Genomic DNA, 131,817 nt, shown 5'->3' on the forward strand with positions numbered 1-131,817 from the left:
AGATCAAACCCAAAAAATGTCTCTTTGGGATTAACTAAACATCTCTATTCTACTGCAAACCACAGTCAGTCCTCATCCTCATGTCCCGTTAGAAACAACACTTTCTCAAAACTTTGAAGTTGACCTTGGTGCGGTGTGGTCAGTTCTAGGGTTGAGGGATCATCTTCTTGTGTTGAGTTTACATGTTTGTTTTTTCCATGTGTTCTTATTACAGTCACAAAACCCGTACAATCAGGTGAAATGCTGACGAAATGGTGGAATGGATGGATGGATGTATGGATGGATGGATGGATGGATGGATGGATGGATGGATGGATGTCTGTAAATTGCCTATAGGTTTATTGTGAGTGTGTGATTATTGGACAAAGTGCTCAACTACTGAATGTGGTTCTTTGCAGATTGAGAAAGCCCAGCTGTACTTGCAGCTCTGCTTCCACTAGATGGCAGCATGTTTACTCAGTACTGTCCGATCAGCTGGACCCTGGGGAGAGACCGAGCCCTGCTGAATGGCCTCACACGGCTGATCCTGGTGAGCTGATGTCTCCCAGGAGCCTCAGTGAAAATCACTACCTATAACACAGGGGCAGCATCTGGCTGTTTTAACAATAAATAAATGGTAAAATAGTATTTTATGTATGATTATCCCCAGAGGCGGAGCGTGGGTCTCAGTACAGAGGGGGCGGAGCATTCTCCACTGGCCCTTATGATAGTAATTTTACCATTCAAACAATCCCTCATGCTACCATCAAACAACACACTAATGCTCACTGTTATTGAGCCAAGCAAACATATATGCCTCACAAAGCAGAATAAAGTCACAAACCAGTTCACAAACTTGTTCTGAAGAACAAATACACATACGCACGCACACACACACACACACACACACACGGGCACACAACTGCAACCTGTGACAGCTGTCAGTCTCAGAGCGTCCGCTGTCCATGGTTCTGAAAATTCAGATAAAAACTACTGGCTAAATCTGTACCATCTTTGATACAGCTTTAATATGAAATGAACACAGCTGGTTTAAAATTACACAATCTATTCAGATAGATATAGACACAGCTATCTATATCTTTTGGAATTCACGTATATTAGAAAAAAAATAGACTCGCGTCTCCTATAGTTGAGAGCAACACAAGGCACATTCAAATAGCCAGGTGTTTAAGACCACAGCATTCTGATAAACTAAAGGTAATATTTCTGCATTCTGATAAATATAATATTTTTGAAGGTTTCACTGACTCACCAGTGGCTCCGATGTTAGGTTTTGGGTAGTACCGCTAGCGGCTAGCATAGTGTTTAGCATACTGTTTAATGCTTAATGCCGCACAGCCAATCAGCGCTGGCTCACAGCTCTGATGCATTCATGGACAGTCGTAATGTAAGAATTGGCAAATTGGAGCCCACACTCATATGTGTATACCTTCTCACACACACTGCACGTTTTATTATAATAATTTATTTCCGATTAAATGTGAACACATCACATGAAACGAGGCCCTATGCCCTTGTGGGCCCTGGGGCGACCGCCCCCTTGCCCCTACTCTGGCTCTGCTACAGAACACAATGCATGATGGTGGATGGTTCCTTTCTTATTATAAAAGACTGTAAATATGGTGTTTGTGTGTGTGTGTGTGTGTGTGTGTGTGTGTGTGTGTGTGTGTGTGTGTGTGTGTGTGTGTGTGTGTGTGTGTGTGTGTGTGTGTGTGTGTGTGACAATGGGGACCGACAGTTTGGTGTGAGATGGATGACGAGGCTCTTGTTAATTATTGAAGCAACATTTGTTGCACTTAAGTCAGCAAAATGCCTTCGTTACTGGACTATGAATCCCGACAATGATGCTCTGAAATTGGTCGGACTCGATTGTCTTGTCCAGTGTGTGTCTGTGTTTGTTGAGCATCGTCCAACAGCCCAGTCTGAAGTGGATCCGCAAGCTCCAAAATGAATGATGAATGAAGATACTATTGTTTAAAGTCAATAGTCAGTCAATGGGAAACTTCAGTTTACACAAGACGTTGTGTAAAGACTATTGATTTTGTTATTTGGCTTCCTTGTTTTGCCTGATTCTGTTACAAAAGAGCACGTGGATCAATGGGTGATTTTAGAAGCTGCACACAGGTGGATGGATTTCCATAATGAGAGTGAGAAGACAGTGGCAGCCCAATATCTTAGTTAGCTTTTTAAAAAAAAATATTTTTTAATTTGCCGCACTGCCATTCTTCCCCTGCGGCGCCTCGAGGTGTGTAAATAATCCTGACATGCACACACTCATCTTTTGCTGTGGTCAATCTATGCACGCTGGTGCGGCGCGTTCTCTGATCTTTTCTTAGCCCCGTCCGCCTGCACCGCAGGCTGCTTCTATTCAGGTGGAAAAATGGAGGTTAGAGCGAACCGGACAGAGCGCGGTGGGGGATGGAGGCACGTCGCGCCTTGTTGTGGCTCACGTTGGTCATTGTTGGTGCAAGTAGGTCAAAGGTAGAGCCGCCGCTCCACCACAAGACAAGTCCATCCAGCTGGCTTTATTAAGAGTTATGAACCCGGTTTGGGAGGTTCGGAGGGGAAGAGGTTCAATTTATTCTCTCTGGGATCTGATTGGAACCAAGTAAACACTGCACCGTGCCTTATTTCCACATGTTGAAGAGTCCGACAAGATGACAGACACTTCTTCTTCAAGCCATTTTCAATTCAGCAATTAATGCAGTGACCACTTTTTTTTTTTTAAGGCCACAATTTATATGAAAATGCTTGTTTTAGTACAGAAAGGCTTTTAACTCCTCCTCTCTCTTAAAGGCCTGGTGTGTATAATACAAAAAACAACTGAGCTCTCTTAATAAATCCATTGTATTGATCAGCAACAGCCTGCATTGACCCAAGCCTTGAAATTTAATCCACTAGTTTACATTCGAGCAATTTCTCACAGCATGTCATGCCCGGTGCGCATTCATGGATCTCAGTAATGTGAGTTTTTTGCTGTGGACACCATCTTTTATAGTCAGAGCACCGGGCTGCTGTAGTGGATTTCTACCTAAATGGACAACAAACTTCTAAAATTGTCATTGTATGTGAAAATCAGTAGCAAGCAAACTTCGGTGCTGAAGTTAGGCTAATTTTAATCATATTGTTTTTAAATATTATATATTGTGTAGATCGACGATCTGATTGGCAATGAAGGAATGAACAGTTGTTTTTGGGGTGTTTTTAGTTTAGTTTATTTACTAAAGTATATTTCCTCAGACTAAAAGAAAGGCTTCTTGTGGAAGTAACAGACTGATCCTGACAAGACTTTCATATCTCCTTACAGTGTGTAACTGATGGGGACAGAACCAGATTCCTCGTCTCCCCAGCTGACCTTGGTGCGAGCCGCGACTCGAGGGCAGAAACCCAAATAACCCAGCCATGAAAATAAAAATCAATGCAGGAAGCAGATCTGTTGCCAGAAGGTAGTCCTCCAAGGTCAACAGCCCCGGCCGGCCGGCCGGCTGGCTGGCTGGATATCACGTTAAGCTTTCCACCCAGTCACACAGATGTAGACAAACAACGGACATGAGAAGAGAGAAAGCTCACAACAACAGTCCCTCGGATCAGTAGTTAGCGTGGGAAGGAAAATCCTGTCTCTGCTCATGTCTGGATGAAATGAACCCAGTGGGACGCTTCTTCCCTGTTTGTTGGAATCATACAACAGCGGAAGAGTCCAGTTCCAGGTTAAGAGTTCAGACTCAACATTTACCTCATGAAAAAGGTTTGTCGGACATTTTTACCATACGCGGAGTGTTTTTGCATGACTTTTTCACCCATTAAAGCTTTAAGTAGAAGACCATTATCATCATGAAATGAAACCTGCAGATGTGTCCTGAGAACAGAGACACTTATTTTTTGGATTTATTTATAATGAGTAGAAGAAAATTTAAACTGTATCCCATTGATCCCGAAAGTTTATTTGCTTTGAAGGGCAAAGATCAAATGAACTTGAGGAACCACATGTATTTTAATTCAATCTAACTGAATCCTGACAGAAGAAACAAAGGAATCAAAGAGCGTTTTCAGACATACGTTGCCCTTTTTTTTTTTTATATATATATTTGTGATGGATGATAAAACACATACTTTAATAAGGTTGAACATCACAGCAGTGCTGCAGTCTTTGATGTAATTTGTGAGTGTGCAGCCTGGGTGATCTGACGGCGGAGACGCAGAGTGAAAAGCTGAACTAACAGCACTGGCCTGACCCTTCTCGCGGCCGACACTGATCCTCACTTCATCCAGTTCAACTCCGTCCAGAGAGGAGGCAGCTCAGTCAGCACCAGCTCCCACAAGCCACTTACACGACAACGGTGCTCAGAGTTAGTGAAAACTGGAAGAAAAAACTGTCTCCGTGTCGACGGGAGAAACGGTGCACACCGTGGCTGTGGTAACCGTCGCCATTGACTTGACTTTGCCAATCAAACTGATTGATGTTATAATATTGATTTTGTTTTGCCGTGCTGAAACTATGAAACTACAATCCATAAATCAGTTATATTGACGTTCAAACAGAAGCTCTTAATTTAATCAAATTGGCAAATGTGAATCCGAGGAAGCTAAATATGATTGCCTCCTGCATTACTCACCTTCTTTGCTTAACTCGTCGCTTCTTGGAGCAGTTATGTGGGCAGAACGCAGCCCCTCAGAGGAAACCTGTGAAGGACATAATGAGAGGAACCTTCTGTAATTACCGAGGGTCAAATTAAGGTCATGCTGCTAATTAGTTGGGGGTTAAAGTAAAACAATAGACCGGTTAAAGTTGGGATGGGATGTAGCAGAAGGATGAAGTCTGCAGGAAGGAAACATTGGATTCATGGGGCTGGAGCCTCTTTTGGCACAAACCTTTGGAAGCTTTCATCAGAAGAGGATTTAGAAACATCTTTTCTACTCTCTGGCAGGCAAAAACACACTCCAGAAATCCTGTTTACACTCCAGGTACAGGTGTTTCACGCCATCCAAAGTGCAATACCGTAATGCTGTTTGTTGACATTTCATGCCTCCACAACATGTGCCAATCATCCCGCAGCGTGCCAAGCAGCCTGGAACTGCTGGCAAGGGAGTGGACGGTAATGAAACCGCTTCAAGAGAAATTTCTTTGGAGCCGTTTAATAGAATCTGAACTTGACAGAGGGTTTTTTTTTTTTTTTTTTTTTTTTTTTTTGGTTTAATGTATTTTAAATTTTCTTTTCCAGTTCTGTTTTTTTTATTTATCAAAATACCCCAGGGTCAGACAGACTTTTAAACAGCAGGCAGCAGTGAAAGGGTCACAGCTCTGAAGATTATCTCATCCGTTTCTTTTCCTCTTCTCTTCTTAAAGGAGGCAGCCACGGTCGTCTCAAAGGCAGAAAAGCCTCTCTGCGGAAAGGATGCATGTGCACGTGCACATACACTCAAATGAAAAACAAAGAAATATTCTGTCAAGACAACTGTTAAGAAAATGATAAATATGACTCGTTTAATATTTTTAGTAGAAAGATGCTATATATATATTGGAATGGTGCAGTGAGGTTGGCAGCCTGTTGCAGCAGCTGGCTGTGGACAGTCACTGGGACAATTCTGTACAGATAATTATACATTTCTTACATGAATGACAGTTTTGCCTCTCATCTGTCTCATTTGGTCCATTTAACTCCTGGTTTTCTGGGACTGGCAGCAGTGTTTGTGTCAGCTGAAGTGAGGGAGCAGACTGATAAAAAAAACAACTTTATAAAGACTGATATGAAACCAGAGAAGTGTCGACACTTCCATTAACGCCTCTATTCCTTTAACACTGGCAGCGAGGCTGGATATTTTTGTGCGTTTCTGACACTCAGTATGTGTTTTCTTAATGTGTTAAATGTGTTTTTATAGCCAGAGTTGTGGAAAATGAAACCATGCGAATGAAGTTTCAGCCTCTCTTTATCATGATTTATTGGTGGACCCAGCAAAAGTTGCCCTCGAAATGTTTTGTTTATTGTGTTTCCAACAACTAAATGGAATAACCGCATAATGGAAATATTGTTCAAGGCAGGTAATAAAAAACAAAGCCCTTCCTACCTTTCCTGATATTACTCATGAGCTTGCAACAATGCAGTCCCACTGTACACTGAATTCAAAGACCTTATTTCTCTCTGTGACGCAGACTCTTCACTGCGGAGATCTGTGACTTGGTGCAGGACGTGAGCGCTCAGCTCTTTTTACCGAGTGCAGTCCCTTAATTACTGTGCAAAGGTCAAGACAGGCAGGCCTGAATATGCTTATCTTCCAGCATCTTTGAATGCAGCACAGGTGAGCGCTCCGAGCTGACCATCAATCACAGGCTCCCTGGGACGAGCCTCTCAGCTCCTGCCTGCTACGTCTTCCACATAAACCACGATTATACAGTAATGACTGAGGGAGGAGAGGCCTCTACTTCAGTCAGCAAAGACTGGAAATTATCTTGCAACGTACCCTTCCTGATTTACACCAGCGTGGCGCAGCCTTGTCACTTGAAGGACATGAGATTTGCCATCGTACACCTGGCTGATATATGGTGATGGACAGACTTGTGCAGACAGGTCTGGGTAATAAGTAATGTTAAGTCTGTCGACGTTTCTCAGACTCTGTTTGTCTTGGTTTTCATTTTCAGTCTGAATGTCAACTCCAGAGCCTTTTTCCTTTTTTTTTTTTTTTTTTTTTTTTTTTTTGTGTCTTTAATAATGCCATGACTTACCTCATGGGATGCTGAGCTGTTCTGCCTGTCTGTTGCTTGGTGCACGACATTCACCCGGGTTATCTGGTTCAGACACTGACCAATACCAACTGGCTTCATTTGGCCTTTCAACTTATCTTGAGCCACATTTACAGGACATTTCATGTGGAAACGCTGAACACAATGTAGTTTTCATATTTGGCCACTAGTGGGGGAAGTTAGTTGGTTGTTGTTTTTTTTTAAGGAAACCATGCACAAAAGAACTATATGTTGTCAACAATAACAATGTGAGTGAAAGGAGATTTGTAAGGATTTAAGTTGGTTGTCGTTATTTACTCTTTAGTCATGTTTGTGGGTTCCATGCAGTCTTTTTCAACTTAATATTTCCGTTAATTTAAATATGCATGCACACCTCTCACATTCTGTAGTGACTAGGGCTGTATTGAAGCTAATATTTACCTCCTGATGTATTTCTAACATACCTGCTTTATGGGGTTTGTTTTAAGAGCAGCTCCAACGTGATCTGCCACCAGAGAAGACAGCTGGAGCTTCTCCAATGCTGCGCTGCGTGTCTTGGCCACCATCAGTGGTGGGGCAAGGGTCCCTGGGGGCTCCAAGCAAGAAATTCATCGGGCCCCCACGCCATCCGTGCACACCGAAAAAAATAGCTTTTTTGCACACAATTTGCAGCTAGCGGGGGCCCCCTAATAGCCGGGGCCCCAGGCAAATGCCTGGTTTGCCTGTTGGCACACCCCGCCTCTGGCCACCATGGAAACCAAGACGCGGTTCTGCGATCATCTGGAAGTGATTACAACAATATGGTTCTTAGCTGTTGTTTATTTCTGATAAAATAAATGTGTATTTACCCTTACAGTGGGCTGCATGCTCCTCGTTACTTCCACCTTATGACCAGTCAGTTCAAACGACCACATACAGTAGCTCATTAATTTATGATCCAAACATTAATTCATGATCCAAATTACGACTAAGAGCTACGTTTTAAAATCAGCGGTCTCCTATTGGTCATGTAAACCGTTGCTCCGAGAAGTTTGAGCACAAATACAATTCTCTGCATTGAATAATGCTTCAGGTAGACTTTCAAAACATAACAAAATCATTAAAATAGTTTCTGAAAAACATCAGAAGCCACAATGGCCCAGTTTACATGGGTGTTTTTTTTTCAAGCCGATTGAAGACAATCGTGTTAAGAGCACGTGTATACAAGGACGGCGTACAAAGCGATCCACGATGAATTCTCGTTTACAAGGACCGTGGGTGAAGTGGATTATACGGCGTCCTGTGACATGCGCACAAAGTCTCTCGCAGAACTTTCAGGTCTTTAGCTCTGCAGCCAGCAGTCCTTAATGCCGAGAAATGTGTTTTTATCTGCTGTGATTGTTCTAGCGAACGTCATTTATCTACAGTTACAGTGAATTTATAAATTTAAAGTCTTTTGTGAGTCTTATTTTAACAACTCGCTGTTACCACCGTGTGTACCGCTGTCACTCATCAACAAGGGAACCAGTTAATCCATAACACCAGCCGGGCAGTCACTTGTCGTTACAATTAAAATTGTATTTAGCAGACGCTTTTGTCCAAAGCGACGTACAACTCTGGGGGCAAATCAGAGTTCAGTCTCTCGCCCCGAGACACTTCGACATGCAGACAGGGGGAGACAGGAATCGAACTCATGGCCTCCCAAGTGTGGGACAACTGCTCTCCCCACTGAAACAGCTGGCGCCGTAGCCGTCCGCTACGGAGCTCTTTGAACAACTGGCTGTTGCACGATTTACTGTCACCTCGCCTCTCCAGTCTTCGTTCTCTATTTTTATGTAAGAAGTGTTTTTTTCACCGTTTTTGTCACCGTCGAGTTGTTTTGCTTGTTTTGGACTTTCCTGCTTCCTGTTTACTGCGCACGTCATCACGTCACTACGTACCAGGAAACGCATGCACGGAACAAATAATCCCCCGTTCAATCCGCTCAGCTGTCAGGCAGCATTTACATGAGGCACGGAGCGGATTGTCGATCGGTGTACACCACCTTGGACAATCAGCTCCGAGTGAAGCGGATCCACTCGGGCGTTTACATGACGCATTTACAATCAACTCCGCCCTACAAGCCGATTATACGGGCCCCATGTAAACGTGCCGAATATGAACCATTAAAAAAAAAAAAGATTAAACAATCAAATGGAAAAGTATCTAAATTTACACAATGCTTCTCTAGCAATAAATCTACATGTTCTCTTCATATTTTCCACTCGGTTTATGGATGTAATCTGTAGTTTTTTTTGTTTCAACATGTAATCTGTTTATTTTGCAAGCTAAAATGCGTCCGGTTGGTTGTTAGGTTGTTGCTAAGGACTGAACTCCGACCTGGAAGCGCGTCACGGACAGATTTTTTTGTTTTCTTTCGTTAACGGAGCAAGTTTTTGCTCTTAAACTAATTATATTTGTCTACAAATACAGTTCTGTGAATTATATCACAAGTTCTGTTTAATTTTAAAAATTATATTTATTTTTAATCAGATGTGCGTATTCATCTTCATACATACATTTGCTGAAACAAGTTTGTTATGAATCAATCAACCAATAAAGGAATCACTCTCTCTGTCTGCATTTATGTATTATAACATTAAGATCATTTCAATTGTTTTAGTTTTATTCCAGTAGATTCTAAAGCACTGACAAGAAAGAAGAAAAGGGTGATAAATCAGCTCATTTCTTTTAAATAGATAGAACTTTATTCGTACCTTTGGTGTGTACCTGAGGAAAAAAGTCGATATAAAAGCAACACAACACCACCAGTGCCGTGCGTATGCGCAGAGGAGAAGTAGCTCCATCCTGAAAAACTGACTCTTCTGAGCTGTTAAGTTGTTTTGTGTGCGATTACCCCACAAAAACTTCTTTTTGTTTGATGTTTCTCTTCATTCATGCATATTTGCGTATTCTATAAGAATAATTATTCCAAGCTCCGGCTCCCTTCACACGACTGCCTTTCCATCGGTCTATGCCGGTCTGTGGCTGGCACCAACCGAGAAAAGCCAAATACACGTGCACAGCATGGTAACGTACTTCAACATGAGCTAAACCCTCTGAGGCCTCGCTGAGACATGCCCTCTGTTGCTCTATTGCTTTTATTTGACCTCTACAGCAGATACAGACCTGAAACCTGAACTGCTAGTACTCTGGGAGCTTTAAAATCATGACCTGTTGGATTTTTTTTCATAAGCTCCTCCCAAACAGGAAGTAGCTTCAGGAAGGAAGTGGGCCTTCCAAATTCTGCATGACTTTCTGGCATAAGTGTAAACACATCCTGCAAATCTCATCTTATTTGGAGCAAAGTTGACCAAACGATGATGCTTAATTGATTCTTTTAACTGAATGTTGCTCTGATTCCTCCTGCTTCAAGTGGAAGTCCAATGTATAAAATAGTTTTATTCTGGATCTGTGATCCTCCATCATGTAAAAAGCGGAGATTGTAAACAGTTTTCTTGTTTCTTCCTCTGCAGCTTTAGCGTTCAGAGTCTCTAGCAACTAGTTCTACATACGTCATTGGTCTCTAGACTCTGGCGCGCCCCCTACCAAGAAGCAGAGGAACTGCTTGCCTCACTTCGACTCTTTCCACTGCCACTGTGATATACTGTAACTAAATGCCCAAATTATGCACATCAAATATCAGACAGCGGTTTCAGCATCACTCAATGGAGGTTGTATTTTTAGCCACATTAAGAAATTACCTCCTCTGTAACGCTGAGAAATTTAGCATCCTGTCACTTTTCCTCCTTCCTCTCTTCTGATTGGCTGAGGGAGAAAAAAACCCCTCTCTGATTGGCTGTGGAAGGAAACATGTGTTATGCAGAGAGCGCATGACTGACAGGGTATTGATCCGATTATAACACCATTCTAAAGATATACTCATATAGGTAATATTTGAGAATATTACCTATATTTATATTGAAACTGAAAACATGAAATCAACAACACTCAAGTCATTCAAGTCACTGTGTCTCAAGTCAAGTCTCAAGTCTTTAACTTCCAAGTCCAAGTCATGTCTCAAATCTTTCATTTTTTTCCAAGACAAGTCCCAAGTCATCAAAACAGGGACTCAAGTCTCCTAGAGTTCAAGCCACATGGCTCAAGCAAGTCCCCATCTCTGCTGTATACTCAAGCCATCACTACATAAACAATAGAAATGTATTTTTTGTTTTTGTGCATGTTGTTTCATGCAGACACAGGTACAGCATGGAAGTACTCAGCCTGTCCATTCACCCATGAAGTGGTGCTGATTCCAGCTGAAATGCAGAAAGCAACTTTAACAAGTCTTCAGCACAGATGATAGTCACCACATCCACACACACATTAGCGTTAATGGGCAATTAAGGGTGAGTTCACACTTGTCATGTTTGGTCCAGTGAAAATAAACGTTTGTATGATCGCCAGGTTCCTGTAGTTCATTTGTGGAAGTGTGAATGCTGGAATCACCAGACTGATACATATATACTGAAACGTGCTCTCGAAAATTAGACTGTTCTATATTTAAGACCGTTAGATTTATAGTTTCAGTTTGTCTTCTTCGGGTATTTTCTTCTTTATGGACTTAGAATTCAAGAAAGCAAATGTGCTTTAGAATTACCGTTTGCTGGTGCGATGGTGTGACGGGCGTTGTCTGAAGTGTCTCTTTTCCTGAGAGCGTGGACGGCCTGGCCAGAGGTCTGTCTGCCACTCAGTACATCTGCAAGATGTGAACACATGTACATGTAAGGATGCACACAGGCAAGAAACATTGTTTTAAAGGCAATTAAGACCCCATTTACACAGTGTTTAAAGCAGAACTTCGCAACTTTTTTACCTCAATAAATGTGTTTCAGAATCCCTGTGGGGGTAAACAAAGACTTGTCACGGTGATTCGCCTGTCCCTTTACTCTCCCCGGGGTCTGAGTCCTGAAAACAGCGCTTGCAATTTCAGAGGAGCGGACCCGACAACATCTCGCGAGAACAAACCTGCTTTACGGCGCTCATACGGGATTACAAGTATAAAAGCTGTTGGAGTGCGACATCTGTCATTGTGTAGCAATAGACGATCTTTGCATGATGTATTGATTGGTTCTAATTTCGGTTTGGTAACTGAAAAATAAAGGAGTGGCACCTCCTCTCGTAGAAGTGAGCGCGAGTGAGTTCGCAGTGCACGAAGTGTGTTTGTTTTTTTGTTGTGTTTGTTTGAGTGTGCGAGGCAGGCATGTCTATGACAGAGGGAGCAACCGGAGGAAGTTCCCGGGCAGCGCGAGGAACTGCCACTGCAGAAGATTTAACAAAAGCGCGTAAAACAAACATGAAACCCTCGCTAGCGTTAGCAACGCCGTCCTGAGGTGCTCACGGATGGCAGAACCAAAAAGACAGAAAAAAACTTTGTCTAAGGAGCGGAAAAAAAGGAAACGGAAATAGGACGCTCTCTGCGGGCGGGGGGGTGATGCGGAGGACGTTTACGACAGTGAGCTTTCACAAGAGACCAGTAGGGGGAGCGCTAAAACAAATCTTGCAAAGTACTGCTTTAAACTATCTATTCTTGGCTGCTGTAACTAAAAACACAACTTTCCTAGGCTGACTTGAAGGATTTTATTTGATTTTATTCATTGCAGCATGATTTCAAATCAATAAATATGGCCTCCTACCTGAAACAGCAGCCATGGTTTGTGTGTTCTGCTGAAGGCTGCCGTGCCACGACACGTCAAACTTCATACAATCTTAACAACTTAGCCTACTACTCACATTTCTGTAGTCATGCATTTACACATTATTGTGATGTAGTAGGCGATATATATATAAATATGCCAAACAACTGGACCAAGGCCATCTGCAAAAAGAAGGTGTGCTTGCTCGTTTGTGGTTCATTTGAAATTCCATCATAGATAGTACTGCAGACTCATGAGTGTTCTTATTTTTGTTTGTTTTTATCCACCTACTCGCACATGTGAATAACCATATACCAGGGTCGTGGTGTGCATGCATGGTCACAGCATTTCTGGACACGCAGCCAAGTTTTGCATTTTCCCTTGAAACCGTTGCCGTGTGAATGTCCCACAGACACAAACTGCAAAGGCAGCAACAACAGTTCATTTTAATTCTGCACACAACCCACAGCTTGCTGCAGCCTTTCTTTCTCTCGTTCACAGCTGACAGTTCGGATCGTCCAGTAGACCTCTGCTGCAAAATATCTGCAACCTCATACTGAACACACTAGGAACCTTCTCTCCCTTTTATTTTTTTTTTTTTAAATACTCTCACATTATACAACCAAGCAGTCTGTGATGTGTTAACAGACAATGCGATGCAAAGGTCAGAGACTTTGTCAGCAGCTAAGGTCATGTCTCTGGAGAGATGTTTTCCAACTAGACAGAGTGAACAATACCTCTTCAGGGGCATGTAATGGTGACTCAGTTCTGTGTGTGCGGATGTTTGCCCGGCTGCATATGAATGTGAAAGCCTCCGTCACCCTGACTGACATTCTGATTCAGCAAGACCTCTGGACTGCGTGTGGGATGACGCAGTCGAATCCACACTCAGGAATCACGGCCGAGTTCTCCACTTGCTTTAGTTGAGTGTATTTATAGATGAAGCACTGCTTTTCTTCTGCGCACATTTCAGTGTAGGTGCATTTTATTTTTTGTGAATGAATAGCGCATAATCATCACTGAGTGCTGACTAAATTAGTTGAATTTCCGTGAGAAGGATGTATGGATGCGTGCACGTCAGAGGTAAACTGGCAACAACTGAAGGTCAATTACCAGCTTCTGCCTCCGCGTTCAGACCGCTGCAGACGTTGAAGTGCTTTATTACATACTGCGCTCTCTGCTATGTAGACACAGTAAAGTATAGCGTTTAGGTTTTATTCAAGAGAAAACTAGGGAAGACTTTACCTTCAGGCTCTTCTGCCCTCCCAAATCCAACTATTGGCTTTTTTCCTTCTGCGTAACCCTTACTGGCAGAAAGGCCTGAGGCCGATCTCCGCCTGTGTGCTAGAATTACTTCACTGGCATGTATTAATGCAGAAAAATGCAGCAATGAGGAGACTTTTACTCCACATAAGAAACCAATACATACTTTATTGTAATATTTGATTTTGGTATAGGATGTATACATAGTCCATACCATCACACACTTCAAAGCCTACAGAGAGATCTATGTGAACTCTGAAATCTAAAAAAAAAAAAAAATTGCTTTCATTTCTGGGATGTATTATATCAGCACTGGTGTTCATCTCTGGTTTCTTGAAGATTTTACTTGCACTGTGTCCAGTGACAGGCCCGCCTGCAGCAGTGACTGCAGCGTCCCTGCCCTGGTCTGTAGACCAGTTACAGGTAGACGACACGCAGTTCGGCGTGCTTTCGTTTTTTTCTAAATAGCTGCATCACTGTGTTCAGTATGATTAGTCTTTGACGCTACCAGAAACAGCTCGATGCATCCCTCTGTGGATGACATTACGTTGCCTATATCAGGAACATAAAACCTCAGTTTGGCAGCATGGTGAAGGCCACTGGAAGGTAAAATTTCTTCCAGACATTAAAAACTGTGATGTACTGAATGAAGAGTGAAAAGAGAATTTAATTTTCAGTCTACTGTAGCTCGTAATTTGCTCATTATTTGATGTTGTTTTATCCAAACTGAGTGAAGAAAGGAGGAGGGGGGTTGGCGGGGATGCCAACTCTCATTTTGCCTGTGGACTCCCTCTGGACATGAAGACACTATATTTAGGTTAAAGCTTAAGCACGCTGTCTGTTTGTTTAAATGGATGTTCAGGGAGACTCACAGAGGGTTAACTGACCCGACTGCTGGACTATGATTCACACTCTGCTGGGTTAAAGACCTACATGCAACAGAGCAGAACTGTCCTCAGGGCCAAAGATGCTCACAGTGCACAGATTTGGTGTGTGTGTGTGTGTGTGTGTTCTCGTATTTCTATCCTTGTTGGGGCCAAATGTCCCCACAAGGATAGCAAAACGTGAAACGACGTGCCTTGTGGGGACCTTTTTCTGGTCCTAAGTAGGAGAAACAGTGTTTTCTTGACCATGTTGTTGTTACTGAAAAAAGTAAAAGTGCAAAAACATTTCTTTAGGGTTAGGCTTTGTTGTGGTGTGGGTTAGGGTTAGGGTAAGGGTCAGGGTTAGGGGCTAGACATGAATGGGAGTCAATGGACGGTCCCCACAAGGATAGAAATACAAGACTGTGTGTGTGTGTGTGTGTGTGTGTGTGTGTGTGTGTTTTCACTTCCACTGAGATTCTTTAATGTGATCATTGAAAGGTCAGACGTCTTCATGTGTGTGTGCACACCAACACACACACACACACACACACACACACACACACACACACACACACACACACACACACACACACACACACACGTATATTTCCACATTGAACTGGTAACAAGAAGAAGAAGGAAGAAGAAGAAGCTTTATTCTTTTCTGATGAGCCTGCAGGACTGTTCTCCCTGGAGTGATGAGCTCGTGTGATTTACCTGTACGTGCACCAGCTTTCAGGAGCAGCCTCGAAACTCTCCTCCCAACGTATCGACTGCAGAAAGACACAATTTTTGCAGACACAATGCCGTTTCATCTGCACACGTTGACTCCATCTGTGTATTGTCTGCTGGCGCTGTCAAGGTCAGATATATCTTCAGTATGTAGAGAGAAGATGCTTAAATTAAAATAATAATAATTAGAATAATAATAATAGAAGAGCACAAATATTTGAGTAATGGATGCAATTAGCCAGAAAAAAACCAGGTTGAGAATGGCAAAACTGTAGCAAATGTGAAGAGGACTGAGGAGTAATTGTAATTTATAGCTGCCATGTGTGCGGGGTATCCATTAGGAGAGCCATAACAAACGGCCGGGCCCTGGCAGTGACACCCAGCCTGAGCTGGAGCTGATTGAGCTGTGATCACCCCGGCAGACTGCGGCTGTCAGCGATGCAACACTAACCTCAGCGGATGACATCTTAACGCCATCGTAAATTCACAACCACGTAAGTGCCTCACTGCCCCACACCTTTCAGTCCCTCCTGTAGTCTCCTTCAGCAATTTGCTGTCGTGTGTATTTTTTGGGTCGTGTGTGTCCATTTCCACCCGTTCCACAATATATATATTTTTTTGCTTTCGTGTGTTTGAATTACTGTTGGCTGTCAGAAACCCGGGTGTGGCCCTCGCTGGCTCTGCTCCCCTCCTTCCTGTCTGGGCGGCTGATACTGACAATTGCCATTTATCTTTTATTTCCCCGGCTGTACACGATATTCAAGGTCAGGTTCGCTGTGCTCCATTCACATCACTCAAACAGCAGCGCTATAATTATCAGTTTGCACAGCAGCTGCCAGCTTGTGTTTATGCTGATTCCCTGCTTGATGGAATGAGAAGTGTCGCACAAACCATGGGAATGTTCTGCTCTGCAGTTTATGCATGTTATGGATTTAACTACTGAAGCTGATGCGACTTTAATTGTTGGATCAATATTATCAAATTTCATATTGGAGGAAAATGTTGCATGCAGGTCGCACATTTAATTTACCTGCATTCATGTCATGATGCACGTTTAGTTTCTTGTGTTGTTTTGAGACTCTGAGGCCTCGTTACACGATGTTTCAAGAGAAAACAGCATTTTTGCATTTTCGTTTCAGAAAAGTTTCACATCCGTTTCCATGGAAATGACAGAGACAGTGCACTTTCCATGTTGGCCACTAGTGGGAGCTGCTGGCTGCTTTTGTTATTAAACTACATGGAATTGATGGCAGGCTGTTGTGGGCTGGATTTGGCCCATGGACCTTATGTTTGACCCCCATGGTAAATCATTTTTTTTTATTCTCATCAAATGCCAAAATACCTCCACTCCTCCAGCACAAAGACAGATTCTTTCACCTGATGCTGGATAAGCAGGAATAATGACGGAATATCTCATCCAGTGCAGGAAAATTCAGTCATTTCTAATATTTTGAGCTGGTGGAGATCATTTAGCTCCCACTGGATTTGGACATAAATGTCGCGGACGATCTTTCATCCTGCTCAGTGACAGAGCTGTGAGAGGAGGCTGGAGCAGGCACCTTGCTCTCCCGGGTCTGTCTGCCGCTTGTTTTATTTGTGTAATATGTGTTTTGGCCTTGGTCCAGAGCAGAGAAGTGCAGCAATAATAAGATTATGAGTGAGGCCAAACTTCATCACCTGTCTGCCGTGGAGCCAGGGGAGATAAATCGGTGGTTCAACACGACAAGGGGAGCACGGTTTTATTTGACTAAATGATATTAACACCGTTTTTTTGGCAAAGTGTGAGGAAATCCTTCATAACCCTGGCTCACCTTTGACGTGTGTCGCAAAAAAAAATCACGAATGTGAGAGATTAAACTGGATGTTTCCCCGGGTTTTCATTTTGAGTTTCGAAACCATTTTTTTCTGACTCAAATTAATCTTTCTTTTTTTTTTTTTTTTTTTTACATCTTGAAGTGACTTTTTGATCAAATACTGCAACGTTAAAAACAGGATATCAATCAGCAGCTGCAGAAACGTTTGGAACAAAAGTTCCTTATTGAACACTGAAGGTTTATCCATGCCACTGCTTGCAGAAGTTAGAACTTATTGGGTTTCGGGTTCAGTACTTCTAAAACATCCCCGTTACAACCTGATAGGCTCAACCAGATGTCAGCCGCCAGTAACATCAGCAGCAGGTTAACATGAGAGGACGAGTGGCGTCCACGATTTAGAAGAGCACAAGTATCCGGATGGCACTCACACACAGCCTCCACATATCGTTTGCATGTGGAGTACAAGTTACAATTTACGGAATTTGATAAGCACTCGTATCAATGCTCGGTATTGACAAGTAGCTCAAGGCGAGCACTTGTACATTTGTACTCTATAAAGTGCATCTCGACTCAACTCAGCTGTATTCCTGGAGCACTTTGAAAACTCCCACAGCTGAACTGAAAGAGCTGTACATCAATAAAAATCTGGAAACATGGGGTGCGATCAGTTAAAACAATAAAAAACCAAAAAAAATGGCAACAAATAAAACAGGAGCAGAGTCTCCAGCTGGGTTAAAAGCCAAGAAATAAAAATAGGTCGTAAGCTTAATAATTGTTTGCTCGTTCCATAAGTTTGGTGCAGCAACAGCAACAGCTCTGTCCCCTCTGAGCATTGTTGGTAAGACGTCATCAGAGGGGAATAACAATGAACAGATGAATGAAGAAAGTACAATAATTGTTTGTAATTTATAATTGCCCAACTAAAACAAAAAGTCTCATGGTTGATTATAATCTGATCTCACTGTAAATCCATCAAACGTCCAACCTCAGAACCTTCATGCCCTGTTCTTGTTCCATGTGTCTGTTTTTGTTCCTCCTCGGTCTGCACCTTCCTCTGTCTCATACCCTGAACCAGTACAGTAAGCAAATACAATGATCTGCCAGAAACAATTCCCTGATTTTAAGAATGGTCTCGTTCGCCGAGCCGACTTTGCCTTTGAGCAGGGAGTAAAGTGACATTTGAATTTGCATCTGAGCGGTCCTCCTTGCTGGTAGAGTGGAGGGTGCAGCGATTCCTCGCTCCCGTCGGAGCGGGGCCGTGTTTGTATGTGTGTCAGGACCGATCGGCGCGTCGAGGCTCTGAAGAACGCGCAGTGTTTCCTCCGTTTAAGTGCTGGACTGGACGGCTTAGCTGGGAGAAGAGAGGAGAGAGAAATAAATCGGAGGAGAAAGGTGGGGGAGAGACTTTCCCACAAGAGGAAATTACAGGAGAAATGTTAGCCTTAACAGAAAGAGAGAGGCAAAGACAAAACAAGGAGATAAAGTCTTGAGAACAACGCCTTTCACCGCAACACTCCGTTCGATTCATCTTCAGTCGTGTTCAATCCGTCAGTAAAACAAGCTTTGTTCATGGAGCACTTTCAGTGAAATGCAGCACAAAGTGTTCTACATGTTGAGAACCTGTGGACTTAAACATCAAGCCCCCGACTCCCCCAAGGGGATCAACAGACAGGTAGGAAGAGGAAAGACTGTCAAATCACCCGGAGACCTCCAACAGGAGAAGGTCACCGCCTCTGGGACAGAAAATAAGAACAAATACTATTTAAGGTATTTTAAGAGATGTGAAGGAAAAGTTTATTTATGTAGCACAAGTCACGCTGCTTTACAGGGGAGGAAAGGAATTTCATTGAATAAATCTTGAGAATAAATGAAGTTAGAGCTTCAAATATTAATACTTTAAGGCCTGATTTAAAAGAAGTGTGTGTGTCAGGATGTTTATTCCACAGGTGAGGAGTGTAGTGACTCAGGTCTCAGGTACACAATGCCTCTTTTTGCTGTTTTCATTTCTGAGAAGTTTGAACCACAAACTGGTGGCCTGAGTGCAAAGCTTCGTTTTCATTGTTTTCCGTCCCTTCAACAGACTTTGCTCTCAAAAACATTGCCATGTAAACAGGAAATCCTTCTGACAAGAAAACAGAAAAACTATGTGTTTTGTCACTCATCCCACAAATGCATATTTATTATTTACAATTGAATCAATCAGGTTTTTCGATGCTATTCGATTAATTAATTTCCAAGAATGAAGAAGAATTTGCTTTTTTTTGAGCTTTGATGAATATGGTCCGGTCAACTCATTCCTCATCATAGTTTCTGGCTTTAAGAGATTATTTCTACATTGTCATATAGTTTAACTGGAATCCTTTTCACACTCGTGCGACTATAAAAGTATTAGCATGAAGAATGAATCTCGTCGGCGCTGAATGATGAAACCTCTTCTGTCTCTGCGCAGCTGGGTGGGAATACGTTTCTGGAGAAGTATTGTGGATTAATTCCTAAGTGAGCGAGGCAGCGTGCTTCGGTTCCAGCCGCACCGCCCTCTCCCTCTTACCTTTAATCACTTCTCTACCTCCAAACACAACGCTCTTTTCTCCTGGTCATTCATTTTGTGGGAGTTCACTCTCTCGCCCACTGCAGCAAAAATCGATACAGTCCGAGCTGGGCTCGGTGGGTGGACTGAGAATGGCTGTTTCTCGCTGTTTCTCTCTCCCCGACCGTCGACGCTCATGATGATGATGATGATGATGATGGAGGAAAAGAAATCAGCTCTCAAGCGAAAAGTGATGAAAAATTCACAAAGTTGTTTGTCTTCTCTGAGACTAAAATTTAATTTATACCCGAAGCCGACCGACCAAGAGATGCGGCGCTCTAACAATGTGTACAGCCAATTATCCGGCAAACTTCTTCTGCGGGAATGTCCTTCATTAAAAATTACCTCGAAAGTGCTTGAAATGGATGAAAGAGTGATGCAAAAATATGACAAATCATCCGACGTGATTTAAAGAGCTCAGTGCCATCAGTAAGCGTTGAACGGCGCGGTAATATTTAGCTGAGAAACACGTTCTCATTAAGGGTGACCTCTGTCAGAGTGAAGCCCGCTGGTGAGTGTGTCGTCTTGTAATGAGAGCTGGCTGTGGGCTGAGGATGAGGACGAGGATGAGGAGAAGGAAGCTCGGGACACTGTGTCTCAGACAGAAAGGGCAAAGGACTGACTCAGTCTCTCCCGGTATTCCTGCAGAGGGAGGAGAAAACACGCAGACGGCGCCACAGAGATGTGTCAAAACAGCTCGGATTGTTGCACAAACACACCGTAATGTGCAGATGGTTTTCCCCCGCAACATAAATGCACTTCATCCTCCGAACGTAAGGCTCGTGGGCCAAAGCTGGTCCATCAAACCACCAAACAAATGGCTCACAGTAAAGAGCAGCCTCATTGGTTTGACATTTGCAAAGAAAGATTTACAGAGTTCCAGTCCGTCACAGAGCTCACACAGACACTGAACACCTAAAGCCTGACGACCAACAGGCTGACATAACTTTCAGAGCTCCATCAGGAATTCAAACCAAAGTCTGCTCAAGACAGAGTGATTTCCAACTTTTCACACAGACGAAACAAGCTGGAGGCAGCTGCCCCGCGACGCGCTCAGCTCGTCCACGGGGAGCCGTCTGGATTTCAGTGTCTTGCTTCAGGAAACGTCGACATGTGGACGGGGAGAGACGGAGAAATGAACCTGAAGCCTGCCGATCGAGAGACAACCAGTCTACCAACCCCATGAACCCTCTAACCTTTAAACCATTAAACCATTTGCCAATACTGGTCAGTTGTTAACTAACTTACTAAAAGCCATAATGGAGCTGATTTCAGCAATCATTTTCTTCAGAGGACATGCTTTTCCTCGTGTCAATCCTGAGAGACAGATGTGTTTATAGGATCACATCTGGTTTTTGCCCTAAAAACAGTACAGCTCCAGCTTAATCACATTACAGCGTGCTCCTTCTGCCATCCGTCTGACCTCACGAGGTAAATACATTCCTTTAGGTCCAAGAAATCCCCGCTCCGAATCCCCACTGCCATAAGGCCTGGGACCAGCAGACGTGACCCCTCACCCCTCCCCTGGACTGCTCTTTAGCGGGCCGCAGCAGGTAATAGGATGTGATGGAGCTGGCCTCAGCAGGTGGTGGAGGATGGGGATAGTCAAGGTTGCCTCGGCGCTGTGTCGGGACCTTGATGGCAGCAGACAGGCTATCAAGACGTGCCCTTCCACCCAGCCCGCTCCGTGATTGGTCGGGAGCGTCTGGGCGGCCGCTGCAGCCGGGATCGCTCTCCTCCAGTTGCCGTCAAGAGGACGACGTGTTCTTCACAAACTACAAACGTCCCGAGTGAGGAAAGCGAAAGTGAGCCAGAAGGACAGATGGCGGTTTGTGAGATTAGTAATATTATTGGATTTTGTTTACTTTGGTCACCGCAAAGTGAGATAAAAGTGACTGTATCACCAGAAAGGGAGAGAAACTCGCATCTCATTTGCTGTTTGAAGCAACAACGGTGATCAGAGTCACTGAAGATGCAACATTTTGGAAAGGTTGCATTTTCAGTAGCTCCCAAAGTTCCAGAGTTTCTTCCAACCTGAAACTTTTTGACTCTGTCTCTTTGCAGATGGGAGAACGTTTTGGAAATGCTCCAATTCGTTACAATTTCATGAGAAGGCTGCTACTGTGATACGGCCATAGTGAATACTAACTCCATCATTTTCCGGGTTTCCACCATTTACTTGTAAACACAAAAATTTTCAGGAAAAAAAAAATGTAAATTTGATGCATTTTCACGGGAAACGTCGAGTAACTGGTGACTCAATCTACAGGAGCAGGTGAACATTGTGTTGATCTCAGAGTAGAAATTTTAGAAAGAAGTTCCTGTTATTGTATCGCAGTGACATCTACTTTACAGAGAAGTAACTGAGTAAATATTTCTTCACCGCGTCACCAAAGAGTTTTGTGTGAGAAGCGAATGTCGTACGTCATCTGCGAAACAGTTATTCCAAGATTTGTTGTTTTGAATGACTGTATCGAGACGAAGCAGTCAAGCTAAAACATAAGAGACTCGAATGGGTCCACAGGAGTTGATCTTCCTCTGATTTTGACTGTTCCATCGGTTTGTTTTAGCAGTAATCATGAAGCACTTCTTTCTTTTCATACACGTTGGAAACAAATGATATACTAGCAAAAATGATACAGCTAAACCGTCCAAACTTACAGAATCAAAGACTTTGGCTTGATTCATGTTTGATTTGTTTTCATCTGATTATATTAAGACAAATTAAAACACTGTATAAGGACAAATTACACATTTTTATCAATTACAGAGATGTTTGGGACAAAAACAGAGGTTCTCTAAATGACCTCAGGTTTTTAAAAATTAGTTGTTCCTTTTTTGATAGGCATGGTTCTTCAATGTATTTGTAATTAACATTTTAAAAGTAGTTTCTCCCATTGAAAGAACTGTTGAAAGAAACGTAGATAATGGATCGGCTGCTATTTGAATAATAAGCTTATGTTGGAATATGAACTAATTACCTCCTCTTTACCTGGTCGTTTCTCCAAAGCTGAAGTTTAGTGATTGTATTTCTTGCAGTGAAACATTTTCTTTGTGTTCTCCACTTAAAACCACTTCCTTTCACTTTTCATTCATTACTCTAAAGGTATTTCTTGCTTCTTAACGTGCATGTTTAAGTCAATTATATTTAAATATAACAGAACTGTCTTTGTGAAGCTGCAGTCAGCTGTGTGTGTGCTTAAACCACAACATTTACTATATGTAAATAACAAGGTCAAGTGCAGAGGTGGAGCTTGGGTCTCAGTACAGAGGGGGCGGAGCATTCTCGACGGCCCTTATGATAGTAATTTTATCATTCAAACAATCCCTCATCCTACCATCAAACAACACACTAATGCTCACTTTTATTCAGCCAAGCAAACCTCTATGCCTCAGAAAGCAGAATAAAGTCACGAACCAGTTCACAAACTTGTTCTGAAGAACAAATACACATATGCACGCACACACACACGCACACACACACACACACATACACACAAATGCAGCCTGAGAGCTAGGAGTCAATCTCAGAGCGTTCGCTGTCCATGGTGCTGAAAACTATTATTAAAAACTAACTGGCTAAATCTGTACCATCTTTGATACAGCTTAAATATAAGATGAACACAGCTGGTCTAAAATTACACAATCTATTCAGATAGATATAGGCACAGCTATCTATATCTTTTGGAATTCACGTATATGAGAAAAAAAAATAGACTCGCGGTCTCCTATAGTTGAGAGCAACACAAGGCACATTCAAATAGGCAGGTGTTTAAGACCACAGCATTCTGATAAAGATAATATTTTTGAAGGCTTCACTGACTCACCAGTGGCTCTGATGTTAGGTTTTGGGTAGTACCGCTAGCGGCTAGCATAGTGTTTAGCATACTGTTTAATGCTTCATGCCGCACAGCCAATCAGAGCTGGCTCACAGCTCTGATGCATTCATGGACAGTCGTAATGTAAGAATTGGCAAATTGGAGCCCACACTCATATGCTATACCTTCTCACACACACTGCACGTTTTATTATAATAATTTATTTCCGATTAAATGTGAACACATCACATGAAACGGGGCTCTATGACCTTGTGGGCCCTTGGGCGACCGCCCCCTTGCCCCCACTCTGGCTCCGCTACAGGTCAAGTGTCACTCATGAGAGATAAGAGACTCATGTGTATTTTAATGTAATGGAGAGATCCTTGAAATTGAATGACAAGTTTAATTATCAAGCTTTGATTTCAAGAGAGATCTGTTACCTGGATTTTGCGGTTTAAACTACTCGGGTCACATTTCTCACATCATTTTTCTGTGACTTTCAAACGGCGCTGTTATTTCAAAATGCAGTCTGAAATCTGTGCCAAGAGCAGACAGTGAGTGTATATCATTTCAATAAATCTGACAAATTCACAGCGCTCTGTCACAGCTCTGATGGATACAGAGGAGGAGGCAGAAAACACTCAGCGAGTGTGTGTGTGTCTGTGTGTGTGTGTGTTTAAACACTCTAACTCACTGGCTGTCTGTATTGCAGGTGTGGTGATACTGCAGGAGGGGACATAACACACACACACAAAGACTATGCTCTTGTTAACACACACTCCAGCACTGACTTCCATTAATTGTACCTTCAGCTTCTTCTTAGCCCTGGAATCAAACATACGGCCCAAACCAGACCAGCGGAGGGTTGAATGACCTTCCATCAAATAAAAAAAAATGAAAAAATGACATTAATTTCCGTTTTCCCACATGCAGAACTGAATGGCAGATGGTAGCAGACCTTTTAGCAATGTCGCCATGAGAGCTGTAACACACTGTGATCCTCAGCATTTCAGAGGTCAACCAGTTGGCCATTGATATAATCTATTCTGCTGTTCATCACAACATGATCAGAACCCAGTTACATGAAAACGTTCATAAAAACATGTGACAACAGCATTGTATATTCCGAGAAGCTCTGTAATGATTGTTTTTGGCACTTCTATGCAGTCTCTCTAAAAAAACGTATATTTTCTGTCTGCATGTGCTTCTCTCTCCCCCTGAGGAAAACAATTCACTAAAATTAACCTTTATTCACAACGCAGAGCAGAGGCATTTATCCATTAAGATGATTGAATGGTTTTTCTGTTACGGTGGGATGAGTGAGTTCCTCGGCCGTCGGAGGACAGCGGTGACCTGAACGTTACAGCAGCGAGCTCAGCAGGGAAAGGTCGAGGTTTTGAATCCGACTGCCCCAAAATCCCAGTCGAGGGTCGCATCAGGAAGGGCATCGGGCTTTAAATCCGATGCCAAGTCCTCCCGGAAGGTTCCAGCTGAAAGACAACCTCACAGGAAAAACATTGGGATTTAATGGATTCCCTCCATTGTGACAGTATAAATCAATAGCAAACAGCAAGCGAAGATAGAATCAGAGTTTAAATGGAGGGTTAATGGCACAACAGGGAGAGGTCCTCTGCACAAAAACAACATCAGGGTTTGACTTTAGACTCTCATTTCAAAACCTGGTCCCATGAAAACATGGATTACCTCAGGCATGAAAAAACTCTGTTCAAGTAACATGTATGAGTCACAGAGAGACGAGGAGAGAAGAGAACGGATGTGTTCTCTGCATTTAACCCATCTCTTATAACCAGCAGAGTATTCTGGGGTTAAACACTGGTGTTCACTGAGTGTTTGCTTTCTAATGTACGATATCGTGTTTCCTACCGCCTGGCAACACCAACATCACCAGCGTCGGTCCAATTCATCCAGTCCAACCATGATTCACGTTATGACGCAGCTTTAAGGATAAACGGATACCAAGAAAATTAAACCAGGGCCCCGGGGGGCGTCCGGGCCTGTGATGAGCGAATGGAAATCAATGGCGGCGCTCTCATTAAGACGATAATCAAGTATGTCCACTCCAGCAGCATTGATTGGAAAACAGTTTGAGTGACAGGCGTGCTAACCTCCGGCGCGGCTCGCCGTGACTCACGGTGAGTGGGACTGTCTGAGCCTCCTCCGTGTCACTTGTCATATTCTGCCTCCTCGTTCTGATCCGGAGGGACTCGGCGGGTCTCGTGCTGTGGCTCTGTATGGAGGATCCATACGGTGACGACAAGACTCTGATCAGGCTGCTGTAAACTGATTTACTTTATTGCTCATACTTGGTATTAAAATGATTATTATGATGCTTCTGTCAGACTTTCTCCAGCCATACTCGCATTTCTCCTCAGTTATTAACACATCGACCCCGGGCCTCTCTACCTCTCCTATCCGTCCGTGTGTGTAGGAGCTCCAGGTCACCGATCCCTCCGCCGACGCTTTACAGAGCAAGTTTCTTCCACCCACCGATGGAAACACTTTCCCTGCGTAAGTTATTAAACACAGCCCCCTCCCAACACCCCCCAGTCATGACAATATTGGCTTATCACCTGTGTCAGCGTGTGTGTGTGTGTGTGTGTGTGTGTGTGTGTGTGTGTGTGTGTGTGTGTGTGTGTGTGTGTGTGTGTGTGATTTCACTTTCATAAAACTAAATAGATTCCCCTGTGGTAAAAACAATATTTGTTCACCTTCTGAGTGTTTGGAGGAAGGTGTTTGTACACGTGTGTGTGTGTGTGTGTGTGTGTGTGTGTGTGTGTGTGTGTGTGTGTGTGTGTGTTTGCTCGGTGTCGTTGCCCTCAGGTTGTCCATATTGTCCTGTGTGTGCAAATAAATGACGACGGAAAGAGGAGAAGTCTCAGTAGAGAGGTGAGTCTGGTGGAAGCGTCACACTGAGATAAAACGCAGAAACGACACGCAGCTAAACGGCAGCGAGCTAAACCAGTGGCTTTTTACATTTCCTTCTCAAATCTACTGGGAACAAGTCAAATTATAGGACAAATTAGTTGGTACTTTACAAGACTGAAAAAGCTGTGCCAAACTTGTGAAAATAACATTTATTGAAGCAAAAAAACTAAAAGTTTTCCTCTCAGCGAAGTGAGAGCCAGAGTGCAGCCTGTCATTGATTTCTCTTTCTGGATAGAGACGGACTACCTGAGGGCTCGTCTCATTGCTGAGCGAGGGTGGAAAGTTTGCATTCAGCTGTTTGAGCTGAGCGGCAAACAGTTTACAGACTTCAATGTTTGTTTCCTGACGACGTCCCACTGTCCAGACGGCCGCAGAGTCCAGGTTTGTTCAGCCAGATTAGCTGAAAGACGCAATCAAAATCTGGTGTCATTTTCAAAAGGAACAAATCGGGTATTAAGCGATAATTGAAGTATTCCGAAACAGCATCGGAGTTGTGTGGAAATACATTTTCATCAGGTATTCTCTGGGCCACAACAGAGAAAAACTTCAATTCATCCAATTCATTCCAATTTCATCTTAACCTGCGCAGAATGGCGGCTGCTACTGCAAGAGGGTTTGTCTTCATTTACCCAGAGACACTGTGATCCTGCACGGTCCGAGAAGATAACCGTCACCTCGCAAGATATGCTTCTACCCAACACATTGAAGGTCTTCAGCGAGTCGATGGGACACGTCAGGCTGGAATATTTGGTGCTAAATTTCCTTTTTTTTTTTTTTAGACTAGACGACTATTCTTAATTAGAAGTTTTGCTTAATTAAAGTAGAAATTAGTTGCCAGCAAGCAGAGTTCTGATTGAAAAGTAGGTCACCTTCAAGACGTGGCTTAAATTTAGTAGAGGATGTGATCTATTTAATCAAACTGCCAGTTTTAGTCTTGAGAGTAAAGTCCTTGAACTGCGGTTGAGTTTGTTCTCATCACATTTTGACACCTGCCTCCGTCAAAACTCGCAGAACAAAACACATATAAACTAACGTCTGCCGTTCGTGCAGTAGCCTAATCCAAATGTGAAAATATCGCTGGCTTTCAGTCAGAGGAATGAGGGAGAAGCGAGCTTCCAGGTTGGCCTGTCTACAAAAGCGCTTCATCCCTGCTGCAATCCATTTGGTCATAAACCAAAACCCTGACTGGAATTCAGAGCCGACGCTGGAGGTTGGGGAAAGTTCAGAGGAGGACAGAGGTCGTTTGGATGCAGTCACTTAAACCCAGAATATCTGCGCCAAATGTAAAATCAATCCACCTCAGAGCCGCTCCAGATCCTCAGATATGTCGGTGTGAACAAAAAATGGTGAACCAACGAGTGTGTTATCGACCAAACCTTCAGCTGCAGAGCCAAAACTCTGGCTGAGAGCTGAAAAAAAAACACAGGAGCTGTAAAGTTTTGACTCCACTCCGCTGTATTGACCTAATATCCTTTTAAAACGAACGAGGATTAACGATTATATCACCAAACAGTGCTCCCTGTTTTAAGGCTACTTAAAGGAATGTAATGCTGAGCTAAAGCGAGTGTGTGTCCACCAGAGAGCATCTCTTTGTCAGTAGCTTTGTTTCTGCCATCACCACGGCTAATCCCCTGATCCCGAAGGCCCAGTGGCAGCTCGCAGCAGCTACCCCTGCAGGTGCCTGTCTGAATATTCTTATTAAAGGGCTCAAGTGTTGCGCGTCCCCCGGATCCCCGAGCAGGGACATGGCACGGCGTGGAGCCAGACACTTATCCTCTGAGCTGGGAAGGGAGTCGGTCCAGCAGGTAGCTGCTCAGAAGTTTAGTCAACAGACTCTTGCTATAGCTTATAGCAAGAAAGGCAGAAAGGTCAGCCGGGTCGTCAGGTTGAATCGTGAGAGAGACAGCGATCCAGACACGCAAGGAAGTCATGCCGTCAGAGAGAAAAAGAAGAAAGAAAAAAAAATCAGAGGCAGGTGCAGAAGTAGGCCGGGGAGCGTCTGTCACTCTGTCTTAGCGGTGACTTGTCAAGCTGTCTGTCTGCGGCGTGTTGGTGTTTACGTGTGCAGAAAGGGTGGAGGCGCACGGCGGAGGTGGCAGCTGCACAGCGGCGCACTCAGGACATCACTGTCGCAGCGCGGGAGGCGCGTGTCAGCCCTGACCCGGGAGATGACCGGGCGCATTAGCAGCACCGCGTCGTGTCGCTACAGAGCGTGGTGCACGTGGGCGTGCACGTCTGGGAGGTGTAGCGTGAGGGCGTCCTCCGCGGCCGGTGTAGGGCGACGTGGGGACGTCGGCAGAGAGAAGTGCGAAGGTATCTGACAGACAGCTGCAGCACACTGACCCTGTTTACACTGTGTTTTCAGGAGAAAACGCAAAACTCCCGTCGTGTTTTCGGGTGTGTGTTCACGTGATAGTGTGGAAAATGCAACTGTGACTCCGTCTCCGTCTGGACGGCAGAAGCACCGCTTGTGCTCGTGCACACCACGGCTGTAGACGAGTTCTTCTGCACATGCTCAGTAGATGGAAAACAGCGATAAAACCAAATTCTGAAGCTGAATGTGGATCTGCTGATGTGGAATGAGAGTCTGATGACATGCTGGAGTTTATAATGCAGATCTCTATAACGTCACTCCAGACGTCGCTTGATGAGCTGTAAACTTTGCTCAGGTGCTGCTTTGCAGCAGGTAAAATTAAGGTAAACAGTCAGACGTCGTGTTAGCTCTAGTCAGGCGTTAAGAAGAAGCCGTGTGCAGCTTGCAGTTCAGCCAGCGTCTGTGTGCGAGCAGAGCACTGCGTCTGAATCTCCTCAGGAGGTGTCAAATGGCCTCTGCAGTAGCTACCGTTCAGCCCTCCGCTGTTACTGGATACGTGCTGCTGCTGCTACAGCCCACTCTGTAAGCCTATATGATTGTGCACGTGCAGAGATGGCTGTGCATGTGTCTCCTTGTGTTTGTATTGATGCATGTTCTTTTTTTTTTTTTTTTTATGGACACCCACGTCTTCACAAAACACTGCTGCAGAAAATATGTGCGATGTGTGAATCTGCCGAAGCAATTTATGCTGTTTTCATGTGCTTACTGGGAAATATGTTGGACTTTATGGACCTTATTTCTGAGGCAAGACGTCATAGAAGTATATCAACTCTGGCAGACTGGGCAGGCCCCCATGACAAAATAGACAATAGTCGAGCCTCTTAATGCTCCTCTGGAGGGAAATACCCATAAAAGGTTAACAAAAGTCACCTCTTAGTCGGCTCTCACAGTCTATTAATCATGTTAAGATGATTACGTAAAGGGAATTATCTATCAAAGTGGGCTCAATCAGGTCACAAGAGTAATTTAGGCTCCTTTTTAGCGGAGGAAGTTGGTTGGAAATGCTTTTCATGCATGCAGCAGAGCCCAGATTATCCGCTCAAACAAAAGCTGCATTAAACGTCACAGAAACCAAACGTTCAAAGGTAGAAAGTCCACAAGATTTCTAACATTTTATGGTTCTTTGTAGATTATGGCCACTGAAGACTAATACCTTACATTAAAGATTGCCTCTGTGGCCATGAGACGGGGTGAGTCCTGCCTCTGCTCACAGTCCTCTGGGATCCACTTCAGGACTGAATGTTGGCTTTGTTCACCGCGATAAGAACTGCACTGTAAAACAAAAACAACAACAAAAAAAAAAACACTCCTGAACTTAGCACAGCCCAATGCATGGATCTTTTTCTTTTTCAAATTATTCTCAAGTTTTTTTTCAGAAATCGCAAACCTTCCTCGATATTGTTTACACGAATCAGAAAAGTGCAAGAAACACGGATTTGTCTTCTTCCACACTGTGGTCGTCATCCTGCTGCTTCAGCAGTTCTTCATTCAGCTCCTTTTTGTTTTATTTGCGAAGACAAAATTATTGATGGATAGAGAAGAAACCTTACATTTATATGGTGGAGAGCTCTTTCTCAGAAAGAATATTGTGTATATTGTGAGCCAGGATTATTACCTCCGCCAAGGAGGTTATGTAATCACGTCGGTTTGTTGGTTGGTTGGTTTGTTAGCAACATTACGGAAAAAGTTATGGAATGATTGCAATGGAACTTTGTGGAAAGGTGGGTCTTGAGCAAACTAATCCATTAAATTTCGGTGATGATCCGGATCACTGTCTGGATCCAGGAATTGTTTAAAGGATTCTTTATCATTGAGAGATAGGGCAGTCTTTCACATAGTTGGGCATAACTCAACAATAAATGACAAGGGGGCTCAGCAAAAAATTACAGTGTAAGTTCTTCAATGACTCTAAGAGATATCAGCTGCTGATCCAGATCACGGAAGTATTCCGGATACCAGGATCCAGAACAGACCAAAATAGAGGGATTCTGGAGTGTCAGTCACTGTGAGGAAACACATTGAGATATGAACATGCAACAAACAGCTTTCTCCCAGACAGTGTTTGTGTTGGGGAGAAATAAAATGTTTTTTAGGTGTTCTTATTGTTGTTGGTGACTGATTTGAGCTGTGGCGGAGGTCTGCGCTCTCTGAGTGCCAAATTCTAGTTTCTTCTACTTTTAACACTTAAAAACTTGTTTCTTGCTGCATTTTAACAGGAATACTTTCTTTTTTTCATTCTAAAGGTCTTTTAAGTTCTACTCATAGATCATAGATCCTGAGTTCCAGTCTCTTAGTCTGTGGATGCACTGTTGTCCGGTTGTTTCACTTTCTTGACTGAAAAATTGTGGTTTAACTTTCACCGTTTGTCTTTCTAAATGTGCACCATGTGCACAAAACATCCCCAAGCAGAACGCTTCCTCTCAGTTTTCGTTCTCCTGCGGATCTCGTCCTAAATTCTCAATTTCCCTTCAACAGCAATTTCTTAACGACATTCTGGACGGCAGACACTGTGATCTAAAAACTGTTTAATACTTTCTTTTAATAGTCCTCTCCTACTTTTTGAGCATCATTTAGCTTCTGTTTCAGATCGTCCCTCCGTTGCTGGTTAAGCCCATTAAAAGTTAGCGCCAGGACATTTGGAAATCTTATCAGCCTTGGAAATGTCATCCACAGACCTCCTTAATGATGCCTGAGCCGATCAATACCGATACTTTCTTGCTCTGCGGCTTTGGGAATCATGATTGAAAGTTCTCAAAGTAGTTTCTATGCACCTAAAAGTAAACAGAGAAGACTGAAGTTGACGCTGTTTAACCAGAGTTTCCCAAAGTTTTGAGGCCGGGTCTGATCTGAGCTGCAGGTGAAGCCCACCCCCCCCACACACACACACACACACACACACACACACACAGATTTTTATAAGAAACAGTGAAAAAAAAAATTCACAAGATTAAATTTTCAATGAGAAAAAAAAATCTACTTTTTATCAACTCCTGTGACGAGGAGTGACTAATGTTGCTTTCCTTTCCTCATTTCAGACACATTTCTCTCCTCCGCTTCTCTCCCAGGGGTTGTTTGCCTGATTGATATAAAATGCATTGCTTTTGAATCTTTAATTCTCATTAAAGTAAAGTGTTCAAGGCTTGTATAATGGCCAGCAAATTCAAAATTGCCATCAATTATCCCTGTGGACCTCTCATTAGCGATTCAGCCCACAGTTTGGGGCTGCTGCTGTTTCTGCTGCTGTCTGCGACAGGACATCGGCCGGCCCGCCTCCACTAATAAGGAGAAAAGTGCAAAGTCACAGACAGAAGGGGGTGGCACACCATCTCTCCACTTTTCCTTTGGTCGTTTCTATCTCTCTGTTAGTGTGAAGATCATTGCATTTCTGTATGTGAAGCATTATAATGAGTCCCACTTTTTTTTCTATCACTCTGTTTTCTGCCCCACTTTGTCCATCTAGAAGCATGAGCTGATAGTCCATCATGGTGCAAAACACACACAATTTAAATTTAGATCCTGTTTACATGACAATGCTTCAAGTGAAAATACATCATTTTTGCATTTTTGATTCAGAAAAGCCTCGTGTTTACACGGTAACGTTCAAAAACAGAGGCTGCCATCGTTGTTATTGTCAGTCTGCTTGTGCATGTGCAGAAGAACTGTTTACTATTGCTGCAGTGCGCATGTGCAGTGGCTACGTTTCAGAAAAGTCTCGTTTCCACAAAACATTTTCAAAAAGCTACGTCCACTGGCTCGGAGCGGCGTCATCATTTAAATTCACCCCGTGGTGAAAGTTTTCTGTTTTCCGTTGAAATTGTTAAATCAACTGGGGTTTAAGTGCACCAGTTAACGTCAGAGGCATATTTTGCAAACTGTGGAAGTTAAATAGGAGAAAATCCACGCACACATAAGGAGAACATGCAAACTCCACAGAGAAATGCGACCAACCAGACTGGAACCAGAGACATTCTCACGATGAACTCAGGTCTCTTTTCAGTCACTCAGTGATGAAGAAAATAATATGGAGGCAATTCAGTTTCCAGATCATTGATGTGTAAACGGGGTCTAAATCACGCGAGGCACTTATTTCAATACTCCTGTTTGAGCGTGAGGTCCCTCATGGTGCTGCTCTCAGGAAATCACCTGCCAAACACACGCAAATGGACATCAGTCTGCATGAGCGTGTAAATTAGCGCCACAGTTCTGCAGGAGCTCAGCCAATCAGACTGGGAGGGGCTCAGCCAGAGCTGATCCCAGGTAACAGTGGACGAAGGCGTAGCTCACCCTGCACAATCATTCAAATCATAACAATGACTCCTTTTTTTCACTGTTGTCACAACTTTCTAGCATTTCAAGGGGCTTTCACAGACTGTTGAAGGTCATGACCTTCCTGGTGTTTAATCGGTGGACTCCCAGCTTGATCAGATCGGCTGATGGAGGTTCCCTTTAGCTGACGCTCGGGCCGGTTTTGGACACTGCGTGAAGTGACTCCTCGGAATATGCAGAAACAGCCGCCCTCGTTTTTGCTCCAGAGGCTCTCAGAATGCAAATCAGAGTCATCACTCATAAGCAATAGAGAAAACACACTTCTAATCGCTCTTGGAGAAACACACACACACACATTACAGCGAGATTGTCAAGCTCAATCAACAGGACCGCTGAGGAGCAAGAAAGAGGGAAGCAAATTCAATCGAGCTATTGATTTGAGACTGTGTTTGAAAATGGAGGGGGAAGTGTGTATATGCTTCTTTGTATATGTGTGTATCCTTACGCTCAACTCCATGTCAAGGCCCACTTTTGTCCAGGACAAGTGCTTCTATTTAAAGGAGTGGTGCGGCTGCAGCTGGAGAGCTCTCTCGTCTTCTGCGCCGCAGCCAAGCAGTGATTGTTGCGTCCTCGAGCGCAGTCCTCCAGGATACAGTGTGAGTGAAACTCAGACTGACACACTTAAACACGAGCTTTGCTGAATATCACTTTTTTTTTTTCTCGCAGAACATTGCGGCAAGGGCTTCATTTACAAAAGTCTGCGATGGTGTCACACACACTGAGGGGCGAACGCAGGCAAACGCAACGAGACAGCCGGCCTTTTAAACCTGCAGGATTGGGATTGCGATATGCTGTGCGTCCTCTTCGGACAGCCCGTCCGCTGTAATTTCTTCCCAGGGATACGAGTCTCATTTCATCTCGCTCAAATCTTTCAATTCCAAAGCCAGCCTTACAACTTCTCCCGCCCCCGAGTCAACATAAATCTGACCTGTGTGCATTTATGCAAATGTGATGCTGACTGTAACAGACATTATGCGATTACCCATCACCGATTTTTACTGTCTGATGAGACATCTGTACCGATGCATGAAACCCGGCCGTAAATTTCCCTCTAACTGCACGGCATCATGCCTGGGTAAAGAGGGAGGGATGAAGTGGCAGCGAGTGTGCCGTGATGAATGCTCGACACTCAGCTCAGCCCCCAGCATGACACACCCGTTTATGTATGAGAGAAGGGGAGCAAATGATCTCTTTTTACCAGTGTGCAGGTGGCGTCATAAATCTCCTACCCCGGTGGCCATTTTAAGAGCAGCTTGGCCCGTTTCTTTAAAGACCCTCCAGATTTGGTTCTCAGTGCAGCCCTGGCCCCGCATGATACGTTCTTGTGCCTCGTCTACTTTGCATCCGAGCCCCTGACTTTTAACATAAAAATACTAACCTGTTTTATAGTTTTCACACATTCTGATACCAGAAAACTGAAAGAAACATCATTTCCAGTGTCCATTAATGCAACAGTGGCGCTCAGAGCCACTGACAATGCGACTTTTAGAAACGGTTCAGAAACATCTCTGTCCTCATAAAAAAGTTAAATTAAGATACAAGTGTCATGCCAGCTGATTACTTCATGTACCGTCCACACACACGCATCGATCCGGCCCGCTCGCGTGGCACCGTGTGTGTCCCATTCTCTTGTTTTCCTCTTCAGACCGGACACAAAGGGGAAATCGATACGGCTCACTGACAGGTTAGTAAACAGCCTCCATCCAGTATTTGCCGGCGTTTAGCTGCGGCAGCCTTCCTCTTGTGCCCATCGACACCACAGCAGAGTTTAAATCTCCGCCCAGGCCAGTCGCTCCATCACCGGGCTTCCCGGCTGACACCGCCTCCCCTCCTGCTCCTGCTGTTATCACCCGTCAGGGTCTTTAATCCACATGGAGCCAAAAGTGTCTCGTTGAAGATTAAAAATGAGGCCAAAGTGAAGACAAAGTGGGACAGGCGTGTTCTGTGGGGTCTGGAGTGACGTCTCCATGGTGAATGTGTATTATGAAGCAAGGTGCCACTTTTGTACTGTTTTCCAGCTTCATAACAAACGCTGTCAATAAATGAGGCTCTATTTTTTGGGAGAATGACTCATTTCCCCTGGAAAAAAAAAAAGGTTATGAGCGCAACAAACAATCCTATTTGCTGAAAACATTGCTCCTTAAGGAGTGCAGCTCTCCTTCAGTGCTGTTCCAATCAAATCCAGCATTTATTTTCTCGATCACGTCTGATTTCTCAAGGTAAAACTCAACCCTCTGCGAGGATTTCATAAAAAAAAGTGTGTGCTTTGTGGAGGCTTCAGCTTTCCAAAGCCTCTCGGTTTTGTTATTTTATATTGTATAGTTGATTACTGTCAGTCAATATGAACAGAAATGCTTTAAAAAAAATTGATACGCGAAGCCCAAATGTTTTAAGGCTAAAGCTTAAATTATGGCTATGGCAAGATTTCATGTCCAAGTCATTGAGAACAGTACAAAACCTGCTGTTTCATCCATCTTCTATACCGTTTAGTCTGGTTCGGGGTTGCAGGGTGCTGGAGCCGATCCCTGCTAACTGCAGGTGACGGCGAGGTACAGCGAGTTCAGCCCATCGCTCCATCATGGAGGGAACGCAGAGAGAATAACTCATTGAATTTCAGTAGGTCCTTCAGAACTTTAAGTCCTAAACTCCAAACTCTAGAGTTAGAAGAAGGTTTCAGTATTAGGTTAGGCCAGCGTATGATGCTAACGACGCTAGCTGTGTTGTTTTCAGCATTTCCGGGTAAAGACTGTGTGTCTGAGACGTAAAGCAGACAGATAATCTCAGCTCCATGTTTTCAGAACGCTCATATAGGACCAATGAAAGCCTACATTAATCCTATAATACTGAAAGTGAACAAGAGCACAAAATCCATCAGTAAAAGCAGGAGGAAGGTGACAGCAGAAGTGAACAACTCAGAGGAGCCGCGACGTCTCTGATGGCTCAACGCTGAACTTTAAAAATAGCTCAATCTCTCTTATCCGCCGCTTGACCACACATGTTGAAGAGGAGCCAATCAGGTCACTGCGATGTCAGCGGCGCCCGTGCTGGCCGCAGATAATCACAGTTTGGCTCCGTTTGGGATCAGGGCCATATTAGTATGGGTCAGTGCGTCAGCGTCTGTGGAGAGAGAGAGAAAGAGAAAGAGGGAGAGAGAGAGAGAGAGAGAGGATGCAAAACACAGACACAGAATGCAGCATGAAAACTCTGGCATTTGCATTTCTAGCAGAGTAAAGTTCAAGCTTGATCAAGCAATAGCAGATGTTCATGAAGCACTGCAAACAAGCGCGCGCTTGATGTCGACGGCAGCGATGGGAATAAACAAGTCTGATGTTAATATTGTTTACTTCAACTTTATATCACAGCAGAGTTTACAAAGCGTGGACGATTTGCAGAGAATTAATAAAAGGGCATGACACTCTCTGCAATGCTTTTGAGGATGCAGCCGAAGAAAAATCAGCAGTATAGGTGCGACATTATCAATTGGATATAATTATATTATTACACATATATTCACTGGAGCATCAGAAGTGACAGAGCAAGTGAAGAAGCTCCGCGAACGCCTCGTTCAGAGAGTGATAACACACTCTGTTGGGGGAGCTTTGAGTGTGAGGATGGAGCATCTGCTCCTGCCCACTGGGCCTCCCAGCTAGTGCAAGCAAACACTCACACTGTCACACACACACACACACACACACACACACACACACACACACACACACACACACACATATATACGCACTTGGAAAGCAAACTGCTGCTGAGTCTAATGAGGCCGAGGCCTGCTGGGCAGCGGGACGGCTGCTCCAGCTTGTCTCTGGCTCTCTGATTCTCGTCCCTGAGATCCTCACACGTCATCCGCTGTTTCACACCAGCCGCACCGCTTTAGACTCGACAGTGTTTCCTCCCGTCGCGGGAGCCGCGCAGCATCCTTACATTAACAGTTTCTTTCTTTCTCTTCATGTATTGTTGGTCTGATGTCCGGACATCTCCGGCTGTGTCACGTCTGTACATCATGAGGTTGTTGGTTTTGGAAATGGATTTCAGGGGATTCATGGAGGCACATTTGTTTGCAGAGCCAGGCTGCAGTACGAGAAGATCAAACCAACAAAGTTTCACAAAACATATGAAGAGAGGTTGATTTTTTTCTCGCTGTGGCTCACTGATCTGTCTTCCTCTGCCTCACACACACTTGTTTATTTGTTACCTTCCCAAGAGCAGCTCCACCTCCCTGAGTCCGCTAACCCACAATTCATTGATTCCAACTTTCTTCTTCTCAAAGTCTTTCCATCAAGAGGAGGGATAAGCCCAAACAAATCTGCCTGAAGCTTTTTCTGGGCTGATCGTCTCTTAGGAATCATACCTATTCCCCCTCATTTCAAGTAACACTGATGGCGTACCGGCGCGCCTGCAGATTAACAGATTATTGTGTTTGTTTACGGCGTGCCGTAAATCCAAGTTTTAAACCTCCTTTGTTATCTAAAAACTACTTGCTCTCCTATCCGTCCATTTAATAAGGCTTTTTCTTTCACTCCACTAATTCAGTTTATATTAAAAACATTTTTTTTTCCCCAACAATGCTGCTTTAAAGCATGCGCCTGATAATCCCTTACACCTCTGAGTGGATCTCCGTGTGTGAATTCTCATCTCTCTCTCGTGTATTCACCATAACACATCCTCTTTCTGCAGCGGACAGCTGCTGGATTTCTTCTTGTTTACAGTAGCCACGTCTGCACATGCATCCTTTTGTCAGTCGGCGTGCCAGCAGTCTGCCGCTGCAGATGGTTCATCGGGGTTCGACTATTTTTAATGCGATAATAAAAAAAGAAAAGGGAGGAGGGGGTTGGTGGAAAGGGGGACCACTCAGAATGTCAATCTGGAAAAGAGCAAGAGGGGACAAAGCCCATCAAAAGCATCCCCAAGGAGTCATCTCATCCTTTATTTCCAGCCCTGTAGCTAAACTAATATAGTGAAACGATCCGAGATGGCCCTTTATTTCTCACCTCATCTTCTGTGAGTGAGAGTGTGAGTGTGCCCAGGAGTGCGCCCTCGCGTCTGATTGTTGTGATAAGAGCGAGTGAAACTGTGCCCTGTGCCTTTCCATTTTTCGTTGCGTTTACCCCTGAAATTATTTATCCATTTTAGCTCAACTCACGTAACGGCACACTTTTGAAACATTGAAACTTAATTGGATTTCATGCACAAAACATTTTCTGCAATCACTCATTTGTGATCTTGATCCTCTTCAAATGAGAGATTATATAAACCAGGGGTGTCAAACAGAAGATGTAGAATTATTAACACAGCATATAGCAAGAATAATCCAGTTACCACTCTCTGAAGAGCATCTGTTTTTCCCTTGAAGGCGAGGAAAAGCATGCATCCAGCTGCAGCTTGGTTGGACAATGTTCATGTTATACTGGGTCAGATGATAATTGCTGCATGTGTATGTGTGTGTATGTGTGTGTGTGTGTGTGTGTGTGTGTGGATGGGATGGCTTAATGTTGCCTTGTGCGAGATCGTCTCGTATTAATCTGACCTCTGACAGAGATACGCTGTAAGCTATATTAGTGGACATTAGAAATTCCCATCTAAGCCGATGTGTTTTCCCCACATCATCTGAAAGATAATAAGCCAGTGGTTCGGCGGCGAGCGATCGAGCGAGCGAAGGAATCCGCCCCGCCGAAGTACCAGGTGCTGTTTGTGCAGTTAATACGTGGTCTGCCTTCCAGCGGCGCAGCGAATTTAAATCCACTTTCTCCAGTTGTTGAGTCCAGCTGAGGCTCTCGCCGACTCGTCTGTCCCAGTCAGCTCCTCGGGAGCACGCTTCATCACGAGGAGCGGGATTCCTGCTTCTGTGCTGCTCTGGTTTTCTCTCAACTTTAACGTATGTCAGGTAATGTAGAGACTTTAAACTGGTCTCAGGGATGAATGTGACGAGACTGACTTTTCATGTATGCAGTAACAAAATGGTCCATTCAACATGAAGGACAAGATATTGATTAAATAAAGACTAAAATAGATCATTCAAACTAAAATGTAACAAGCTTGATGATGAAAGACAACATTGCCAGTAAACCAGGATGTATAAAGAGAAATGCTAAATGCATTTTAACTAAACCTAAAACACTTCTAATATCGATCTTTATACATGTATTCAAAATGCCACCTCACTCTTCATGGCTTCATCCTTTCACCTGCCGACACCTTCATGAACAAGACATGTTTTTGTCCTCGGTATTGTGAAATATGTCTGATTTTCTGATATATCTTATAGATTTTCTGCCTCAAACCTGCTGACTGAGCACATGTGATCCAACTAAAAGACTCACAGTTCACCTGATGCTGGGAGTGGAGCGCTGCCACGGCTCTGCGCCTGGGGAGTTACTGGGGGTCAAGGGTCAGGGAGCCGCACTGGTAACCTGTCAGCTGTGGGATTTGAACCTGAAAGCCTCCCATGCCATGTCTGCTTCTCCCCCTGAGCTGAATCTGAATCTCGTCCTCGGTTGACAGAGGCTGATTTGTTATCTTGGTCTGTTTCCATCCACACAGAAGAGAAATGCTGTGAATATATTAACGCCACTGGACATCTCTGAGTGAATTTTGTGGGTATTTCGGCGTCGTTCCGCCTCTTCGCCTGTCTCTGAAGTCGGGATACCTGAGAAAGGATCTGATTCCACTGGAAGGGTCATCAGATGAAGCGTCTCTCTCTGGATGCTTCAGGCTGCAGAACAGCTGCTGCACGTGTTTCTGCGCTGCAGCTCGCTTTCACTCAACATCTGCTTGTTTGCTCCTGCAACCTGTTCTGTTTATTTAACTTTTAATAGACGTCTGGTTTTTTTAGCTGCTGTCCGGCGCGCCGTGCGCTCTCTCTCTTCTCGTCACAGACGCTGGCTGCTGTTACCGTGCAGGAGGAAGCAACTCGCCGCCGACGTGTCTTCAGTGCAAATTACTGTCAGCCTGCCTGGATGTGCGACGCTTTTAGTGGCAATAGTTACAGTTTCACTGCAAACAACATCTGCAATTATTGCGATTGTTTCGTCTCTGACAGCAGAGCCAATTTCTCAGAGAAAAGAGCCGACTGTCACAAAACCTCAGATTTTATATAGCTTTCCAAAAAGTAGTGATAATTTACATCTTCTGATCTACTTTGTTTCTTCTCAAACTTTAAATCTCTGCTCAGTACACAATCTGAAGTAATATTTAAACCTTCTGATCAGCATGTGTTTTACTGTTTGTTGTAAACAAATTGTTTTTGTGTCGTTTTCATGAGATTTTTGCAGCTATGGTGCTAAATTCAGTCGCATTCCTGCTGAACACAGAGTTATCAAATACAGTAGTATTTGATAATAGTTTATTTATATTTTAAAACTCCATTCCTGGAGGGGCGCAGCCCTGCTTGTTTCCCATGTCTCCCTGCTTCAACACAGCTGATTGCAATGAGGCTCCTGCCTCATTGCAATCAGCTGTGTTGAAGCAGGGAGGCATGGGAAACATGCAGGGCGTCAGCCCTTCAGGACCGAGTTCGGACACCCCTAAACAGTCTGTGTGCGACGGGAGAAGAACAGTGGAGACCCTTCTGCAGCTCCTGAGGTGATAATTGTTTTAACCCCCGCGTCAGATGGACGTTAAGACACGCCTGAACATGTTCTAATCGCAGGGAGCGAACAGTTGACCAGATCAGCAATGAAAAGTCAGCCGTAAAACAAAGAGCGCTGCAGAAAGGATGTATGGAAGAGGTCGCTGACGTCAGAACGGTTTTATGTGATTCCAGCAGAAAATGTCAGTCTCCTGCTCCCATGTCTGTCCTCCATGAGTCACTGGCAGAAATCCCCGCCTGGCTCCGCTGCTGTCACTGCCTATCAGCTCTGTGTTAATGCTAACATCACACTCCACCCTTCTTGACTCTGCCCACACACTCCACAGACACCAAAAGGACAAGTGTGACGGATAATGAATGCAGGAGCAAAGCCAAAAGCCTCCAGCGCGGTCAGACAAACATTGATAAAACGAGATAGGATCAGATGAGATGCGAGCGATTCCGGCCAAAAAAAAAAAAAACAACAAAAAGCAGCCTCATCTTCCATCTCATCTTGGTTAAAAAAAAAAAAAAATGACAAAAAGTCAAAGAATAGATGGATCCTGTGATGCTCTGTGAACAATTTCCAGCGATGAGAAGCAGGAACACGCTGTGCAGGTGCACTGGAGTAAAAGAGAAAATGTAATTTATTCTACAGTAAAATCTCCCAGGTACCCGGCGCTGAGAGCACATGGTGCAAAGTGCTTAGAAAACTTGGAAGACAGAAGTAGTTCTCACATAAATCCCACTGCTTAACTGCAACTTTCCAGCTCTCCTCACTTCCAAAGTGCACAAAGCGAGCAGGCAGCCGCAGCCCCTGATTGCATAATTACCTGCTGCCTTTAGTAAATCAGTTGCTAATTACACACAGATTGCTGCTGCAAATAGAATGAATGCTTTCTGGCACCGGTCTTCGCACATCCATCAATCAGCTGGAGCATCCCTCCGTCTGCAAGACCCACCGCACCAGTTTCCATCCCGCATATTGTCTCAGTATGCGTTTGTTTGCATAAATTCAACACATAAAAATCTAAATAGCTTTAATAATGATCCTTCCCGCTTTAGAGATCCTCCTAGAGGACAGCAGTTTGCACAGTAAATCTAAAATTTTTCTTTGGTCAAATTATTTCTGAATATTTAAATGGACTTCAATGTTTTTGTGGTATTTTAAGTATTTTAAGCTTTTTTCAGGTATTTGAAATTAACCTTACCCTGACAAAATCTTATCGTTAATAACATTGGAGGCGATCACAAACTCTGTGCGCGTGCCGCTTCCGCGTGGCGCTTCCCCAACGGGAGCTCCTCCAATGGGGTGGGAGCTGGGCGGAGCTAGGCGGAGCCTTGGGCAGATGCTACATTCGTGCTACATGCTAGTTTTCCAAGACCGCCGACCCTAGCTTTAACACAGCAACTTTTTGAAATATCAGCATCTCTGCAAAAATTACTTCTGAACCAACAGATTAAAGTGTGTAAAGTAGGGGTGTCAAACATAGAGTTCATGGGAGAAAACTGGGCCGTGAGAAGGTCGATTCTGGTCTGGAGGACGACAAGGTAACGTTTAAATACTTGCAAAAAGACATTTATTTGCAATGTTTCTTTAAAAGTAACTGCTGTTACTCTTCTTTTGAACCCTGGATCACACTGTTCGCGTTTCCCCGGTCCTTCCAATAAAACAAGTTCCTGGAACATAAACGCAGAAGTCCGGCCCGGGTCCTTCCTCAATCAGCGATCCTGACAGACGCCTCCTGACTTTTCTCTTCATTGGATCGTTTCATCCTGCACTGCGGTTCTTCTTTAACTTTCCCAACATCTATATTTTAACGACACTCGGTCCAGTTTCTTTAAGCGTAGTTTTACATACACTTCAGCAGACCACAACAAGCACACTGAAGTTTTTTTTTTCATCAGGCCAAACCTCACAAGTCTGAATCCCTCAATCCATAAGACACTCCCTTTAGTGAGGCCTGGCGAGCGTTCACGCTGGCGTGCAAGCAGTTTGTTTAATACGCCCTCCGTCGCAGCCGAGATATGTGCAGAGCGGTAATGACGGATCTGTTATCTCTGTCGGCCATTAGCCTTAGTGTGTGAAGTCATTAGAGGAAGTAATTAACTCCCATTGTTCCAGAGATGGGTCGTTAGCAAATGAGCCTCAGACTTATGTAGCGTCAACTTGATTATCCTGCTTATGGCGGTGACCTACAAGCGGAGAGAAGTTGAGCACGCTTTGTTGCTGCGTTGCGCTTTGACGCTGCGTTCGCTGCCTGATCACTAAAGGGTAATGCTTTTATAATCACCCACAGAATGCACACCAAGCCTGTGTTTCCAAACACAGATTAAAACATCACGCATGTCCAGTTCTTCTGTGTATTTTCAGTGCTGCATGGCGTCTCACAGAGTCATTAGTGATGTGGTTCACATTTGATGCTGGGACGCCCAGTGAGATGAGATGACTTCCATTTACACAAATAAACTCCTTTTTTTTTTCCATACAAGGGAAATATGAGACTTTGCCATGTTACAGTAAATCGTAGATCTTTGTGTTTGTTTCCGTTGTATCTGGATAATAAATCATTGATAGCCCCTTTGAAATCCTCCCGCTGCAAGACTGTAATAAAACCCCGGCCGTCCCGGCAGACGAGCTGAGGCTGAGTATTTGTACAACAAGCCACTCCTTGTCAAACAGCTCCCCGAAGTCACATCCGGCAAGATGCACGGTCAGGAGGCGAGGCGCAAACTGGATTTCCAGAAGAGCTTTTTGCAAATTCTCCTCCCATTCATGATGATAAAATACTGAGGAAGAGGCAAAAGTAATATTTGTTGTCACAACACGTTGCAGACGGTTCATGTGCAGCATTAGATAAAGGGTCAAAGTTTACCTGTGACTGCACTTTTAGTTAAAGAGATAATTAAATCAACGATTCATATTATTGGAAACAAGATGAAACCCTTTGATTCTGAGAGTTTGAAGAACTTTCTCCATGGAGTTTGAACCTTCTCCCTGTGTCTCCCTCCAATCTAAAGAGAGGTTCGTTTAGTTGATGAGCTCCACTGCGTGAGAGTCACAAAATTACATAAGAAGCAAAATGTGAACCATGACAGGGAGGTTTGGATGTTAGTTGTAGTTACTGGGCAAAAAAAAGTATTCTGTCATGTTTTGGAAGGTGTTTCAATTCATTGTTTCATTTTCTCAGCATTTTATGATGTTTTTGGGTTTTTTTTTTCACGAAGACAAGTTGAAAAATGATGCTTGTGTGTCGTTTTTGGGAAAATAGTTATTACTATTAATACTTTAATGACTACTTAGTGTGTCTGGGGTTTGGTTAATGGTTTTAAGATCGCAGGAGCTCAATACTTAGGCTCACACACACAAAAAAAAGTCCCGGTTTTCTGCTGAGTGGCCAGAGAGGCTGCGGAGGTAATTGTTTTGTACATTATTCTATTTACATCTGTTTTAGCTGTCATCTGAGGATTTGTAATTTCAACACATAACTTTAAACTTGATGTCTGAATGTTTAGAGTTGGAATATAATTTTGGAGGGAACATGACTTTCTTTTTCTGCAGAATGGCTCCCGGTTTTTTTTTATTATTATTATTATTTATTGTTTCAGTTGTTGAACACTGGCAATAAATGTTGAATTCTGGGCAAAATTATGGATTTTCCTCAAGTCTGATTGGAAGTGTGTTAAATTTCTAGCCACCTTCAATGTCAGTAGTTCTCCACACGGACGTCAAGAAAGTTAAATTCCTGAAACACGACCCAAAATCTCAGCTGTGAGTTGACGGACAATCATGATGTTTTCCTCCAGAGTCTCATGACTCTCGGTCCAGATTCTCCTGGACTTGGTGGTTTTAGAGTTGACAGTCAGTCTGAGTGTCGTATGGTCGTCTGTCCATATGAATGTCCATTTTCTCCCGTTGTTCGTGTTTATATCATATTGTTCTCTGTGTACGTGTGTGTGGTTTCATTACGTAAACAACTAAGTTTACCCAATGCTGACCTGGCATGCTAATTACATCGTTTTCAGTGTTTGTGCTGCTTGCATGTAAATGGACGTAATTTTCCAAATTCTGTTGTGTAAACATGAAACTTTTCTGAAACGAAAACACAAAAGCGATGCCTTTCATTTGGAGCTTCATGTAAACAGTCATTTAAGAAACCTTCAAGAGTCCAAATGAATCAGCCTTGTTTCATTTCATATTCATGTTTGCTGATGGGAGAAGCACGGGGTTAAGGTTCATATTGTTTTAAAGTTTTTCAGATTTTGACCTTCATAGTTGTGAAGTTTGGTGGAACCAGGACTTTTACACCTCACCTCCTCGAATGTGGTTGCTTTACATTCAACAACATTTTCCTTAGTGTACGTATAACAACCAATCCTGTATTTATGGATTTTTATGGACTTCTCTACCATTCACAGCTGTGTTTCCTTATTTTCTGCATATTAGAGCCGTCATCGTCAGACACGTGAGGCGACAGTCGTCATTACCGCCACATCTCAGCCCATAAAGCTCAGGCGTCACACGCCTGTTGATGTGCTCCATGGAAGTCTTCCTTCCTGAACAGATGGACAGTAAACTCCGGCGACGGAGCCGCTTCCCGGTCAGTGTGTGACGACGCCCGCCTCCGGCTGCATGCGTTAGCACGCTGATGGTGTGTGTGCCGCAGCGGTTCGTCTTCTGTTGACTGGTTTGATCGACTGGTCATCCGGGTGGATCACATGTCTGAGATCCGCGCGGACGGATTCCTGCCGCCGTAACGGCGTGAGCGCGGCCGCTTCCGGCTCTGGTCCTTCTTGGTGTCTTGTTGCTCTGACAGCCGGCAGATTTGGCGTGGTGTTTATAGATTTACCCTTGCAGCGGCTGGGTATGCAGATGGGGAGGATTGACCTGCTGCGACCTTGGAAGAGTGCCCTGGCGGAGGACGACGGCGACCTCAGGATGGGCAGGACGTGCTGCAATGCAGCAGAGCAGATCAGGGTGCTGCATGCTCTTACACACACACACACAGACACACACACACATACACACATACACACACACACACTTAAACTGCAGCATTATATCATGAAACTGCAAAACAGACGTGCATGCACAGAGACACACAAATGAATTTAAACACACGTTTACTGTTCCTCTCGGGGCAGGGAGGGGTGTGTCCTCGTCAACCTGCCACTGTCTGGCTGGAACGCTCACCCCACCCACATGACTGTGCATATTGAGCAACACACACACACACACACACTCATTGGCTTCCACATCCTTCCCCACAAGAACATTAAAACAGGATGCTGGTACATGAACACCCAGACTACAAAGTGGGGAATGTGCTGGGCTGTGGAGGGAATAATTACGGCCAGTTAAGAACAGTTAGTTATTACAGGAAACGCCACACACACACACACACACACAGGACCGCATGCAGTGAAAAATGAATGCAGAGACTTCTGCTGGAGCTGAGCGTATACATCTATAAACAGACACTCTTTTTTTTCCCCTCCTTCTTTCTTTCCTGCACTGCAGCCACACGTTCTGCATTACAGATAAGGCAATCACTCATTTCCATCAGCCGCTACAGATCCTATAAACTCCCCAGCAGGGCATCCCATAGGAGGACAATATACAGCGGCAGTGCCAGGGCAGGGGATTTTAATACCAGCACAGCACAGACCCTCATTAAAGAGATTTTTTTTTTTTCTGGGGCAAATAAGTAAACCCTGATGACTCTGAGCAATCAGATCAAACCAGATAAGCGTCAGTTTATCTTCGCCGGCACGTTGAGCGCACTGGTCTGAACCCTCTGGACAGCTTCATGCAAATCCACGACCTCATGGCGTCACTACTGACCTCCACTGACCTTGACTCGCGTCTTAGTCCATCATCAGTGTCCAAAGGTCGGCTTGGGAGCCTTTAATATCTTTCCTATCAATGGAAATGAATGAGGCGTGTTTTTCTTTTAACTTTTAAGCAATTTTCACTGTATAAAAAGATGAATTTAACTTTTTCAAGATGATTTGTTTTGACTTTTTTTTGTTAGTTATTTTTAAATGCGTTTAGAAGTTGAAATCACAAGTTGTATCTACTTTGTTTTCTGGACAATTTTAAGTTTTACTCCCTCAACAATGAACAGGTGTGTCAAACTTGTTTATTTGAGGGGCCACATAGAGTCCAGTTTCATCTGGAATCACCCAAACTCAGTAGAATAGTCTGACAATACTCTTTAATTTCAGAAAACGTAATGTTTTGATGAGTAGGCATGATGAAAATATCAATATTTTCACAGAACCAAATAATTTCTACTGGAAATGACTATAATCTCAGCATAAAGCAAATTTTAAAGAAACCCTCTGCTGCAAAATACAAAGAAATGTCCAGAAACATCTCCCATAGCTGTTGAATTGTGAGTGTTTTTAAAAAGCATGACTTTGAGGGTAATGCATCACTGATACCTCGCGTCTCGGCATTGTGTCTGTTACTCTTAAGAAGTGTGGTTAAAATTCTGTTTTCTTTTTTTTTTATCTGCCTGGTGGTTCGGCCAGTTTTGGCCCGTGGGCCTTATGTTTGACACTGCTGTTCAACAGTCACCCTGTCTACGCTCTGTACTTCTGTTGAATGATTTCCTTGTTGTGGTTCAAAAGTTCAGGATTTGTTTCATTTGAAGTAAAAAAAAGAAAATAAATAATTGTTCCTAACACAATGAGACATTTCATTACGAGTGTATCAATGCCTGACTGAAAACACAATATTCACAGTGTCAGAATATTACAGAATATTACAATACATAAACTCCCCCCAAAATAAGCTTGTTGTACCAAAAAAATACTTAGTGCTAAAGTAGAACTGAATTTCAGAACCTGTACCTATACTTCTCTTTTACTTTTCCATTTTCGAGTAACTGGACCGCTACGTTTAATTTCCCACTGATTAAAAGACTGTTAATATTTAATCAAGCACCCAATGATGCTGAAGGTTAAACAAACAAAAAAAAAAAACCAAACAAAAAAAAAAACCAATGAACGCCACGGATGAAAGATGTTTTCACACATCTCATCCTAGTTTTATACTCTTGTCACGTTTTTAAAAGTAGGTACAAATCCTTTTCTGCCATTTTCATCTCATAAAATCTCTTGAAAAGTCTTGAAGTGATTAAAGTATTACATCCTTCATCATTTAATTCATCCTTTACTTCACTGTGTGTGTGTTAAGTGTGTTACTGGCCTTTTACAAAGCAGGTGATCAAGTACAGTTTTTCCTTTTCTTCATGAAAAATGCATCAATCTGTTATAGAAGACGAGGAGAAAGAGACACTGAGCTGAAAACAAAGAGTCAGATATCAGCATTGTTTGTGAGGAAGTAACAGAAAGGATTATAAATCACATGTCTGGCAGAGGCTTAAAACAAAACTGTGAATTTTTCATTATCAATAAACAATAACTGTAATTTATCTGAGTCTCACATGCGTGCGTGCATGCGTGTGCATGTGCGTGTGCGTGTGCGTGTGAGTGACAGTGTGTGTGTACGTGTGTTTGTTTAAATGACTGTTGGCCTTTGTGTGGCAAACAACATGCTTTGTAAATGCTTTAGAACTTTCAGCACCATGGACAGTGCTGTTGCCCCATATATGCCTACATATATGATTGTTACTGAGTGTCATTGTGTGTGTGTGTGTGTGCGTGTGTGAGTGTGTGTGCGTGTGTGTGTGTGTGTGTGTGTGGCCCCTGAACTAAAATGTGTTTGCCACTCTTGGAACAGTTCCAAAAGCATTAAACAGTGTTAATCACATTCAGCCAGTTCACACACAGGTATGGACGGCGCTCAGCTCACTGTATGAGGTTCAGTGTCTTGCTCTAAGGCACTTTGATGTGTGAACGAGGGGAAACAGGGAATCAAACCGGCAGCCTTATGGCTCTCTCTCTCTCTCTCTGTCTACAGTGTTTAAAGGGAGATTACACATTTTACACTGTAAGAATGAAATGGGGAAACTTGTTATGTCAGGTGTCTTTTCTTTGGAGTTGCCATATTGGTGGACCAGGAAATGTTGTTTGTGCTCTCCTGTATCCTCAACATGGACACACACACACACACACAAACACACGCACACACACAGAAATCCTTTAATAAGGCAGCAGATGTCTGACGGATGTGAGGGAGGGTGACGGTGAGGAGGAAGGGAGGAAGGAAGCGCGAGCTGTAACACTTTAACAGGAAACCCTCCTCAGTTTGAAGCTATTGTCTCCGCTCTGACGGGACGGGATGTGCCAGCATGTGAGCGCGTCCCTCCAGTGATGGATCGCTTTAATTCAGCCAGCGTCGTCACTCACAGGGCACTTTCTGTTTTTTGTTTCCCTCTGTGCTGCACCTCGTTTGTACTCGGTTTTCAAAATGATTAGGAACGATGCGTGAAATGTAAATAAAGCCAGGTGCATCAATGGATGAGGTGTCTAAAATCTGAAACGTAGACGGCATATTAAACATTCCAAGAAAGTGTCATCATCTCAGAAAGAGGTGATTACAAAGGAAGTTTAAACAGGTCAGTCTGCAGTCGGGATATTGCGGAACAATTCCTCCTCCTCCAGCGCATCATATCAACAAACCATCCAAGACCCTGGAGGAGTTTCTGTCCGCCGGGGACCCGGCTGAAGGTCACCATCGGATGCTGGTGATCTCTGGGAACAGACTTTATTACGGACTGGAAGCCTCTGCACAGCATTACCTGCTGGAAAACACACAACCTGTCCCTCAGTGTTAAACCTGATAATTAAGAAGAACGTGAGGGAGAAAAACACCACATGTGCACTTGTAAATAAAGAAGTCTGTTTATTTATTTGATATATATATTATGCATTTTCATATAATAGTTCTAATACCAGTAGCTCAAAAATAATAATCATATTATATTTGTATATATAGATATATAGAAAACTAATCCAATAATCTACTTTTTACGTGGACTTTACTTCCTTGTATAAAACAACATGGAGAAATGTATAATCTTCTCCCCAGCTTCAATATAGGCGCTTTAAGGGAGCAAAGAAGAAAATACAAAAAAGAAAAAGTACACCTGAACATTGCATCTCATAGAACTAGAACATCTGTCAGCAGCTAGTAATGTCGACCGTCTCGGTTTAAGACACAGGAAGAGGTTGTAGTTTTTTTTTGTGGTTTTCTTCGCTAGAACATCGTTGACAAGTTTTCTCACGAGGAAGGGGTGTGTGTGTGTGTGTGTGTGTGTGTGTGTGAGACCGTCTGGGTTTGGACACTGAGATACAGAACATCAGATCACACCGACCCTCTAAAGATGAAGGAGAAGCTGCAGAGAGAGAGAGGCTGCTGGGGGATATTCGGGGCCGAGAACAGCAGGGTCTAGAAAGTTATGTGCTTCTTCACCGATGGTCGAAGGTTGTAAACAGAGGGCAGCAGCACGACGCGGTGCAAAGTCCTCGTCACCCGGCGCGCCCCCCCCCCCCCCCCCCCCACCCCACCGTCTGTCGGAGGTCTCCAGGAGGTAGCCATGTCACAGTTGGCAGGAAGAGAAATCCACTCTGATCCATTTAGCTGTGGCAGTCTTCACAGGTTTTACCAACGATATCAACAGCAATCCCTCAAAAAGAGAAAAAAAAAAGCCTTCTCCCCCCGTCCAGTTACGCTCTGAAGATACAGAAATGAACATGTGGAGGCAGGCTGTTTCAGCGGCTGTGGACATGGATGAGGCCGTGAACTACACACCATCCGGAGTCGGGGAGGAGGAGGAGGAGGAGGAGGGGGGCGTCCGGGGGTCCCCGTGTCTGTCAAGGCCAGAGGCGCAGGAGGGCGGCCCCGCTGCCGGCCGTCCTCCCAGAGAGAGGCGAGGGAGGCCGGGTCGAGGTCAAGAGGAGGCGTCGAAGCTGCACGGGGAGAGAGGAGGAGAAGAAACATCTTTTTTAACCTCTCTCACCCACTTTTGCATTTTGTTGTCTGTTTACATGCTAACAGGGTTTGGAACCATTTAAAAACACAACTTTTTGAAAACAGCTTCCATGTAGAATTTTTTCAAAATGCTCCAACTCTGACTTTTTGGAAACGGAGGTGTGTGTGTGTGTGTGTGTGTGTGTGTGTGTGTGTGTGTGTGTGTGTGTTCTCGTATTTCTATCCTTGTCGGGGCCAAATGTCCCCACAAGGATAGCAAAACGTGAAACGACGTGCCTTGTGGGGACCTTTTTCCGGTCCTAAGTAGGAGAAACAGTGTTTTCTTGACCATGTTGTTGTTACTGAAAAAAGTAAAAGTGCAAAAACATTTCTTTAGGGTTAGGCTTTGTTGTGGTGTGGGTTAGGGTTAGGGTAAGGGTCAGGGTTAGGGGCTAGACATGAATGGGAGTCAATGGACGGTCCCCACAAGGATAGAAATACAAGACTGTGTGTGTGTGTGTGTGTGTGTGTGTGATCTAATTTCAGATTCATTTTCAGATTTTCTTCCATTTCCATGTCGACGGACATTGCTGTCAGAACTCTGATGGACAAATTAAAGCAACACTAATGGCGCGTTCACACCGGACGCGTTGCGGGCGTCGTCGACGCTTGGGACGCCTCGAAGCTGACGCTTGTGACGCTTCATGCACGACGCTTGACACCAGGTGGTCACAAAGCTCATGACGCTTGCGACGCTCTTGACGCGCGTCAGTTTATTGGCGCGCGGGAGGCTGATTTCTGTTTCCAGCTATGGCGGATCGCATCAGGAGAGCGGCTCGGCTTTATTTGTTAAATAAAGCTAGACCGCGTCGTCGTCGGAAAAGTCGCTATTGGCTGGTCTGCTCCTCTCTGCTCTGACTGCAGCGGGGAGCGCTGCTGAGACTGACCGCTTGTGAGTGCTTTGGAACGGGGGGGGGGGCTCACGGCAGCACCCGCTGCTCATTGACGACAGCAACGAGACGTCCTGTCACGTCTCCAGAGCACCAGAAAAGGTCGCTAGATTTGTCGCTAGTTGCTTTTGACAAAAAAAAAGTCGCCAAGAGGCTTTGGAAAGTCACCAGATTTAGCAAGAAAGTCGTCAAGTTGGCAACACTGGCCGGCTCGCATCGGTCCTCGGATCACTCGTAGTGACGTAGCACCGGAGGGCTCGTCTCTGATTGGTTGACGCCCAGCGGCAGCGGGTCGAAAGTTCAGTTTTCCCAGCTCTCAAAAAGCGACGCTCACAACGCTCCTGATGCCGGGGACGCGCGTCGTGGGCGTCGACGCTCGAAACGTTCGAAAAGCGACGCTTATGACACGCCGCCCCGCCACCCGCCGCTCGTCCACATAGACTTTGCACAGAAAAGCGCCGCTCACAACGCTTGCGATGCGTCCGGTGTGAACGCACCATAAGGAACTTTCAGTTTTCGTTGATTTTGGCGACAAAAGCGGTAGTGTTTTGCCTGAAGGAATACTACAGTTCCCATGAGGACTAGCGTGTAGCAACGTAAAATGCTGCTCCCGGCGGCATGCTGTCGGACTGCACTCGCCTGCATTTGTTTCCAGTGGCTGTGTGAAGGATGGATAACGACGAGGTAATAAATCTAATGGTAGCTAAACAATGTTATATCATGATGTGACGCATGCCGTAAAACAGTCCGCACATTTGAGTTTTTTAGTGTGCAGGGTTCCTACCACCCTCCTCACAGCTGCTCAGTCCAAGTGAAAGCAATACTGACGCCCTCAGCCCGTGACAGAGGGGTCATTCAAATAGTTGTAAGTCGATGTATCATCACAAAAGATATTAAAATGTTTTATTAAGGTTGAAAAGTTCCTTAGTGTCGCTTTAAGAGCATTTTATTAAAATTTTGAATTTTTTTGTTGATGTTATGCTTTGCATTGTAATCGAGTGAAATTTTTAGAACCCTTCTGATGGCAAGATGTTGTTCTCTATGTCAAATGTTTGTCTCGTTATCAAGATATTTCATTCATTTCAATTTCGTTCGTTGCATTTTTTTTAATAAAATCAAAGCTCTGAAAGAGTGTGTTTATATAAATGGAATTTCTCGCCTTATTTCAGTAAACATTTCAAGGCAGCAATGCAAAAACAACATGTTCAAAGATAAAACATCTTTATTGTCATTTGTGCACTGTAACCCAGTGTGCTGCATTGAGATTTCAGTTCAGCTGAACTGAACAGAGCCTTCAGTGTTTCTCTCTTCTTGTTGTGATCTGACTCGCCGTGCTCCTTCTGCATTAGGTCTGTGAATAAGTTCAGATCGCCGGAGTTTGACGTTGATTAAAACCTCTCTGAAGGTTCCCTCTATCATGCAGACAAGTTGCAGTTGTAAATGTTTGTAAGCTGATACGAAGAGGGTTTTGGTTTCATTCCACCGCATTAAAAATGCCAGCAGACTGCTTGATAGTTCAGTCTGAGACGACGCTCACACGCTGAATCATAAATCACAGCTGCTGGAGGAACCATTAATAAAGCCATTATAACACTTCATGCCAGTTTGTGAGCAAATAAACAGGTAGATGAGCACAGAAACCCCGTATACGGTGAGAGAGTGAGAGAGTGAGTGAATAAGATGTTCGTCTGGGCTCCTGTGTTGCCTTTCGGTGACAGATCCTTTTGTTCCTCCACCGCAGCGCAGAGCCGGGGGACGGCCACTGAACCGCACTTCAGTCTGCACCGTTAGCACATCCTTGTTTTTTTTCTCTGAGCTTGCAAATCATCCACTGACATAAAGTACACTTTCTTCTCCCTCTCTCACCTGAGTCACTGATATTTTTGCAGAAGGTAAGATCGGAGTGTGGGCAGAACAGAAAGAGTGAGTTAAAAAAAAAACTGGTGAAATAGAAGGAGAAGGACTGTTTGAAACGGCAGCTTGTGATTATGGGAGGTGGTGTGTTCTTGTGATTTTCTCCGGTGGGAGTGGAGGTGGGGGGGGGTGGGGGGGAGCTGGACGGCCCCCAGGGGAGAGGCATGCCTTGTCTTGGAGCCATTAAATATTAACACAGCCATCCCGGCCCCCCGCGGAGGCCTGATTGAAGATGCTGGATGTCAGACAGGGACATGGGGGGGGTCACCTCCAGCTCTGTAGTCCCACCGTAAACCCACTGTGATCACACCTGGGCCAAACCACGCATGCTAACGCATTACTCATCTGGGAGAGGCGGCCCGGACAAACTCAGGGAAGGACCCTGCAATGACGCAGGATTGCTCCGGCACATATTCAGCTGATATCCTCCTAATCAGCGAGAGAATAAAGAGCTAATATTCCCATTTCTACACAATCCAAGCTGAGGCATTTCATTAATGTAAATCCTCCAAACCCAACCGAATGTAAATAGGCTTTGGCAAAATACAAAAAAAAAAAAAAGAGCTAATTACAGGATTATGGGCCCTTGTGGAAATAACAGACAATGACCTTTATTGGATGTTGGTATTCTTTCAAAAACTCTAATTAATGTAAAAGAGGTTTAAGAAAGCGGGAGATGTGGAGGGGTTCTTACCTGTCCCATAGCTTCACATTCCTACAGTTGTTGGTGCAGCAGCCGGCTGATATCAAAGCTGTGTCAAAGAGAGAGAGAGAGACAGAAGAAGAGATGAGTCCTAAACGTGTTTTGACAAGAAAACAGCACCTCATTAATCCAACGATTTCACGCCGACGTCTGTCTGTTTGGACTGCCGGGAGAAGGGAAAATGGCTCATAAATAAAACAGGCTGGTGGAGGAACAGCGTTTTGTTCGCGGATGACATATCTGTCAGACAAATACAGCGAGCTGAACATGGAACGTTTGACCTTTATGATCGGAACCATGAATGAAACTGAAAGACAGTTCATCATCGACATAGATGGATATCCATCCATACATACATCCAACCACAAAACCATCAATAAGTAAAATTCATTCAATAAATGAGACATTTTAATGTGGGAACCATCGCTACCAGCCCGCGTGTTGTATTTTGTCCTCTTTTGTATCTTTTGGGTTATATTTCCTAAAGTTATTCTCATTAGAGCCTTTTTGAGTCCATGTCAGGGTTATCAGGGTCCTTTCTGTGTTGAGTCAACGTGGTTTCCTCCCACAATCCTCAGTCCCTGTAGGTGTGAATGTGAACGTTGTCTCACACATTTGACCTGTGATGAACTGGAGACCTCTCCAGGATGTCCCCCCTCGGGCAGCTGGGACCGGCTCCAGTGATAACGCATGTCTGATTTATTCACGGTGTCCCTGATTTTCATTCATGCTCATATTATTGTTGAGGTTGTCGTTTCATGACTGCTCATTAAATGTTAACAGCGATGTGTTTTCTTCCATCTGTTTGCATTTCATGTTTCGCTCATGCTGCATTTCGAGGTCTAGTCGTGACATTTTTTGTTCGATCTTAAATAAAGATTGGTTTTGATTCCAATCCAGTCTATATTTAAAGCTTCTGGAAGATACCAGGGTACAAAAAAAAAAATGTAATAGCCAGCCAAGTTTTATTTTGAACAGAGATGATTTCTTGACTAACAACTCTGAATAGAAGCGAGCTGTAGCATCATCTCAGACTGATTAAATCCATTTCTTATCAAATGTCAAGCACAAAATTGACATTATACTGATTTCAAGGGGAACAACCTTGATTCAGGTGATTGCTGAATGTGTTTCACAGCTCTCAAGCAAACAAGAAAAATTCTAACATTTCTGACGGAGCGTGCGCTTGATGAGATTATTTGTCTGATTATGTGTTTGTGTTTTATCATTTAAAGGATCGATGAGGAATTCCTTTTTTTCAGTCCTCCTGATTGTCACGTGCTTTAGTTTTATTTTCCAAAAAGAAAACATGGTAAAACAATGTATGTCTTGTTTAGGTACAATAACCTGTTGTTTCCATCAACTCCACTGCAATTATTGTTAGATGGCAAAAAGAAGACATATTATGTACATAAGTCCCAAGCTGAGGTGATTTTGAAGATAAATCAAGAGCTTAAAGTTCTCAAATTATAATTTCTTGACAGTCTTGCTGCTTTTATGAGGCCTGAACACTATTTAATCTGTGGAGCATTAAATTTCAGTGCAAAGTTTATGTCGCTCTCCAGGAAACAAACAAATCCTGACTGTCAGGCTCTTTGGCTTGTTTTGCTGCAGTGCTGCAAGTGGACGTTCACGCGGTGGATAAATGGGAACCTCCAAAACCTGGTACTCATAAGAGGCAAAGGAATCGAAGAAGAGACTAAAGAGTAATGCTTACATCTGAATGAATGAAGGTGGGTGGAAGATAGAGTGAGTTCAGCACACAACATGCCAGTTAATAAAGCGGGTGCAACCAGAATTAGGGGAAACCTGCGATTTTTGAAAATGAAGTCTTGGTTGAATTTTCATGTACTGTGTATTTGAAGAAAAATGCCCGAGAGTTAAAGCCGAGGTTGGATTTTAAGATCCTTGGCAAAAAAAATGTTAACATTTTTTTAAATTTCCGCCTCTTGTCACTGTTTAACAGGACACTGTATTTACGTTCATACTTCACTGGCTGTGTGAACCGATCTGGTCACAATTCAGGCCCTGTCCGACACGGAGCCGAAACGGTCATATTTTACAAAACGAATTGTGTAAAGATAGAGTCAGCAAAAAAAAAAAAAGCGTCCACATTAGTGAAGATGCATGTAAACGCTGTAATACATATGCCAAGCCCACTGGCGGCGCTGCAGTGCAATAATAATTGCGTAGTGCGCATGCGTATAAAAGCGCGTTGTATTGTAAACAAACGCAAAAGATGGCGACCTCCGGAGCGAAAGATAAGGAAAGTTTGGTGTGGACGGACGACGAGGTACAATTACTGCGTCTGAAGCACGTAAACGATACTGTAGAGCGCCAGTGTTGTTGTGGTTCTGTCGGACTTCCGCGCAGGCGTCCTGTTGTAGAGGCGGGGCGATGACGCAATCCTCTCAATAAATATGTGCGGCAAAGGCGTAACAGCTCAGGACCGTCTTCAGATTTTTCCACTCTGGGACCCGGCTTCAAACTTTGTCGTTTTCAGAGCCCTGTGACGCCGGCTCCGTGTGGACGACGGGCGACTTAGTACAAACATTTGTGCGGATTTGTCTGAGCTTGGCTCCGTGTGGACAGGGCCTCAGCGGAGTTCAGCTAAAGTGTACAAAAACTGCTTTGTCTTAAGCAATGCAAACATTACAAAAAAAGACAATCTTGTCCCCTCTTCACCTCCTCGCCCTTCAGAATTCTTTCATCCTTGCTCTCCTGCTTGATATCTCTATCTCTGTCTCCCCCCGCCAATGGTCTCCTCCTCCCCATGAGTCCATAATCATGTTTTCAGCACATTTCCTCTCCTTGGCGAGCTAACATCTCACATTAAAGATTCATGGCGCGCCTGTGACCGCCAACTTGTGCGAAAGATTCCAGTCGCCACTTCCACTGTGTCTCCTGCCCCCCCCCCCTCTTCCCCGCACCGTGTTTGTTTTCACGTGGGTGAAGTGGGAATGAGGCAAGACGGCACCAAGATATGAAAACTGCTTTAAAGAGTCGGGGGGATGCATCAGCGAGCCGCCGGGTGTTTTCATACGGAGGTCAGAGTGTGTGTGTGTGTGTGTGGACTGATTTCACGGCTGAGGCTCAGAGACATGCTAGCGTGAAAGAAAAGGAAAAAAAAAAAAAAGAATCAGGATGGCATGCACCTCGCTTCCTCCTCACACATGAACACAAACAGAGAGTGCACGGGGAGTGCAGCTGAAAGCTTTCTCTGCTCCGCATCTGAAAGCAGCATTTAGTCCGAACACGGATCAATACAGGAGTGGTCCAGCAACGACATGCTAACAGCTAGATTTGTGTTGATCGAGAGACTGAAATCTGACTGTTTAGCTGCAACAAGTCATCACAACGTGCACCATGGACTTGGCTAGTTTATATGCAAGAACAAGAATAAGAACAGGCTAAATCACCTCACCGGATTAGGATTAAACCATGAGGACAGAAGGAGCAGTGGACAGGAAGAGTATTTCTTTATTTAGCTTTGGTTTCACTATTTGCCATAATTCAGAATGTAGAATTTATGCTCATATAGACACACTTCAGTAGTGATTTACAGAATATAGACGAGGAAATAATGGATTATCTCCTCACAAATAAAACGTGATATTTTTGGGTCAACCTTTTACACAAAAATTAATTTTTATGATTTTCAAAACAGGTTAATAACATCATGATGTTCTTCTGATTTTTGCAAATCTAATTTAACCTTAAAAACACCAAAAAAATAAAAACTGATTTCAGTCTAAACAGGTTGGAACAATAACAGCAGTGCTGGATACCGCTCCTTCCATAAATGTATCTCTACTGATGTTACCTCAGTGATAAGGTCTGGTGTTCATGTTGCTGATACCTGAAAATATTCATAGAAAATGTGTCACTGCTCTAAACATTTTTTGATTAAACCCACATCAGAAAAGTGCATCGTCAGTATTTCACCGCAAAACAAGGTTGTTTGCTGTGAGCAAAGAGGCCGCTTGCAGTATATTAGAACTCGGCTTTTGTTGAGCTTCATAAGCACTTTTTGGTAGATTTGGTCTGACATCTGCAATATACTGCAAAAAACAAAGAGTATCGATCACTTAAATCCAACTGTTACAAGGCCGCGGTGGTCTGTTGAAATGTTGGGGGAAAAAGTGAGTCATTCCAGATGTTTCCACTGGGTTTATCTTAGTAAACTCATCAGCGCGGCCTCCAGGGGATTGGAGCCCTTTTGCTCCGGAGCTCCACGTCTAGGATGAGCTGATCAGTTTCATGCATCCTTGACCTTTTGTCCCAGTGCATCGATGATCGTGTCAGCGCAGGCAAACAGTATGATAGCACTGACATTTCACAGAGCGGTACATCTGAGGCGCCTCGCGGCGTTAAGACAACTCCGAGGCTGCGGCCCGGAAAGACGTCGCTGAAGAAAGACGGACGGACGGAGTTTCTGAAGCTGTGGCCGCTTAAGCACAAAACAATTAGCTGGAATGGATTCACTGTGTCAAGGTCAGCGGTCTCCATCTCCAGCACACACACACACACACACACACACACACTCAAACAGATAACAAGATTACAAGCTGCTGTCTTGTGATGGTACACTTCAGTTCACACATGCCAGAAATCCAGAGGATCCGTCTCGAAGAGGGCTTCATCAGAACCTAATGAAAATTTCTCTCTGTGAATCCTAACCAGCATCCGTGACCCCTTCAAGGAGAGTTATAGAGTGAGAAAACATACAGCGCGCTTGCACAGTGTTTGCTGATTTAGTTACGGGCAGAGTGTTAAAACCAAAATTGGATTTAACGGGATGTGAGAGACGCGTGGAGGGCAAGGGTTTTGCTGTGGGTCAGACCATGGGTATTGAGATAATGTGATTATGTCAGAATAATATGGGGGCTAAGCTCCCTTAAATTCCACCTCTGTACACCAGGGCCTGAGTGAAAGCCTCTAAATTTCCCCACAAAGAGATCTGCGAGATTGGCTGGGGAGAAGCTGCTCCCATACTGAATAAATCACTGTTATAGATGAGGGACCGTTCTCCCACTGCAGCCAGACACCAATTATTTACTGTACATAACTCATAAACCAACAAACTCCTAAAATATGACATCCCGGCTTATTTTGAAGCCCTTTCTTGAAAGCTCTTTGATTAATTAAAATTGCTGGACAAATATTCGATGCTGGCGTCACTCTGATTCCTTCACAGCAGTAACCTGGTTGGTATTGATAACGTGAAATCAGGTCAATAAACACACCGACATGCTCCGGCCAGAGCCGCTCATCCCTCAAACCTCTTTGATCTGCCCGCCTCTCCTCCCCGCCCGTCTCGCCCCGTCTCTCAATTTACAGAATCAATGCGAGGTAATTTCACATGGCCGTGCCCTCAGATCTTCTAAAAATCTGCGATATAAATTATTCAGGCCGGCCGGGCAGGGAAGCCCGTGGAGATGCATGCTAGATCAGTGACCTTCCGTTCGGCTGGCAGTCAGTCAGACAATGGGAGAGTCAGTCAGTCAGCCTGGCAGGAGAAGGGGCTTGTCTTCGCTTGTCTCCCTCGGGGAGCTGCAGCTCTGGAGCACGGGGGGGGGAAGTTCGGAATACATAATGCAGAGATTATGCACGGCCGTAACGCGCACGGCCGGCGGAAGTCACAAGCCGGATCTGTGTGGAGTGGAGCCAGCCGCCTGGTCGGGCCCGGTCTCGTGAGGCCAGGCTTCAGTTTGATGTGAGCGGCGATCCCTGCAGCGGCGCACTGGAGTGCCGGATTGATAACCGGAAACTCTGCCTGTGGATTCAGCACGACGACGTTTAAGAGCGTAAACGCAAAACTTTTCAAAAACGTTCTGACTCCGTCGCGTAAACGGGGGAAAACGGCAATCCGACTTTTCTCTGCAGGCATGTGTGTGTGGCGTTTCAGTCCAAAAAACAAACAACCGCACCCACTAGTGGTCACACATGCTTCTTCCATTTCCATCGCTTTCAAAACGCTGCTGTGGAAACGTGATACTTTTCTGAAACGCAGATGCCAAAACGTGAAAGATGTCAAAATGTCAGGAGTTTCTCTGTTGATGAAAAAAATCAAGCTAAGAGTGAATTACTACAGGTCCTGCATCCCTCGATGATCACCAGCTCCCTAGAGTGCCGTACTGTGGGCACCCACGCAAGGGTCAATTCACTGAAGACATTACCCCAAGCAGATTAATAATAGTATAATTTTTCTTCTTTTGATTCTTCATAAAGCATGAAAATGAGAATAACTCACACGAACAATCGCGAGTATTCAAGTTGGGGTTTTCTGTGCATCCAGTGAATCCTGCTGCAGAGATCAAGTCTTGAATATATCTGCACCTTAAAGCAATTAAGTCTGAATTTAGAATAAAATATTCATTAAAACACAGTGTGGGAGCTGTCAAAGACATCAAAGTTGAGAGAAAATTTGGACAATAAAGCCCGAACAAAATTCAGCAGCTTCACAACTAAAAGCTGAGCTGATCTGCAACTTTCAAACTTTTTCAAACAGATGCGATAAATACAAGATAACGACACAAGCATTTTCAGGAGGTGCACATGGATCTATTAGCATAAATTCCTCCCAGCGTTTTGGCTCATTCTGGAGCCAATACCTGATATCCCACATGCATGAAGGTAAATACATAGAATGGAGAGTTTCTGATGCTTTGCAGGACTGTAAGATAACCCAACAGCTTTCACAAGTGTGTGTCTTGTGGGTTGTTCCTGCTCTGTAATGTCAGTAAGTGTTACGTGTCAATATTTTAAAGCCTTAAACCTGAACTCAAACAATTACACACTGTACGACTGAAAGATAAAACGTGAACAAACCGTCGAAAGTACAGCCGTCAACTCTTGGCCACAGAAGAATACTTTCAAATGTGTTTTATTTCAAGTGAGAATCAGATATAAAGCTGTCGATCAATTCCGTAACTGTTGCATTTTGCAGATTTTTGCATGCATATTCTTATAAGCCCACCCTGAGCGTTGCTTTGAGGCTGATGCTGGTTTGCTATCTCTCATGGCGGCATCACCGTTATCTCAGCTCAGAGCTCAGTGTTGCATTATGTCCACTATTCTTAAGAAAACTGTGTTAACAAGTTAGTTTCAGGAGCTGAAGAAATCACCTTCTAGCAAAACGTAATACAATCACAGACTTTCAATTAAAAGTAGTACTATGTGTTCTGCTCGCAATGTAGACTTTACTCACTCATCTGAAAGGAAAAGCACAAGGTGGCTTTTTGGACAGTTTTAGGCTCATATAATGAATCTACCTATGTTACAAAACTTAAACAACACCTACTACATTTATTCTTGTTCTGAATAATATGAATCATTGTTGTCATTCTACTTTATGTGGAGTATAAAAGTACATGAATTAAAGCTCATTAAAAGCCCTATTGTTTTAATAGAGGGTAATAGTCTGCCTCTGGAGTGAGCGCTCTGTTGGAGTGAGAGATGGCGGCAGGCAGAAACCTCTGTCTGCTGAGCGGCTCGCTGTGTGGCTCGACTACACTGTGGAGAAGCCGGAGCATGAAACTCACTGGACTAGACTGGAATAATTGGCGCCCTGTAGGCTGATCAAGCCCGTGAGGCCGGTGTAGGCGTGCGTGTGTGCGTGCATGCATGCTTTTTTTTTGCTTTTTTTTTCCTGAGATCTCAGGGACATTGATGTAAACACATATAGATCAAAGATGCTGCATGCTCCTGCAGAAGCTTTCAGACATGGATGCGTTATCACAGCTAGTCTCATTTGGCTTGATGGATGCGCACAAGAACATCAGCGGGATTTATTACACAAACAGCGAGGGCATGAGAAAGAGATCTCAGGACGGGCGTGCGCCCTAAGAATCTCAGGTCTCCCGTGTTGAAGCTTCAGCCATCTCTCCTCATTCTGCAGCAGCTCATGTCGTCGGGAGCGCCGCCGCCGCACGCATCCCGCCATGACTCTCCGAGGTGAATTAAATATTTAAGCAGACATTTGCAAGATAAACTGCTGTTGTCCCAATTTAACATGTCACCACCCATCGCTCCTCTTCGCTGATGAATAATGAAACAGGCCGGGCAGTCAGTGGCGTGGAGAGGATTGTGGCGTGTGCGCTCGCCTCGTGGCTCAGAAGAGGAGGGGGCGGGGCGGGGTGGGGGTGTCGGGGTGAGACGTACTGGCAATTTCACCAGCTGCGATTGATGTCCAACTTTGAAGCTTCCCAGAATTCTCGGCTGTGCCGCCTGACACCACGGGGCCGCCTTTAATGACTTCTGCACGTCTCTTCAATTCCCACAGGCCCGTGGACCTGGGTGACCCGGGTCCTGGGGCTGCAGCATGTTTACACCGTCACACACAGCGCCGTCCCCCCCCCCCCCCCCAATGAAGGCAACAATCATGCCTCTATAGACGCCTGGCGATAAAAGCCTCCTGGAGTAATTTAAGATTATGTGGTGGACTGTAGGTGTAGGTATAATAAATTGACAGGTAATTTGTTTCAGAACGACGCACCGAATGTGAGTACAGCAGTCCTGCTCGGTGTGGGAAGTCTCTGACAGCATAATTACAACCTGAAGAATAGACTTACGTAAAACACTTTTTAATTGTGCGCAATTTTTATTCTCTCTGGTTTCTCTTCAGTTTTTAGTTTCAGATACAGGTTGACATTAGAATGACTGTCTTATTGTTTTATTCGCTTTAAGTTTTGACTGTTTATTTAAAAAAAAAGTACTGATGTCCTGATGTCGTGGAAGAGGACATGCAGATGAATGGAGCAGACAAAACATGAAAACAAAGCTTGACGCCTCTTGTATTGGTTTGGATTTTGTAGATCTCTAAAGTGAAAGTTGTTGATGTTAGCATGACTCTACACGGTAGCATAATCAGTGTCTGCGGCGCAATAGCTGGTGGAAAATGGTGCGTTTGACATCAGATCCTTCCTGAAGCACAGTCAAAGACTCCACAGCGCTATCTCGGCTCTGTAAGTGAAGGACAGAGCAATCTTCCGTTCGCAAGTTTGGCCGTGAAACAGAACGTTTTTTTCTATTGTAGACACCACATTTAATACTAATGAAAAAAAGAAGACAGGAGCATAGTTCACTCTGCTCGGCGCTGCACGTGTGTGCGTTTCTCTCCATGTCATGAATTGGCTACCTGTCCTGGGTGTATCTTGTCCTCCACCTTCTGCTGTACAGAAAACGAGCAGTGGGGCTGCTGTCTCGTCAGTGAGTCAGCTGTGGTAAACATATGGATCCCATTTAACCATTAATGTCAACACAGACCACTGGAAACACCAGAGAAGAAGAGCTGAACTTCACATTGGCTTCGCATCACATCGTCTGTCTTTTTCTGTTTCATCGTAATGATGATAACACACCGTAACTTCAATAAACGTAAAATATACCTCGGTAGTGTGTTTTCTGGCATCAGTAATTTCCATCCACTACAGTTTAAAGCAGCTCAATAACACTCTCAATGACATGTTTTACCCCGCAGCAAAAGCTCTCGTAAGGCCAAATGGAAGAGGTAATTAAATGTACCTTTTTGCTTTAACAGTAAAGGAAATGAGCCAGTCAGTCTGGAGCAGCGTACGGGGCGGTTATGAAACCCATTTCAATATCTCCGAGAGGAAATCTGACGAACCAGAAGACATCACCAGTAAGAGAAAATCACATAAATATAATTACGCTGGTGCCAATCATATCATGTTAGTAAGATCAACACATCCATCCACAGTAATGTTTCTTTCAACAGGAAAACCATCACATCAAATGGACACAATGGGCAGGGGATCAATTCCAGCTTTCTTCTGATATGTTAGGTTCCTGAAACGTTTGCTTGCTCTTCTTCTCTCACAGATGCTTAAGTTGTAAAAGCCATGGCGCTGACACCGGCAGCAAAGCCGCTCAGAGATCCAGCGCTCGACCGAGAGGCGCCACAAACGAGCATTACGCAACACTTTGCAATTTTGTCAAGCTGAAGCAACACAATCTTCTTTCTCAAGGATTATTAGCTGGATTCACGAGCGGCAAATCCACATTAATTATCTGAACGGAGTCAAGTGTTTATGACAAATGACTCCTGCTGGTGTGAAGTTCCTAAAAGGAGAAATATCTGATATTATCTGAAGAGTTAATTACATATAATGCATTGGAAATGGAAGACCCACACAGGTTAGAATCCAATGTAAAAAACACAAAGATACAAATCCATCCAGCCTGCATCAACGGTTCAGGCTAATCGGGGAGGTGTAATGGTTCCTTTAGTATCAATTAAATTAGGATTTTCCTGTTTTTTTGTTTTTTTTGTTCCCCCTAAAAAGTCTGTGGGGTTGCTGCAGCTCAGTTGGAACAGCTTGTCTATGTGTCGCAGTGTCCTCATGTAAGACACTGAACCCCGAGCAGCTCCCAGTGGCGTGCAGGCACGGTGTGTGAGTGGATGGCTGAATGAGACGGATGGAGTAAAGCAGAGAGAGAAAGCTCAAGCAGCAAAATGTGCAATAGAGGTGAGGTGCATTTACCATTTTTGAAAGTGGCACAGAGGTTTCATCTTTTGCAAAATCAGTAAAGCAATTTCTAACATTCCTGAGGAACAGTCTTGAACTGGTGACTCTGCTCATCTTACGTTCTTCTCATACTATTTTCTAGCGTTCATCACTCCCCAGAAATGTGGACTGCTGTTTGGCAAAGCACTGAGATCTGCTGTCAGTCAAATAAATATGAGGGAACATGATTATACTTTTAAATTTCCACGATTATTCTCAACTTTCCTCTTCAAACTCTCATACTGAATATACATTCATTTCGATGACTCACAAGACTCATGCAAGTTGCATTTCCTCTCATGACCCATGGACCTGGAAATCATCTCCTCCCAGCCAAAAACAAAGAAATCTGCGTGATGTCCTCTCGACGCCATTCTTTAGCAGCGACAGCTCGCAGCGTGGCACACGCTAACAGCTGAAATGAACGCAACGTGGTAAAATGTGGTTACTGCTAGTGACTTTGGGACTGACGGAGATTCCCTCAGGCCCGGGCCTGCCCTCGTACATGGCAGTCATTCAACTTCCAGTTAATTACCTGGCCTTGCGAGCTAATTTCCTCTCAGCTCAGTGGGCTGCTCCCCACTGGCGTGGCGCGAGAGGACAAAAGGCTGTCCTCCGTTCCACTGGGTTCGCGTGTCTACCGGATGACTGGGGCTACTGTGGAACATTTGTCACATACCTCTGGGGTTTGGGGCTGGAGCCCGGCTAGCGCACGCCAGGCAGCCCCCATCATAACTCACACACGGCCGCTCAGGAGCCGCTGGTCGGAGGAATTGTTTCAGAACGTCGCGGAAAAGTAGAAACTGTTTCCCCGTGTTGACAGAGTTTGTCTCAGCTGGCGTTTCTGTGATGCTTTTCCTCAGACATCACGGTCACGACAGCATCTAATTGAAACGTTCATGCCGAAGCTCGTAATGCTAAAATTGTTTGTCGTGCTCAGATCTGCAGAACATAATCATCCCCCCTGCATCTCCCTAATTTATAATTTAGGCTGCCAAAAATATGTTTTGTTCTCTCGTCGAACACATTTCACACTCGGCTTCCCGTTGACACACTGCTGTCCATCAGCGTGTCGCTGGATACACTGAGAACACTCTGCTTTGTCTGGGTTCTAAACCTCAACGGGGGATTGTTTGTTCCTTGTGGATCAAAGTAGGACTTAAAGAAACCAAGTCGACGGCGACTTGATTAAAAATGACAATGATATGCGCCAGAGGCAGATAAACAACGTGCCTAATCATCCACTTCTTGCCTTAATGGCTGCTCTGATGGACTATAGGCGAGGGTGTTTGGGATAATTGGTCTCAGGTGTGATTATAAATTCAAATGCCATGATAACATTTAAAAGTAACATTTCCCCATTACAGGGTTACAATGAAGACATCCACCTCGAGGTTTGCTCGTCTCAGATGGCCTTAAGTGGAAGTACCACCGTGATTTGTATCCATTTATCACCTTTTTAATTGTTTTTCAATGCACAATCTTTATTGAATTCATTAATTAATTTATTTATGAAGTTTATTAAGTGGTGAGATGTGGATATCAAAGTGAAATCACTCTCCACTGAGTTGAAGGTGTCGCTTCAATCATCATTTTCTGTTTCCGTTAGCTGCTATTAGCTCGTCGCAGCAGCGGCTACGTTACAAAGCGTTGTGTCAGAAGACGTCAGGTCCGTCTGTGGCGGCAAAACCATAAAAACTACAAACGATATCCCCGCATCGCCGCCTCAAGGCCATTAAAACAAAGGACTGTGGCAGCTGACGACAGCGGACGCTGCATCATGACGACTGCCGGGACTTGGAGAAGCAGAGAGACGCGGCGGGGGAACGGTAACAGTGCAGACGAGGGTGCCTGGTAATAAAACTAATCCATCTGAGTTACACCAGCCTAATGCCTCCCCAAATCCTTTCAAGCCAAGCAGCTGTGACAAACATTTGAGTCCCCGTGCCGCTTCGGGCTACGGGACTTTACAATTTGTCAAGGGATGCTTTCCATCCACCGCCTTGGCAGACGAGTGGGGAAGCAGAGGATCGAGTGGAGTCAGAGAAGAAGGAATGCTATAGAGAGGAAGAAGAGAAGGAGAGGAAGGAGACGGGCTGTAATCCACTCACATCCTTCCTCAGCCCCTTTTCTCTCAGCTCAGCCTGGCAAACACCACATCCTCTGGTCTCCTCCAGAAAGAGGACTTTGTAATCAGTTTTCTCCCTGTCCAACAGCTGGTTGTTCACACTGGCAGCCAATTAGAGCGCGAGGAAGAGAAAGGATGGAGAAAGACAGGAAGGGAGAGAGAGAGAGAGAAAGAGCATTATCTGTGGCCAAAGCTTCAGAGATGATTTCCTGTTGAACCGACAGGCAGCAGCACTTCTGAACAACAGCCAGAGGATCCGACTCCACTGAACTAATGCCGCAATTATCACCGTTAACAGATGCAATGAGACAGCGGGGTGATCGCTGGTAATTTACTCATACATTTTATGTACGAGAATGAAAAATCATACACCCAACACAGGTCTTCTTCTTTTTCAATATTCAAAGAAAATAAAAAGCTCAACATGCTAAAATTCATCCCAGATGGGAGTGTCAGTGTATTTGATGGTTCCTGGATTTCAGGTCTATTACGTGGTGGCAATGTTCATAGTTTGCATGACTCCGTGATTTTCCATCATATCATAACAGTTTAAGCTTAGTTGACTAAAGTTCATATAATCAGCAAGTAGAAAGTTTTATTTTAAGATAGTAAAGTCAATAATAATCAGCTCTGTGAGAAAACAAGAACCACCATCAACGTTACAGTAGTTATATTTATCGTTTATCTAGCAGTGACGTGAAGGACTGAGAATTTTACATCACAAATATCACTATGTAAAAAAGTGAGTAATTCTGGTAGCGGTGAAAAAGGAAAATTAAGCACAGTGAAGTATCCGTCAACCTTTTCAACCACTTTTGCTGCATGTTAGAGCTGTACATACATAATGTGGACTATTATAATCTCACACTGGTGTTAGCATTAAAATTAATATAAACATTATATTATCTCAGAAAAGATTTGGTTAGATCAGACTGTTGAGTGACTTTTGTCATTTTTTGCCCTCAGAATTAGAAACTCCTTAACAATGAAACTAAAATAAACTAAACTGGACGAATTTTAGGTATCTTATGAAAACAGAAAACTTTCGCTGTGTTTCAAATGGCTGTTTACATGACAATGCTCCACAAAGTTCCAAGGTGGAACTTTTTGAAACCACTCTCACTCTGTCACTCTGAAACACCGATACTGCGCATGCGGAACAAAACCGTCGTAAGTAGTTCCTCTGAACATGTGGGAGTCGACGGCAACAACAACAACAAGGTTTTCCTCCAGAGTGTCGTGACTCCCAGTCCAGATTCCCCAGAGCCAGTTTTATATTTAAGAGTCACCATGATAGCGGCCCAACTTCCTCATCCGTACGAGTGTCCCTGTTCTCCCAATCCTCATGTTCACAGTGAATCGAAAACGGCACATTTTCACTTGAGACGTGGTGTAAACAGGGTCTAAATGTTTCCCTTTTTCAAATCCATTTTACTCCATCTCTGCTCTTTAATCAGTTTGCATTCACAACACTCACAAGAAAAAAAGGGGAAAAGTTGTAGCAATCTCATCCTGTGTGTGCTTGCGTGCATGTGCACGTGCACGTGCGTGCATGCATGTGCATGTGGTATCACAGCAGTCGAAGTTCCCCCGCACAGTAGCGTCTCTCTTGTCCCAAGCAGCCTGTCTTTGTCCGTCCAATCATCTGAGCAGCTTAAGCTAATATGCAGAACTTGTGATTGCTAAAGCAGAAAACATGATTAGGTCTCTGCTCTTTCTTTCTTTTTTTTTTTTTCTTTCCTCTGTAAGACCTTCTGCAGTGCAGAGATCCAAATGGATTAGTGATCACTCACCCCCCCACTGTCTGGGTCAGGAGACTACAGTGTGCATGACTGATTATTCTCACTGAGAGCAAATCTATCACATGGACGGACAGCTATTTTTGATACCGTTGAACTTCGGGTCTCATTCTTCATTTGCACTGCTCAGCATCACATATCTCGTCTTGACAGGCATTTCTATCCACGTTATCTTATATCAGCAAAACATTTCTAGAATCAGGAGCTCGTTCATTCGTCCACCAGAGTGTACCCTCCGAGAGAAGGACCTCATCCTTACAGGATTCAACAAAGGAACTGAATTCCACATATCGAGTGCTGAAATCTTACAATGGTAAAAAATTTGGGTCTCACTCGAAAAAGGTTGGGAATTACTGCATTAGAGAGACAGACACCTACGCACACGCACACACACACACACAATCTCTCACCCGCAGGACATCTGGAGTCATTAAAATAACTGAAAAACTGAAAGCATGTCTTTGGGCTGTGGGAGGAAACCACAGAAAACCCTTCCATGGACCTGCAGTCATTTTGCATATAACCTATCGTCTCTGTACCCCCAATGATTGATCTGCCTTTATGAAATAAAATGCTGGTAATTCAGTGACGTGCCTTGTTTAGAGTGTCAAACATAAGGTCCGCGGTCCAAAGTCCCTAACCCTCGCAAGAGATTTCAATCCAGCCCACCACAACACCAAGCAAAGGTTTGAATTTCAAAGAAAACACTGATTTGCAATGGAACAGCTCCAGGACAAGGTTGTTGTTTTTTTGTTTGTTTTTTTGCATTTCACTGTCTTGTGCACCAGAAGGTTTCATTAAAGTTGGCTTTATGTGGATATTGTAGCAATTAAAATCAGTACTAATTGCTTGATTTTGCAAAAATAAACACATTTTCATCACATTTTTCGTCTCCGCGGAACAAAAAAAAACGTTATAGTTATAATTTAAAGGTTATTATGGCATTGTTTTGGCCTATTCAAGATAAAACTGGGCTCCTGAAATCAAACACCCCTGGTTTACAGGATAAACTAACTCAACCTTGCTGAAATTCACTAACATACATGTTGTTGGTATTCACCTGTCCGGACTGTAGAAATGTGGTGAAATATGTCTGACAACCACCTCAAAGCATTTCTGAAAGCTCCAGAGGTTTGTTTTGAATTTTGTCGTAGATTTTGTCTGGAATTTAAGCAGCATGTGCTTCAATCACGTTAAGTGTCAAGTTAGCAGCGGAGGTTTATTTGAACAGTGACCCCAGATGGGACACTTTTCTGACCTAATGTCACACACACACAGATACACACACACACACACACACTCGTACATAAAAAAAAATGAAATAATGCTGCGCAGAGGGCTTAGAGGATAATCCCAGAGAGTGGAGTGTACTACATCGTCACAGGAATTAAATTCCCTCATCGTCCAAAAAAGGGCATGGCAGTAAGGTGGGGTCAGCGGATGACACACATGGACATCGCCACGAATCTGCTCCCTTTGCTCATCCGACCCCGCGTCAGGTTTTCTCTGCAGCTGTTCTTTTTTTGGATCCGTCTTTGTTTCCTCTGCTTTCTTTATCACTGGCGCCGAGACGACTTTGACGTTTGAAAACATGTCGATGGAGACTGGGGACACAGGTGGTGTTTGGGCGCTAACAAATTCCTGTCAGCACCAATAAGTACAAACTCCTCCCGCCTCCGGCTGCATGCTGATTGCATGTCTTAATCTAACTGTGAATATCATGGCGCGACACTTGAAGTTAGTGGTTTTGTCAGGTCAGAGGAGTCGTCAGAGCCCCGTGGTGACACTCTGATGATGGAGATCCACCAGCTTCCTGACAGATAGGAAGCTGTGATACACCAGTATGATACCACAGCCACACACACACACACACACACACACACACACTGAGTGAAGCCTTTATGACCCTGGTTAAAGGCTATTTGGTGCATGCGTTTTACTCCAGGGCAGGTTTCACAGCAGTTATGCCACAGTTGGCACGGCACCAGGCCGGCGGCGCGGCGGCGTGGCGGCGAGCGCCCGCTGCACTCACCACGTTTTCCAGTAGAGGATTTGCGAAGCTTTATTGTGGCGTGGCTTTTGCAGACATCATATGGGTTTCGGGTTACGTCAAGAATAAAATCGCTTATGGAGCTGCAGGGTGCACAAATACCCGAAATAGAAAGAGATTGATGATCCAAATCGAAGTTGTCGAGTCTTTACAATAATCCAGAGCAATCCGCACAGATTGCCAAATGGCTGGAAATAGCATGTTCTCTATGAGACTGTGACTTGTGAGGTTGCAGTGGCTGTATTGTAGTTTGATGAGTGTTTTTAATTTGGGCGGGGTGGTGGCGCATTGTGCTGTGTGCTCACAAACAATGCAAGGAAGAGTTGAATAGCAGTCCAGAAAACAATGAGGAAACGGTAACTCTAACGCCTCGCTCCTTTTTCCACTGTTCAGGCGGCGAAAGTTATGGAGATATGGAAACTTGTGGGGTGAGCAGTATTATACCTTTTTAAATAAACAAGGAAGTTCACGTAGGCCTCAAACCCTGCTTCACTGTTCGAGGGTGTTTCCCCTGTGGGGGCACCACAAGTGAAAACGCTCAGGGTCAAAGGGACACATTTTCAATGCCAGATTTTAAATTTCGACAAGAAAATGAAAGAAATAATAAATCGGTGGAAGGTAAAAGCATTTCTTTTTTGTTTTTTAAATAAATGTGCGAAATCAGCTTTAGACCGGCAGGATGTTCTGAATGTCCCCTGCCCTCACTGAACCACGACCCCAACACGGCTGAAAATAAGCCTCAGAGCAAAACCATTAGGCTTTTTATCACCTATGAAGCAGAACAGATGTTAACAGGAATAATCCAGCAATCCCCCATTCATCAGAAATGTCTATTTGCCCGGCTGGTCTATCATTAGTGTGACCCTACGCAGGGTCAACAGCTTAGCCGCTGTGTCACAGCGACACTTCAATACAGCCGTACAGCTCTCTGCAAGTTGAAGGGTTTCCTCCCCACGTTACTGTCTAACTACTTTCATTCCCAGTAGTACTTTCTGAATAAAAATATTGTGATCCAGCATGATTTTGGAATGAATGAGGAATGGCTGATAACAAAAAAAAAAACCCTGAATTAATTCAAACCGATTAATTACAGTGCATCAAAAAGCACCGCCCACAGATGAATTTCTCTCACCTGCCTTGCTTATTATCTCTTCTACACACTCATTTTCTCACGATGTGGCTGTGAAACGCGGAGAGACGTTAAATCATCTCTCCACATTCCTTCCTCTTCCTCCACATCCACCCACCTCAGGTGTGCAAACCCGAGCTCAGATAATCACGGGGATTTTCCCAGATCTGCTCTCTCGGTTTACTCTGCTGCAGAGCAAGCTGTCGCCGTCACTACACGCTGTGCAAAACGTCCCTTTATAGAAGACATTAGCACAGGAAAGCCTCCAGTCCAGCAGTAATTTCTGTGCTAAAGTCTATTTACTACAGAATCTGTGAGTCAGACACATAAATGAGCATAAATGATGAATGAATTTGGTAAATACAGTGGATTAAATCCTCCCTGACCCAGATTCTGTTTAATGTTTCTGTTTGTAGTTATAGTCTCATAATGCAAAGTCAGGCAGATATTTCACCTTGAGGAATTTGTCCTCTAGCACCTGAGAGCTCTGTGCCACTCAGCACTTTTTACCCCGGACTCCAGAAATCATTATCAGCCACTGTGGGGTATTTAAACCGCAGCCAAGTTGGTACCTTTGAGTTTCCTCCTCCTCTCTGACGCCCTGGCTGAGATCGGGACATAATTTATCATCTCATAAGTACACCAGGCCTGGTGTTGCACCGGCTCGAATGTTAAAACTCAAAGAGCTGAGCACGGATCATTTCAGCTCAACTCTTCACCCTATACTGTACAGAGGATGTCAGAGAAATAATTCACAACCTCATATTTTAGCTTTTATCCACTAAGCCAACCTACATTTCCCCTGAGATGCCGAATAAAATCAATAATGCTGTAAATTCAACCGCAGTCACAATGAGTAAGAGTGTCTCTTTTTCTCAATCAAACAAATACTGGTAAATTGCTTTTTTCTGCAGCATCTCTCCCCAAAAAGAACCAGAATTATGAAAATAAATCAGCTTGAAGATATTTATTTGACTGCTTTGAGAGCTCAAGCTGGTCGGTGTGTGTGTATCTGAGCTACCTAAAGAGGAGCGTCAATGGAGAGCTGTTTGGTTTTGGTGTGTTTTGTCTTTCACGGTAACATCGAACCACCGCCTACCGTTCATGCCGTTGTAGATGCTCCGGTGGTGCGGCGACAGCTCGTCTCCGGCCGGCCTCCTCTGCCCGTCCCTCACGGGGCTGCCGAACTTGACGTGGTCGGGGCTCATGCCGTACTGGTGCCGGTGTGTTTCTGGGCTGCCCCCCTGGACCACGCAGCCCTTTTCGTGGTGGTCGCCGGTCCCCAGGTGGAACTGGCGGAACTCGGGGCTCCCGCAGCCCGTCCCGCTGATGCTGCTCCGCTGGTGCCGCTGGTAAAGCTCCCCGCTGCCGCCCTGGCCGTGGAAGTGCTGCCTCTGGCCCAGCAGGAGGTCGGAGCTGTGGTGCTTGGGGTGCTGCTCCGGACTGCGCCGGCCCACGTTCTTCCCGTACTTCTCGGGACTCAGGCCCCGCATGACCCGACTGTGGTCGGGCACGGATATGGAGCCGCAGCGGGGCCGGCACAGCTGGGGCAGGGTGTAGGGGTACTCCAGGCTGGTGCTCCGGTGGCGTCCGGCCGGGAGCTCGGGACTGGACACGTCCCTCTCACCTCCTCCTCCACCTATTCCGCTGATGCTGCTACACCTGGGTTTGTGCACCAGCTCGGGGCTGCTCTTCTCCCCGCCGCCGCCGCCGCCGCCGCCGCCGCCGCCGCCGCCGCCGCCGACTCCCCCCGCCCCCGCGGCCAGGTGAGGCTGCTTGTGGTGGGGGTGGTCGGAGCTGTCGGCGCTCCCCGCGCTGGACGTGCTGCTGCCGTCGCCCACGTCCCTCATGAGCAGCCCCTGCCCCGGCACCAGCAGCAGGCTGTTCTGGCTGTCGATGGAGTTACGGCAGCCTCCCATCCCCACGCCCCCCCCCCCCGCCCCCCCCGCCGCCGCCTCCTCCTCCGCCGCCCACGCCTTTCTCCTCGTCCAGCAGCAGACACAGCTCCTTCAGCTCCAGGTTCTCCCGGATCACCTCCTCCTGTCGCAGCTCCAGCTCCTTCAGCTTCTGCAGGTAGAGAGTCACCTCTTTGCGCATGATGCTGGCGCTGTAGCGTCCCAGACGCTGCCACTCTCTGGACACACGCTTCCCTTTCTGACGGTCGTCGTCCAGGAAGCAGCACAAGTCTCTCAGCTCGCGGTTGTCCTCCTGCAGCTTCTGGTTAATGTCCTTAAAAAGAGAGAATGAAGACGAACTAGAAGTTAGTGGAAGAAGGCGTCACGTCTGCGTAGTGAATCGTCCTTTATTGAGGCAGCACTTAAGAGATTTGCTTTTAACTGCTTCCAAAACAAAAAGCTTCTTTTTCCATTAAATTACCTGTCAGGAATAACTCCAGGTACATCACTGGAGCCACTGCCCAATTTGAATTTGTATCACTGCTCTTTCAGATATCAGTTGAGCACACAGACATAATGAAATGAAACCCTAATCCTCTCTGTCTTTCCCATAAAAGCACAGATACACAGTGTACCATTCAAAACACATAATGTAGATTAAACTCTTCTTTTGGGAGACTGAAAGGCCACGCGCTGAAAATAAATCAAGGTCAGACAACTGAATCAACACACTCCAAACGTTTTCAAACCAGGGCACATTTACTTAAACGTCCCCTCTTCACCTCCGGGAGACCTCCCTCCATCCCGCTGTAATGATTTACCTCCTCCCTGTCCTCCCTCACCGGCTCGTTCTCTCTTTCATACCCTCCAGCTCCTCCCTGTGTAATTAGGCCACTTGGTTTGGTGGAGAGGTGACGAGGTCTCAAAGAAAAGCCAACGATCCCACTGTGCTTCATTCCAGTCCACCTCAGGCTGGATTTCAGCTTCAGCTGTAAACACTGTGGACATTGTGCCATGTACCTTTTAAAGCACAGGGTGAAGGTTACCAAAGAGGAGAAACCCGGAATGCACTCTGGAGGAAAATGCCACATTGTTCTGCTGCACACGCTGCAGATTTGGGAGGATATTTGTAGGTGTGTGCAGACGGAGAGATCTGGACTCCAGATTTGAGCACTGGCATGTGAACAGAGAAGATTTGCAGAGGAACATTCCTTCATCTGCAGAGCTCGACTTTTTTTCCCCCTATTTGTATGCTTAAAAACACAACTCCCCACTGTTTTTCCTCTTGGCAATTCATATTTGAAGTTTTGATTTGACCAACACATACAGAGATTTGGGTTTGATCAATGAATTCCCACTCAGGCCTGCACGCGCGAACTTCAGAGATACCATCTCGCGTGCGTGTGTGTGTGTGTGTGTGTGTGTGTGTGTGTGTGTGTGTGTGTGTGTGTGTGTGCGCGCGCGCGCAGAGACGGCTCGTGCGATGCGCGCTCTCAGGTGCGCTCCTATGATCTCATCCCCTCCCCGACGCGTGCGCGCGCGCGAGCGCCCCCTCACCTTCAGCCCCCGGATCTCGTTGAGGTGCAGCTGCAGGCTGCGGTTGACCTCCCGGATGAGGTTCCCGTGGTCCAGGATCACGCTCATCTTGTCGGCCTCGGAGCGCCGCAGGCGGCGCACCAGCTCCTCCTTGGCCCACTTGAGCAGCTCCTCGTCGGTCAGACCGGAGATGTCCTCCGCCGGACTTTCCGTCTTGGCTATGGACAGCTGGAGCTGCGGCGGCTGCTGGGGCGGCGGAGTGGCTTTCTCCATCTGCGCGGCTCCTCCGGCACAAAGAGCAGGAAACACTTGGAGGCTCGCTGGAAACCTGGAAACATCCGCTCCGCGCGAGATTCGGGCTGGGAAGCGATCAAATCAGCGGCATAGTTCGGCCTTTTTTTTTTTTTTCTTCTTCTTTCTTTCCCCCCCCCCGCTCTCCTCCACGCTGCCGGTGCAACAGCTGACGGTGCCGGCTGGGGAAGATGCTCCACTAGCCCTGCAACATCCTCCACTGCCCGAGGTCCTGCTCACCGGGGTCTGGGTCCGGATCCGGTCCGGAACCTGCTCACACACCTGCAGCCTGGAGGCTCGAGGAGGAGGAGGAGGAGAGGAAGAGAGAAAGAGGAGGAAGAGTGCGCTGTGCACAGCAGAAACACGGCCAGAGGAAAACCTCTCTCTCTCTCTCTCTCTCTCTCTCTCTCTCTCTCTCTCTCTCTCTCTCTCTCTCTCTCTCTCTCTCTCTCTCTCTCCTGGGGTTTGAGCCCTCGCCAAAAATACAGCTTTGTTTCAGCGCCACCCAGTGGTCAAAAGCATCCACTGCACCACAGGTCACACCCTCTTCATGATTACTCCCACTCAGACGGTTTATTGAGGGGAGGAGATGGAAAATAACTATAATGATGACTGGTTATGAAAGTGAACAATCTGTTTGTATGCATTTACACAAAATATGGAACCCAACAACAGAACATATCTAGGAACTAGTAAAATCCTAATAAAATAGAACGTTTTATGTCGCTTGCGGAAATATTTTATGCTGTTTGCACCATTGGTGTGAAACATAAGGCCTGTGGACTAAAAAAGGCCAGCAAGAGGCTCCAATCCGGAACAAGTAAATGGTGGAAATTTCAAAGAAAGCATTTTTTTCAAACATATTTCACAAACACAAGACCCGAGCTGAGATACCGGCGTTGCTGTCATGAAAGCGGGCAAATTAACATTATCCTCAAAGCCATCCTGTCAGGATAAGTTTGTAAAAAATAAATAAATAAATAAATAAACATAATGCAACAGCTAGAGGAGAAGTTTTTTGGGACATTGTACTGTATTTTGCACCAGAAGATGACATTAAAATTGGCTTTAAGTTGAGATTGTCAGAATTCCCAGTAGTAATTGTTTGGTTTTCTCGATATTATCATCACATATACTCTGTGCAAAGAAAATAAAACCTTTCAGTTTTAAATTTAAAGGATATTAAAGCACTATACTAAAGCCAGCAATCAGCTTTTGTACTTCAATACTGGTTCCCTTGGGAGGCACCAGTGAGCTTTCAAGTGAGGAACCACAGTCACAGGTAAGCTGGTGGTAAGGAGAATGTCCTTCCAGCTTGAAACTTCCCTTTTAATCTTTGAAAGGAAACACGTTAATGCGATCAGTGTGCATCTGCCGATCTGCATTTTCCACTTACATTTTCACTTCACAGAATTTACAATTTTAAATTTACAGCTTTTGCAGCTTTCACATGTTCCAGTGGGGTCCTGGAGTTAGAACAGGCTACAGGGAGTTAAGGAGTTAACCAGTTAGTGTGAGCAGTGAGATGTTGTGTGCAGCACCTGTTAATAAATTGTGGAGTTCTGAAGACTCATACCAGAGTGTTTCCTTTATCTTTAAGTTACTACAAACCGTATGAAAACTGACTCAGTCCTGATGAAGATAGTTTGTTGAACAATCAGCTCAAAACCTTTCTGAAGTGGTTCAACACTTAATGTCACTTCTTTGAATGGAGCTGAGTGTGACGTGAGTATTGATCACAGATTTAGTGATACATATGAATCATGTCAGAGTTTTTATTGGTCCATAGCTTTGGGAGTAATTAGTTTGTTTATTGGCGCATTGCTACTTATTTTATTATCAGTTTAATTGATATTTTTTCAGGAACCTCAAGATCTGACTCACTAACTACTGGGGGCAGAGGCGGAGCGTGGGTCTCAGTACAGAGGGGGCGGAGCATTCTCCACGGGCCCTTATGATAGTAATTTTACCATTCAAACAATCCCTCATGCTACCATCAAACAACACACTAATGCTCACTTTTATTGAGCCAAGCAAACCTATATGCCTCAGAAAGCAGAATAAAGTCACAAACCAGTTCACAAACTTTTTCTGAAGAACAAATACACATACGCACGCGCGCGCACACACTCACACACACGCACACACACACATGCAGCCTGACAGCTGTCAATCCTGTCACTCGCAGAGCGTCCGCTGTCCATGGTGCTGAAAACTCACGGGCTAAATCTGTACCATTTTTGATACAGCTTAAATATAAAATGAACACAGCTGCTCTAAAATTACACAATCTATTTAGATAGATATAGACACAGCTATCTATATCTTTTGGAATTCACGTATATTAGAAAAAAATAGACTCTGCGGCCTATTATAGTTGAGAGCAACACAAGGCACATTCAGATATCCAGGTGTTTAAGACCACAGCACTCTGATAAAGATAATATTTTTGAAGGTTTCACTGACTCACCAGTGGCTCCGATGTTAGGTTTTGGGTAGTACTGCTAGCGGCTAGCATAGTGTTTAGCATACTGTTGAACTTCCCTCCAAAGAGTTCAGATCAAGTGCAAAAAAAAAAAAAAAAAAACTTTTTCAGCCAGTCATCGCTGGCTTACAGCTCTGATGCATTCATGGACAGTCGTATTGTAAGAATTGGCAAATTGGAGCCAACACTCATGCGAATACCTTCTCGCACACACTGCACATTTTATTAGAATATTTAATTTACGATTAACTGTGAATACATCACATGAAACGGGGACCTATGACCTTATGGGCCCTGGGGCGACCGCCCCCTTGCCCACACTCTGGCTCCGCTACAGACCCCAGTTTGAGAACTGAAGATGTAAACACATTGTTATTCTGCAAACGTTTGTTTGTAGTTGCACTGTGTTAAATTAATGAAACTGCAATAATAATGAATAATTCCTCAGTCTTTGTTGGCTGTTTGTGGAGTTTTGCGCTCACATCCTGTGCATCTCCTGGGGGCTAAGCCCCCCGGAACTTAAAACCTAGTGACGCCCCTGGTCATCATTAGGATTTTGTTTCCATATCATTGTTACTTTTTGACATTTATTATTGTTATTTGTACTATAACATTATATATGTGTATTCATTGTCGTCCACTTGCTGCTGCAACAATGAAAGCTCCTCCATTGTAGGTCAAATAAAGGATTATCTAATCTAATCGACCTTTGTGAGCGGCTGCGGCAGAGAAACGCATCGAACTACATTTCCCATCATGCTTCTGGAACGTGCGTGCCTGACGTCATCGATGGACCAGCCAATAGGAGGCGTCCGAACGTGGAGTAACACGTCAGTGTAGTAAAGAGCAGAAGCCGGCTGAGCTCGAGCTCCTCTGCGTCGACTCCCCACGTCCTCCCCATCTCCAAATGCGCTAATTTCTCTGTAATTAAAACCGACGTCTCAGCCCTTTTCTCGACCCGAAGCCCACCGGACACCGAAGGTGAGAGCTCGGCTCCATTCTTTTTCGAAATAAGCCGCTTGTTTCTCTGCGTCTGTTCACGAGGTGACAGGAAGTGGGCTAATGCTACAGCCCGTTAGCTTCCCCGGTCCGCTGTGCGGGGCGGCGGTAGCTACAAGGTGTTCCTCTCCAGATGACATAACGGTCCTTAGAACATAGTTTTGGCGTCTAAAGCCTTTAGAATGATGAATTTACGGCGCACGTGTCAATCAGTCCGCCTCAAACCCGCATTTGAATGATTTGTAAATGGAGGATCGATGGCACTTGTCACTGGTTCAGTTACGTGGCCAAACTCGGTGTGAAGTTCTTCACTAAAACGATGAAAATAGTCTAGAATAGTAATGAAAACCTGCTGGGGTTTGATTTCACTTTCACAATGGGGGGATTGTTGTAACCTTCCAGTGCTATTTTTTGTCGTATGTATGTGTATACACACTCTATACAGAGAGAGAGAGACTGTCATCCCTTGATTTCTAGGTTGTAAAATGGAATAAATGTGGAAAGTTTTAAGGTCTATTGCAGATGACTCCACTTTATTTGCAGCACAACGCTGAAATCAAGAGCAACCATAAAATGTTTTGGTTAGGACCAGACTTATGCACTTACATGAACTTATATTGTGACTTGTGTGGGAATATTGACATGGGACTGTAGATATAGAGGAGTTTTGTCAGTGAAATGAAAGCAGTGAGTTTGTCTGTGCACAGGACCACAGATAACAAGAGTGAATGGAGCTACAGTCACAAAGCTAGCATGGCTGAAGATGCCGTTTTGTTACAAGTTTTGATGGGTCTTACATAGCATTTTTTTAGTAATCTACATTGAATATAGATTTTCTGATATTTCAAGATAAAATCTGTCATTCCTTGAAAAATCCTGCTATATTATGAGTTGAAATGGAGATATATATTTCAAGCGTGGTCCTGGGGAAATAATTCTGATCACAATTTAATCAAGCCATTAATCAACATCCCTGTGAAGGTGAAACATGATCACTTGTAGATAACTGAAGATTTCAGTGAATCCATCTATATTCATTATTTTCATTGGGTTAACAAATACTAGCAAATATTTAGTGGAATAAACTAGATTTACAGTATGTAGTGGCGCCCAAACAAATCAGCAATTTAGTGTATAAATCATTGTTGGATCTGAAAAACAGAATATCAAATAGATGTTTTATATTGTGATCAAGTACGATCAGTCTGTCTGCATCAATACTGCTGGAAGCTCAAAATAAAAGTGTTTGGGCTGTTGAAGTGAAGGCTGTGTTATCTGTGGACTTTAAACATTTGATCTGACAGAACAAGTTATTTAAAGGTGTCACCATATATTCCAGGAAGTCTTGGGATGCTGCACTGAACTAACATCCAATGTACCCTGGCAGAGTACATTCAACAGTCACCTTGTACCTCTTTTTCACATTGTACTGTTTTCCTATGTCCAACTCACTGTTTGCTCCTTTGTTCAATTCTTCTTGCATCACATTGTTGTGACTTCACGTAGAAAAAGTGAGTCTTTCGTTACTACAACAGGATGCCAAAGAAAGCTTTGCAAAAGGCGTTTCCATTCCTGTGTCACCCAAACGCAAACATGAAGTATAAAAATACCTCAGGGATACCTTTTGCTATGTACACCTCCATACAAAAAACATGCTCGTCCAGTTTTTTCAGACAGGTTTTTGCGTCATGCTGTCGCAGGTCTGTTTCTTATTGTGGCTTCAAAGAACACATCCAGCATATAAAAAGGAGGTGGTGCCTGTAGACTTCAGAACAGAGCAGGTTGACGAAGGAGCAACACAGCGAGACAGAGTTCACAGCCTGTTCTTTTCCAGAACTCACTGCGCTTTATTTATTTAATTTAATTTAATTTAATTTATTTATTTATTCTGCCACAGCTCAGACATGGCAACCTATCAGGAGTTCATCCAGCAGAATGAAGACAGGGACGGGGTGAGGTTCAGCTGGAACCTCTGGCCCTCCAGCCGCCTGGAAGCCACCAGATTAGTGGTGCCCGTCTCCTGCCTCTTCACGCCGCTGAAGGAGAGACCCGACCTGCCGCCGGTCCAGTACGAGCCGGTCATGTGCAGCCGCTCCAACTGCAAGGCTGTACTCAACCCGCTGTGGTGAGTCTCATTTCTTTACTTTTGAATGTTTTCTAATAGTACATGATCTGAAGCGCTTTGGTAAAATGAGTCCAAGGATCTGAACTTGAATCTTAACACGTCAGCATTTCCAAATGACTTGTCATAATATTGGGTGTGGTGCCCGAGATCTGCAAATACACCTACTGTTAAACATATGCTACAGTCCCCATCCTTATTTTTTTTAATCCTTTGTTTACAGTCAGGTGGACTTCAGGGCAAAGATATGGGCGTGCAACTTCTGCTTCCAGAGAAACCCAGTAAGTGTTTCTCGCCAGTGATTAACCATGGGCCAACTACTACAGATGCAGCTAAATGACTTTTACTTTGTCCTGTCTTTCCGCAGTTTCCTCCTTCTTATTCGGGCATATCCGAGGTGAACCAGCCAGCTGAACTCATGCCACAGTTTTCCACCATTGAATACATAGTACAGGTAAACGCTCCTTTCATGTCTCCGCTCTGCCCGATGTGATCTTCTAAAAATATACTGTGTGTAAGCAAAGCGCAATGATTTCCGGTACAGTTGCTCCTCCAGTCCCATTCAAATGAAAGGCTCGATTTCATCAGTGACAGACTTGCAATCTGATATTTTAATTCTGTATTAAGCATTATTAATTAATACTATTGACGGCCTCACTGCCATTATGGTTAATAATTAGAACTTCATAAGTAATTCATGTGGCTTTTGAGTAATATGAGCCTTTATGTGTCAGTTTGTCTCTATTAGTATCACAGAAGCAAAAATGAAAATATAAGCTTCATGATGAAAACTTCTTTACTGTGGACATTGAAGTGTGATGCAGAGCTTCTCTCTTTCCGTCCCGCAGCGTGGACCTCCAGCGCCTCTCATCTTCTTGTACGTGGTGGACACGTGTTTGGAAGAAGAGGACCTGCAGGCTCTCAAGGAGTCCCTGCAGATGTCCCTCAGTCTGCTGCCGCCCAACGCCCTGGTGGGACTCATCACCTTCGGGCGCATGGTGCAGGTGCACGAGCTCAGCTGCGAAGGCATCGCCAAGAGTTACGTGTTCAGGGGCACCAAGGACCTTTCCTCCAAACAGATCCAGGTAGGTTCAGATCAGTTGGAGAAGATTAACTCTGACCGTAAACTTTCTATTTAACTTAATGTCTGTTTTGTTGTAGGAGATGCTGGGGTTAACGAAGCCAGGAGCTCCGGCGCAGCAAGGTCGCCCCGTGGCCCCTCAGGATGCCGCCGCCTCTTGCAGGTATGCGGGCGTAGCAGCCGTTCACACCTGTCGATCATATTTCAAAAGAGCTGGCAGCGCTTTGCTTTTGTTCGTAATGACTGAGAACATTTGGTTGGTGTGCAGGTTCCTTCAGCCGGTCCACCGAGTTGACATGAACCTGACGGACCTGCTGGGAGAGCTGCAGAGAGACCCCTGGCCCGTCCCCCAGGGCAAACGGCCGCTGCGCTCCACCGGCGTTGCGCTGTCTGTCGCCGTTGGCCTTCTGGAGGTACGTCACAGAACATTGTACCTTTGGTGGAAGTCCAGTACAATGATGCATCGCAGCGCTTTCCCACTGGTGTGTCCGCACACGGACGCGTCTCAGATTACATTATCGAATATTACCGCGCTTCACAGTAACATGAACTTCAGCCCCTCGAAGACAGCTGTGCCACATGTTCATGCGATATCTGTCCTCTGCTGGGACAGCAGCTGAGCTCTGTACGTTCAAAGGCTGCTTCATGTTTGCCGACTGCCTTTTCGCTCCCCGCCATCATTATCCTCTCTCTTCTTCTGCTGCTAATCTGTGCGGTTATATAACTGATAGTGCAACAGATCATTCCCTCGCTGTACTTTCCCTTCAGCCAATGGGAGCCGTGGCCTGATTAGAACATGTTTCTGCTCTTTCAGTGGCTTCAGAGTTGACTTGATGTGACAGTGATTGTGTTTGGTATGAGGGAGAGGTGTTGCACATTTTTTGGCAACAAGTACCAGCTGTCATGTAACTGCATGAGGTTTCATTTTGGCGCGATTACAAACTAGTTTTCTCTTATTAAACTTCATCCTTATTGTTATTAGAAATGCATTTAACCTACTTTGTTATCCGCGCTGCCGTTTCCCGGCGTTCCAGTTTGTCTCAGACGTTCAGAGACTTGGAATTTGAACCCGGCTGATGTAACTGATCTTTACTGCTCCAAATCAGCTGAACACGTACGCAAACTGCATCCATAAACAGTTCGTGTTTATGGTTCAGACTTGTTAAAGTGTGAGATTAAAAGGGCTTTGAGCAGACGTGAATGACGGAAAGCAATCGGAAAATCAAATTCATTAGAAGTGCATAAGAAGAAAACTCCCGCCCCTACTGAAAGCCACTCCCTCTCCTCTTCAGGGTACGTTCCCCAACACGGGGGCTCGTGTGATGCTTTTCATCGGGGGGCCGCCCACCCAGGGGCCCGGCATGGTGGTGGGAGACGAGCTGAAAACCCCCATCCGCTCCTGGCACGACATCCAGAAGGACAACGCTCGCCATCTGAAGAAAGCCACCAAGGTATTCAAACACACCAGGGAATGCCTATTAAACCAATGAGTGTGTGTTTCCTCACACGTCCCACCGTTTCCTCATCAGTACTACGAAGCCATGGCGAACCGATCGGCGGTGAACGGTCACAGTATTGACATCTATGCATGCGCCCTGGATCAGACGGGACTGCTGGAGATGAAATGTCTGTCCAATCTCACCGGGTATGTACATAATGTTAATCTGTTCGAGTGTGTCCGTCTGCGTTTGTCGGTTCTGCCCGTGTAATTCTGGGTGTTGACGTTGCTTCAGGGGACACATCGTGATGGGAGACTCCTTCAACACCTCCTTGTTCAAGCAGACTTTCCAGAGAGTCTTCAGTAAGGATTACAACGGAGACTTCCGCATGGCCTTCGGCGGCGTCATGGAGGTCAAGGTAAACCGGGAACGCTCGCTTTGTTTTCGATGTTTTTGCATCTCGCCTGCCTGACATCCGCCGTTGAACTCGCGTCCGATCTTCCCCCTTTGTAGACATCGAGGGAGCTGAAGGTTTGCGGGGCCATCGGACCGTGTGTGTCCCTCAACTCCAAAGGCTCGTGTGTTTCGGAGAACGTGAGTCGTTTTCAGAAATTCCTCTGTTTTACTCTCCCGGTCTGGGGTCTCAGAGCTGACGTAACAGACCTGTGGTGTGTGTTTTTATGCAGGAGATGGGCATCGGGGGCACGAGCCAGTGGAAGATCTGCAGCCTCAACCCTTCCACCACCCTGGGAGTTTACTTTGAAGTTGTCAACCAGGTGAGCCGGAGAAACGCTGACAGGGTGACGGCAGGCCGAGGCTGAAGCAGACAATAGCGGCTCTGTGTGCCAGCGCTCTTCAAACAATCGCTCTTTGTGTCTTTTTCCATGTAAAAGACAAATTATCTCATGCAACTGCGATCTTACTGGTCCTTTTGTTTTCCTTTTCTCTGTGCAGCACAATGCTCCGGTGCCTCAGGGCGGCCGAGGAGCCGTCCAGTTCGTCACTCAGTACCAGCACTCCAACACACAGAGGCGGATACGGGTCACCACCATCGCCAGGAAGTAAGGCCCAGCTTTGAAATTTGCATTTAGCCGAGTGGTTTTAATATCATAGCACAGTCCAAGTGCCAGGTATGCTCCTCATAAACCCGTCCACTTTCAGAACAATAAATTGTGTGTTGGTACTCCAGCTATTAAGTAGGTCAGAATGTTTTCACATGGCTCGCCCTCCACGCCGAGCCTCACACCTTTCCTCCCTCCTGAAGCTGGGCGGACGCGCAGTCGCAGATCCAGCACATCGAGACGTCGTTCGACCAGGAGGCGGCCGCGGTGCTCATGGCCCGCCTGGGCGTGTTCAGGGCGGAGTCGGAGGAGGGCCCTGACGTGCTCCGCTGGCTGGACAGGCAGCTCATCCGCCTGGTGAGTGACGCACGCGAAGGCGCCACACCTTTCAGCTTAGTCACAAGAGGCGCAGCGCACAGTTGGCGTTGGCATCTATATTTAGCTAATCAATGCTAGTAATGTGTTGCTCCTGTTTGACGTGCAGGTTGACGTAGAGGCAAACCTCCGGTACGTCCAGAATCCCAACAATGTCTTTGTCTTCTTCATTCCAGTGTCAAAAGTTTGGCCAGTTCAACAAAGACGATCCGACGTCCTTCAAGCTGTCAGAGTCGCTGTCGCTGTACCCGCAGGTAACCCTGAGCACAGCTGTTGATCTAGTTACCGCTCTCTGTTTATCTTCTGAACGCAGGTGATTGAGCGTGTTTCTGCTTCTCTTGCAGTTCATGTTCCACCTGCGGCGGTCACCCTTCCTGCAGGTGTTCAACAACAGTCCGGACGAGTCCTCGTATTACCGGCACCACTTCGTCAGGCAGGACCTGACCCAGTCTCTGATCATGATCCAGCCCATCCTCTACTCCTACTCCTTCTATGGACCACCAGAGGTCAGCCTCAGACCCTCTGATCCCTCCGGCTGCAGAGCAGCTGCTCTGCCTCGATTCTTTCTGTTTGGTGTTAATTTGATCTAAGCCGCGTCTCGTTTGTTTCCTGCACAGCCGGTCCTCCTGGACAGCAGCAGCATCCTGCCCGACCGAATCCTTCTGATGGACACTTTCTTCCAGCTGGTCATCTACCACGGAGAGGTGAGGCTCAGACCTCGTGCAGCTCCCTTTCTCAGATAAAAGCCATGTTCAATAGTTTGCTTCAAGCTAAACTCTGCACCTAGTCTTTCCACTGAGCCTGTTCCTGTTCTTTGCTTCCAGACTATCGCCCAGTGGAGAAAGGCAGGCTACCAGGAAATGGCAGAGTATGAGAACTTCAAGCAGCTGCTCCAGGCTCCTCTGGACGACGCTCAGGAGATCCTGCAGACGCGCTTCCCCATGCCGCGCTACATCGACACGGAGCACGGAGGCTCCCAGGCCCGATTCCTGCTCTCCAAAGTCAACCCGTCTCAGACCCACAACAACCTGTACGCCTGGGGACAGGTACGATGGAGTCTCACTCATATCTTCCCTGTAATGTTGCAGTAATTCATACATTTGTAATAAAGGTTTTTTTTTATAATCACACATTCATGAACCTTTCAAAAAGATTCGGTTAGAAACAACAATCAGGACTGACAAGCCAGACGATCTGATGTCAAAGTGTTGGAGTGTTTGGGATTATCTGGCCTCTGCATCTAAGTGGGGAAGATTGAAAGCTGAAAATAGCATTAATCTCTAATTTCCCAAATCAAGGAGGGAGCTGGTGTACAACCGTTCCCTCTGCAGCTGTCAATAAATCTATCGCCGTCTGAGAATGGGATTATAAAGGGAATGGGGTCTGGCATAGGTTAATCTCTGCAGCGACGTGTTTAAAGTGTCCATCAGACCCGTTATGTCATAGAAGTGTGTGTTTGTGAGACGAGTGAATCTCTCAACCTGTTGTTTCTGGTCTCCCCCCCCCTGCAGGAGACGGGAGCCCCGATCCTGACGGACGACGTCAGCTTGCAGGTCTTCATGGACCACCTGAAGAAACTGGCCGTTTCCAGCTCGGCGTGAGACGGCGCCACTTTCCTCCTCGGCCACCGGGATCCAGTAACATTTCCCCAGGTTCTCCTGAAGGAGCCCCCGCGTCCACGGGCCCCCCACCCCCACCGTGCGCTCGCCTGATTTTACTTCTCAGCCATGAGACTCGTGTGACTTTTACCCGTCTGAAAGAATCGAGGAAGAGGAGAAACGCCACATTCCTTTAAACAAGCGCGAGCATCTCCACTCAGTAACGTAGAACCTGACTGTACACATGAGCAATATCATCATGTCTGATTCAGTTTTATATTTGATGTCTTGTCTGACACGCAGAATGATTTGACACATAATTTAATTAGTTTTTGTTTGTCCCTAAAATGTGTGTCTCCTGCTTTGGACTCATTGAAAGTGCTGTTTAATAGGCCGCTTGTATCTGTTTGCTTTGTCCTTTTTTTTTGTAAGATAATAATAAAATTGCTCTTTAATAAATTATAATGTTTAGTTAAGAACCTCTGAGGATTATCCAGTGAAATGTTTTTCCACGAGCATTCCCCTCTCTGAATAATGAGGATTTGATGTTCTGAGGAATGGAAGTCAATCACCGCGGCTCAACTGAGGCCGACTGTTTTCAATGACGAGCATTTAATTTGTTTTTTAACTCTGACTCGTTGGGGCACTTCATCCTGTTTTCGTCACCATCTGGTATTTTGCGCCCGCCGACGGCCCAAAAGTCTCTGTAATCACACTTCAGTAGTCTGTATAGAAGTGATGGCTTGATCTGGATTCCTGAAGTGACCCGTCGAAAGGTCTGCGGAAACTGTTTTAAGTTTGAGTCTTTCTAGGTGTTGAATGCAGAGCATGTAGATCGGATGATGCAGACGAAGGGGGAGGGGAGGGGTGGGGCGTCCGAGCCATTAGATCCACTAAATACGAGAATATCTGACAACAAAGCATCATCTTGCATGTTTTTAAGACGTTTTGTCCGACGACCCCGTTTTAAATTGTGACCTTTCAAACGGGACGGTTAGAGGTACGCTCAAGAGCATGTTCGGATACACTGGAAAAATAAGCTATTTTCAAATAAAAGGAAAAAAACACTTGTATCACTGGCTTCGTGCTCGCTGATTCTCATTTCATTCAGAAAGTGCAGAACCTGGGTTTATTTTATCCTTTAAAAAAAAAAACAACAAAAAAAACGCTGCAGCTTTTTGTTTTGGAGTCACAAAGGTTACGGCGCTGGGTTCAAGCGAGGCATCTGTCTGGCCGCGTGCAGCAGAAGGAACGGCTTTACTCCGCCTGTTTACTACCGTGGACGTCGGCGAGAGCCGGAGGACAGCGGAGCGGCGTGTCGCCACAGCGGCAGGTGAAATGTCCTCCGTGCTGATTGGAAGCGGTGACGCTCTCCCTGCAGCGTTGTCTTTTTTTTTTCTTTTTTTTTTTCCCCCCCTCCTCATTCATCACTACTGTACATAAAGCTCACACACCACACAATTCCAATCATAAAAACCGCTCACACACCATCCACTGTCCCTGTAAGCTGATTTCAGAGCACCCAGACAGTATGATTTCGAGGATCAGTGAACGGCAGATTATGAGGACTAATCCCCGGGGGCTATCTGTTTAGAGACAAATTCTACTCTTAGCAGCTTTGTGCGGAAGTTGCCGCAGAAATACAAATGAAGTCTGTGTCTATCAAGGGCTTAGGCCTCGCTGCGTCCTGCACTCTCAAGCCGCATATGCTCCAAAGGTATTCAAGGCCAAACCGAAAGATGCACTGCAACAGCTTTTAATCTCTTTTGACATGGATACTCCTGCACAATGCCAAAAGCTGCTTTTAAGTCGGTGCACTTTGCAGTTGCGTGATATTCTATACTGTAAATGGACTCATCTCATAAAAGGCAACCGTTGATTTTAATCTGCGTGTGTGTTTGGCTGCGGGAGCGTGGATGCTCGGAGACGTTCAGAGGGACAAAAGAATGTTGAAATGTCTTTGAGGACACTGTTTCTCTCTCTCTCTCTGTGATCATTCATGATGCTCATGTCCATGTGATTCCCAGGCTTAGGCAAATCTGTAAGGAAACGTGTCGTCTTATTATCTCCCATCAAATCCGAACGGATCAGTTCTAGTCCAGCAGCCAGAAATCCGTTCTGGCCCGTGTCCCAATAACTTATGTAAGATTTCTATATAGAAAAATGTCATGGCGCGTTTATATAAGTAGGAATAATACAAGACTGCATTTGGGTCGATGAAAATGAATATTGTTCTTCTCCGTCTTTTGAAGACTCTGCTTATAGGAGCGAACGCTGAGTGTGTGTGTTTTCTTTTTCTTGGAAGCCGTGAAGCCGGACAAACTTTGAGGAGGCAAACAGAAAATGAAGCCGGCAGAGCCGTTCACGACACAGAGACAGGCGATCACACACACTCACATTCACGCTCATTTGAAAGCCGATTAAGAGCAATTCACCTCACGTGCGTGTTTTTCCAAAGAACCGCCTCCTTTAATCACTGAAAGAATGCAATTTATTGTATTGCTTTTTTTTAAAAAAAAAAAATATGAAATCCTACATATGTTCCCAGTTTCTTAAATAAGATATATATTAAATTGCTGGGTTGATGCTCAGAAAAGCAGTCAATAAAAATGAGAAGACACATAGATCTCAAAAAGTAAAACATTGTTTTAGAAACCAAATTACGGGGAGAAGTGCCAAAGATAAAATGTAAACTCCAGGCATCTCAGTTTTGATTGGTTTTTATTTTTTTCCTTTCAGAGGTGTGAGAATTGACTCTGCAGTTCTGAATGTGTATCATTATCAATCACAGGTTAATCTCATCTGGATTACCGTTCTTTATAACAAGGAGCATATCAGCTGTGTCTTTGTATTTGTTTTGTTTTGCAACACTAAGCTGGGATTTATCATATAATCTGTTGCTTTATAAAAGTTTGAATAAAAATATGTTGGAAAAAAAATATATAATAATGATAATATAATAAAAATGATATATATAATAAGACTCATTGGAGTGATTGAAAGAAGACTCTCCCACTGAGAAATCAATGTGAGGATTAACTCAGAAGTAAGTCCATAAAGTAATATTTGAAGCAGAGCTTTGATTACTTTTTTACATTATTATTCTGAACACAACTTTGTGGGTTCATGACAAGAAATATCAAAAGTAAACACTTTGATTAATCTTCAGCACAAAACTGAGCAAAAGAGAGCTGTCACTGAACCGAAGCCAACGGCTGAAAAAGCTAAAAACATTAATGCTGAAGTCAAGTTAAAGGAAAAATGTAAATGTACTGTGTGTTTGAACAATGATCACCACAACAAAACCAACACAGTTTGCAAATATTTGCTGAAGGTGTGAACTTTGAATCCTTCAAGCCAACAGTTCTTCTCTTTTACAATGGCTGCTTCATCTGTGTGTTATTGTCCTTTGATGCCAATAACAGGCGAGTTCCTCTCAGATGCAAACTGAATCGAGACTGAAAGATTAAGAAAAGATTGTAAGGAGAGACACACCTAACACAGTGACCACTAGCTAAAGGAGAGAACCTTTGACCGGCTGCGTCATGAACACTGTTCACCAGACGGTAGCCAATAATCTGAACTCCCAATACGTTGCTGATATTCAGTAAGACTCTTGTCAGCTGTTGGTCGGAGCTGCTGGGAGCTTCAGGGACACGAGGCTCTCCTTCCAGAAAAGCAGATTTATCAATATTTCTCTGTGTGTGGTATTTGCTATCAGTCTGTCTCCCATCAGCAGACGTCTTCCGCCTCGCCGCCCTGTCAAGGTGTGACTGACCTGCAGCAGGATTCAGGCCGCGCCTGCAGCGGAGAGCCTTGGCCTGATTTTGCCAGTTTTCTGAGTCATGTTAAAGCGCGGCTTATCTTGGGAGGGCAGGAGATGATGAGGTAACCGACATGCCGGGACGCTTTGACCTCCTTTACTACGGAGTCAGAAACAAAGTTTTCTCTGGAGGTGAAGATGGTGAGTGTTTTTTTTTTTTTTCAAGCTTCAGGGAAACGTTGCCCAATAAACTTTCACTTGTAAAGTGAACTCCGTGACCTCTTAGGGTGGCGTTCGATGGGTCAGGAGGTCGTCCTCCCCCAACACCCATTCACCCAGCTCATCTTCATTACACTCATCTAATCCCAGCGGACTAAGGGCAAAATGCAGATTACACATTGGACAGGTCACAGAAAGGTCACATGGACACCAGTTTACCTCATACACACCGCACCACACGAGCTGGAGGAGGAAACTGGAGGAAACCCAGTGAGAACATGCAAACTCCACACAGAAGGGTTCAAGCCTAGAGTCAAACCGGGCATCTTCTCACAGTGACGCAGCCGTTCGAGCCACTACAGCACAGTACCACCACACCAGGTAAAAGCAAGACATGGATTCAGTCTGTCCACTTTTAAACTTTGCTGTGTGACTTGCAGCTGCGATGCATTGTGGGAAATGTAGGAGTCTATTACAGAGTGTAAAAACTTCAGTTTAAATGACGACTGTGCTTTTTAAATTGTCTCTAATTCTTGGAAAAGTTATTTTCTTTAAACCTCTTTTTTTTTTTTCTGAAATCTTTCAAAGTCCTGCTGTGATGTCAGGCTGCAGATGGTCCTCAAGTCTTTTAGGGGGTATTTTTATGTTTCAGTGGTTCAGTGGTCACTTCCGACTCATCATAATCTCCTTGAGAGAGAGAGAGAGAGAGAGAGAGAGAGAGAGAGAGAGAGAGAGAGAGAGAGAGAGAGAGGATGCATCAGGAGAAAATCCCACCGTTGATGCAAACAAGCATCAAATCCTCTGACAACGTGACGCGCTATAGGCTGGACGCGCGTGATCCACCGCGTGTCACTGTTGATGGAGACGTGACACTTTGGCACACACACATCCACACGCGCGCGCGCGCGCAGCTGCAGACGGAGAGGATGTGTGCGTCCTGCGCCTCCCTGGAAGAGCCCAATGGGACCCCCGCCGCCTCAGCCGGAGAGTAGCCGGGGCTCGTGCGTCTTGCGCCACTTCGCACCCATGAACTTTACGCTGCACCCTCCACGCGGACAATGAAGACGACTGGCAAATGCAGGACCCTCCTGTCGGTGACCCTGAACTTCCTGGCCCTGCTTTTCTCCATCACGGCGTTCATCACCACGTACTGGTGCGTGGGCACGCAGAGAGTGCCCAAGCCCAAGTGCAGCAAGCTGCGGACGCACCAGTGCATCGACTACGGAGTCAACGAGACCGACCCCAACAAGGTGGTCTACAGCTGGGAGACCGGGGACGACCGCTTCCTCTTCCGGCAGTTCCACACCGGCATCTGGTTCTCATGCGAGGAGAACATCCACGATGAAAGTAAGAAGAAGGTGTGTGTGTGTGTGTGTGTGTGAGAGAGAGAGAGAGAGAGAGAAAGAGAGACTGTTTGTGCGCCTTTACGCACAGACGTGCGTCTGATTTGAACCATGCAACGCTGTTTATCAGTTTCATCACTTGTTCAGGCCTCTTTTTTTTTTTTTAACTAATTCTTCTGCAGCTGTTTAGCCAAATATCAAAAAAAAAAAAAAAAAAAAAAAAACCCAAATGATCATTCAGATAAGTTTTTTAATATGATTTCAAATGTCTTTGAATGCCACCTCGAAGTCTTTAAATGCATCAAAAATGTATTTCATGATCGACATACCAAAAGTTAGCTGCACTTTTCTCCACTGCAGGTTCGATTCTTGCTGATTTGAGACTGTCCTCGCCTTTAGCAGGGTTTGTTTCAGCAACAGTGCAGTTCAAAGTGCTTTAGAACAACAAATAAAGAGAAGATAAAAGCCTGATTTTGAATTTCAGAGAAGAGAATTTTAATGTAAGAGCTCAAAACATTTTTACACTGACATAAATTTAAAGGCCTGTAGGTCATTTTGGAACAGATGTTGCTCTTGTAATGTTAATCATCTGTCCCTCACCTTCATATCACATCACTTTGAAATACCACATGATCAACATTTGGTTAACTTTGAAAATGACACTGATAGTGCTGATTTATGAAACAGGAATTCAGAATAAGGGGCAATTTAAATTCAATTGTCACTTTATTGAAAGGAAGTAGCGAACAGGACGGTATTGAACTCTTCCTCTTCTCTAATGAGTCTTGGTTCACAATTTAAAACACAAACCTCTTAAAAGCCATCATTGGAATTCAATGCATTCATTTCTTGGTTCAAACAGAGATTACTCTGACTCTTTCTGACATATTCCGCTTCATGGCCGTTCAGTGTAATCGCCTTTCTTTTATATTCGCCTATTTGTGAAATTGCTTTGTCTATTTTTATCTTGGATGAAAGGAGGGAAAATGGGACTTGCTCCCTGATCGGGTGTGATTACTTCACAGCTCTCCGTGAAACGTACAGGCCGTGAAGCCTGTGTGTGTGCGCGCGCTGGATTTCCTCTCTTTGCATTAATAACAAAGGCTTCAAGAGGGGAAAGATTAGTGGAGGTCAAAGGTCAGGTCAGAGGAGTGTGCGTTCACTTTTCAAAACACGCCCACCAGCCTCTGACATTGCTAATAAAGCAGTTTTTTTTTTTTCCTGGTGATTCTCCTGAAACAAACCGCAGAATCAGATTATTCGGGCGTGGAATTGCTCGCACATCTCCATCTCATCAAGTGGCGGTGCGATGGAGGCCGGCCTGAGACAGCTTGAGTTAATAAGGATTACATAACAGCGGCCTTGATGAGTTTTTCCTCAAAACAGCTGTTGCCACCCTCTCCCTACCTGATTAAAGCGTTCCACTTACAACAAATCCAGCAGATGACCGAGGCCAAAACGCCCCGTCTGCAGGAGCGCCGGCGACAGGGGTCATCTCCAATCCTGTTTGGTGAACTGACACGGGCAGCAGGTTTTTTGACAAGCGCCAGCGGATTTCTTTTTGCACCGCAGCTGTGCCGTTGCCGCTCGCCGCAGAGTACCTGTGGAGCGGCGGATGCCAACACAACATCTGGTGACAGACAGGCTGCTCCTCTGGCATATGCCTGGGATTTGGACGTGACGTTCAGCCGCTCCTGAACTCCTGAACTGCAGGTGTTTCATTGCGATGCTGCGTTTCTGTTGCTGTTGAACACACCTTGACAGAAGGAGGGAATTAAGCTCAGATTAGAGGGTTTTTTTTTTTTTTTTTCTTTCTGCACAGAGCTCATCCAGTCAGTGAATCCCAAAGCGGTTTCCTTTACAGGAAGAAGTCAAAGCTGTCATGACATTGTCTTTATTTTTTTTGTTTCCCTGCCAGGCGAGAGATGCCGGAGCTTCATCGATTTAGCTCCAGCGTCAGAGAAAGGTGAGTGTCCACGGCTCAGATGTTCACTGGAAACATCTTCCTCGCTCACAGGTTTAAAGCATTCAGCAACTAAAAATGTTCCTTGGTTTTCCTTGTTGTGGCCAAATCTTTACATATAGAGTGAATAACCAAAACCAGAGAGGTTATAGGAGGTTTCCTCAGTGTGGTGTGTGCTACAGAGCTCAGATTTCATAATGTTGTCGAGCACCACTCTTTACAACTGTTACAGATATTATGCATAAAGGTAAATTAGTGCTTTAACTTGCAAATAAACCAAAAAGAATGAATGTTGGTGTTGGAAATTTAAAGTAAGTGTAAATATGTGTGACATAGCTTCTAAAAAAACAATGTTGTGAAACCAGCCCAAGACTTTAGATAGTTCAGACATAAATCCATGTGAATTTATTTGGAGCTGTTTTTGTGCATTGCTCTTCCTGCCACATTAGCAGTGGCAGCAGTTTATTTTTTAAGTTTTTCAAGTTTAATACCCACTGAAACTTTGAGTTTGAGCCTGAAATGTCGTCCACACCGAGGAGAACTTCAGGATGTTTGGCTCCGTTGAGCCTCTCCTTGGAGAAAAGTTCCTTTCCTGTCAGTTTGTGAGACGTTAGAGACTGAAAGCGGGAAAAATGACTCATCTTTCTGTGCATCCAGATGAGCTGACAGTCAAATTAATGACAACATTTAATGAGATCTCTGGAAGAAGTTGAAAATAAGCTTCTGTCTAAATAGATTTATTATAATGTTCCTATATTGCCTGCTGGAGGAACTGTTTACACGTCAGGTTTAGATCATGATTTACATATGATAAATGGTTTTTACAGTTTCATATAATGGTTACAAGCAGTGTGGCGTGTCTTTTTATGCATTTGTCTAAATGTGTGTTGCAGGAATCCTGTGGCTGTCGCTGGTGTCGGAGATGCTGTACATCGTTCTGCTGGTGGTGGGTTTCAGCCTCATGTGTCTGGAGCTGGTCCACTCCAGCAACATCATCGACGGGCTCAAACTCAACGCCTTCGCTGCCGTCTTCACCGTGCTCTCAGGCAGGTTCACTGATCTGAAATCCCTTTGTGAGTGTTCCCTGTGTGTTCCAGTGTGTGAATGTAGTTTCTAAGGTGAGTCAGTGGGACGACAACATGGAGATGCAGACACAAACCTGAGGGCCACTACTTTTAAATGTTCTGTGACGGATAAAGTGAGATGTAAAAGAGGAATAGTCCACTTAAAACTGTTTATCAATACTACATTTTCACGAATATCATGATTTCAGACCACAACAAAAGGCAAAAAAGTGAGATATTGTGACAATCTATAAGAAGAAAGTGAACTTTAAATTTAATTTTTCCATGTCCAAAAATACTTTAGTTGCACCATCAAGGTTTTCATGACCAAAGCTGGCTTGTTAAATTATGATACATTCAGAAGCATGTCAGAACAATCCTCAAAAATACATTAAAGTTTGTTTTGAATGTTTTTTGACCATAAATTCCCCCAAAACTCAAAACAATGGAATATTATTTTAATGGTATGACATGATCACATCATTTTTAATAATGTTTCTCCTTTATATGTAATTGTTTGTGCATAAAGCTCATCTTTTATTTGCCATTAGAGGAGTGCAATACTCCATTATTGTTATTGATATTCCTATTCCTGGTGATTTTTTTGTACTTTATACATTAATCCATGTTATTACATAATATTACATGTTACTTGTTATTACTTGTTATTACATGTCTCTGCAGGTCTTCTTGGCATGGTGGCTCATGTGATGTACACGCAGGTCTTCCAGGTCACAGTCAGCCACGGCCCACCTGACTGGAGACCCTACAACTGGGACTACGGCTGGTCTTTCTGGTAGGTCTCTCTTTTTTTTAAATGTGTTATAAGTGTCTTAAGATAAGAAAATAAAAGAATAAATAAAAAAGGGGTTCATTTCTGGACGTGCTCACCTCTCTCCAGCATCACTATCTGTAATGAAAACAGCCCAAAGCTCTCATGTTGTGCTGGGATTAGGCTTTGGTGTCCAAAGCCCCAATACAGGCGTGATTGGAATTGCATAAGGGGATAATATTCCGCTTCTTTACAATATGCACAGTATGCTGAAAAATCGTTTTAGAGGGTAAACAATTCTTGACCTTTTGCGGGTATTATTCAACATGCATGAAAAGTACATGAGCTGATGATTAGATTGTCTGAGCTCACACGGGACGCAGCCCGCTTCAAGTGATTGGCACTAAGCTCCCCAAACAGAAGGTAAAATGTCAGCGTGGGGGGGGGAGAGAAATGACGGCTCCGTGACGTCGGAGGCCTCTGTGTTATCACGCTGCCAACGCTGCGATTGTTACGTCACACAGAAAACCTCATTCTGCCATCTGTTTCCAGCGCTGCCTGGGCGTCCTTCACCTGCTGCATGGGCGCCTCCGTCACCACGCTCAACTCCTACACCAAGACCGTCATCGAGTTCAGGCACAAGCGCAAGACCTTCGAGCAGAGCATCCGGGAGGAGCACGCCCGGGAGGCCTTCGGGTACTTCCAGGAGCGCTCCGTTCACTCCATCTCCAAGTCTGTGGAGGTTTACACCAGCCAGTCGCTGAAGAGCGGCAGGAAAGCCCCCTTCCCCGCCGACTCCCTGGACTTGAGTGACATTGCTGCGTCTCTGGGGGAGGAGCAGTGCTGAGGGGGCCGCTGACCCCCGTCTCCGTTTGACGTCTGGACTGACAGAAGCGCTGTCCGAGCGTCTTCGGTGAGTGTTCGCTCTGGGACCAGGCCTCATCATCAGCTCCATCTGACATGTTTCTGCGCTGCCTTAAGCTCAGCTGGTCTCACAGCCTCAAGGTGAGAAGATACAGATAAGAACTGAGAAAACATGGACATGGATCGACCGTTGGTTTGACTGATTTGAAAGAAATTGTTGACTGTACCCATACTAGTAGAGTGAGTGTCTGTCAGATGCTAATAGCCTTATTAAACTATTCATTTATCAGAAAGTTAATGCAAAGACTGACAGTTAAACTGGTTCAACTCATTGTGAAGCAAAGCCATAATATTCTAGACTTCACAAACTATGTGCCTAATGTAGATAATTTGTCTGGAAGTTGTATAAGTTGTTGATTATGTTTGTACACAGAGCAGTGGTGGGAAACGGTATTGCAATTGTTATCTCGAGACACCACACTGAGACTTTTTGACACACTTTTCTGTTAAATGCTGGAAAAAAGTATAAAGAAACAGATACTTACAGCATGGAACTTAGCTTTGTCCTTTAAATATTTCTGCTTTCATGCAAAATCGAAACTCAAGAGGTGTTTTTAAGAGTGTTTGAAGCAAATATGATGAATATTAAAGTTTCCCCTCTCGAAAATGTGTTTTCAGTGTCATTTGCACTGCTTCTTTTCCACCCACACATACACTCCTCCAAGTTCCGGCGGAAGCTCCTCTCATTCATATGATCAAATGCTGATACTCTATTTTTCTTAGCAGTTAATGATTTAAATTTTAGACTTAAACCGGGGGTGTCGAACATAAGGCCTGTCGTTGTATCGACCTGTTAGATCCAGCCTCTGGTGTTGATGATGAAAGCTAGTAGCTGTCATCTGAAGAGAAACGGCCCAGAGCCTGAAGGAACATTCTGGTTGGTAAAATGGTGACAGAAATAGTTCATCAAATGTCCTTAGTCATGGTAGAGACTGACATTCTAAGGGGTCCTATGGCTGACTGGGCGCGTAACTTTGATTACAACTATTTGAAACGTATGACTTTAACGATATGCATTTCTCTCCTGAGGCTGAATTTGCTCAAATTGCAGCACATGGTACCACTGCCCCTGTGTTGGGGAACCTCACACAGGGCTGGACTTCTTCTGTCCTGTGTTTTTATTTCATATTTCAGTTTTTCTGTTCATTTTTCATTTTGTCAGTCCTGTCCTTATCCCCTCACCCCAACCAGAATGGAAGAACATCACCCTCTCTGACCCTGGTTCTGCAAAGGTTTCTTCCTGTAACAAGGGAGTTTTTCCTTTCCAGAGTCTGAGTCTCTCACTTGTTTGGAGAATCAATTCTGTAAAGATGAATATTGTGCCAAAGTTTCTTTATTTGTTTCAGGCATTAACCTGTGTTCATACCACAATCCTTCTTTAAGGCATTTAATCAGACGGTTTCCTCCTTTACACGGAATAATAAATCAGCCTGCATCAGAAAAGAATTCATGGAAAGACAGAAACCTTTAGGTGGTCTTTCACTTCCGAACTTGCGCTCATATTATTGGGCTGCAAACTTTAATGCTACATCTCTGGGGTTAAAAGATTGGAATGATCAGATCCCTGCATGGCTTCCGACTGAACAGTAGCCCACACTCACTCCCTGCCTTACTGTGTGCATCTTTACCACCACTAGGTAATAATATCAAGGACAATATAATTGTGACTCAGTCATTTACAATCATTAATCAATTCAAAAGATGTTTAGGTGTTCAGACTATTTCTATCCATTCACCGATAATGCATAATCATCTTTTTCAACCATCTTTATTGGACAGTGGCTTCAAAATTTGGCATGAAAGGGGCATTTATAGTATTGAGGATCTATATTTCAATGGTACTTTTGCTAGCTTTGAACAATTGAATCTAGAACATTCGGTCTAACCAATAATCGTTTTTTTTTTTTTTCGATACTTGCAAATTAGAGATTTCATGCCAAAAAAGTTTGCAAATTTTCCTAATGCTCTCTCTCCTTCGTGTTTGGACTCCCCATTAAAGGTCAATATGCAGGATAAGAGTAGAATATCAATTATCTATTCTCATTTTATGGATAGCTGCAATTGCTCTATTTCACATATCCGAGAAAACGACTTGGGATTCCCGCTGTCCGATGAAGAATGGGATATGGCTCTTACCAGAGTTCATATGTTCCAGACATATTTTAATACAGTTCAAAGTATTACACAGATTGTATTTCTCAAAAGCTAAATTAGCAAGGATGTTTCAGAACGTAGACCCATTGTGCAACAGATGCAAACAGACCCAGCTACCTCTGATCATATGTTCTGGTCTTGTCCCTTTTTGGTCTTCTCTTTTTCAAGTTATCTCTAATACATATGTTTATAGCATCTCGCCTTCTCCCTTGGTCGCTATTTTTGGTGTTTTTTTCTGACCCGACTGGATCTGTTCCCCCTGCTCATTTACAGAATTGCTTTTTCCTCTTTATTAGCCAGACGCTTGATTCTATTTAAATGGAAGGATGTTACTCCTCCATCACATCATCGCTGGATTGAAGACATCGGGCTCTAATTTGACGGCGCAACTTGGCGATGATCAGCGGCGGAGACAGCGCATTCCTATTTTCGACAGGCGCAGAAGAGGGTGTCTGGCAGGTCCGCTGCACTTGCGCCGAGATGGGCGTGGCGGCGCACCAGGGGGAGGGGTCGACAGAATCAGCTGGGCGCAGTGATAGTTTCGTGCAGAAGGTGTGAGCAGGCTGGGGAGCGGAGGATCTAATGACACTGACAGCTTGTCAGTGTCATGAAAGATACACACAATCACTCATGAACCACATAATTGTTTTTATTATCTTCTTTAGCACTAGAACATCCAAGATAATCTGACAGACCATTTGGGTTTTTAGAATTCAAATAAATCTGTTAAAAATAATTCCCCTGTCCTCTAATTCTTTGATTTTTCCTAAATATGTGTCTTGTATGTTTTTCTGAAGCAAGGTCCTAACAATAACACAGATAATATTACAAAGCATTTATACCTCCAAAGGCCAACAGTGGTCTGTGAGACTTATTATTTATTTATTTATTTATTTATTATTATTATTATTATTATTATTATTATTATTATAATTATTATTATTATTATTAGACTGATTAAAAAGATGCACTTCACGGGCCTTTTTTTTCTTCTGTGATTGATTTGTTTTGGTTCATGCGCGCATCTGAACAGGGGGCTAGCTCTGACAGCAGACAATCAGACAGATGACCAAAAATATCAAGCAAATCCCAAAAGAAAGATAGTAAAAACAGGCATAAATAAGAGATATAAGGTGGAAGAAGCTTTAGCAATGATACAGGAGGTCAGTGAGGGGGAATCGGATGGCGGAGACGTGTCGGACATCAGCGATCTTGACTGGAGTGAAGAGGAGGAATGTTCTGAATCAGAGTCAGAACAGTCGCGGGACAAACAGCGAAACAAATATAATGCTGCTGCCCCAAAAATACCCGACCGACCTCCAGCTGCTGTACAGTCCAGCGTAGAACCTGCAGTGGCGCATGGAAGCGCTCACGCGTCACCTCCAATTAGAGAATTACTGTAGGCTGCTGTCAGTTTACAACTAAATAATAATAACATAAAATGGTGTAAAATTATTATTATTATTATTATTATTTAAACTAATGTAATAAATCTGAGCACAACAGAGAACACGGTATTGACAACAGGGGCACTACAGCGTCTCCAGATGTGCCAGTTACAGATTCAGGTAAAATATTATATCCTCCATTAAAGTACAGCAAACCATGTATTTTTCGTTTCCAAAAATTAATTTTAGAACGAACATATTTTCTGAATAAATACCTTTGTCCTGTTGAGCCTGCAGTCCCAGAATAAAATGAGCAGGGTGAGGACGGGTCGGTGTGGGAAGGTGTCCGTCCTGGTGCGCAACCGGGGAGACTTATTTTACTAATTTTAATATGTTCTTGATTATTATTGACAGTTAATAATACAACTATTTTGTGTGTGTTGGCGTGTGTGTGCCTGTGTATCAGGGAAACGAGTGCGCGGAGTGTGAATGAGAGGTACGCTGCGCAAATGCGCACTGTAAAAAGTTCAATACATTTTAAAACCTGATTTTAGGCATTAATAAAGCAGATATGAGGCAGACGTTTTGCTGATCCACTTGATTTAATATTTTGTTTCTTTACCTTAATTTCTAATGCATTAGATTACAGAAAAGCAACCTGTTGGTGTGCTCCTGCGCAAAAACACTGCATATGACAGTCTGGCTGACCATAGCGGCCTTTGGAGGGGGGTAAGAATGCTGGCAACACGTGAAGCAGAGCGGAGGACGGAGCAGATAGCAGATGTTGCCACCATTCTCTCATAAATGATTATCCTTCGTCTGGGATGGCCGGAATGCCATGTGTGTGATAGGAATTACAGGGAATCATTTCAGAGGACATCGATCTGATGACAACTGAACCAGCAGTCCTAACCCAGCAGGCACTTGACGTTGATGTAACGTTGGAACAATGTTGTACTCCAACGTTGGATTACCATTGGATTATGATGCGAAAATGAAAGTTAGGTTTACGTTAAATCCTTACGTAGCCTTGACGTCAACTTCCAACGTTAAATAGACATTGAATATTTGTTGGACTTCCAACGTTGGATTACCATTGGATTATGATGCGAAAATGAAAGTTAGGTTTACGTTAAATCCTTACGTAGCCTTGACGTCAACTTCCAACGTTAGATAGACATTGAATATTTGTTGGACTTCCAACGTTGGATTAGCATTGGATTATGATGCGAAAATGAAAGTTAGGTTTACGTTAAATCCTTACGTAGCCTTGACGTCAACTTCCAACGTTAGATAGACATTGAATATTTGTTGGACTTCCAACGTTGGATTAGCATTGGATTATGATGCGAAAATGAAAGTTAGGTTTACGTTAAATCCTTACGTAGCCTTGACGTCAACTTCCAACGTTAAATAGACATTGAATATTTGTTGGACTTCCAACGTTGGATTACCATTGGATTATGATGCGAAAATGAAAGTTAGGTTTACATTAAATCCTTACGTAGCCTTGACGTCAGCTTCCAACGTTAAATAGACATTGAATATTTGTTGGACTTCCAACGTTGGATTAGCATTGGATTATGATGCGAAAATGAAAGTTAGGTTTACGTTAAATCCTTACGTAGCCTTGACGTCAGCTTCCAACGTTAAATAGACATTGAATATTTGTTGGACTTCCAACGTTGGATTAGCATTGGATTATGATGCGAAAATGAAAGTTAGGTTTACGTTAAATCCTTACGTAGCCTTGACGTCAGCTTCCAACGTTAAATAGACATTGAATATTTGTTGGACTTCCAACGTTGGATTAGCATTGGATTATGATGCGAAAATGAAAGTTAGGTTTACGTTAAATCCTTACGTAGCCTTGACGTCAGCTTCCAACGTTAAATAGACATTGAATATTTGTTGGACTTCCAACGTTGGATTACCATTGGATTATGATGCGAAAATGAAAGTTAGGTTTACGTTAAATCCTTACGTAGCCTTGACGTCAGCTTCCAACGTTAAATAGACATTGAATATTTGTTGGACTTCCAACGTTGGATTAGCATTGGATTATGATGCGAAAATGAAAGTTAGGTTTACGTTAAATCCTTACGTAGCCTTGACGTCAACTTCCAACGTTAAATAGACATTGAATACTTGTTGGCCTTCCAACATTGGATTACCATTGGATTATGATGCGAAAATGAAAGTTAGGTTTACATTAAATCCTTACGTAGCCTTGACGTCAACTTCTAACGTTCAATAGACATTGAATATTTGTTGGCCTTCCAACGTTGGATTAGCATTGGATTATGATACGAAAATGAAAGTTAGGTTTACGTTAAATCCTTACGTAGCCTTGACGTCAACTTCTAACTTTAAATAGACATTGAATATTCGTTGGCCTTCCAACGCTGGATTACCATTGGATTATGATGCAAATAGAAAGTTGGATTTACGTTAAAACCTAACATAGGCTTGAAGTCAACTTTCAACGTTAAATAGACATTGGATTTTGAATGTAGGTTTGATGACATCCTCCAACATTAAATAGACATTGGATTTTGAATGTAGGCTTTTTGAATGATGGGTTGACGTCAAAATCCAATGTCGGGATAACATTAACCTCCAACACTGAACAGACACTTAAAGGTATAATGGACGATTTTCTCGAAAAAGTCGAAGCCAAATGTCTCTTACTTGCTTTTTGAAAAACGTGCATGCGCCAGACCATCCTACCGGCTCTGCTGCTCCTACGAGCACGCTTGACGGCGTTACGCAAGCATTTCTCCAGCATGATTGACATGTTAGAGGACCAATAGTTGAGACTCGCATCACGCCAGTCATTGGTTAAAACATCGTCTATTATACCTTTAAGTCAAGGAAAAAAAAAAAGCTTGAGCACACAAAAATGTAGGTCACAAATTTACTCTTTAGAATTCTTTAAACAGTGCAAATAATGACTATAAACTGCGCATATAAAACAGCATTATATAAAGCTAGCTTCTTTGTAGGTCCCCTTCCACATAAGTTGAACTCCGCCTGGACTTCTTGCGTCATCAACCTGTGGGAATAAGGATACAATTATACATTAACTTAGCAATTATCTAGTGTTCCAGGGCAAATCATGGATTCTTAAAATGTATCTGGTCGCCAAATCTGTGCAAGGCTTGATTTACCTTATCTTCACAATTTCACATGTGCACAAGTAACTGTGGTGGGGTGGCGAGTGCCTGGTGGCTACAGCGTGTGTAGGCGGGGCCTATGGTCTGATTCTACAGAAAGTGTACAGCTGAACTAACGGCTTGCTACACATGCATCGCTTAAACTTACTTGTCCATGACCTATTTGACATTGGTTTCCATACTCGTTCCTCTGTCTACCATTGCCAAGCGTTGAATCTGAAATTGGAGAAAATCTGTGTTAAATAAGGTTAGTGTTCAGTATATCCCCATGACTGTGTTACAAGATGATTCAAACAGTACACATGAGAAAATGCATTATGTTGTAGTCTTAACATTGCCAGTAGGATTGGGCACCGAACCACGGTGCTTTGTTGGCACCAACCGAATGATATCAGTCCACCTATGACCAAACACTAGTTATAAATTTGGTGCTTATCTTCAGTACTTTAAAAAAAAAAAAAAGGGAAAAAATACACCACCACAAAATTACATCAATCCCGTCCTTAGTGCACATGCAATCAGTGAGGAATGCTCAGAGGAATCGGGTGTGCCAAGATCGGATGATATTTTCCCTAAGGGCAGTGTTACAGCAATGATTTGTGTTGAAACCCAATGCCTAGGTTTTGTGACCAATATTGCTTTCAATCTAGCATGTAACTAAACTACAAAAATCAGTTTGTCACCAATTTCGACAAAACTGTTGGAAATTATTTGCCACAAATGAATGTATTGAAGGGTCATTTTTCATGTTACGGAATTCCATTGCAAAGAGATAATGATTTATGTTTTAAACAAAATATTACCAATGTGTTATGGCCACGTTATTTGAATAATGCCTAATAACAGAATGTCTCTAGTTTCTTTTGCAGGTTGTTTTGTGAAGATCGAGCCACATTTGACCGAATGACGCCAGCTCTGGCGAACCAATATGCTGTTACAGAAATTTGTTTAAGACCCAATAATGTTGTTTATTTGTCACATTTCCAACCACTCCAAGAAGATATAATAGGAATTATGGGTTTATTATGTGCATTTGTTTGTAATTAATAGAAATATGACCAGTCTTTATCACCAAATACGGTGAATGCGAAAAACTCCCCACTCATCCCTCAATTAGTGCAATGTGTAAAATAATTTGTAGTGTCCGTCCCCCGAATGTTCTGTCCTGATTCACATGTAATATCAAGAAGGATTGGGGAACTATGGTTGTTCATATGTGCATCTTTGCTTAATGAATAGCAACAGTATGTTTGAAAACATGATTCCCCATCTAATTTTTGAAATCGGGGCCACATTAGTCGCTGTGTAGTGTCCGTCCCTCAGTAGTGTCCGTCCCCTCTTATTCTCTGACCTTCAATTACCAGTTGTAATTGGTGCATTATTTATCATTGTTTATTGTTGAAGCACAATTTCATCAAAATGCGTTGCTTATTTCTGTGTCAGGAAGGCATTTGTGTTAAATTGTGTAGTGTCCGTCCCTTCCTTTGCATGGTCTGTTACATGATGTTACATGAGCTATGATGGAAATTAAATAAGGGTTAAAGGTTCGACTGGAGAAAAAAATTAATTGTTGTCTGATATTAACTGATTTAATGGCAGTAAGATACACATGTAACTAACTGTGGTGCGTTTAGTATGATTCATTGACCGTGTTGACAACATGATCACATGATGATACTCATCAACGATGCAAACGACACTCAATATCAAATGATATTTTATAATTTACTTGAATATTGACATTTTGAAACACTGAAAGCTTGCTTTGGGACAAAAACTTGCAGAAAAACACCATCAATCCCATTGAGATCACTGTTTAAATGGTCTTTGTACGAATATGTCATCAGGCGTAGCGTCCGTCCCCCTTTTCTTGTGAATCGTTACTTAAGCTACAATTGATAAGGAACATAGTTAAATGAGGAATAAATGTTTAAATGGAGAAACTGAAAGGTTGTTGTTTGATATTCAACTAAATTAGAGCAGCGAGATTTCACTCTGACGAACAATGGGGGCAGATATAGTCTATTCACGGCATGAAATTTTTAAATTTTGTGAAATTACTCATAAAATCAGTTGATATTTTGCAAGTTTCTTGCATTTTGGTGTTCTATAACACGAAAAGATTACTTTGGGTCACAAACATGTAAGAAAGACACCATCAGTACCATGATGAACACCCAGCAGTTGGTCTCAATAGGATGCATGTTCGTGTTGGAGTGTCTGTCCCCTTAAAAAATGTGGATTTGGGTACCTGCGTTCGTTGCCTTTTTACGCGATAATGGTGTATGGATACTACAAATCATTGGTGCTTCATTATAGAAGAGGTGTTCAAGTACATGTTGCACCAACATACATGGGAATTTGCCAACATGAAATTTTCAGTCACCCTGTCCTGAAAGTCATGATCTGATCTTGGCACACCCGAATGCATTATTATATTATTCTCACTGCGCAAGACTTCACAACAGATATGAAACCTACCAGTTTTTGTCTTTCCTCCACCGAGTTCAGCGACTCGTCAAGACTTTTAAGTTCTTCAACTGTTGTAGCCTTGTCAGGAAGAGCTGTGTCCTGCGGCTATGCTTGAATGACCTTCAGCTCCTTCAACATGTCTCGGATCTCCACAAGCATCTGCATAACTTTTCTGTGAAATCCTAAAGCAATGAAACAAATGACAATTGCAATTAATCAGAGCACAACCTTACCAACTCAGCACTTGCCCCCATTAGTTTTATTTGTTCCACTTTACTGCAGTAAAACTCACTGGAGGGGTGTACCCTGGTCCAATTTAAAACGCGTACAATTTTGGTGTGGATCCGACTCATCAGGCAGTTCCACTGGCCATCCAAACTCGACCTTCCGTTGACCTCCATTCATTTTTTGGACCAGGATTACACCTCATTTTCATACTTAAATTTGTTTGTCAATAAAAATTGTAATACATAAAATGTTTGTATACATATTTGCTTTCACCATGTTAAGTTTCATTATGGTGGGAGTAAAGGAAAAATGGCCGCCATCATGAAATTTTTGGTGGCTAACGGCTTTTATCAAAAAAGCAATGCCCAAGGAGCATGTGTGCCAATTTTGGTGCTTGTTTCCACAAGTGAACGATTCTCCTGTAATTTGCAGTTATCTGCCCCACTATCTAGTCTGTGTCGGGGTTTGAAAGTCACCGGTTCGAGGGTCCTACCGGCACGGCAGTGATAAAGGTGAGGAATGGGGTTGTTCCTCCGCCGGGGGATCAGGATCAGGTTCAGGTTCTGGGACAGCTCGTCACCTCTTTGGTCAAGGAGGAATCCATGTTCAATCCAGGGGTTCAGCGTACCAGTGGTTATCAACCAAGGGAACAAAAGAAAACCCAGCCTGCATGACAATAAAAACCTTATTGTACACAGGATGTTACAGAGCATATGGCCATTTGTGTTATTCAAATTTCTGCATGCTACTTAGTAAAGAACACAGTAACAATCATTTCTATTCACTCCTTTCAAGACTTACTTGTCTTTATGAACCAATACATCAACTCAAATAGAATATATTTTTAACCTATGAATTGATGATGGGTTCAGTTTCTTTTAAACCATGAGTTATGATTACAAATTTTTACCATGAAATCCATTGTTTGTATTTCAAATCATGAACTAGAATATTTTTCTAGCACAACCTCTAACAAATTAAGTTTTTATAGTTATTGCAACTTTTTTGCACACAAAAACATTATAAACCCATATTTTACAAACAAACTGGCAAAATCTCTTCACAAAACAATCAAACCAGTTAATTCAAATCAATACTCAAGAAAATTGCACTGGTGATTTTGCAAAACACAACTGAATTAAGCTACAGCTCACATCAGAGATCCCAAAGTATAATCAAACCACAATAAAATGTCTTTTAAAATTAAATAAATCTATCTATCAACTGTATCCTAGCAGTAACTGTCGTTTCAGCAGATGAACCAAGATGACAAGAAAAAAAACACATGCTGCAAGCCCGCCATCAGCAGGGCGCAGCAGCTAGCTTGATCAGACACGTGCGCTCATTAGCTGAGCTGAGAATATCACTCACCAAGAATTTCGGAGAGTTTTAGCATCACTTCCTGGATGCTTCCTCGCTTCCAAGTGCATTCATGGATGGCTCAAAGCTTTTCCAGCTCTTCATTCGTCCTTAAAGTAATGATTTTTCTCAGTTCGCCTCCTCCTGTGTGTCTCCTCTCTGCTCGTCCGGATCAACTGCGCTGCTACCAGAGGGGGTGGGAACTAGCTTCCCTCCAACCAATAGGATTTCAGTATTTCTACATAGCAACCAATGAAATGAATGAAGTCTCACAGACATCGTGAACAACCAATTAGTTTCTTTTTTTTCTTCACAGTGTCTGAGAATAAATGAATAAAAAAAATAAAAACCACAATATAAACGAAAATAAATTAAAACACATTTATAAAATATACACACAGTATGAAGCTCAGTGCTACTGGGCAACACTGACCAACAGAGATCGTAAGCGTCTGAGAGATGAGTTCTGCGACCTGATGAAAGTCTCAGACTTTTCACTCATGGTGACTGTGACAGATCAGCATCGGTATGAAAATAATCACTTGTAAAAATGGCCAACATAACAGCAAATTTTACTCTGGCTCTCTTCACTGCTGGGCATGATGGGTAATGTGGAGCCATCTGAGAATAGCTGCACTGTAAAAGCGACCGCGACCATGAAGCTGTAATATTCTGCTGTGATGGAGATCCTCTCTCACTGTTTATAGTGGATAGCATGAGGACGTTGTAAGTTTTTTTTCCCCCTAAATTACATCCCATAACCAGCAGACACTTTCGGACGTTAATTCACCAAAGAGCCCAGGAGGGCTGACTGTCGCTGACTTTTTTTTTTGGGACGATCTTTGGACATAATTACTCACTCCAGTCACAGAGTCTCCCTCAAGACAATAAGACGATAAAATCACATTTAATAGCATTGTGGAATAGAATGTGATAAAGAGATTATGAGGGAAAGTTTGTTGAATCAGGTCACATGATCACAGCAGGTAAACAGCAGACCTGCAGTTCTCACACCTGAGACACAAGCGCTCTACCGTGGGACAATTATGCACCAAACATCTCCTTCCACTGCTTTGCTGAAGATGTCCAGTTATATCTCCCTATGAAGAACTCCTTTGCTACTACAACCCGTTCAGAGAGCGGCAGTCAGCTGACCAACGGTGCTCAGTGTTGCCAAAGGCCAGGCAAAAGGCCAAGGGAGACATAGCCTTTGCGGTCGCAGCCCCCAAACTCGAGAACACACTCCCACCTCACATCAGAGCAGCTGAGACCCTGGAGGTCCTTAAATCCCTCCTCAAGACCCACCTCTTCTCATTTGCTTTTAAATAAGTGTCCAGCCACCAGCCCAACCCATAGATAAGTTAGGCTTTTTCATTATTATCATCATATTTAATTACCCTCTGTATATATATTTTATCAAGCTCTTTATGCACTGTTTTTATGTGAAGCAATTTGGTTTCAGCTGTTGCTGTCTGTAAATGTGCTATAGACATAAATTCGACTTCACTTGACTTGATGTTAGAATTTAATGTTATTTTGACGTTGTCATTGTGTAATGTTCAGAGGATGTTGGAATTTGGTTGTATACCCTACGGCTGAATGTCAGCATTCTACATCAATTTGACGTTAGCCTTTAACGTTGACCAGACGGTGGATGTTGGTTACTTGCCAACACAACTTGAAACCAACTAAATGAGAACGTCAGGGTGACGTTGGAATTTAACATTGTTTGGAGGTTGTCAACATAACATTTAAAAGATGTTGGGCTTTGGTTGTAAACCCAAAAACTGAACGTCGGTATTCTATGTCAATTTGACATTAGCCTTTGACGTTGACCAGACGTTGGATGTTGGATACTTGCCAACACAACTTAAAACCAACTAAAGTACAACGCTGGGTTGACGTTGGAATTTAACATTGTTTGGATGTTGTCAATATAACGTTTAGAAGATGTTGGGCTTTGGTTGTAAACCCAACAACTGAACGTCAGTATTCTATGTCAATTTGCCGTTGGCCTTTGACGTTGACCAGACATTGGATCTTGGTAACTTGCCAACACAACTTAAAACCAGCTAAAGTACAACGTTGGGTTGACGTTGGAATTTAACATTGTTTGGATGTTGTGAAAATACCGTTTAGAAGACGTTGGGCTTTGGTTGTAAATCCAACAACTGAACGTCGGTATTCTACGTCAATTTGATGTTGGCTATTGACGTTGACCAGACGTTGGATTTTGGTTACTTGCCAACACAACTTAAAACCAGCTAAAGTACAACGTTGGGTTGACGTTGGAATTTAACATTGTTTGGATGTTGTCAGTATAACGTTTAGAAGACGTTGGGCTTTGGTTGTAAACCCAACAACTGAACGTCGGTATTCGACATCAATTTGATGTCAGCCTTTGACGTTGACCAGACGTTGGATGTTGGTTACTTGCCAACACAACTTAAAACCACTTAAGTACAACGTTGGGTTGACGTTGGAATTTTACATTGTTTGGATGTTGTCAATATAACGTTTAGAAGACGTTGGGCTTTGGTTGTAAACCCAACAACTGAACATCGTTGTTCACGTCAATTTGACGTTAGTCTTTGACGTTGATCAGACGTTGGATGTTGGTTACTTGCCAACACAACTTAAAACCAACTAAAGTACAACGTTGGGTAGACGTTTGAATTTAACATTGTTTGGATGTTGTCAATATAACGTTTACAAGACGTTGGGCTTTGGTTGTAAACCCAACAACTGAACGTCAGTATTCTATGTCAATTTGACGTTGGCCTTTGACGTTGACCAGACGTTGGATGTTGGTTACTTGCCAACACAACTTAAAACCAACTAAAGTACAACGTTGGGTAGACGTTTGAATTTAACATTGTTTGGATGTTGTCAATATAACGTTTACAAGACGTTGGGCTTTGGTTGTAAACCCAACAACTGAACGTCAGTATTCTATGTCAATTTGACGTTGGCCTTTGACGTTGACCAGACGTTGGATGTTGGTTACTTGCCAACACAACTTAAAACCAACTAAAGTACAATGCTGGGTTGACGTTGGAATTTAACATTGTTTGGATGTTGTCAGTATAACGTTTAGAAGACGTTGGGCTTTGGTTGTAAACCCAACAACTGAACATCGTTCTTCAACGTCAATTTGACGTTGGCTTTTGACGTTGACCAGACGTTGGATGTTGGTTACTTGCCAACACAACTTAAAACCAACTAAAGTACAACGTTGGGTAGACGTTTGAATTTGACATTGTTTGGATGTTGTCAATATAACATTTAGAAGACGTTGGGCTTTGGTTGTAAACCCAACAACTGAATGTCAGTATTCTACGTCATTTTGACGTTGGCCTTTGACGTTGACCAGACATTGGATCTTGGTAACTTGCCAACACAACTTAAAACCAGCTAAAGTACAACGTTGGGTTGACGTTGGAATTTAACATTGTTTGGATGTTGTGAAAATACCATTTAGAAGACGTTGGGCTTTGGTTGTAAACCCAACAACTGAACGTCGGTATTCTACGTCAATTTGATGTTGGCCTTTGACGTTGACCAGACGTTGGATGTTGGTTACTTGCCAACACAACTTAAAACCAGCTAAAGTACAACGTTGGGTTGACGTTGGAATTTAACATTGTTTGGATGTTGTCAGTATAACGTTTAGAAGACGTTGGGCTTTGGTTGTAAACCCAACAACTGAACGTCGGTATTCGACATCAATTTGATGTTAGCCTTTGACGTTGACCAGACGTTGGATGTTGGTTACTTGCCAACACAACTTAAAACCAGTTAAGTACAACGTTGGGTTGACGTTGGAATTTTACATTGTTTGGATGTTGTCAATATAACGTTTACAAGACGTTGGGCTTTGGTTGTAAACCCAACAACTGAACGTCAGTATTCTATGTCAATTTGACGTTGGCCTTTGACGTTGACCAGACGTTGGATGTTGGTTACTTGCCAACACAACTTAAAACCAACGAAAGTACAACGTTGGGGTGATGTTGGAATTTAACATTGTTTGGATGTTGTCAATATAACGTTTACAAGACGTTGGGCTTTGGTTGTAAACCCAACAACTGAACGTCAGTATTCTACGTCAATTTGACGTTGGCCTTTGACGTTGACCAGACGTTGGATGTTGGTTACTTGCCAACACAACTTAAAACAAACTAAAGTACAACGTTGGGTAGACGTTTGAATTTAACATTGTTTGGATGTTGTCAATATAACGTTTAGAAGACGTTGGGCTTTGGTTGTAAACCCAACAACTGAATGTCAGTATTCTACGTCATTTTGACGTTGGCCTTTGACGTTGACCAGACGTTGGATATTGGTTACTTGCCAACACAACTTAAAACCAACTAAAGTACAACGTTGGGTTGACGTTGGAATTTAACATTGTTTGGATGTTGTGAATATAACGTTTATAAGACGTTGGGCTTTGGTTGTAAACCCAACAACTGAACGTCGGTATTCGACATCAATTTGATGTTAGCCTTTGACGTTGACCAGACGTTGGATGTTGGTTACTTGCCAACACAACTTAAAACCAGTTAAGTACAACGTTGGGTTGACGTTGGAATTTTACATTGTTTGGATGTTGTCAATATAACGTTTACAAGACGTTGGGCTTTGGTTGTAAACCCAACAACTGAACGTCAGTATTCTATGTCAATTTGACGTTGGCCTTTGACGTTGACCAGACGTTGGATGTTGGTTACTTGCCAACACAACTTAAAACCAACGAAAGTACAACGTTGGGGTGATGTTGGAATTTAACATTGTTTGGATGTTGTCAATATAACGTTTACAAGACGTTGGGCTTTGGTTGTAAACCCAACAACTGAACGTCAGTATTCTACGTCAATTTGACGTTGGCCTTTGACGTTGACCAGACGTTGGATGTTGGTTACTTGCCAACACAACTTAAAACAAACTAAAGTACAACGTTGGGTAGACGTTTGAATTTAACATTGTTTGGATGTTGTCAATATAACGTTTAGAAGACGTTGGGCTTTGGTTGTAAACCCAACAACTGAATGTCAGTATTCTACGTCATTTTGACGTTGGCCTTTGACGTTGACCAGACGTTGGATGTTGGTTACTTGCCAACACAACTTAAAACCAACTAAAGTACAACGTTGGGTTGACGTTGGAATTTAACATTGTTTGGATGTTGTGAATATAACGTTTATAAGACGTTGGGCTTTGGTTGTAAACCCAACAACTGAACATCGTTGTTCACGTCAATTTGACGTTAGTCTTTGACGTTGATCAGACGTTGGATGTTGGTTACTTGCCAACACAACTTAAAACCAACTAAAGTACAACGTTGGGTAGACGTTTGAATTTAACATTGTTTGGATGTTGTCAATATAACGTTTACAAGACGTTGGGCTTTGGCTGTAAACCCAACAACTGAACGTCAGTATTCTATGTCAATTTGACGTTGGCCTTTGACGTTGACCAGACGTTGGATGTTGGTTACTTGCCAACACAACTTAAAACCAACTAAAGTACAATGCTGGGTTGACGTTGGAATTTAACATTGTTTGGATGTTGTCAGTATAACGTTTAGAAGACGTTGGGCTTTGGTTGTAAACCCAACAACTGAACATCGTTCTTCAACGTCAATTTGACGTTGGCTTTTGACGTTGACCAGACGTTGGATGTTGGTTACTTGCCAACACAACTTAAAACCAACGAAAGTACAACGTTGGGGTGATGTTGGAATTTAACATTGTTTGGATGTTGTCAATATAACGTTTACAAGACGTTGGGCTTTGGCTGTAAACCCAACAACTGAACGTCAGTATTCTATGTCAATTTGACGTTGGCCTTTGACGTTGACCAGACGTTGGATGTTGGTTACTTGCCAACACAACTTAAAACCAACGAAAGTACAACGTTGGGGTGATGTTGGAATTTAACATTGTTTGGATGTTGTCAATATAACGTTTACAAGACGTTGGGCTTTGGTTGTAAACCCAACAACTGAACGTCAGTATTCTACGTCAATTTGACGTTGGCCTTTGACGTTGACCAGACGTTGGATGTTGGTTACTTGCCAACACAACTTAAAACAAACTAAAGTACAACGTTGGGTAGACGTTTGAATTTAACATTGTTTGGATGTTGTCAATATAACGTTTAGAAGACGTTGGGCTTTGGTTGTAAACCCAACAACTGAATGTCAGTATTCTACGTCATTTTGACGTTGGCCTTTGACGTTGACCAGACGTTGGATGTTGGTTACTTGCCAACACAACTTAAAACCAACGAAAGTACAACGTTGGGTTGACGTTGGAATTTAACATTGTTTGGATGTTGTGAATATAACGTTTATAAGACGTTGGACTTTGGTTGTAAACCCAACAACTGAACATCGTTCTTCAACGTCAATTTGACGTTGGCTTTTGACGTTGACCAGACGTTGGATGTTGGTTACTTGCCAACACAACTTAAAACCAACTAAAGTACAACGTTGGGTAGACGTTGGAATTTAACATTGTTTGGATGTTGTCAATATAACGTTTACAAGACGTTGGGCTTTGGTTGTAAACCCAACAACTGAATGTCAGTATTCTACGTCATTTTGACGTTGGCCTTTGACGTTGACCAGACGTTGGATGTTGGTTACTTGCCAACACAACTTAAAACCAACTAAAGTACAATGTTGGGTTGACGTTGGAATTTAACATTGTTTGGATGTTGTGAATATAACGTTTATAAGACGTTGGGCTTTGGTTGTAAACCCAACAACTGAACATCGTTGTTCACGTCAATTTGACGTTAGTCTTTGACGTTGATCAGACGTTGGATGTTGGTTACTTGCAAACACAACTTAAAACCAACTAAAGTACAACGTTGGGTAGACGTTTGAATTTAACATTGTTTGGATGTTGTCAATATAACGTTTAGAAGACGTTGGGCTTTGGTTGTAAACCCAACAAGTGAACGTCAGTATTCTACGTCATTTTGACGTTGGCCTTTGACGTTGACCAGACGTTGGATGTTGGTTACTTGCCAACACAACTTAAAACCAATGAAAGTACAACGTTGGGTTGACGTTGGAATTTAACATTGTTTGGATGTTGTGAATATAACGTTTATAAGACGTTGGACTTTGGTTGTAAACCCAACAACTGAACATCGTTCTTCAACGTCAATTTGACGTTGGCTTTTGACGTTGACCAGACGTTGGATGTTGGTTACTTGCCAACACAACTTAAAACCAACTAAAGTACAACGTTGGGTAGACGTTGGAATTTAACATTGTTTGGATGTTGTCAATATAACGTTTAGAAGACGTTGGGCTTTGGTTGTAAACCCAACAACTGAATGTCAGTATTCTACGTCATTTTGACGTTGGCCTTTGACGTTGACCAGACGTTGGATATTGGTTACTTGCCAACACAACTTAAAACCAACTAAAGTACAACGTTGGGTTGACGTTGGAATTTAACATTGTTTGGATGTTGTCAATATAATGTTTAGAAGACGTTGGGCTTTGGTAATATACCTGACATCAATGTAACGTTAGCACTCAACGTTGAGCAGACGTTGGATGTTGGTTACTGGCCAACGCAACTTCAAACCAACTAAATGACAACGTCAGATTGACGTTAAAATTTCTACGTTTAACTGACGTAAGCTTTAGATGTTGTATCATCGTTGGCTTTTGGTTGTCCAACGTTGCAACCCATATCCAACCAAGAACCAACGTTAATACAACGTAGTGTGTCTGCTGGGAAGTAGACTCATCCAGCTCCGCTGTGCAGCTGCGCTGAGTGATTGGCACCTGCAATTCTTTGTGCTTTCCCAAATGTATCTTTAAGAGTTATGATGCACACAAATAAAAACAGATTTTCCCTTTCCCTACAAAGTCTGTATGTAGCCGCTAAATGCAGGGTGTCTGCATTTTTATTTCATTTGTCTGGCTCCCCAAGCTCTACAAGAGATTATTTATTTCAAAATGCAGTCATATACATTGTTGCTTCACTATGGTTTAGTATTGAGGCCAGGAAATAAAATGTATTTCATCATGTTAATGTAGCAGTGTCCTTCTTTGAAAAAAAGGAGAGGTGTTCATTTGATTGGTCAAATTGCGCTCAGCTGGGTTAAACCCACTTTCTCTCCTCTCTCTTGAGCCACCTGCGCCGGTGGGCGGGATGGAGGCGTGACTGCTCCTGGTTCACGAAATTAGGACAATTTTCTGGACACGCCCCGTTGACTTTATCCGCCGACGGCACACTTTGCGCTCCGCTGACAGCGGGCGGATTCGGCGCAGTCTGCGAAGTTAGAGCCCATCATGTTGAAGTGAAAGCTGGAAAAGATCAGATGTGCCCTCAGTGGTCACATCAACAAATTCCCAAAAACTTTTTTTTCCTTTTTCTCTATTTTTTTTTTCTTTGTCTTTTTTATGAGTGTTGTTTTTGAAGTATATGTTTGATTTTAGATTTGATTTGATTTTTTTTTCTTTTTGTGTGTCTGGGGAATATCCAAGCATTTTTGTATAACAGAGAATATGATTATATTATACTGTGATTGGGAAAGCTTCAAATAAAGTGTTCAAAAAAACTAGTATTTTAAAAGAATGAGAAACATTAACCACTGGAGGGCTGTTAATGTCTTACCAGGTGACGTTTCAAGGTGTTAAGGAGATTATCACTTTAAATTCCATGATTGTAGATAATATTTGTGGAAGTTAGTTGTATTATTAATAGTAGTAGTCATGACTCATTCCGATATCTATTGAAACGTCCAAATTACATTTTTGTTTTTATGCAATTTCATTGCATATACTCTGTCTCTTTCAGAGGTTCTGTACTGTCAGGAGCGGCTGGACGCAGGCCTGTCCTCTGGACCCTCATCTGAGCTGCAGTGGTGGATGAAAAGGTTCCAGCTTCTCAGCTGAGCAGTGGTGGGATGTACCTGGTTCAGCAGCGCTGGAGCCCACAGGTGGAATGGTACAAGATGTAGAAGCAGGAAATGAGGTACGGGATGATCTGATGCTCCATCTGATCAATCACCATGAAGCACTGCTGAGTTTTGAACACATTGTTACTGTAATCAGTGAAAGCAGTGTTGCTCGATTGTAAAGATGCAAAACTGTTTTGTGCTGCAGCATAAAGGTATGTAGAAAATAAAGATTGCTGATTTAAGTTTACTCAATATTGTTTTTTGTATTTTTCAACCTGTCGTTCAATAAATTTGTTGTGCTTTTGCAGATCTGTTGTTTCCATCCATGATCCAGAATGTTTTACGTAACAATTTTGTCATATTGTTTACAAAAGCAGAGAGTAAACTGAACTTTAATAAAATCTTTATTGATAATGAATATCAATTACAACTCCACAGCAAAAACAAATCTACAGTTGTGTTATTAATGGAGCTCATGGTTCCCGGCCTCCTCCGTGTTGAGCAGGTCCTGTCAGAACTCAGAACGGCCGGATTGAAAGCAGCATGGCGTCACTCTCTTCCCTCCTGCTCCCTGGATTCTCCACTGAGGAGCAGTCCAGATGTTCGTCTCGCTGGATCCGGTTCTGCCTCTGCTGCTCAGGATCCTCAGAAAGGGTTTCTGGCAGGACAGCAGAGACGTCTGGCTGGAGCAGGGTCCGGGTTCTCTGGCCTCAACAAACAGAGTGATGGGAACTGATATTAAATGTTGTTCAATCCCTCATCATCTTCTAGTTTTTTTTTTGGTTTTGTGTAACTACTTAAAATTACACACTCTATAACAAATCCCATTACTGCATTTATAATGGTGTTTGACTTTAAAAAAATATATAAATATGCAGAGAGATTCAGATGAGCCTTCACATTTTGATTGGGGCGTTTGTCTTCATATCAGTGTTTGTTACTGAACGGCAACAGGATTTCCCCCCTGTGCAATTTAGGAAATATACGTCCCTGTATTTATAAAGCTGTATGTAGAAACAGTTGGAAGGAAACCTATGGTGCAGAGCAGCTGGTGGAGAGGATGGTGCTGGTGTTGATGTCCTGGCCGGCTCAGAGGCCGGTGCTGCTGTCATGGCAGGAGAGTCTGGGAGACCAAACTGTTCTCATTGAATGAAACAGAGAATACACACACACAAAGAACAATAAGGTCAAGTCATTGTGGTTCAAACTCAGGCCTAACATGCTCTATACAGTTCGAAAATCCAACTTCTTACTCAGGAGGGGCTTTAAAACGTGTTTGATAACTTTAGCAGAGCAATGATGTCAAAAAACTGTATTAAAAAAAAAACTAACTGTGATTTTACAGTCGATTGAAGAGCTTTAATATTGAATATCTGAAGTCCTTTTTTACATAATACTGAAGGAAAAAGCATTTCATTTCACCACTGAAGGAAAAGAATAAGATAGAGGATCTTTGGTCCGTGTACCTTCCGCTCAGCAGTGGAGCAGGGCCGAAACGCCTACCCAGCGAGCAGTAAAGCAGGCTGATGGAAACGCCCAGAAGCGGGGTAGAGCCGAGTGGAGTAGAGTAGGGGAGGTGGAACCACGGCATTTCTCTGCTGAAGAACAGATCCCTGGGCAACGACTTCACCGTGTAAATTGTAATGGAGTAGAAAGTATAGCTGCAAAATATATTGGAGAATAATAATAATAATTATTATTTTCTAACATTATTACAAGCCTAGTAGTGTATGCAATAAATGCTGTGCAAAAATAAAAACGCTATTTAACGTAATTTATCTTTAATTATCCACTTATTAGTAAGGCTTTTATTTTGGTAGGGAGTCCATTTGACCCGTGACGTCAGGGGTCACGTGCTTCCGTTTTTTCTTTTTGAGACCTGAAACGAAAAAACGAAAAATTGAAATCCAAAAAACAAAATTCGGCCATAATTTGCTTGTGTTGGTTTCGTTTTTGGTTTTGAATTGAGAAAGAAAAAAAACGTTTTTTCGTTTTTGATTGAAAACGAAAAAAGGAAAATTGAGCCGTTTTTTTTCCTTTTTAGTTTGTTGGTTTGGTCAGAAAAACAGATTATACTTTTGGCCCCTGACCAAAAAACCTCAACTGAAATCGTCCAGAACAGGTATGGACAAGTCTGAATGAATACATGAACCTGACAGGTGGAGGATCATTACATTTCTTTTGAAGATAACAGACAGAAATGAGGCTGCAGTTCTGGTTCATAGTGAAATAACAGGAATGATTTTAAAGTAGAAACCTTCAGCGTGACACATAGCTGAGGGAACTTATTTTCAACAGGGGGTGCTGAGAAAAAAAAGAGGGGGTGGGGAGTGTGCGCACGCGCGCGCGCGCACGCACGCACACACACACACACACACACACACACACACACACACACAGGTACCAGGCCTAACAGTATGAGATGCTCTTTTGCTGACCGTGTTACTGACCAGCAGCCATATATTCAGATTATAGCTGGGCCGTTAACGGCGATAACGTGCTACGTTATCGTGAGGGTGGGCGTTTCTCAATTCTTAGTCCGAGAGTGCGCACTCGTGGACTTGGAGAGTACACACCTGTTAGTCAGACTTCGAGTCCAGACTTTGGACGAAGCGAGAACGCATCAAAGTTAATGCGCAATTGGAACACTCGCGTACTGGATGACTTCATAATGCATATGTGTTTACATATACGCGTTTGCACACACACACACTGTTGAGACTTGAGCAAAAACTTGAAGAAAAGAGTAATTAAAAATGCTCGAAATGTAGAAGTCTCTGCACAAGATCTTTAATTCAATAGAAAGTTGATCAGACAGGGAGATAACCTAAATGCTAGCAATAAAAGAAAAACAGGAGTCCTGGACCATGTCCGTGAGCTCTGACAGCATCAGAGTCTCCAGCAGAAAATGGCATCGAGCTCTCCTTTGCTTGGGAAGTTATACTGTTAGATTTGCATGATTAATAGTTACATTTTGATAACACTCTGACAGTCACAGGGTTGTTTTTTCTCGTAAACCAACAGACAGCCATTGTTTCATAAAGGTCACACGTACTTTCGAGGAGATAATCAGGTTTTTTCTCAGGAGAAAAATAGGGAGTCAGCTAAAGGAGAGTCGAAACTATGTACTACTCCTTGCTTTGACCCTGACCGGCCTCGAACTGCTTCAGGATGCACAGAGAGCTTTTCAGTTACAATCTGCTATACTGGAGGCCTTAAAATCATGAGACAATTATAGGATGCATACAAGAAGAATAATAATATAGTCAACAGTTGAATTAATACATGTTCGTTAAATATGTATAAATTGTATATAAGTGAATCATACATAATGAGTTAGCGTTTGATTAATACAATGGATATGAGTGATCACAACATAGTGGTTAGAATGTAAAATGCATTATACGACAACACACACACACACACACACACACACACACACACACACACACACACACACAAAGATAAAAAAAAATCTATTTATACATACATATATACAGTATTCACAACAAAGTTTTGTTTTTCATTATATCATCCATGCAGTAAAATAATAATAAAAATAAATACACTAATAAAAAGTAACGTAGGATGATTGTTTATAGCGGGGCCATTGGCGGGAAATATTTGTGGGAGATAGTCGTGGATGGATAGAACATTTTGAGTGGATACCAGAGAAGTGATAAAAAGTGGATCGGGCGACGGCTGCTGTCCTCATTGGACAGAAATACTTGGAGGCCGAGGAGGAAGCAGCAAAACTGCGGAGGAAAATTCGGGCTCGACGAGCCAGTATGCTTCAGAGGAGGAGGAGGAGGAGGAGGGGACGGACGAGCCGCGCCCTGTTAGCTCACCTCACTGCGTCGGTAGGTGGGCCTAAAAACTTGGCTCATTCATTGATTAAAATACGGGAGACTCTTAACTTCAGAAAAATGGGGTCAAATTGTACCTTTTCTGACCCATACGAATATATACTGTGTATAATCCAGTGTTAATATTACCTCTGGGCTACAAATAATAGCAACATTACAAGTTCCAGCCTGCCTGCCCTCCCATACAACCTTTAAACTATTATGCATTCACTCCAAAATAAAAAATGTTCACAAATTTCCTACTACTATAGTATAGCTACAATTATATACTGTATGTTAACATCCTTGATGTATGATAAATGATTTTACATGCATTCCACATACCTACCTCCCTTTTGTTGTCCATCTCGTCAGGTTCTCTAGCAGTCTATACTGTAATATGTTAAGTTAATCTGAGTACTATTGATATCTGTCTTGACTACATACATGAATACAACATGACCGACACTGGAGAACAAAGAAACATATCAAGCATAAGCTGATGTGTAACAAAGAGACCCAGGAGTTAAAGAAAACTTTATTGGAAAAAAAAATTAAACAAAACCTGCAACAGTAAAAGCACAAATAAGTTAGAAGTGTTATGAACTTAAGTCACAATGACATCTACAAACGTTCTTTCACCAGGAGCACATGCCTGTGGAACATTATGCACAGGTGAATTACAGTGTGCCAATCTTGGACACCTTCTTCTCTGGAGGTGACATGACTCCAGCCTGCAGGGTGTCGAGAGAAAGCATCACAGCACTCACACAAATGCTGCCCCGGGAAAAAACTCATGGCTGGAGTCACGAGCTGGAGGTGCTGGTCACCATTTACTGGCTCGCCTGTGGAGCGTCGTACAGGGTGACGGCGGACATCTTCCACATCCCACTGGCAACGGTCTGCCGGATCATCCACAAAGTTGTGGATGAAATGATGTCGATCATCCACAACGTCATCCATTTCCCCAGGCAGGAGGAGATGGAGGACATTGGAGCTGGGTTTGCTCTCCTGGCTGGCCATCCAGTGTTTAGCCGGGCTGCAGGGGCCATTGATGGATGCCATATCCGAATCGTTCCCCCTGCAGAACCACAAAAGACATGTTACATAAACAGAAAACTGTTCCCCTCAATCATCCTCCAGGGCATCTGTGACGCCAAAGGCAGATTCATTGATGTCTACGTCGGCAACCCAGGGTCTGTGCACGATGCCCTGGTCCTGCGCAGATCCCCAATATACCAGCAGGCATTGTATCCACCAGCTGGATACTTCCTGCTCGGTGACGGTGGATACCCTTGCCTGCAGCACCCAGTTGCAGTGATGACACCATACCGACAACCTGTTGCAAGTGAGAAAACTTAATCTCAGTATCGACAAATATTAACACTAAGGATGCACAACAAATGCTTACCATCGTTACATCACAATATATCACGTTTCTCGAGTAAATTTTAATTTACAGGCCAGGTGGAAGCTCGGTATAACCGACACCACGCCAAAGGGCGTAACATCATTCAGCGTGCATTTGGAATTTTGAAAACTCGCTGGCGCTCCATCTTCCTCCGAGCCCTGGAGATTCGGCCCATCTTCGCGCCCAAGGTGGTCGCTGCATGCTGCATCCTCCACAACATCTGCGTGGCAGCAGGTGACATCATGGAGGAGGAGGGAGGTCCACAGATGGAAGATGGCGACGAACATGACGATGCTGAGGTGGATCGGAGGGACCTGGCAGGAGGCGACGTACAAGCCAGGCTCGCTGCTCAGCTGTCTGCACCAGATGAGCTTCCTGCATGCCTCAGTGAACATGACTACATATAACTCAGGAGCTCCCCGGATGGAGTCATGTTCACTGTGCTCATTTGTAAATATATGTACATAGACAGACAAAGAGACAAGTGTAAATATGTTATTTGAGTTGTGTGACATTGCAGTTTGTTTTTCATCATGTGATTGTGAATAGTTCTGTATGTTCTGTTTTGTTTCTTGAGCAATACACTGTTGCTTTAAAAAAAACAGATTGTCTTGGGCGAATTTCAAGAATTATGATTTATTAACAAGTTTTTCAAGGAGCGGTAGATATCTCTCTGCTCTCGCTGCCGCTGCTCTCTCTCGCTCCTCTTCCCTGGCCAAGGCCTCTCTCTCTCTCTGCTCTGCTCTGGCAACGGCCTCTCTCTCCCTCTCCTCTTCCCTCTCTGCCTGGTCCTGGAGGAACTGGAGGACAGCATCACAGTCCCTCCCTCTCTTCCTCTGTGGCTGGCTGCCTGAAGCTCCATCAGGGGCAGAAGGGGTGGAGGCTGGAGAGCTGACTGTGCCACCTGTAGTGGTAGTCAGGTTTGCTGCAACTACCAGAGGCGGACTGATGGAGTGCCGCCCCTGGAGTGCAGCATCCATGATGCTGTACCACGGCCAGGTGGCAGCGGTCACACAGCCAGCCTCCACCCCTTTCCCCGTTGGTGGGTCCCTAAGCTCCTGAAAATAGTAATTAAACACAAAAACAAAAAACACAATACATATATTAATTACACTGAGAAGCTAAGTGTCTGAATATATTCACACTACTAAAGTTAACTTAATTTCAGGGCCACTGCATCTGTTCTGTTGTCTGTTAAATGTCATATATGGGCTAGCAGAAAACAGCTCAAGTAGTTTCTTTTAAAGCAATCACAAGAAGCATCTGTGAAGTGTAATTCAAAGCAAGCAAACAGGTAATGTACCTTGTATTTAGCTTTCAGGTTGTCCCATTTTTTTTTTTGGCCTGTTTGGCCGTAACGGCAACACCTGAAGAGCTCACAAACTCTCTGAGGATATAAACAAAAACAACTGCTAACTACCAATTCAATAAATTACTAATACATGTATGAACAAATATGCATGCAATAATCCAATCGTTCAAAAACAATACTCACTCCCATCCACATCGAGATGAATTCCTCCTCCCTGTAAAGAGGGATTCATTCCCAGAGCGCCACTGGATGAGGGCTTCGGTTTCCTTAGTAGTCCCTTGAGTGAAATAGTGAATAGTGTTAGTTTCAACGCACAACATTCACCAGTGTGAGTCAGGGCCGGCTCTAGGCATAGGCGAACTAGGCGGCCGCCTAGGGCGCCACGTCCCGAGGGGGGCGCCGCGGTCGTACAAGGGGCGCCACGACGCTCTGTCTTCCTTTTGCCCCGCTGTGCAGCGGTGCGATGCACCGCGCTCCTCGTCCTCGGCGCTGATCGGCACCTCTCATTTAAACCAGTTAAGTTAAGCAACTTTAAACATGAGCCTTTCCTTCAGTCGAGTATGTTTACTCAAAAGAAAATAAAAATTGACCCAGACATCGTTGGATTCACATAAAACGATTTATGCGTCGCGTTTGAATACAGCAGGGTGACAGCTAGCTGCAGCCGACATGAAGCAGCTGAGTACCGGGTCACCTCAGGCTACAACACCGTGCCCCTCAATTGCGCGTTCCCGCTGAGGGGTGTGAGTGCGTAGGGTGTCCCAATCATAGATATCATATAAAAACTAGATGCCTTAAGGCGGAGTCAGCAACGTCGTTCACTGGCGGCCATCTTAGGACAGTGGACCACTCTGGGGCGCTCTGTGTAATCTAAGGGAAGGTGAGTGATTTACAGTAACTAAAATACTCAACTCACTGAATTCTTCATGGATTTACAGACAGTTTGATTCATTACTAACGTTACGTTGCTATGATGCAGACTAAATTTTAATATCACAACTTTTCTTTTTGCATGCAGTTAAATGCCTACATATCTGACGTTTATAACAAACCAAGTCGTTTGAAAATCGATTGAAAATTGAGCAATCTATAGCTATTTCAAAGTTCACGCTCAATTGACATTAAATGAGTGAGTGAGCGGCCCTGTACCAAGATGGCCGCCATGTGACGACGTTAGTCCCCATTGGGTTACAGCGCGCATGAGCCATCTAGTGTTTCTATATATATCTATGGTCCCAATCCTCCAGAGTGCTCTTTGGCCCCGCCCCCTTTGCGCCCTTGATCCACACTCCAGCGAAGCCCGCATCGGAGCGGACTCAGCCGAAGGAGATTACCCACAGTTCCTAACGGCCGACAAGACAGAAAAACATGGCGGTGGTCAGCGATGCTCCGGCGCCAAAAAAATGTATTTTCAAGTGTAAGTATTACGATATTTGATTTTTTATTATGATGTACCTGTGGGTGAATTGAAGTTAGCACTGTTACTTAGAAAGATACATCGAATATGAATTATTATTTCACTGATAAATGCACCGTTTTGTATTTACGGATACTGAATTAACCATAACGTGGAGTGGAATGACTGAAATAAAAGTGTAAAAGCAAAAGTGAAATTTGCACACGTTTAGTATATTTATATTTATACTTGCCATTTATTTATTTTGTGTATGGAGGTAAGCCCCCTTGAGATTCACCATCTCGTTTTCAAGGGGATGCTTCACATCAGCTAAAATGAAACAAAAGACAATAGATTAAAATTACCGGTTGACGAAAGTCCGGCGCAGTGGCGAGTGCCTGGCGAATGAACCACATTCGTTTCTGGCTCTTCTTTCTCCGTAAAATCATCAACTGGTAATAATGATAATAATAATAATAATAATAATAATAATAATAATGCATTGGTTTTATATGGCGCTGGTGCAGTTTTGCAATCATTTTCAAAAGCAAAATTCCGAAGACAACGCCAACTCCCGCCATGATTAGTGTCGCAGATCTGATGCAGTGACGCAAAGCGATGACGTAACCATCACCGTCCCAATTCTTCAATTTTTGCACTCTTGTAACCTACGCACTCGAACCCTTACGCGCACTTCAACTAAGTGCAAACTCCACTGAGAACCGCAGGGCGTAGTCTGGGTATTGGGACAGGGCCGAAGTCTGCAAAAGTCTGGTCTGATGCAGACTCGGTAAAGTGGGCGGAGTTAGTCTCTGACTGATGACGTTTCACGAGTCCGTGAGTTCACAAGTACAGAGAAGTACGCGTATTGAGAAACGGCCGAGTACTTTGAATTGGAACAGTACTTGGTCTCTGACTGATGACGTTTCACGAGTCCGTGAGTTCACAAGTACAGAGAAGTACACTTATTGAGAAACGGCCAGTGTTTTCGCGCGAGAAAAAAAAAATGTCGCTGTTAATCTATGCATTTCAAAGTTGGGTCTGGGAGCTGGGTCTACACATGCAAAATTCACTTTGAGATATTTTAGTGTGGATGTCTGCCTGGCCCAGCCTGGCTGAATAAACGCTGTGTGTGTGTGTGTGTGTGTGTGTGTGTGTGTGTGTGTTGGGGGGGGGGGGGGGGACAAGCCGAACCTGTCCTGCACCCGAGAGTCGCACCGCGCTCCAGCTGAGCGTAAAAAAACACACACGCGCGCTTTTAGCGGTGAAACACGGTCCATTCCTCATTACTTGCCATATTTACTCGGCCGAATTATCAAAAAAATCACGAGGAAAAGGCTGGTGTAAGGCACAAGCTGAAATAACGAGCGCAAATATGAAGAAAATGAAAATGAAACTTAAATCGCGTGTTTTGTCGGTGCAGCGTTTCGGCCAGCTGGGCGTTTTTCATCCTGAAAACACGCAAAATAAAGTACATTTTTCTTCAACACACAATCTGGCTTAATAAAGGTAAGTATGAGGCACCATGCGGCGTGACTGAATTTAGGCTGCCTTGGAAACATAGCTAAATTAATTATTATTTATAAAATAAAAGTAAGCGTTGTAGTTTTCAATTATGGAAGTTTTTGCTACACTCGCGAGGGGGTGCTGCAGCACCCTCCGCACCCCTACTTCCCGCGGCCATGGCGTGACACAGCACCTGTATCAGAAACAGAGGCTTTGTGCTGTTTGTCAATGGAAGAGGTGATTTGGTGACACTCAGTGCTAATGCTACTGTGGTTAGTGCAGCTGTTACAGCAGAGATATGACAGGTGGGGGTGGGTGGCAGGACAGATCTCTTCCTGGGCTCAAGCAAAGCTAGGGTGACCATATTTTGAATACAAAAAAAAGGGGGGGGGGGGGGGGTGCTCAAGGCACAAATTCAGATAGGCTTATCGGAGGTTGATGAACATGCTTTATTGAGCTTCAATGATGCAAAACTAACTTCTTTAACAAAATAAAATGAAATGTAAAGACTTGTAACAAAATAATAGCTCTCTTAGACTCTTTACAAATATTAAATAATGTTCTAAATATGAACTCTTCTGTTTAAAATCCAGTTTCAACAATATATTTCCTAATAACTGTAATAAGAAAGAAGAATATAAGAGTCTCACCAAAATACTAACTTAACAAACAAAAAAGATATATACTTTTAATCTTTAATTGTTTTCTTCATCCTGCTTTTCTTCTACATTCTATTTTTTATCTCGGTATGTTGGAATTTTTTTTTGCAGTTCATCTGAGAGGGTGCTCTTAAAGCAGAACTATGCAAGATTTGCTTTAGCGCTCCCCCTACTGGTCTCCTGTGAAAGCTCACTGTCGTAAACGTCCTCCACATCGCCCCCCCCCCCCCCCCCCCCCCCCCCCCCCCACTCCCCCCGCGTGCAAAGAGCGTCCCACTCCCGTTTCCTTTTTTCCGCTCGTTCGACAAAGTTTATTTTCTGTCTTTTTGGTTCTGCCATCCGTGAGCACCTAAGGGGCTAACGCTAGCGAGGGTTTCAAGTTTATTTTACGCGCTTTTGTTAAATCTTCTGCAGCGGCAGTTCCTCGCGCTGCCCGGGAACTTCCTCTGGTTGTTCCCTCTGTCGCAGACATGCCTGCCTCGCACACTCAAACTTATTGGAAAACAAACACACTCGGAGACATGCTGCTTTCAGCTCAGTGCAGCGAACTCACTCGCGCTCACTTCTACCAGAGGAGGTGCCACTCCTCTTTATTTTTCAGTTACCAAACGGAAATTAGAACCAATCAACACATCATGCAAAGATCGTCTATTGCTACACAATGACAGATGTCGCACTCCAACAGCTTTTATACTTGTAATCCCGTATGAGTGCCGTAAAGCAGGTTTGTTCTCGCGAGATGTAGTCGGTCCGCTCCTCTGAAGTTGCAAGCGCTGTTTTCAGGACTCAGACCCCGGGGAGAGTAAAGGGACAGGCGATTCACCGTGACAAGTGTTTGTTTACCCCCACAGGGATTCTGAAACACATTTATTGAGGTAAAAAAGTTGCATAGTTCTGCTTTAAGCTTAGGCATTTTCCGTGCTCCGCTGTCGAATTGCAGCTAGGGTTGGCGATTTGAATGAGATACATTTTTTTAAATACTGGTTAAAATGATCTTTATGACTCGATGGGAAGCAATTCATAGCGTGTTTTTAAAGTAGTTTGGAAAATATCCGCTCCCTACAGCAGGAGTAAAACGGGAAAAACAGCAACCAATAGTCTTGAGGGGACACCTTTTTTTAAACCAATCAAATCCCTTCGCCGTTCGACCTGCCCCCTGCGCGTACATGTACGCGTGCACTGACCCTGGTTCAGTGCGCGCTTAGAAGGATGGAGCGTCGTTGCAGAACGGCGGAGACGAATGCTTGGGGGTTTACTTACCGTTGAGTGCGCCATAACTTGGCGTAGTGCAAATAAAGAAAAATGAAGAAACGAAGCGCTGAGGACAGGTTAGGCCAGGGACGCACTGGGTGCGGAAGCGCCGCGCGCGCCATGAATGTCTCCGCGTCTCCGCTCCCAACGGGAGCTCCTCCAATGGGGTGGGAGCTGGGCGGAGCTAGCTAGGCGGAGCCTTGGGGAGATGCTACATGCTAACGCTAGTTTTCCAAGATCGCCAACCCCAGCTTTAAGTAGAGAAGGAATTCATCAGTTCTCCGTAGATAGTGTTGTAAACAGTCGGAATGCATTGATCTCATACCTTGTATTAACAGGGTTAATAAATAGAATTTAGATTGTTCTCTGATCCCACTCTATAGCGATACGAGGCGGTAATGCGCCTGTTGAAATGGTGCCATCCGCCGTTAAACAACACAGAAGAAGAAGCAGCAGCACTCTGCTGTCTGAACAGCACCGTCTGCTCCGCTCCGTCTGTGTGTGAGTGTGTGTGTGTTTGTGTGTGTGTGTGTCACCAGGGCGCAGATCGGCTACACAAGACCGCCTCTCAGTAATTACATCGCGTAACAAAGTATCATAGTATTGTGTGCAAAGCTCTGGTCAATTTATGTTCACGAGCTACGAGATACAGTGAACCCCGGACATTTCCTTGAATTTAAAAAACCCGCCCGGACGCCCAGGACAGGACGTAAAAAGAGGACACGTCCAGGTAAAAGAGGACGTATGACCACCCTAAGCAAAGCTGTCTGCTGACCTTAAAGAGCAACTAACCCCCTTGACAGAGAGTTACTCCGCCCCCCTCAGGATTTGAAAAGAGGCGGGCTCGGTGGATTGGAAAGGGGGGGGGGGGGACTGAGTTGTTGTGACAGCGCATGCTAGCCGAGCGACTCCGAGCGGTGACGGGCGGTGCGGTGCTCACACGGAGCGTGGGAGCGGCGCAGAGTGGTGCTCACTCGGAACACGGAGCGTCGGGGCTCCCGGGGAGCTCGTCGGTTTTTATAACCCACCAACCCTACGTAAATTACGCCTGTGAACTACGCTAAATGATCTAACCAGCTCACTCTAATGCTAAAATGATGCTACTGCTAAAACAATGCTAATCTGCTAATCGCTGTGGAAAAGATCGCTCGCTCTGGTCCGACTCCAACTCGTAGGGGAGGCATCGCTTATATAGGGCTGTACTCGATGACGTACGATGGATGCAGGGGCGTGGGTAATACGTACGTTGGATGCCATCATCCAGCCAATCACAAAATTCAAATGTAGTAAACGCTGTTAAACCACTTGGGGCGGTAGTAAGATGGTTTTTGTCACAAAAATAGGATTTTAAACAAATTTGCACTAAATTGTAAAAGTAATGTCAGAAACGAGTAGACAACAATATAAGACATGCATTTATATAGTTTATCAGCAAAAAAAAAGTGATTTGGGGGTTAGTTGCTCTTTAAAGAGTAAATCTTTCTCAATAGTAATGCCTTCAAGTGTTGCTGGGGAAAGAAAAACATATCTGATCTACATGAGACTGGGAACAAACAACTTGCACCACCATTTGAAAAGTAAACACAACAGTAACTGTCAGATGACAGAAAGTAACTACGTCTCCGTCAGTCCCTCTTCTAGAGATCATGAGGCGTTGGCCCTGAGCCAGTCAGTCCTTCAAAGAACCATATGTGCCATCTCTATAATGTTGCATCCAGAGAGGTTTCTACTTTATTTTCAAACCCCAAAGCTACTGTCAATTTTATTGAAATGAGCAGACTTAATAAAAATAGACGTCTATTTTAAATGTAGCCTGTCCTGTCTCATCCATTCATCTCTGTAAAATGATCACATCCTTCACGTCAGTGACTTTGTCTTGTTTCCCTCCAGAGAGTCCACAGCAACACATTTGTGAACAGAAGATGAATTCCAGTCTGGAGCAAGAGGAACATGAAGCTCCACACATTACAGAGGAGGAGGATCGTGTTGAGGAGGCTGTGACTGATGGTGGAAGTGACCAATCTGACTCTGTGAGAGGCTCGATCACCCGGCGACTCACTGCTGCTGCTGCAGAAATCTTCACCGTGCTTGACCAAAACATCAGCCAGTACAAGGAACAGGTTGATCATCGGCACAGACTGCTGGAAATCATCTGGATACCTCAGATCAAATTACACAGAACAGGTATGGAAAAGTCTGAATGAACACATGCCTGTCCTGTCCTGCTTGATGGAACTATGTCTACTTCTGACCCCAACTCAGTGTGGTAAACAGTGAACAGGATATTGTGTGAAACAGAGTAGTGAAAGTACCACAGAGCAAAAGTTCATAAAAAAGTGATCATTCAGCAGCTGAAGGTGTTCATAAACCAATAACAGTGACTTTACACTGTTTTTGAAATTTGAATGAAAGTTTCCAGTTTCACTGCTTGATGCTTTCGTCACAGTTTTTGTTTTTTTTAAAGCTGGAACTGTTTCAGTAACGTAACTGACCTTTTATCTTGCACTTTTTTGTACCTTTCAGAGCTCCCACAGGAGCTATTCAGGAGCAAAGTGACCTGAGTGACGCAGAAGAAGTACAGCCCACTGAGCAGCTCCTCTCTCATCCGTCTGAAGTCCACCATGTGAAAAAACACGGTGACTTTCCAGTTTTAGAGAAGCAGGCTGAATGTGAGGAAACAGGTCGTGAAATAGTCCAGAAAAAACAGAAATTATCTCAGAAGGTGAAAACGGTCACTGAGAAGAAGAAGATTTGTGAGTCATGTGGAAAAAGTTTCAGGCGCCATAGTAATTTGCTGCGCCACATGAGAATCCACACAGGAGAGAAGCGTTATTCATGTGAAACGTGTGGGAAAAGTTTCACTCAAAAGAGTAATTTGTTGAGGCACGAGACAACTCACAAATAGACGAGGTCATTTTCAGAAGTCCAGCATTCAGCCTAAAATGAAATTACTTCATCTTGTTCAGTGTTGCTTTTCAGAACATGGTTCATTCTGTTTTTTGAGATGTTTTTGTTTTTGGTTGAGAAATTTCTATAAATGTATATATATCTATAAATCGACAACACACAGGACAAGATGATTTGACGCTTTAGATTTAGACTAACATTTTTATGGATTCAAGAGTAATCCCTATAATCAGTACCGATACCTCATTTCTTCTAATGAAATTAAAACATGCTGAGGAAAAGAAAATAATCCTCTGGATTATTCAGAAAACACAGTTCCAAAACTGTATTTATAGATTAAATACACAACAGAGAGTTTAAAAATATACAAAAAACTGAAAGTATGAAATGTATCCATTAAATTATGAACTTGTTTACTGTGCAAAGTGTTTTTTCTCCATTTTTACAGTTTTCAGCTCAAATTATTTGACTTTTGATTTGATTTCTAAACCATGTTTGCTGCCTTGCATAAGACACATCTGTTTATTTCCAAAATAGTTTTAAGTATTTATCCCAGGACTTCCTTGAAAAAGAGATTTTTAATCTCAATGGGACCTACCTGGTTAAAGGTGCATTAAGGAGTTTTACAACCTTAAAAATACTTATTTTCCACCATAACTATGTTACACATTTTTAATGATGTGTACAATGTGCCCTGACATATTCATTACAAGTACCTCTAACAGCGCTAAATTGTCACTTGAAAGTTGCAGTGCCGGTCCGGCACCAGAATTTTTTTGGGGAGAATTTGAAAGGAATGACGTAATGCGCACTCGGGCTGATTAGGTTTCGATTTGTCCGCCATTACTCCGCCAGATGCTTAGTGACATAGATATCTTATATAACACTGGATGCCTCGTCCCCGCTGCTGGCCAATGAAGTCGGACGTCCGCAGAGGTCGGCCATCTTTGTACGGGAATCTGGCTCGCTCATTACATTGTGCTGATGAGACATGAACAGTTTAACAAGCTATAACTTGCGCAAATTTCAACAGATTTTCAAACAGTTTGGTTTGTAATAAACATCAAATCTTTGTTAATGACATGACAGATGTTTGATGAGCATGGCATGCCCTAAATATATATCATAAATAT

The 131,817-nt window shown here is 43.8% G+C and overlaps 4 protein-coding genes and 1 long non-coding RNA gene across 5 annotated transcripts; 3 read left to right on the plus strand and 2 right to left on the minus strand.

Annotated features, from left to right (window-relative positions):
• Positions 1-50,358: 50,358 nt before the first annotated feature.
• Positions 50,359-75,714, minus strand: LOC115390981 (coiled-coil domain-containing protein 85A-like). Its single transcript, XM_030095052.1, is given in 5 exon segments — positions 50,359-50,553; positions 54,113-54,170; positions 72,856-73,678; positions 73,680-73,985; positions 75,209-75,714. Coding segments are annotated over 5 exon segments (1,458 nt in total). The 5' UTR covers positions 75,461-75,714; the 3' UTR covers positions 50,359-50,534.
• Positions 75,715-78,795: 3,081 nt separating this feature from the next.
• On the plus strand, positions 78,796-87,711 carry sec23b (SEC23 homolog B, coat complex II component). The gene is made up of 19 exons (XM_030094262.1): positions 78,796-78,944; positions 80,860-81,087; positions 81,308-81,365; positions 81,452-81,538; positions 81,933-82,169; positions 82,246-82,328; positions 82,434-82,578; positions 83,458-83,616; positions 83,695-83,810; positions 83,899-84,022; positions 84,118-84,198; positions 84,291-84,380; positions 84,559-84,665; positions 84,869-85,022; positions 85,217-85,294; positions 85,385-85,546; positions 85,658-85,744; positions 85,865-86,086; positions 86,552-87,711. The coding sequence occupies exons 2-19, from the start codon at positions 80,867-80,869 to the stop codon at positions 86,639-86,641; spliced, it is 2,301 nt and encodes a 766-aa protein (XP_029950122.1). The 5' UTR covers positions 78,796-78,944; positions 80,860-80,866; the 3' UTR covers positions 86,642-87,711.
• Positions 87,712-91,657: 3,946 nt separating this feature from the next.
• LOC115390405 (germ cell-specific gene 1-like protein) lies at positions 91,658-96,609 on the plus strand. The gene is made up of 5 exons (XM_030094263.1): positions 91,658-91,967; positions 93,882-93,929; positions 94,820-94,972; positions 95,675-95,786; positions 96,315-96,609. The coding sequence occupies exons 1-5, from the start codon at positions 91,679-91,681 to the stop codon at positions 96,607-96,609; spliced, it is 897 nt and encodes a 298-aa protein (XP_029950123.1). The 5' UTR covers positions 91,658-91,678.
• Positions 96,610-103,129: 6,520 nt separating this feature from the next.
• Positions 103,130-106,589, minus strand: LOC115390753 (uncharacterized). Its single transcript, XR_003931706.1, has 3 exons — positions 105,886-106,589; positions 103,553-103,620; positions 103,130-103,283 (listed from the first exon to the last, which is right to left on the minus strand). It is a non-coding gene; the product is annotated as an uncharacterized LOC115390753 (long non-coding RNA).
• A 14,376-nt stretch (positions 106,590-120,965) lies between these two features.
• LOC115389860 (protein ALP1-like) lies at positions 120,966-122,060 on the plus strand. Its single transcript, XM_030093428.1, has 3 exons — positions 120,966-121,243; positions 121,358-121,590; positions 121,705-122,060. Exons 1-3 carry the CDS (start codon positions 120,966-120,968, stop codon positions 122,058-122,060), a joined length of 867 nt encoding a protein of 288 aa, XP_029949288.1.
• The last annotated feature ends 9,757 nt before the right edge of the window (positions 122,061-131,817 follow it).

The sequence above is a fragment of the Salarias fasciatus genome, chromosome 6, assembly GCF_902148845.1.
Source record: "Salarias fasciatus chromosome 6, fSalaFa1.1, whole genome shotgun sequence".
Lineage (NCBI taxonomy): Eukaryota > Metazoa > Chordata > Actinopteri > Blenniiformes > Blenniidae > Salarias > Salarias fasciatus.

Coding starts and splice junctions, on each gene's coding strand:
- sec23b (XM_030094262.1), top strand. CDS start 80,867: ATGGCAACCTATCAGGAGTTCATCCAGCAGAATGAAGACAGGGACGGG. Junction 84,023..84,117: donor GCGGCGTCATGGAGGTCAAG/GTAAACCGGGAA, acceptor CCCCCTTTGTAG/ACATCGAGGGAGCTGAAGGT. Junction 85,295..85,384: donor CGCTGTCGCTGTACCCGCAG/GTAACCCTGAGC, acceptor CTTCTCTTGCAG/TTCATGTTCCACCTGCGGCG.
- LOC115390405 (XM_030094263.1), top strand. CDS start 91,679: ATGAAGACGACTGGCAAATGCAGGACCCTCCTGTCGGTGACCCTGAAC. Junction 93,930..94,819: donor AGCTCCAGCGTCAGAGAAAG/GTGAGTGTCCAC, acceptor TGTGTGTTGCAG/GAATCCTGTGGCTGTCGCTG. Junction 94,973..95,674: donor CGTCTTCACCGTGCTCTCAG/GCAGGTTCACTG, acceptor ATGTCTCTGCAG/GTCTTCTTGGCATGGTGGCT.
- LOC115389860 (XM_030093428.1), top strand. CDS start 120,966: ATGACTCCAGCCTGCAGGGTGTCGAGAGAAAGCATCACAGCACTCACA. Junction 121,244..121,357: donor ATGGAGGACATTGGAGCTGG/GTTTGCTCTCCT, acceptor TTACATAAACAG/AAAACTGTTCCCCTCAATCA. Junction 121,591..121,704: donor ATACCGACAACCTGTTGCAA/GTGAGAAAACTT, acceptor TTTAATTTACAG/GCCAGGTGGAAGCTCGGTAT.